The 144,179-nt window shown below is 39.8% G+C and overlaps 8 protein-coding genes and 1 long non-coding RNA gene across 11 annotated transcripts in view; 4 read left to right on the plus strand and 5 right to left on the minus strand.

The window, feature by feature from the left end:
• Nucleotides 1-204: 204 nt before the first annotated feature.
• On the minus strand, nt 205-20,487 carry LOC124263767 (kinesin-like protein KIF15-B). The gene is made up of 5 exons (XM_046698471.1): nt 20,333-20,487; nt 19,942-20,222; nt 8,345-8,510; nt 1,288-1,415; nt 205-530 (listed from the first exon to the last, which is right to left on the minus strand). The coding sequence occupies exons 1-5, from the start codon at nt 20,485-20,487 to the stop codon at nt 205-207; spliced, it is 1,056 nt and encodes a 351-aa protein (XP_046554427.1).
• A 44-nt stretch (nt 20,488-20,531) lies between these two features.
• LOC124263759 (paramyosin-like) lies at nt 20,532-22,070 on the minus strand. Its single transcript, XM_046698462.1, has 3 exons — nt 21,918-22,070; nt 21,358-21,540; nt 20,532-21,221 (listed from the first exon to the last, which is right to left on the minus strand). Exons 1-3 carry the CDS (start codon nt 21,936-21,938, stop codon nt 20,532-20,534), a joined length of 894 nt encoding a protein of 297 aa, XP_046554418.1. The 5' UTR covers nt 21,939-22,070.
• A 6,360-nt stretch (nt 22,071-28,430) lies between these two features.
• On the plus strand, nt 28,431-31,172 carry LOC124263760. The gene is made up of 4 exons (XM_046698463.1): nt 28,431-29,218; nt 29,681-29,811; nt 30,231-30,746; nt 30,829-31,172. Exons 1-4 carry the CDS (start codon nt 28,539-28,541, stop codon nt 31,170-31,172), a joined length of 1,671 nt encoding a protein of 556 aa, XP_046554419.1. The 5' UTR covers nt 28,431-28,538.
• Nucleotides 31,173-38,141: 6,969 nt separating this feature from the next.
• Nucleotides 38,142-75,577, plus strand: LOC124263764 (tyrosine-protein phosphatase non-receptor type 21-like). The gene is given in 21 exon segments (XM_046698468.1): nt 38,142-38,444; nt 38,836-38,965; nt 38,968-39,050; nt 51,845-52,124; nt 54,199-54,275; nt 54,673-54,831; nt 55,714-55,802; nt 56,567-56,648; nt 57,686-57,768; nt 59,384-59,440; nt 60,318-60,363; nt 61,405-61,456; nt 61,899-62,683; nt 62,685-63,428; nt 63,953-64,078; nt 64,543-64,761; nt 65,046-65,174; nt 65,319-65,393; nt 65,717-65,876; nt 66,366-66,523; nt 71,053-75,577. Coding segments are annotated over 20 exon segments (3,621 nt in total). The 5' UTR covers nt 38,142-38,444; nt 38,836-38,877; the 3' UTR covers nt 71,182-75,577.
• Nucleotides 75,578-76,667: 1,090 nt separating this feature from the next.
• LOC124263766 (acylphosphatase-2-like) lies at nt 76,668-78,885 on the minus strand. The gene is made up of 4 exons (XM_046698470.1): nt 78,771-78,885; nt 78,491-78,507; nt 77,725-77,834; nt 76,668-77,437 (listed from the first exon to the last, which is right to left on the minus strand). Exons 1-4 carry the CDS (start codon nt 78,829-78,831, stop codon nt 77,302-77,304), a joined length of 324 nt encoding a protein of 107 aa, XP_046554426.1. The 5' UTR covers nt 78,832-78,885; the 3' UTR covers nt 76,668-77,301.
• Nucleotides 78,886-85,876: 6,991 nt separating this feature from the next.
• Nucleotides 85,877-92,127, minus strand: LOC124263765 (dynein regulatory complex protein 8-like). The gene is made up of 6 exons (XM_046698469.1): nt 92,030-92,127; nt 89,226-89,310; nt 88,811-88,883; nt 88,013-88,092; nt 87,423-87,532; nt 85,877-86,323 (listed from the first exon to the last, which is right to left on the minus strand). The coding sequence occupies exons 1-6, from the start codon at nt 92,061-92,063 to the stop codon at nt 86,208-86,210; spliced, it is 498 nt and encodes a 165-aa protein (XP_046554425.1). The 5' UTR covers nt 92,064-92,127; the 3' UTR covers nt 85,877-86,207.
• Nucleotides 92,128-94,599: 2,472 nt separating this feature from the next.
• On the plus strand, nt 94,600-122,199 carry LOC124263761 (heterogeneous nuclear ribonucleoprotein U-like protein 1). The gene is made up of 15 exons (XM_046698464.1): nt 94,600-94,865; nt 99,345-99,457; nt 101,459-101,660; nt 101,891-102,002; nt 103,047-103,114; nt 104,639-104,778; nt 105,100-105,246; nt 111,746-111,901; nt 112,137-112,265; nt 116,173-116,341; nt 116,587-116,745; nt 119,605-119,715; nt 119,873-119,931; nt 120,310-120,453; nt 120,962-122,199. Exons 1-15 carry the CDS (start codon nt 94,727-94,729, stop codon nt 121,124-121,126), a joined length of 2,013 nt encoding a protein of 670 aa, XP_046554420.1. The 5' UTR covers nt 94,600-94,726; the 3' UTR covers nt 121,127-122,199.
• Nucleotides 122,200-128,431: 6,232 nt separating this feature from the next.
• LOC124263751 (multicystatin-like) overlaps nt 128,432-144,179 on the plus strand; it is a 24,437-nt gene continuing 8,689 nt past the window's right edge. Inside the window, exons 1-4 of one of the 3 annotated variants that reach the window (XM_046698459.1) lie at nt 128,432-128,762; nt 129,813-129,866; nt 130,913-131,146; nt 131,487-131,540. In XM_046698459.1, the coding sequence (XP_046554415.1) occupies nt 128,577-128,762; nt 129,813-129,866; nt 130,913-131,146; nt 131,487-131,540 (528 nt within the window). In that variant the 5' untranslated portion in view covers nt 128,432-128,576. Of the gene's footprint in view, nt 128,763-129,812; nt 129,867-130,912; nt 131,147-131,486; nt 131,541-143,802; nt 144,024-144,179 lie in introns of those variants that run through there. The other 2 variants (XM_046698458.1, XM_046698457.1) reach the window with 2 other exon arrangements.
• LOC124263757 overlaps nt 137,610-144,179 on the minus strand; it is an 11,845-nt gene continuing 5,275 nt past the window's right edge. The window contains exon 3 of the long non-coding RNA XR_006894929.1: nt 137,610-138,006. This is a non-coding gene — a long non-coding RNA (uncharacterized LOC124263757). The remainder of the gene's footprint in view (nt 138,007-144,179) is intronic.

A 144,179-nucleotide genomic window follows, 5' to 3' on the forward strand; every position in this document is an offset into this window, starting at 1 on the left:
TTCTCCATGTCAGCTGTTCGCTGGGACAAAGCAGATTGGCGCCTGTTGCAATTTCCTGTTCAGATCTTCACATTCAGATCTGAGAGCTGCCACATCCTCTGTCAGGCTAGAGTTAGATCCACTGAGCTCCTTTTACTCTTCTCCCATTCATTATCCTTGGCTTTCATATTCTCTGTCAGATTGTGCAGCTGTTGACCCTGGGCTTCATGCTGTTCTTTCTGGTGACCGTGGTTGTGATTTCAGAGTCTCAAAGTTGGCCTCAGTTTCAGACAGCTTCTCTCCCAACCTGGCCATCTCAGCCTGTTGATCTGTCAACCTGGATTTAAGTGTGTCTATTTCTCCTCCCTTTCTTGTCTGGAGGTCCTGGTTCTGTTGTGTCTGGTCCAGAAGCCTTGTGTGCTCTTCCTTCAGCTCATCCAGTTCCTTCTCCACCTGACTAAGCTGCTGACCCATGGCCACCATCTCATCACTCTTCTCCTGCAAGCTGGCCCTAAGCTTTTTCTCCTGCTCCGCCCAGACACTTTGTGTATCTGAAATTAATATGTCACTTTTACAAAGCTGTCACTCCACCATTGCAGACACTAACATCTGCCAACTAGGGATGTCACAGTTTGAATATCTAAAATCAGTTATTCATCTTTCTAAAACTGTTCCATATCAGATCAACAATTTTTATTAATCAGAAGTGCAGTTTCTGATTTTGATCAACAATTCCAGACTGACAATCAATGCATTTTTGTCATGTTTAGCATGGACTGACTTTGAATGAGACTAATGGATATGAAAGATGTGAGTACATAAACAATGATTCATTCTGACTCCAGGATTCCATCATATACAAAAAAAATACCGGGTCTTCAGCGTGACGAGTGAACGCTTTAACCACAAGGCTACCCCACCGCCCTTCATGTTTGACTTTGATGAGATATCAGTGATATGACAAGAGCAGATTATGTCAATGATATTGTTGGAAACTGGGTAGTGTCTATTATTTTCTATAGTGAATACGGCAGATTGTGAAAACAAAAATATTGTTTCAAAATTGTCACTGACAGTAATTGTTAGCAATATCAAACTAGATTAATAACCAACTACCAATTTGAACCTGTTAGGAATTCTAAAAGAAATTGTAACCATTTTCCCCGAGTATTCATGACTGGCCCAGCATCATTGACAACTTTTTTGTGGAAAGAAATAATGAATGATAATTATTGCAATGGATATGACCAATAATCATAGCTGATATAGAACGAGTATACATGAGAAGGGACAAAGTGTCAAACCTACCTTTGAGTTGGTTGTCCTGGTGGTTGAGAGTGGCAGTCTTAGCTTCGAACTCCCGAGTGAGAAGATCAAGAGCCTCTTCTTTCTCTGCCAAAGTCGCCTTTAACTTCTCTATAGTCACATCCTGAGAGCTGCGGACCATACATGAAGTCCCATCAATAAATGCTTAATTTAATAGGTCAGGCAATTCATTATAAGGCCTAACCATTAACATACATTGTAAACGTCATGATGAAAATCATTTATGCAACATTTTCCTGAAGTATCTTCAAAATGCACTGTAAAAGAACAATGGTTTAGACACAAAGATTACCCACACCAGAAATTTACCGTATAACGTTTCACCATACAAAGTTAATATGCATATTTTTCTATTCTTCATAGTATTTCCCTGTTTTTTTCCCCCATGGTATAAAAATGTAATTTTTTGAGTAAAATTGATATTTTATACTTATCCTGACTCATGCTCTTTTTGCTTGTCTCCTTCCTCTTGCGAACATAGTGGAACACTTGTATCTCCCTAATTGAAGCTCCCTTCAATGTAAAATCACTAATTAGTACACCACGAGTTACCTCCCTTCCACAAGCGCGGGAACGAGGGCGCCACCTCTACCCATGTGCCTCACTCTCTCCTCATATACTGAGCCCAACATTTGAATTTACAGGGAAATCCAAAGTGTTATTTGGGAGGATGGGAGGGTTGATTCATGAGTCAGGATAAGTATAAAATATCAATTTTACTCAAAAATTACATATTTTTCCTTATCCTGACTCATGCTCTTTTTGCTTGTAGAATCCAACAGAGCGGAGGTGGGAATATATAATACTTTGGATTTTAATAATTAGTGATTTGAACTGTGATGATTGTAATAACCCTATGGGAACTTCATAAAGGCATTGAACTGATGAATTCCTGCTGCCAGCTTATCAGCTGCCATATAGAGGTTATTACAATGTACCCTATTATGATAAGTATATATAATATTAATACAATGCTTAAGACTAATAGACTTAAGCTTGTTAATATGCTAGTATAAACTCCTTAGAGTTTGTTAGCTAAAATACTTTAAGATATAAACATAGCACTAAGCTTAAAATATGATTAATTTTAAGCTAATTATATAATAACAAACCTCTTTAGGGTTTGTTAGTTAAAATATTTATATGATATAGACAGTGCTGAGCTTAAGATATGAATAAGCTTAGCTATATATATAACAGCAAACTTTGTAGAGTTTGTTAGCTAATACATTTTACAATATGAGTATAGTATTGTGCTTAAGATATAATTATCTTAAGCTACATATAATAGCCAAACTTAGAAGAGTTTGTTAGCTAATATATTTTTACAATATGAGTATAATACTGTGCTTAAGATATAATTAACTTAAGCTACATATATAATAGCCAAACTTAGTATAGTTTGTTAGCTAATATTTTTTCAATATGAGTATAATACTGTGCTTAAGATATAATTAACTTAAGCTACATATATAATAGCCAAACTTAGTATAGTTTGTTAGCTAATATATATTTTACAATATGAGTATAATACTGTGCTTAAGATATAATTAACTTAAGCTACATATATAATAGCCAAACTTAGTATAGTTTGTTAGCTAATATATTTTTACAATATGAGTATAGTACTGTGCTTAAGATATAATTAACTTAAGCTACATATATAATAGCCAAACTTAGTAAAGTTTGTTAGCTAATATATTTTTACAATATGAGTATAGTACTGTGCTTAAGATATAATTAACTTAAGCTACATATACAATAGCCAAAACTCTGTAGAGCTTATTAGCTAATAGATTTATAATGTAACCATAGTACTAAGCTTAAGATATGATTAGACTTAAGCTAAATGTATATAGCAAAAAAAACTCCTTAGAGTTTATTAACTAATATACTTTTATGTTATAAACATAGTACTGAGCTTAAGATATGATTAAACTTAAGCTATATATATATAATAGTAAAACTCCGTGAGAGTTTGATAGCTAATACATTTTATTATGTTGATTTAGACCTAGTATTGAGCTTAAGATATGAAGTAAACCTTAAGCTAAATATATAATAGCAAAAACCTTTTAGAGTTTTAATAGCTAATATACTTATATGGTATCAACATAGTATTGAGCTTAAGATATGAAGAAACCTTAAGCTACATATGTATAGCAAAACTCCGTCAAGAGAGTTTGTTAGCTAATACATGATATAATGTAACCATAAAGCTTAAAATATGATGAAAACTTAAGCCCAATATATAATAGCAAAAACTCTTTTAGAGTTTTGATAGCTAATATACCTATATGCTATAAACATAGTACTGGCGCTTTAAGATATGAATAAGCTTAAGTTACATATATAATAGCAAAACTCCATAGAGTTTGTTAGCTAATACATGTTATAATGTAACCATATTGCTTAAGATATGATGAAACTTAAGCCAAATAGCAAAAGCTCTTTAGAATTTGTTAGCTAATATAGTTATATGATATAAACATAGTACTGAGCTTAAGATATGAATGAGCTTAAGCTACCTATATAATAGCAAAACTCGTGAGAGTTTGTTAGCTAATGTATTTTACAATATGAGTATAGTACTATGCTTAAAATATACTTGACTTAAGCTACGATATATATAATAGCCAAAAAAACTCTGTAGAGTTTGTTAGCTAATGCATTTATCATGTAACCACTGTGATGATAAAAACGAAGCTTAAGCAAATTATATATAGCATGAAGCTATTTAGTACTGTTATAAGATAAGTAAAATCTGTAAGATTGACTTATCTTCTCCGAGGAACTGTCAACTGTTGTGCAAGGACCATGGGATCAAATTGGTGGATACCTGAGATGTCCTCGGTGGTGATATCTCTCAGATAATGGTTGGCAACCACCATATAGGATCTACAGTAATAAACCCTCCATTATTTCAAATAACATTTGTGTAGATGAAATTGTAGAAGTTAGCTCTAATATCAAGAGTATTAAAGCTCATGGAGGGTCGGATTAGGTCCATCTGTCTTGTATGCACGTAGTATGACAGTTCTGATCCAAACGGAGATATAGTCATGTGAGACTACACTCTGGAAGTAGGATGATGATAGAGGAAAAAATCTGTTGTATTTTTCTTCCTGTTTGGTTTGGTGGAGATAAATTTACAGTGCTCTTGCTGGCCAGTGTGATAGCATCATCGTATCATGGAGTCCAAGTATGTCATCCAGGCATGTTCATAAACCTCACTTGTGAGGTGTTGTAGCACTATATTCATATCCCCAAGTTGGTATGCGTGAAACTTCCGTTTATTCTCCAAACAGAAACTTAGTAGGTTTACTAACCATCTAGTTGTGTTAGTAGCTTGATGATGAAATTCAGGTGTAGTCTGAAACGCTGTGGATTTCGATCCACTTGTATCACGCCGCCTAGGTAAATCGCTACATGTCCTTGACGATGTATGTGCACAACCGAGTTTGTGTCCTCGATGAACTTTATGTAAAATCGCCTGACTGCTGTGCCCTTGTCTAAACTTGACAGGGGAGGTCTCTAACCTGAAGAAAGCAGCCTAATCCTGAAGGTTCAGGTTAACTGGGCTGTAAGGAGGCTTGCTCTCGTTCATTGATATAAAGTTGTCACTTGCAACCTATGTCTTGAACTGTGAACTATGCTTTCGACCTCTGTGTAGAGGCGTTGTTCATCATCGGGTCCAATCAGAATAAGGCATTTTGATTCTGTAGAGTACCAGCTGTGATGTCACCGGTGTAGCAGGAAAAAGGAACCTTGTATAATATAGTGCGTCGTTGATATTAGAACAATCGTCGGTCTTCATCGTAACTCCGAAGTTACCCGAAAGTGACCACGGTTTCGAGGATTAATGGTAAACGCCGAAAGCCGCTAGCAAAATACCAAACTCTGTAATATTAATGCTGGGTAGGTTATTTTCCTGGCTGTCGTGAAAGTGCTTCAGTTTTGAATATAATTCGACTTCTTTATATATAAAGGTACAATAACTTGTAAGTTGTCAGCTTGTAGACTGTATACATGAATGTATCGTCATAATTGTAGAATTAAAGCTGAATTTGTTGTACATATTTCTTCTCAGAAATGTTGACGATTATGAGTTATACTGGCTGTAACAAGGCTGCTGTTCAATTCCCCTCGATATTGAATTGTCTGCAGATATGCTGTAATGGTCCGCATGTAGATAATCGTGATAGTCGTCCGGGATTGCATATACTAGCAATTTATACGGAATAGTTGATTTCTGTGAAGATCTATGAAGCGTCGTTGACAAATTAATACAGCGGCGTTCTGTGTTGTAAATAGCCTGTGCAATTGTCTTAGCGTGGGCTTATAGGCGGCATCTGGCATACAGTTGATAGACAACTTATGCGATGTCTTGAACGGACTGAGGAGTAGCTATATATGACGAAAGTGGCTAGTATATGGAGACCTTGGAGAGACTTCCTCGGTGAACGCCGGAGACTTCACGGAAGCTCGAAGTATCCCTTCTAGATCTACTGGTGAAGTAGACTTGGAGCCACCTTGTAGTTTCGCGACCTTCGCGAAGGTATCGAGTCAAAGTCCGATTAGAATATATATATATATATATAGAGGCTTTGCTTCGCGGGAATGGCCTCTGTGTTTAACAGGATGTGGAATTCAGCGGCGCTACTCCTCCTCGCGACGCCCCTTGTGGCTGGTGAGGCTCTAGCTCCTTGAGGCGACCTGGGACTTGCTGGTTCTGCATAAGTAGGGCCGAGTGGATCATCTTATCATTTTCAGAAGTCGTGTGCGAAATCTGGCGATAAGTGTCTCAATGATGGTTCTAGATCTATTGAGGTATTAACGAACATACGTTCTCGGTCATGGATTCAACTGAACCAATTTACGATTGTAGTTCTTATTGTTGATATCGATGATCAACTTGTAGTTTTCATCGATGTCTTAAGCATTGAAGAAGGGGTCCATGTTGTGCGTGGAAAACTTCTGAGGCGTGAAAGTTAGGCAATTATGGTGTCTGAACTTTGTGGCTTTATGGGATGCTATGTCTAGATTCTGTGCTACCGCAGCGAATTGGTCGATCGAGGTAGGGTGATAGCATCATCGTCGTCTTCCTTCATCAGGTATGATTCTGCGTCTGCTGCCGCCACTCTAGGAAGGTGATGTAGACTTGTGTGCAGACTTGTGTGGTAACCTGTAGAGGCGATCGATGTGGTGATGTCTGAGGAGATCGGAGACTATTGACAGCTTCGCAGCTCTTGAGTAGTCCCTTGACTCTGTTAAATGGCGATCTATATTCGGGTGTCGCTTCCGAAAGTGCCTTATGCCACAATGCCTTTCGACCTTCAAAACGCCAGCTGAAACGAGCTGGCTTCTCGTTCGGTCGCTGGGAAACGGCGATTTGAGCTTAGCAGAAAGGCTTCCGTGAGGTCTGGTGGCTGAGTCTGCATCTAAGGATGAAGCGAGGAATGTGATGATCTATCCGCCAGCGAAGGCCTTCGCTGGCTGTACATCTGGGTCCGCCGTCAAGGTGGTCTCGACTTCCTTGGCGAAGGCTGCATAAATCTTGGCTGCTTTCGTTGACTGGAGGTGCCTCTAGAGTGTTGTCTAAGTTGGAGCCTTCGCGAAGGCCATTACTCTGGGCTGGCTGCTTCTCCAGTTTGTAGTGACCCTCCATCACGCGACCATGATTTGCCGTAGTAGCTTCGTCTGGGATGGTCTGCGGCAAGTAGTGGGGTGCCATCTCTGCTGTTAGTGGTGGGGCCCTCAGGTAAGTCGTCTGACATCAGTGTAGAGACATCAGGCTGCATGGCGATCTCTGCTGATGTCATTGTAGCTGTCACCCGGTCGCTATTTGTCTCATACACGTCGGGATGATGATCGGCTGATCATCGTAGAAGGCCAAGTTCAGCGGCTGGAACAATCTCGGTTGAGAAAGTCCTAGTAGACTTCTTTGAATTCCCCTCAGAGGTCGGCGCTGCCCTGGGGGTCGCGAAGTCTGGCGTTGAGAGTGTTGGTAGCGACGGGACCCTCAGGAAGATCATCGAATGTTGATCTGCGCTGACATCACTGTTGCCGACATCAGTCATTCTTTGATGTACATCAGGAATGATGATCGGCTGATCATCATACAGGCCTAAATCTCGCTGATGAGAACAATCTCGGCATGGAGAAAGTTCTAGTAGACCGTTGAATACCCCTCAGTCTCACGGCGACGAAGGGATGTCTGGGGAAGCAGGGCGCTTCTTGAGGCGGCGGACTACGCCCCACGCCTCTCCACCATTCTAGCGGAAAACCAGGCGGGAGAGGGTCGACCAACAGCAGTAGACTGGCGAGGGTTCAGGTGTATCAGTCATGCTAGACTCTGCATCGTGACCTATCTGCTGCGGCGTCTCAAGCGCAGTAATTATTTATTAAAGGTAGAATTGGATAAATTAGTATCGCAACTGCAGCGTGAATCACATGAAACATGGCGCAGTACAGCTAGGCATATTAATCTTGGATCAGCAGCAGAATAAAAAGCGTAATGTGCAACAGTACAGAATTTTTTATCAGCGTAATCCACTGCAACAGCACGGTCCCGTGCATAAACAGTAGAACACGACTAAATATCAATATATAATTGTTGAAGATACTAGCTAAACCTCTATAGATCTCTATCACGGGGTAACTAACTAAATATAATCAAAGGATATAGTGTGTCGGGAGACACATGCGCTCTCACGTCCAGCTCACTGGGCGAAGAAGGAGAGAGTGAGGCACATGGGTAGAGGTGGCGCCCTCGTTCCCGCGCTTGTGGAAGGGAGGTAACTCGTGGTGTACTAATTAGTGATTTTACATTGAAGGGAGCTTCAATTAGGGAGATACAAGTGTTCCACTATGTTCGCAAGAGGAAGGAGACAAGCAAAAAGAGCATGAGTCAGGATAAGGAAAAATAAATGTTATTCTCATATAATGCAAGAGAACGAATGTTATGATCATCTATTCACTGCACAGACAGCAGGAGTAATGGGTTGTTGAAGAGGTGTGTATTGCATTGCGACAATACCTGTGTGTCTCCTGCAACTGCTTAATGGTGTTCTCAGAGTGATCCAGTCTCTTCCCCAGGACCTCCCTCTCCTGTTCAAGCACCTGCAGCTTCTCCTGCAGGTCTGTCATACGGCCGTCTCCTAACAACAGTTTGTCACAGGCACTCTTGTGTTCTGCCTCCAGTTCTGAAAATTTTATCACCATGTTAAAACATATTCTCAAAAAAAAGAAAGAGGAAAATGTTACTTAAAAAGTGATGTACAAAAACTTAGCTAAACCTGTAGAGGTTTCCAATTCTTTGAAGAGAATCTTCCTTGGGGTAAATATATGCCTTTTCTGCAACTGAAAATGTCATGTGACAGTTGTAACAAAGTTTTAATAAAAGATTATACAATAATAATAAAAAATGTCTTTTATTTACTATACAGTGACACATAGTGACAATTAGTGATAGAGCACTGAAAGGGTGTACACATAACAATATAATCATCTCCGACAGGAGAATAAATTGTATGAGTAAACAAGAAAAAATTGTGTCCAGGGACACGGATGCCCCCGCTGCTGTAGGAAGAGTTCACACATTCAGGGTCCCACTGAAGTACTTGAAAACACTAAAAACAATGTGTTGAGGGGTTAGATAACACAACCTATTATCATATAAAGATCAATAATTGAACAAAATTCACGAACAAGTTCAATAAACATCTATGCAACTATGAGATGCACACCTTTCGAGTCCCAATGAAACACACATATAAGCTTAATCAATTCTGTTGAGCAGTTTTTGTGGAAAAGTGGATAGACCTAATCCCCTATTTCACTATCATCAGAGAGAAATTCAACAAAATTTATTTAAGTTCAAATGTCTCTAAACAAACAAAAACATATCAAATACAAAAACAAAATATGAGATGCACACCTTTAGAGTCTCTATAAAAGACATGTAAGCTAAATGAATTTTGTGCAGTGGTTTTTGAGGAGAAGTGGATAAAGTACACCCCCTGTTGTATGGGACGAACAGGATGAATAGAACCAAATTCAACTAAGTTCAAACATATGTAGAAGTGACAAAATTAAGAAATTGGATGAACAAGGTATGAGATGCACACCTTTAGAGTTTCAATGAAACACACGTAGAAGCTCAATCAATTCTGTTGAGCAGCTTTTGTGGAGAAGTGGATAGACTTCATCCCCTATAACACTATATTCAGAGAGAAATTCAACAAAATTTATGTAAGTTCAAACGGCATTAAAATTGGAAAAATAAATAAAATACAAAATCAAAATATGAGATGCACGCCTTTAGAGTCCCTATAAAGCACATGTGTAATCTAAATGAATTCCATAAAGTAGTTTTTGGATAGACTTCATCCCCTATTACACTATCATCATAGAGAAATTCAGCAAAATGTACCTAAGTTCAAATGTCTCTTAACTTAAAAAAACCCCAATAAAATACAAAAACAAAATATGAGATGCACACCATTAGAGTCCCAAGAAAGCCCATGTATAAGTTCATTGAATTCCACAGAGCGTTTTTTGTGGAGAAGTGGAAAGAGTACATTCCCTGTTTCGGACGGACGGACGGACAGACGTACGTACACGGAGGGTAACCCTATATGCCCCCAGCCATATATGGCGGGGGCATAAAAATGAGCCTTCAGTGGTTAGAGCAATTGAAAATAAGAATCAAACCAATGAACCGAGACTCACTCGGTCAGGTGGCAGAACACTGTCCACTGGAGAGAACAGACCAACCAAACCGAGCACGATCTCTAGAATGCGTGTCGAGCTGGTAGTGTCGGATAAAAGTACTCGGCCGGCTCCAAATAGCGGCGGAGCAAATCTCTTCAATGGTCAGTGCCGCTGCAAAAGCTTTTGAAGTAGCCACTGCCCTAACCAAGTGAGCCTTCAACCCCTCGGGGGGAAGCCCCGAAGCCAGAATTGTGTCTGCAACTGCCGCAGGAATTCCACAGGCTTCGAGGTTAGACCTGACAGAGGCCAGGCCACCCACTGGATCTGCGGATCCAGGTTGTGCACTCCGGTCTGAGTGAGAATGTCCGGTCATAAAGGTAATAGAACAGGAGGCTGAGCCAGAAACCTGAGGATTACCGGAAAAAACAGCTCTGTGACAGCCGAAGAGGTGCCATCCTGGATAATCTCCAGGGTATACGTTAAGATCACTCTTCACTATACCCTAGATGCATCCACGGCTTTGCCCAATGATTTTATTACCTCCCTTTTCTGGCTTTTTATCGAATCAGGTGTCTACGCTGGGAAGTTGAACGAACCAATCCCAACTGACTTTCGCTTCTTACATTATCTAACCGTTTAAACTTGGCAACACAATTGATGCAAATGTACTCTGAAAGAGGTAGAAGGATTTCTTTCATATATTTTTTTAAAGTTTCAGATCTGTAACTTTGTCTGTATGATTTCCCCAAAAATCTGAGTGTCACTGCGAACAAACCTTCGCGACTGCGACTGCTATCTTTGTTGACACTGGAAAGCTCGGATGTAACGGCGGCTTATGTGATTGGCTACACTGAGAATGCGGAGCCAGCAAAGGGAGATAATATAATTATCGGGCCAAAACATGGATGCAGCCAGGGTATAGTGGAGAGTGCTCGTGAACTAATACCCTGGAGATTATAGAGGATGAAGAGGTACCAGTAGCACAAGAACTTGAAGAAGCCAGGCCGCTGGGTGGATAGCTGGGAGAGGACCCTGGGGATCAGCGGTAGAGGTGGGAGGCAGCCCAACAGTACCCTGTCCGTGGAGAGGCTCAAGGGGAAGCCCCTGGAGAGATTCCAGACATCGGGTCCACCACTGAAGGTGAGGGAATAACCACTTTCGGGAACTGTGAGACACTTCTCCAGATCCAGAGTGAGCCCACAGACATGCCAAAGCCTGCTGTATAGGGCGTATCCTCAACCTCGCCCACCACACTACAGAGACGGTCGCCACCATGTGACCCAGCAGCTGGAGCCATGTCCGTGCCACGGCCTGGGGACGTGAGAGGAACGAAGACACCATCTCACATACTCTGGTGATCCAATCAGGCGAAAGGGAAACCAGACCCTGATGTGTATTGAGCCGCGCCCCGAGGAGTCCTGGGAGGGTACCAGGTCAGATTTCTCGAGGTTCACGATCCACCCCAGATGGATTAGAATATCTAAGACAACGTGAGTGGAGTCAAGACTCGCTGGCTGAGTTAGTGCATGTAGCAACAAGTCGTCCAAGAGACAATGCCTTACGACCGAGCTAATGTGGCCGGCACTAACATGAGCTTGGTGCCTGGGGGCAGTAGATATGCCGAAGGGGAACACCCGAAATTGGTCACAACTCCCGTCGAACGAGAACCGAAGGTAACGCTTGAACGAGGGATACATGAGTATACGCATCCTTGAGGTCGATCGACGTGAGCCAATCGCCCGGCTGAACAGACGAGATCACTGATCGAAGTGTCTCCATTTTGAAGGATGGAACCTCTATCATGCAGTTCAACCCCTTGAGGTTGAGTATGGTACGGAAGCCTCTGTCTTTCTTCGGGATGAGAAAGTACGTGGAATACAGACCCGATAGTTCATCTCCAGGTGGAACACGCTCCATTGCGGACTTGGACAGCAAAGCCTGAACCTCGTCTTGCAGAATACCTGCCTTGACCTGACAGGACGGCACGGGAGTGCCCCTTATGACGGTAACCTCTGGCGGGCCTCGCTTCCAAAGTGGTAAGTGGACAACAGTATCAGTAGGCTGCGGTTGTTTGTGCCCCTTTCCCACTCCTGCCAGAAGAGGGAGAGGCAGCCACCCACTGGAACATCGGGCAGAAGCGCATGGGTTGTCTCCTGCAAACTTATAACCGCAGGGACAAACCCGACAGAGGAGCTCCCACATCAGATGCCGCGGATCGCAAAGAATCCCGGTCAGATGGGCCTGAACTTCAGTAAGCTGCGAGCAACACCACATTCAGCGAAATGTCGCCAGTTTGGCGATCCGTTCCAGGACGGATCTCTGTAAAGAGGATAGTTACACCCCATGGACCACTACCAAAATCTGTTGGCTGGTGTTATGGAATACCTCCTCGTAGCTACGATACACGGTGCGCTGAGGGGCCCCCGAATGGGGAAACGGTCGAACCAGCCGACCCTGTTTAGCTGCCGGAAGGTTACTGCAGTGAACACACACACTAGTCCACCACCGGGACTTGGAAAAGAGAGTCATCCCCCAACTGGTATCTCTTAACAAGCTCAGGCAGATCAAAACGAAGCCGAGAACCAATGAGTAAGGGATCGACCACATCCTGCACCAATGATGGGAGCACACGGAGCCAAGTCTGAGTAGGCTGCCGAAGGGCGAAAGCCTCCCCTGGAAGGCGGAGCTCAGCCGAGCCCTGTTGCTCCAATGGAATCGCAGCCTGAGGGAGAACCAGTGCTATGCGCTGACGCACCTCCCGTAAGGCCAATGGAAAATTCCCTCTGATTCTTCTGCATCCCCGACCTCTATCGACTCAGCCTCCGAGCCCGGAGCCAGAGTTGCAACCTCCCAAAGGAGAGGGACCCAACCACCAACCCGGGTTGAAGACCAACCGAGGACACCAGGGGAAAGAGAAAACCAGACAAACTCTCCCGTCCCGACCGCCACACACGGAACAGGGCCCCGAACCCGAGACTCAGAGAGGCCCACCGGGAGAACAGTGGCCTCCGTTCTCAAGGGTGAAACTCGAGTGGTTGGATACACCGGGGATACTCAACCGGCTAAGAGCCAGAACGGAAAGAGAGACTGGGCGCGAACCCTCCCCCAGCGCCAGAGCCGAGACAGCCAAAGCCGAACCCGAAGCCAGAGGCAAAGGATCAACGGCACACTCGAGGCTCGGGGATCTAGCCAAGCCTGGTAATCCCGCACCAGAACTCTCCGCCCCACCCTCTGTGTGTGTGTGTGTGTGTGTGTGTGTGTGTGTGTGTGTGTGTGTGTGTGTCAACACGAATAATCTATATGAAAAACAGTCACTTATAGCCTGACAAAATACAGCTAAAACAAGTGTAGAAGTAAGCACGGCTCACATAGCCCCGCTTCCCGGATAGAAGGGCAGAATAATGTAATTTTTAGAGTAAAATTGATATTTTATACTTATCCTGACTCATGCTCTTTTGCTTGTCTTCTTCTTCTTGCGAACATAGTGGAACACTTGTATCTCCTTATTTGAAGCTCCCTTCAAAATAAAATCACTAATTGGTACTCACCACGAGTTGCTCCCCTTTGTCTCCCCTGGCGGGAAAAGGTGTCGCCACCCTCTGGCCATGTGCTCCACTCTCTCCTGATTTAGCGAGCCCAACACTTGAATTTACAGGGGAAATCCAAAGTGTTATGTGGGAGGATGGGAGGGACTAACCTCATGAGTCAGGATAAGTATAAAATATCAATTTTACTCTAAAATTACATATTTTTTCCTTATCCTGACTCATGCTCTTCTTGTTTGTAGCATCCTACTGAACGGAGGTGGGTAACAGAATACTTTGGATTTATAATTAGTGATTTTGTATAGATATACTGTAATATCCCCTACGGAACTTCATGAAGTCTTAGATTTAGGATGTATCCTGTATAAAGAAAACCATAGGTTATATAAAGCCATTAAAGGGAATTACATTATGAATATATTGAACAATACATATAAAAATTATATATATATATATAGGTGACTCTGATAGAGGCACTGAAATTGACTATATCCAAGTATATGCTTAAGGTAGAATACTTAAGCTGAACATATATACATAGCCCTAAAACTCCTTAGAGTTATAAGCTAGATGAGTATGTATAAAATACATATTAATCTTGTGAGGCTAATATTTTAGCGCCCTCTGAGGGACTGTCAGTTGCTGGCCGAGGACCAGTGGTCCGAAATGGTGAATCACCAGAGACATCTTCTGTAGTGATGTCTCTTAGGTAGTGATTAGCAAATACCATGTTAGATTTCCAATAGCATCCTTCCATAATCGTGTTCAAGGAACAGTTACCGTGTAGAGGGGGGTAGAGGCCAGTGCCCTGATCTCATGTGGATTTGATGCTGTTGGTGGGTCCAAGCCTGCCTGCCTTGTAGGCAGGAGAATGACAGTCCTTATCCAAATAGATATTGTAGGTCCGTGACACTTCTGATGTTTGATTCATTGAAATTATAATGGGATGAATAAACGTTTGAGAAATCTTCTCCTTGTTTTGGATCGTTAAGTAAATAAACTTTGGAGCTCTTACGGACACAGTGATAGGTCTTGTGTATCTTGTGATCGAGGAATAGAGGATAGCGCCGGGATGTGGAATAATCTGTCTGGTTGACCTGGCAGTTGATTCTTTGCAATGAAATCCCATCTTAACCGAGGTGCTGTGTTATGATTGTCATCAAACTGTATCCCTCTCGTAATCCAGAGCGTGAATTTCAGACATTCTTGCTGCTGTGGCTAGCGATAGCAGAAACAATGTTTTCTGTGAGAGAAATTCAAAGTTTGTCGATTCCAGGGTTCATAGACCTCACCGTGGAGGTGTTGTAACACTACATTCAGATCCCAAGCTGGTAAGTGGAACTTCCGCTTTTGGTCCTCAATCGGAAAGCTCGAAGTAAGGCCAGTAACTCTGGAGATCTTGTCAATTTGACACCCGTTCTCATGGTGATTACAGAGCTAAAAGCGCAAGATATGTTGATATCGTTGAACCTTTTAAATGTTTGTTTAGCGTAGGTAACACAAATAGTCTGCCACTTGAGGTTGTGAAGCTCTCTTGCTGTAAACCCTTTCTTTGTTGCATAATTTTCAAACTGTGCCACTTGTCGTCGTACAAGCCACGAAGTTGAGTAACGTAGACGCAAGCGTGACTGCTTTTGCGCCCTGGCAGAATATCCTCTCTTGTTTAAACACATTTGTATACAGTCCATACGTGTAGTTGGAACATTGCTGGGTTTCCGCACTTGTTTGGTGTGAGGATGAATTAACAGGTTTTGGCGGCTTTGGGTAGCTCCAGTATTGTTTGACCGATTTCTTGAATTAGTATGGGAAACCACGTTCTGGCCGCCAGTAGGGCCACCAAAGTGAGTTGTAGGCTCTGTGTTTGTCTGATTTTCTGTAATACTTGAGGTATTATTGCTGGCGGCGGAAACGCGCACGCATTGAGGCCTTCCCATGATAGACTTAGAGCGTCCGCTGCCCAAGCTTGGGGTCTGGGACTGGTGACGTAATGTCGGTAGCTGATTGTTGAATCGCGTGGCGAATAGGTCTATTAGCGGCGGCCTAATTGCTTGATTATCTGTGCAAAATTTCCCGGTTGATCATCCACTCTGTCGGTGATGGTAGATGAGGCGAGAGAGAGAGCGCCTGCTAGTATATTTCTGGCTCCGGAATGTGCACTGCTTTGACAAGTAGATTTAGATCTTGTATTAAATCGAACAGTTGAAAGCTTAGGTTCAAAAGGTTCATCGATCTCGTTGAGCCTTGCTTGTTTATGTAGAACGCCACTGTCTAATTGTCTGTATGGATCATTAGGCTGCATTTTGTAGAAATGTGCTCCAATGTAGAATGGCGTTGATTACAGCTTTCATTTCTAGACTGTTTATATGGAGTTTGCATTCTTGCTGATTCCATAACCCTGATATCGATGTGGTTGGTGAGATGAGCTCCCCAACCTTGGAGTGACGATCTACATACAGATGGGTTTTGTATTCCTGCTCTGCTAAACAAATCCCTTCGCAGACATTCGATTTCTTGGTCCACCATAGTAGATGTGGTCTGAGATGTTTGGTAGACTGAATGGTTGTACATCGTTGAGATGTCGCTGATGAGGACCTGTAGGGACGTAACTGTAATCTGCCTGTGACAGTCATGTCTTGGGCTGATGTGAGAAGACCTTAGTAGGCTCTGCCATTGTCGCAGTGGTAACGGAGAGAGTAGAGCTGGTGGAATGGTCTGTTGTATCTCTTGAGCCAACGGTCTTCTGGTACCATAATACGGTTCGCGATTTGTGATGAATCGAATACCTAGGAACTGTAGGTCTTGCGATGGTACTAGGTCCGACTTTGCGTAAGTTTACTAACCAACCTAGTTGTGTTAGTAGCTTTATGATGTAATTTAACTGTAGTTTGAGGACGAGTGGATCTTGATCTACTTGTATCCCGTCGTCGAGGTAAAACGCGACTCGCGAGCTCCCTTGACGATGTAGAAATTTGATAATCGGTTTCGTTATCCTCCGTGTGAATAGCCAGGGGCTGATGATATTCGAATGGAATTACTTTCCACTGGTAATGTAGCCCTTCTAGAGTAAATCGAGGTATTTCCTGAATCGGGATGAATGGGGATGTGCAAGTAGGCATCCTGTAGATCTATGCTGCCCATGTAGTCCATAGGACGAATCATCTGGCTTAACTGAGGTAAATGTATCATGCGAAACTCGGGTGGTTTGCGTGAGATAGTTCTTGTTGAAAAGCTCATGTTGTAGATGAGTCTGTATTTCTCGTGGAGTTTTTCTTGGGAACTAGGAAAACTGGGGAGTAGAAACCTGGTTCGACGTTTGCTTGATCTATTACTTCTATGGCCTGTTTGGATAGGAGTGATGAGACAGCCTCTTTTATCTTTGGTAGTTGTTGCGCTTGTAAATCGAACTTGGGGGGTTTGATTGTCAGCGGAGGCTTGTCCTGTAGAGGGATACGAAATCCGTGTTGAATAATGTTGGAGACGTAGGGATCTTGCAGTATTCCCCAGTTTTCCCAGTGTAGTTGGAGGCGCCCACCCACTTGAGCTGGTTGTACTGGAACGGCTGGGGTGGAAGACTCCAGTCGTTCAACCTGTGTTTCAGCGCCTATAGTGCGGGAACCTCTGGGTGTCCTGCCTCTTCCTGATCCTCCTCTATAGTTGCCATATGGGCTTAGCCGAAAAGAATCTTTACCTCTAGAGCTGGCTATCTTCCTGTCTCTTGCTCTTTGTAGGCCCGTGAACTTAGATCTGCCTGAGTATCTTTGTGAAGTCTGACCTAATGGCGCTGGCTAGTGTGTCCATCGATCTAATCATAAGGACTTCCCTGGAATCCTTAGAGACTTCCTTGGCGACCTTGTCGATTTCTCCGCCAAAGATGGATGTTGTCGACCACGGGCTGTATAAAGTGGGGCTGTAAAGTTCTCCCCAATTACAGGAGGCTGAGGAGGCCTTGACGACGAAGCTAAGGTCAGTGCTGCTGAAACAGATGTAAGATGATCCGTTAAAACTGCTGATCTTTCTTTTGCATAAGTAAGGCAGAATAAATCATCTCTATCATCTTCCGTCGTGGAATCCCGGAATCTAGTAATAAGAGTCTCATTGATCGTCCTAGATCTATTTAACCCAAAGAACATCGCCTCGCCATGGTTTCTATATGAGTTTCAACTTATGCATCATCCATCTTGTAAATCTTGTTCTTTACATCGCTGATGATCTTATAGTTCTCATCGATGTCCTGGGCCTTGTAGAAGGAGTCCATGTTATCGTGGAGAACTTCTTGGCTTGAAAGTTGGGTAGATGTGGTATCTGAACTTTCAGTAGCTTTCTGGAAAGCTGCATCTAGATTCTGTGGCACTGCCGCAATCGGGTCGATCGGGTAGAGTGATTGCATCTGGATCATCTTCCTTCATCAAACACGCCTGAGCTGTATTGCCACTTTTAGATGGTGATGTGAGATCTAGGTTATTGACCATCCAATACCGTATCTCTGCATCAGAAAATATGATTCCTCCATCATCCTCAAAACCATCATCATTAATAAATTGTAGATGCTCTTGGGACTGCGTGTAGCTATCTGAATATCTGATGAGGTTTGTGGCGATCTAGTTGACTTGTGCTAGCGCTTCTATGTGGAGATCTGATGGGTGATCGACCTGGTGATGAACGGAGTGGAGATCGCCTATGGGATGATCTTCTCGAGACTTGTGAGGTGAATGTTGATAGCTTCGCCGGCTCTTCGGCAGTCCCTCGATGTTCTTCTAGATGATGAAGATCTGGAATCATATGTCTTTCGCGAATGCCTTCGCCGAAGCTTCATTTGGCGTCCGGTCCGGGGATCGATGATATGACCTTCGCGAAGGCTTCGTGATGTCTGATGGTCTGAGTCCATATCTAGAGATGAAATCGAAGATGGTGATGATCTCTCCCGCCGAAGGCCTTCGCGAAGGCTGTACATCTAGGTCGCCGCCAAGGTGGTGCGGGACTTCCTTCAGCGAAGGTGACATCGCCTTGGCTGCTACGCTGACGGGGGTGCCTCTGGGTGCTGTTCTACGTTGGAGCCTTCGCCGGCTTCGGACTGCTTATGCGAGTTTGTAGTGGTCCTCCATGATGTTCATAATCTGCCGCATCATGTCTTCTGGGATGATCTGTGGCGAAGTAGCCGGCCTTTTCTGCGATGGGGTTCACATCAATGACGTCTGACGCCGGTGTAGAGGCATCAGGCTGCATGGAGATCTCTGCAGAAGTCACAGTCGCTGACACCGGGTCGCTTCTTCTGCCGTAAGTCGGGATGATTATCGGCTGATCATCGTGGAGAGGCCCAACTCTGCTGCTGGAACGATCTCGGCTGAGAAAGTTCTTGCTGTCTTCGTGATTTCCCTTTGGAAGTCTGGCGCTGCCCTGGTGTCCTCAATCTGCGTTGAGGCGCACGATGAGGCCCTCTTAGACTTAGTCTGCAATGACGGGATGTCTGGGGAGGCCGGTCGCTTTTCTCGAGTAACGGACTGCGCCCCACGTTCCTCTGCCGCAGGGGTCTCTAGCAGAACACCAGACGGAGAGGGTCGATCGCTAGCAGCTGACTGGAAGGAATATCTGGACTCTCTGCCATGTTTTGCCCTTGTTTGCGTGATCTATCTGCAGCACGCCTTAAGACGCAAAGATGATATTTATTAAATGCAGAATGAGATAAATTAATGCAGTAACTGCAAGCGTGAATTAAACGCGACACGGCGTAGAACAACTAGGGCATATTACATGTGGATCGGAGGCAGAAAAACGTAATCTACAAATCGTGCAGATTTTCATGAACGTAAAGTTAGCTGAACAATCACCTAATACACGTGAATAAACAGTAGAAATAATGATAATTAATCAATACAAATAGTAAAGGATACTCAGCTATACCTCTATAGTAACCTATGAGAGGTAAAAACTAAGAGATTATCAAAGGATATGTGTGTAAGGAGACACAAGGCGCTCTCACATCCTGCTCACTGGGCGAAGAAGGAGAGAGTGAAGCACATGGCCAGAGGGTGGCGACACCTTTTCCCGCCAGGGGAGACAAAGGGGAGCAACTCGTGGTGAGTACCAATTAGTGATTTTATTTTGAAGGGAGCTTCAAATAAGGAGATACAAGTGTTCCACTATGTTCGCAAGAAGAAGAAGACAAGCAAAAGAGCATGAGTCAGGATAAGGAAAAATAATGCTATATACTAATATAGCCCTATAACTTTGTAGCTGGGGTATAATATTGCTGACTGCTTCAAAAATAAATCTGCAAATAATAGTATTCTTATTGAAACTGTGAACCAGAAAAACGGTATTAACAGATCTTCATAAACAACATGGGATGAGGTGATTATTTGAATCCATTTGCACTTACTGTTATAACTGTCCTGCATGGTTTGAGCCTGTGTCTTCACATTCTGCATCTGTGTGTAATGGTCAGCCTGGATGTAAGAAATCTGGGTCTTCAAGTCCTCGATCTGCTCACCTAGACCAGAACAGGTATTCTCCACATTGTCCTTTTCTTCATTCAATTCCCTGTGCTTCATCTTCAAATTGTCGTGCTCCCTCTGCAGCTCGGAGAAGCAGTGCCTGACCTTATCCAGTTCAAGTATCACTTTGTTCAGTTCGGACACTTTAGATGCCATTTCTTCCCCCCTTCACATAACACAGCTTCATAGTGCTTCTCCAGCTTGTCCCTTTCCTCCTGAAGGGACTTGGCTCTCACTTCTGTAGAATGACATGTCTCTTTAATCTCTTGGTTTAACTTCTCAATTTCTTTCTTTTGTGACCCATGCTCCTCATCACGTTCAGCCAGGTACTGCTGCTGGAACTCCAGCTGAGATCTCAGTTCTTCCACCTGTGCTCTCAGTGTTGAACACTCATGCTTAGTAGAGGTTAGCTCCTTCTGCAACTGACCCATGTCCTGTTGGGCTTGGTTCACAGAATCTTTTGCATTCTTTATCTCTACATCAAAGTCCTTCTTCCTTTCTGACATTTGTTCATCCATTTCCTTGAGGAGTCCTTCAGTTTGTGAATTTCTTGATCCCTTGATTCCACAATGGAAGCTTTGTTCTGCAGAGCCAGATCCTTTTCATCATTCTGATTCTTCATCTTGTGTAACTCTGCATCTCTCTGACAGAGACTATTTGTCAGGTCCTTCAGTTCATTCTCTTTCTCTGTCAGATCATGAGCAAGCTTGTCAAACCGATCAGCCTGGTGGTCCAGCTGCCCCTTCATGCCATCGTGGAGTCTCTCCATCTCACATTTCTGAGCTGTCATTTTAGCCAGTTCCTTTTCTTTCTCCTCCAGTGCCTGTTCCACACTCTGCTTCTCTGACTTGAGGTCTACAAACTGCTTGTTAAGTTTGAGAACATTCAGCTTGGACATGGAAAGGCCAGCCTCCGCTTCTCCCTTCCCTGCCTCCAACCCCTCGATCTTCTGCTGCATCTGTACAGTCTCTGACTCAAGTCTGGCAGCCAAACGTTCACACTCAGCTGTAGCACTCTCAAGCTCAAGATCCTTGTCCATCATCTTGGCCCGCAGATCATTATTAACCTGGTCTACACGGTCTGTGGTCTCCTTCATCTTCTGTGTCTGCTGCTGAGTGGCCTCCATCTTTCTCTGGGTCTCCTCCATGTCACGGAGAACCTTGTTCTACAACAACAAATCGGTCATATTACATCATGTGGCTTAAAGGAGTCTGTCACCACTCCCCAAACATCATCAATCAAAGAAATTGACTATTTACAATCATGGTGATGAAGTTCAAATATTGAAAAGAAAGACTGACCTTTTCAGCAACTGCATCATCAACAGTCTTCTGCATGGCTGCAAGGGAGGCATCATGTGTCTTGAGGGCGTGGTCGATGGCTGCCAGTTTGTCTGTCAGCTCCTTCTTCTCCCTCTGCAGCTGCTGTTTCTCCTGCTCAAGCTTCTCACATTGAGACTTCAGACGGTTCTGCTCTGTCTCACACTGACACAGACAACACACACCTTCATATTTGTAAACTGTGACTTTAGACAGGGGAATATATTCCACAATGTCCCCCACCCCATGGCAAGGGGGTTATCTAATGGAACGGAAGGGGAGAGGAGACAGAGGGAGAGGACACCAGAAATGGTTACTTAACACCACTTTCTAACTATTTGGAGGATTGAATCCAGGCCTCCAGTTTGATGAGTGAACACTCATATCATAAGACAACCCTCATCCTGTGACATGGCTTTATAGTCGTTCAGTCATGGAAACTGACTGGGTGACATTATCTTCAATATATGACAAATAGATGAGTCTAGTCACTTTGATTACAGCTGTATTCAGTGTTATTACATGCTCAAGAGGACTTTTACCTGTTTGATCTCCTGCTGCATCTTGTTCTTCGTCTCTGCCAGCAGCTTCTAGCCAGCTCGAGCTGTATCCATGTGTTGAGCTATGTCCTTGTTCAACTCCTTCTCTCGCTCCTTTAGTTTCTGCTCCTGAGATATCCGAGCAGAATCAGCGTTGTGGCGTGTCGTCTCTCCCTCCTGCTGCAGTTTCTTGTTCTTTGTTTCAAGATCCAAGATCTTTGCAAAACAGAACCAAATTCATCAATGCATATGTGATCGATATATCAATGTAATAAAGTAAGATCTACATAGAGTATAATGCGTCCAAAACCGATAAAGTGATACGTGAACTGGATAAAGCCAGGCACTGCAGACATACATTAACTGTAAGTCCCTGAAAGTTATGTTTGAGGCTTAGAAAATATTATTAACAACCTTAAAATCTCTTAACTTCCTGAAAAGGGGAGGAGGATGGGATTATATGACTACAATACAGGAAAGGGAGGTTAAAAACCCATAAATCTAAACAGACACAAACAAATAAAACAAGTGTTTGCCACTGATATGGCAATGTCCCCCACCGCTAAAGAATGGAATATCTATATTTACTACTTTTTATTTTTTGGTCACATACAAGATGCCTGAAATGGTGTCTGCATAATCACCCAATGTAGGCTGTCGACATAATTGAAAACATTGGGTGCAATGTTTTATGAGATATCGCATTTAAATAAGTTTGAAAAGTGGTCAAAGTGTCGTGGTGACCTTGAAAATAGGTCAAGGTCACCCAAGTTCACTGGTGTCTGAGTAATCCCCCAATGTTGGCTGTCACCAAATTTGAAGACATTGGATACAACAGTTCATGAGATATCACGTAACGAGTTTGAAATGTGGTCAAAGTGTTGTGGTGTCTGGGTAATCCCCCAATGTAGGCCGTCACCAAATTTGAAGACACTGGATACAACAGTTCATGAGATATCGCGTTAACAAGAATCGGGATGTACGTACATACGAACGCTGCTGAATACATAGTCCCCCATTCCGCGTTGCGGCTGGGGACAACAACAGACACAACAGACATGAATAGTTTATGTCCTTCAAGCCAACAGCTAGCCTTTCATCTGTCACTCAGCAAAATGTCACAACTACCTTGTTGTTTGTCTGCTCAATCTGAACTTTCAGTTTTCCAATTTCATCGCGATGCTGGTTGACCTGCTTCTCCTTGTCCCCGACCATGGCCTCGGCTTTGTTCAACTCCACTTGCATCTTCTGTAGGCCGCCATTGTTTTCATGCAGCTCCTTTGTCTTTGCCTGGATCTGTAGTTCCAGGTTAGCACTGCCGTTCTTGATTGCTGGTTGAGTGTGAAAACAGCATATCAGAGGCATCCCAAGTTAAACACATACTGACTGCTAACTACCTCTTATTAGTGGATCAACATTGAGAATTTTATGCAAAAAATCGCTTACTAAAACAATGTGAAACATATCACACTGTGACTAAAGTATTAGGAAATGAATATGATTTGAGAGCATGTCTTGAAGACCCAATTTTACACCCAATATGTATCATTATGTCATGTATGTTAATCATCAGTCCTTGCAAATCATAAAAAGTATAACAATATCACTATGTAGGCTTATCATTAGGGGTGTCGCGATACGCGAATGTATCGATGCATCTCCTTCAAAGTCTTGATAGTAAAATTATACGAGACCGCTCCGATAAATAGATGTAGCTAGCTTTACTTAAAAAATAGGTTGGAAACTAACAGCTTTTGTGATTGGCTAGACTATTTTGATGGACCAATCAGCGAGCGCGTACATTGCCGGTAAGGTAATGCTATGAAAAGGTGCGAAAATTATGTATCTGGATACGTATCGTATAGTGACCTTAAAATCGTGATACGTATCGTATCGTGAGATTGGTGTATCGTGACACCCCTACTTATCATACAGTGCCACACCCATGCTAGAGCTGTTTGGCATGATGCTGACCTTCATTCTCTTTCTTCAGTTTGCCTAGGACCTGCTCCATCTTGTCCAGCTGCATGCCGGTCATCCCCTTGTTGTCCTGGAGACTCTGCCCTATCTGCTGCATGCGGTTGTTGGTGGCAGCACTCTGGTTCTCCAGCTTCAGTGTCAGGTCCTGCTTCTCTCGCCGCAGGGTCTCCAACTCAGAGATAGTCTTGCTCATGTCAGCACCAGCCTTGCCACAAACACATCAAGACTGTCAGCGAAACATTCACATTCCCTTCATGCACATAAGTGTGTAAACACAGGGTTGCAAAATTGCCAGAATTTGCCAACTTGTGGTTTTGGATGACAAATATGTGTTGTTACTTTGGCTCTATTCACTTGTCACAAATGTAAACACCATCACCCCAATTGCTGTATATGGTATTGGTGAGTGAAGGCCAGGGCTATTATTGAACAAGATATTCATTCATTCTATGGTGCCAATGACAGAACCAGACCCATGAAGATCCGGGTTAGAATTGGTCTTCAGTACTGACTGACTGAGTTTGGTTTTACGCCGCTTTTAGCAATATTCCAGCAATATCACTGCGGGGTACACCAGAAATGGGCTTCACTCATTGTACCCATGTGGGGATTCGAACCTAGTCGAGGTCACATGACTAGTAGCATGATCTTGTAAGGTGGGAGGTCAACTAAGCAGACGAAACATTAATGGCATCTTTGGAGTAAAGATTTAGGACTTTTGTGCATTTGATTATGAAGTAGATATTGCATTAAGGATCTCTGAGATAAAATTAATGTCTTGTGGGTTTTTTATACTGTTGCCTACACATGGAAATTGATTCGTATAATATCGATGTCAGAACGAAAGCGGGGATCGCCTTGTTATCATTCAGGATGCTTCTCATGGATTTTCTCGCATTTTCACGCAATAAACGGGAATTGTAATGGGCAATCAAAAACATATAACGATCGGAAACGTAAGACGATAGGATACTTGATGATCCAAAGACGTTGCAAATGTAACTTGCTAGCGTTAACAATTGACACGTGCTGACAACATCACGGATGTTAGTTCGCTAACGTAGGTATTTGACTATGAAATGACCGTCCAAACGATTATAATCGATCGATTATTGATCTGACACTAGCGATTATCAATCTGACAAAATGTAACAATAACCAGCTCTACCTGTGACTGCAAAGCCTTGAGTTCATCCTGCAGCTTTTTCTGATCATCTTGATCCTTCTCTCTCAGTGCTGTCAGTTCTGCTATTTGATTCTTCAGTGCACTTACTTCAGCTGTAAGTACAGACAGGAGAAGTGTTCAAACCATGACAAGACCTTCACGCAATAATCTAGTAATATTTGGACAAAAAGCAAAGTGGGAAATAACCCATAATGTAAACACACCATTTGACACAATGGGTTGTACGGCGGTAGGCGAGGGAACTTGTTTCCCACCCCCTCCACCTCCTATTCTTTGCCCATCCTGTCGTGCATCAGCATCCAGTGAACGGATACGGTCCTCCAGTTGTTTCTTCTGATGGCTGCTGAATTCCTGCAGACGACTGTGGTCTGATGTTAGTTTCTCAAACTTCTTCACAGCTTCAAGATGTTCATGTTGGGCGTGGTCCAGCTCTGTCTTCAGCTGAGACACCTGAAAGAAACAGCAGGAACAGTCTTAACCTTAGGAGGGATTAAATAGGTTTTAAATGTGAGTGTGTCAGTGTCTACCTGTTTCTGTCTGATTGCATACATAGTGCACTGACATACCATCACGTAATTTAATATGGATGCCTCAACTCAAACTAAACTAAGACTGTTTTATCCCTTTAATGCTGATTGCCAGGCAGACAAACACGTAAAATCATTGAAAGTCTTATGGTATGACATGGCCAGGGATCGAACCTCAGACCTGCCACTCTCTTGGTGGGGGCTCTTTCCAACTACACCATCAATACAGCAGCAGTAGTAATAATAATAATAATATGGAATCTTATATCGTGCTAAACTCCACACCAAAGTGTGCACAAAGCGCTAACAGAGTCAGGAGTCATGCACGATACATGCTCCACAGAAACTGATGAACCATTAAAATTGCTCCAGCCTCATAAGATAAAAAAAATGAAAGGGAAAGGGAAATTGATTTACAGCTCTTACAGTCGAGAAAAGGTATTGTCACAGGGGTGGAAATAACTTTAAAATTGCTAGTGTACTCCGGAACAGTAGCACATGTAAAATCACTTGCCCTTATAATTTTTCCACTATACCGGCCGTTTTCTTGTTGATTTTTTACAATAAACAACATAGTTAACATTGGAAAGTCAACTGGACACCGGTACAGTGTGATATACAAATTTGCTTGCCTGACAGAAAAAAAAACACTGGACTCGGACGTCGGGCAATGGGTTATTTCCACCCCTGTGTCACTTAAAACTTATTTTCCATTGAGATTGACATAACAGGTTTAGTTACCTCAAAGCTATATTGTGCATTCCTACTATATGTTGTTGCCAATGTAAGAATCAGTTATCTATATCCATAACAATCTTTTACTCATTTCATTTTTACCTTGTTAGTCTCTGCATCCAGTGACTGTTTAGCATGTGACAATTGGCCTTCAAGACATGACACATGGTTGGTCTTTGTCTGAATATCCTGGGCAAGTTTCTGCCTCTTCTTCTCTAAATCCTCACATGTCTCAGACAAAGACTGTGCTTCACGTTTAAGCACACCTTGTTGGTTCTTTTCCTCCTCAGTTTTCCGCTTCTGAGCTTGTAATGCCTGTTCATTACAAAACAACACATAAATCTTTTTTCAACAGTGACAATGACAATTGCTGACATTCAAAATATATTTGAAAATGTAGTTTGTAACAGTCCTTGAAACACATTATTTTCGCTTCTGACAAAGCCTGTGCTATGCTCCCTCCCAATGATTGTTCTCAGGTGGAATGCCAACTCACTTGGGCTGCTATCAAGTCTTATTGAGAAATTGGTGTCATCAAAATCATAAACATTAAAAGATGCCACAAACAAACAAACACAAAACAATTCAAAGCACAAATACTGAAGCAAATTTGTTTTAAACAATCTCAAGCTTCAAATAGGATGCATATGAAACTGTGAAGATGCCACTAAATTATACACTTGTAGTGAGTGAGTTGGGTTTTACGTTGTTAGCAATATTCCAGCAATATCCCAGCGGGGAACAATTGAAATGGGCTTCACACATTGCATCCATGTGGGGAATCGAACCCAGGCCTTCGGCGTGATGAGCGAAGGCTTTAACCACTAGGCTACCCCACTGCCCCTAAACACTTGTGACTTATGAGGACAAAGAAAATGTTTCATTGTAACAGGTTACTAGCTTGGCTATTGTAAAACAAGGCAGCTACCACGGCCATTGCACAATTTGAAAATCATTGGAATTTTCTGGAAGTCAGCAATAAGAAACAGATACAGAGTTACCATATACCTTATGATCAGGATGTCACTGTCAGGGCATAAGTAAATACCTAATCCTGTCTCAGTTTGATGAGTCTCCTACTCTCACCGTGTTAATTTTGAATCGGCATGATGGAACAACAAACTTACTAGTTTCATAGAAGATGGGACATAAAACACACCTGTTCCAAACTCTCTAACTGAAACTGCTTCTGTTCTCTTTCTTTTTTAATGCGTTCAAACTGTTTTTCTAGCTGTTCGATCTTCTGTAGAGCCCTTGGGGGTAGCCCGTCCTTCCATTCATCTGCTACCCAACTCATCCTGGCTTACCTGCAGAAAGGGAAACAAAAAGCCAAACTCTATTTATTATGTCTTTAACTTAAGTTATCTAGAAAGTAATTACATACAAATAACAGTCTTCAGAAATATGTAGTCAGAAAGAGTTCCTTCCGTTCCCCTACGTCTTTCTTCTGCAGATTAACAGAGGTAACGCAACATGGTTCGACCATATACATTGTAATTAATTTTTGAGCTTTTAGTTACTTTGGTGAGTTCTCTAGTAATTGTAGTGTTCGGTTTTGTTAATAATTTTAGCATATATTAATTTATAAATATTATTTAGGATGGGGGGGACGGGAGGAACTCTTACCATTACCAGCATCTACACCAAAATGTCACAAATCCATTTAAATAAGTTGTCTATCCATAAAAATCGTACCTGTTGAAGTATAATATGTGACTGACTAAGGTTTCACATTATTTTGCGACTCGCGGCGCGCATGCGCAGAGCGTGTAAATAATCCTCCGGTCATTTCCGTTTTGGTGGTGAGTTTACGGATAGTGCAAACACACTCCGAAGAAAAGCTGTTATGAAGATTATTTACGTGTGACAACAGTTCATAGGTAAGTACACACTTCCAATTGCGTTTGGTTTTCAATAATTGATGTCTGTTTTTGTTGCAAATGCTTTGGAGATGTAGTATTAGTTGTGAGAAGGGGATGTGCAGGAAGGACGGTGGACGTGTATACACAAGAGCTTGTTAAGGTACTTATTTAGCTAATCCCGGCCTTTGTTTCAAAATGACTTGAGATCAATTGTATTCGACATAAAACTGTATGTTTGAATTGATTTTTGTTTTAACAATATGAAATTAAAGTAAAATGCAATTGTAAACTTCATTAATATCATCAACTCCACGTCCTCTACAGTTTAACTGAGATGGAGATATTCAGAATGGGGTCTATATATTTACATGCATTGATTTCAGTCAGTCCCCACATATTCACTATTGCTTTTGCATTTTGTAATATGGCTAGTAACAAGTTGAAACCAGTGTTAAAGTACAAGAGTTTTACAGAAGTAAATCAGCTAAGTGCAAACGAACTTAAAGCTGTGTGTGTAAGAAATCACATCTCGAACACTTTGCCAAGGACAGCCCGTGTCATTTTCTTGTGTCACATTTTAGGTCTTAGTACCACTGGATGTGCTTCACCTGACCGTGGATTTTTGAGCATAGGAGAGGAGCGACTTACTGCAGAACAGATATTGACACTTTGCAAGCTTACCCCATTGAACCTTCTCCGCCTCAAGTCATGGTCTCGTGACATTTCATCGCTCCCTGACATCGACGAGACTGTGGTGAAGAAATACCTCCTGGGATGTAACATTTTAGAGAAGAGTCAACTCAAGACGTACAAACTTTCTCGTGCATATCAGTTGAAGGACAATATTCACTCAGTTCTTGTGACACAACATCCTGAATATTCAGATTTCTATTGCATCCAGGCAAGGTGCAATCCCTCGCAAAGCACACAGGCAGAGGATGTTAAAGTACTTCACCTGGTGCTCGACATCGTGACTGGAGACCCCTGTTCAGCATATTGCACTTGTACTGTTGGGTAAGTACCTATGAAGTTCATGTTATTTATTTTTCATTAACCTGAGATTATGTAAGAAATAAAGTCCTGGTCGTCATTGCCCATTAAGATCAAGTATGAACCATTGTCATGGTAAATGAGCCGTAACATTCACAATTAAGTGTGATGTTCACAAAATGAGATCACATTGGTTGTAAATATATCAATCAACCTCTACTCCAGTGTTGTTACTTTTTCAACCTCACATTGGTACATCATATTGTACATGCTTAAGTATTAGCACTGTAAATATAAGGAATAAAAAATTGTAATATCAGATTTGCTTTCTTTCTTTGTATGACAGTACTTAACATGATATGTTTGTTATCTTCTTGGCAAGTGTAAAAGGGAAACTCACATCCAGATATCAAGCTTACAGTGTCTGTGTAACAATATATATGAAATTAAAACAATTTCTCTAAGATTGTCTAATTTGTTCTCCAGATTCACCCAGGCTTGTGGCCACATCGGAGCTGTGCTGTGCCTCTTGGCGAAGTGGCAGGCGCATGGAGTCCAGACTGCCCCTGGTGAAGCTGCCTGTACGGACAAGCTCTGTCCATGGATTGACCCGAAACGTCAGTATTAATTTGGTCACCTGTCACTGTTTGAAATTTATGAAATGTTGAAATGAAAATGCTTGTAAAAAGTATCTTAAGCAGTATCATTTCCTCTTGTTATAGGGTTATAAAGATTTTAAAGTTGTGGATGATGTATTGCTGGATGGGCTTGTTCATTATTTATTAGACAATGGCCACCTTCAGATTGTATTCTGTTAAATAGTAAAAGATTGTCTTCTCTTTAATTTCTCTATGGTTAATAATAACATGATCATATTATGTGTCAAAATAGCATTTACATGTATGCTATTGAGAAGTGTGCTGTCCCTCCATCAATAACAAAAGATTAACACAAATTCAATGCGCCAATTTTAATATGAGTGTATGGTAATTAGTAATTGTTTACAAATGTTTAAGTTTATTTCATTATATTACAGCTGCAACCGTGAAACCCAAGCGATTCCAGGACATAGGTAACCAGGATCTGACGAACAAGAGGAGGAGAACTTCAGATGATTATGGGTCCATTGTTACTAATGGATTCAAGCCTCTCACCGCTGAGCAAGCTCGTGACTTCAGAGAAGCCCTGATCAAGGCAACCAGTCATCTTGGATGGGTCTGCCCCTGGGCGGTCGCCCTTGACCCATCCAGGTTTCCCGGCTTAGTCCAACCTGGTTCTGCTTTATCAAGCCTGCCTCCAACTGCCAGCCTTCTTTCTCCGGACCTCGCCTACTCTTTTGAAGTCACCGTCATCAGCCAACCTCTGCCTATCGCCTTCCTACCTCACAAGACTTTCACAGATGCAACACATCCCTCTTTCCTGTCAGAAGTTGATGCCTTCATTTCATCATTTCCCTATTCTACATCTGATCTGCAGCTCATCCCCTTGCTCACTCTCGGACAAAGCAACAACCTGGAGTGGTTCCGGCAGAAGTATGGCAGTTTGACCTCCAGTAACTTTGGCCGGATCGTCCGCTTCATGATGACACGAAGAGCTGATCCAGATGTCCTTGTCCGGGATGTCATGGGCTACAGACTTGGTGCCAACCCCCCATCAGCGCTCCACCTCAGCACCCAGCTTAAAGTATGGAATACGCTATGAGTCGGTGGCCCGGAACGCCTATGTGTCTCGCCGGAAGTTACAACACAGGTCTCTGGAGGTGAAGGAGACAGGACTTCATGTACACCCGGACTACCCCCACCTCCGAGCCAGCCCTGATGGTATTGTGTCCTGCGGATGCCACACAACAACCATCCTGGAGATCAAGTGTCCATTTTCATCCAGAGACATCAGTGTCAGGGAAGCAGTACGGACCAAGAAGCTAACCTACCTGGAGCTGCTTCCCCGACTTTTCTCTGAGGTTGAAGCAGGACACTGATTACTACCATCAGGTGCAGGGTGCCATGGCTGTGGTGGGGGTCAACAAGTGTGACTTTGTTGTGTACACAAAGAAATCAATGGAAATCTTCAGCGTGCAGTTTGACCCTATACGTTGGGAGAGAACCCTCAAGGATCTCAACACATTCTTCGAGGTATATGTTGTCCCTGAAATTATGACTGCTCGAATTAAGGAAGTTTTGAACCCACCCAAGACCACCTGTGTCATCTGCCATAAAGTGCTGCCTGAGTCAGATGACATCGCCGTGGACAACAGCAATGCTGCTGTGGCATGTGACTGTTCCTGTGCTTGTGCCACAGCAGACAGCTGGTACTGCTGGCCCTGTGTTGGCTACACAGCTGCCATGGCTGCTGCTGCAGCTGATTGGTTCTGTGGTAGCTGCAGGAACTCTTGCGCATAGTGTAAAGTGCTGTGAAGTAATGTCACTGCTCAATTCCATGATAAATTTCAGAAATCCTTGGGGCGGTGGGGTAGCCTAATGGTTAAAGCGTTGGCTCGTCACGCCGAAGACCCGGGTTCGAATCCCCACATGGGCACAATGTGTGAAGCCCATTTCTGGTGCCCCCCCTCCATGATGTTGCTGGAATATTGCTAAAAGCGGCGTAAAACCAAACTCAGTCAGTCAGTCAGTCAGAAATCTTTAGCAGAGTGTGAGTAGTATATATGCCACTGAGTGGTTACTGATATTAATAGTCTTTATTTATTTTACCAACCTTTTATATTATGTGAAGTGCGACATTTCTTACCATGCACATAGCTTTACGCTGTTTAGCGCATGTTTGTATGTGAATATTCATCAAATTTAATATGTATACTTAATTCAAGGGTGTTATACAAAAAACACAAAATTCTGATTAATCAAAAATATTTGCATTCGATATCCATTTTTAATCCTTCTTTCGATCAACGGAACACAACTACATACAATCCTCTTTGACAAAAAAAAAGGAACAAGAAAAGTTTCATAAAAATCAGATTTATTAATATCATAATACTTGACAATCAATGTGCCTGTATATATATTTAGAAATGAAACATCATGATGTAACATTATATATTTGGGATCATGCTTTCTTTCTAAATGACATTCTGTAATCATAACATCATATTGCTTGTACATTAATCAATATGTATGAACCATTGTCATGGTAAATGAGCCATAACATTCAAAATGTGATGTTCACAAAATGAGATCACATTGGTTGTAAATATATCAATCAACCTCTACTCCAGTGTTGTTACTTGTTCTCCCTTCTTTGCCATTACATTGACAAAACACAAGCATACAATATTAGAATACATTCTTAATTGTTTAAAATAGGTCTTTGAAAATTAACAAGGTATGAACAAACTCTAAATGTTTGTTCAATCATATCCTTTTGGTCCATTCGGATGGAGTTCTCAAGAATGTGGAAAGTTTTAATGCGTTGGATGACACGTTCGATGTGTATACGTGCACGGCTGATTTGCGCTGAGCGCTAAGCTTCAGTAGCAGAGAACTGAGGCCTGTCTCTGCCTTTGAAATGTGGCATTATCATCTTAACACCGAGTGAGCGGAGTTCTTCAGTCACAAGGAAACCGCGGTCGGCCATGATGCTGGAACCTGGAGCTAGGTTGGACATGAGCTTCTCACTGTTGAGTGTTATGTGTTTGTCTGTAGCTCTTCCTCCCCACGCTGCTGACACAAAATTCACAGCTTGATGTGGGCCCATTCCAACCAGAAATTTCACAGTGTCATGGTGTTTGTAGTTGGAAAATGTTTCTTTTCGTGCCTGAAGGTCCATAGAGCGCTGCGAGAAGAGTTCTGTGCAGTCAAGCGTTATCGTCACTTCTGGAAATGGGTCCATACATGGCATCGTCTGCACATGACTGAGATCAACTGCGACCATCTCAAAATAGGCAGTCAGCTCGTTGTTCATGAAGTTGATCCAAGTTGTGAAGATTCTTGACAAAGTAGATACACTTACTCCAGTTCTCAAATGCATGTCTCTTAACTCCATACCTCGCTTAAGTCGCACGAGCACAAGAAATAGTTCCTCTTGGAAGTGTGCGTTCCTTTCCAGGCTTCTTAATGGAACGACGTGTGTTGTTACATGACTGTTGATGTCTCCAGTAGTTAAGCCTCCCGTCACATCTTCTATGCAGAAACATAGCCAGTACTTCAAAAATATTGTAGTTTGGTAGATTGGTCATGTAGTGGAAATTCACATCATTGTCCTTATAGCTGGATAGACAGAGTCTCGTCTTCTTCAGGTTTTCATTTTCCCATTCAAGATGCTGAAGCCGAAGTTTCAATTTCTCCATCTCCTCGTTGCAGGGAGTCTCATTTATATACGGATAGACGTAGTCATGGTCCATCCGAGATGGTATGACTTGATGCTCTGCTTCAGAAGCAGGTGTAGAGTCTTCAGAAGCAGGTTCAGAGTCTTCAGGTGTAGAGTCTTCAGAAGCAGGTGTAGAGTATTCAGGAGCAGGTGTAGATTCTTCAGAAGCAGGTGTAGAGTCTTCAGAAGCAGGTGTAGAGTATTCAGGAGCAGGTGTAGTCTCTTCTTGCTCTGAGACAGGAGAAGATAGCTTGTCATCAGTGGCTGTGCTGGTTGGGGAAAGAAGTAGGGTGTCAGAGCTGGGAGATAAAGCAGAACTATCAGGGAAGATCTTGCGGCAGACACGCTTTGCTGGAGGTGACTTAGCTTTGGATGAATTCAGGGTTGTTCGTCGCTTGATCGGTTTCTGACGAGAAGGGAAGATAGTTGGGATGTAGCCTGGTTTCTTTGGATCGTCAGATTTCTTGCCTGTAGAGAAAATGAACTGTTTGAGAGGCATTCTAGAAGTTGGTAGTGACAGAAATGACGAGTCTTTAAGGATATTGTGTAATAAAGAAGATAAATATCCATAAAGACTCGTTATTTCTGCAGAGCAAGTAATAATGTATTACCAAATCCATGAAACGATAATCAAATGAAAAATAACAATTGCCTAAACAAATTTCCATATCAAGACGACTGGAAATATTTCCTGTTTAAAATCATAGATATGACGTCAGAACAGTACTTTACAGTAATGGCGTACAGACTTAGGTTTATTTAAATAAGTAACTACTTCCTGTGAATATCACCACTTCGTATATACCCAATGTACAACAATTGCGCACATTGATGCTCATGCTGTTGATCACTGGATCCAGACTCAGTTATTTACAGACCGCCACCATAGAGCTTGAATACTGCTGAGTGTGGCGTAAAACAAAACTCTCTTCTTACTCACCCAATGCATACAGTTTTACCTCAAATTTTATATAACCTGATTTTCAGCTGCATGTCGTTTCAGTTACTAGGCATACGATAACCAACTCCTTACATGAAAGTATTTGCTATGTAAACATAGTTCTGATACAGTGTACAAGTGGACATTTTACCAATTGCTATTCCTGAGTTTTACTTCCATGTTGTGTTTTACATTTATTCTGTTTTGTATCCGGCTATTGACATTTAATCAGTAATTGACAGGAAACTAAACCTTTTTGTGAGAATAAATGAGTAGTAAGTTGTTGAAAAAGCAAATTAAGCAATATCATTCAAATATCAAAATAAAACAATTTTTTAACATTGTTATTCAACTTATTACATCATCAAATAAATGCTTAGCTAATTAACTTACCTTGTCCAATTAACAAGTGTCATTTGAGCATCTGTGGTCAAAGTCTGATGACATGTGGTCATAAAGTTGGCAGGTCAGGTGTTTAGTATGTCTGATGATGCAATCTAGTTGATTGCCAATGGTCGTGATGGCAATGACCATAAATTACTGACAATGTCCAATTCATGTTACCACTGGTTATGTAACAGTCATTGATTGTGAGTTTTAAAGATGGACGGTTATATGTCATTCATTATTTTGAATTCACATGAACTAAAACACATGTAACAGCCTCCCCAAATACCGAAACTCTATGGTAATAAAAAGTATTGTCACTTCCAAATACTTATTCCTCTCTGAGCTTCTAAAAACACTTATGTCAGCAACAAATAACAAAATGTGAGACAGGTTTACCCGAAGCCTGTCAATTTTGGTTTCAGGCTACACTTGGTGACTTATGGAAACAGGTGTTTCACTACCACTGTAATATCTAATTTAATCTACTATAATAACCTTAATAATTAGCACTCCAATCTTGCAGATATTATCCATTTTTTTTGTCTTTTTACTGGTAAAATCTTGAAATATTTTTTTATGTACTGGTAAAAGTGATTGGTTAGTTCTAAGAGGTGTGTAGCTTTAACCTTAAGTATAGATTTACTGAATTTTCTACAGACCAGTCAAAACACTGGGAAGTCGACTGTAAGTGCTTTTTTTATTATATAACTAATGACACAGTAGCTAACATCGCAGGTAAACTATGAAATATTAGTATTTATCTGACAAGATGATAGTGTTTTGTTGTTTTTGAAAAGTTGAATTCAAACAGGGTAGTAATTTAGGATTGTGACGTGGTCTTGGTTACAAAATAGTTTAGTATCAAACACAACAGGGAAATGATATTTCGGCGATATTTCTATCAGCGCATGTTATACCACTGACATTAACAGGTAATACTTATTTTCATAAATACATACCTCCCTCGAAATGAATGGAACAAATTCTGCTGGAGGAATTTGGAAACCAAGCATCTCTTCTGATGTGATCAAGCCAGAGTTTCGTCCGCTTCACGTCATGTATCGGAATTCTGTGATAAGTCAACTTGACACCTGCAAGTTTATCTTTCTGCGTGAAGTTTGTACACCCAGGCACGCAACAAAAACTTCCTAGTCGTTTGAAATTTCCTAAGAGCCGAGGAGAACGTTGTTGATCTGTCAAACTCATGATAAGGAGCGATCGACTGACGACTGACAGCCAAAACGGAAATGACCGGAGGATTATTTACACGCTCTGCGCATGCGCGCCGCGAGTCGCAAAATAATGTGAAACCGACGAATGGGACTTCAATTCAAAGTAGATCGATGTTATACTTGATCTCAAGAACTTCAGGACCAGAAAGAGATTATTCATGTCACTGGGGCTTGTCATATCATTCCAGTCTAGCTTTTATCAAATTTACATGATGCGACACTTGTTAAATATCTGAAATGCCTAACCCATTTATGTCACTGTCAAACATGTAATCTATATTCTTTACAACATATCACATATAATTTAATACATTTAGTTTCCTGTCGACACTTTTGAATCAGTTGGTGGTCAAACGTAAACTACACGTTTATACTGATAAAGGTGGTGGTGTACAGTGCAAGGAAGCCATGGTGCATTGTCAATTATGTTTTATTTAATTGTAAAATTTGGCCTCTATTCTGAGCTTTCAATACAGCTCGATATAAATGATTAGAGTAGTGTTTTTTCTCGTGGTAAAAGAGCAATGCTACATCCATTGAAAGAGGCCATATATGGGTATATTGTCTCACTACATGTGACCACGCTATTGGGTAGGAAAAGAAATAAAAATATAATATAAGAATATTGATTTAAAATATATGCGAAAGTGTCACTGTTCTGAATGTTATTTGGATTTTGAGACGTTAAGGTCAAAAAGAAGGAGATATAAGATAGTTGGTATAATATACGAAAGTGTTTTCTTTTCTTGTTATTATTTTTATATGACACAATGATGTTTTTTAACATCCACAAAGGTAAAACTGTAGGCAAAATGATTTGCTTGGGGCAAAATACACCCTTCGTCAGATCTTTGGGGCAAAATACACCCTTCATCAAAACATTTCTTTATATATTAGAAAACACTTTTGTGGATTATAACATTTCACTGAAACAATGTAAGGCAACGTATAATGTTAGTTGTTTCTTGCTGCAGTTTTGAAAATCCGGTATTGTAAATGTTACAAATTGAAACTTATTCAAAAGTAGAAAATGAATCAAGCCACCTTATTCTAAAAGTGGAGTAAAACAATTTTACCTTTCACACCAAAAATCGAACAAAATGCAATCAGGTTGCTGACGATCTATTTGACACTATAATTAAAAATCCTACCACCAAAACCTGGTCGAAACTGTTACAGATGGAATTTAATTAACATCTACATTTAGCGTTATGTATATTGCGTTGTACAGTACATATCAGTTATTTACAAAACAATTCAAAATGATACTGGGTGCTGGAGTAACCCGGTGGTTCGCCATGGAGAAGACTGGGTTCTGTTCCCACATGGGTACAATGTGTGTAGGTCATTTCTGTTGATTCCCGCCGTGATTTGGTGGCGTAAATTCAGAATCACTTGTTCAGTCTAAATGACACACATATTTGGTATTCTCTGCATGACCTGACCCCCGCCACGAATGGGAGCGGGTTACAACGGTATCGTTCGTCCTTCTGTTCCTTCCCCCTCTTTTGTCAAGTCGAACACCGACATAATAACACACACACGCACGCACATATGCACACATAATATGTCAGTGGTTATCGAAATGTAAGAAATAGGTGTTGAGGGTCTTGTTCACTTGTTTACATAATTCAATGTTTTTGCAGAATTAAGGAAAATACTATCACAAGCATTTTTTAATTGTATGACCATTTTGGCATGACCCTCAAAGAAATCTAGTACCATACTTAGAGCTGTAACAGCAAAATTACTGAGTCTCAAGCAATGACTTTGATATCACAACACTCCTTGAATTCATTAATTCTCTGCGACGTATTTTGGTGACAATCCCGTGATTAGTCACCAATAAGAGGACTGCAATTTATACAACAAAACTTCAGCGACGTAAGTGATTTAAAAAGAAAGCAAAGAAATTTTCGAATGCCACTGTTGATCAGTCACTACTCTATAAAATATTTGCGAAAGATTCGCAAAGTCATTTTACGCCCAGGAGAGATCCTCCTGCGACGCGCACCTGTTCCGTAGATAGAAATAGTTGTGAGGGAAATGTGATGTCAAACCACTTTTCTGACTTGGGTTGACAACAAAACATGGACATACAGTCCTCGTTATGAGACATCACGGTTTGTGATGACACATGCAGCAACAACGATGCGGGCGGTCTTCCCCACGTATTTAGATCATCGTGGGAAGATAGAAAAACCGCTTGCTCCTCTGTTTGGAAATACACAATTGTAAAAATAACACCACCAAAATCATTTGTCAGCAGAGGTTTCGCTTGAAGTGGAGTACATCGGTGACAGTGTTAAAAAGGATTAGCGGTGTACACTTGCCCCCGGAACCACGCGTAATGTTTTATCTTAAAGTTAGTAATGTCTCATTACAGTCATGTCTCTTTACACCTCTATATTTCATGTGTTTACTTAACATATATATATAATTTTATTAACAAGTAGAGTCTATCTATTTCCATGTAACTTAATCAATAAGTAATGTTATTCAGAAACTAATTTGTATAAGTTATATATTAAATATATTTATTATTATTTATACATATTTAAGTTACTTTAAATGGATGTCAGCTTTTTTTATCTTTACGTTGTCAATTTGTGATGTATGTGCCATAATGTTATCATTTGTTTACAGTATACCATATGATTTAGGTCAGAGCTGAAGTGACTGCTCTCACACTCAGCGCCACACCCTGATTTAATATCTTTAGACAAAATACCCAACAATATTTCCATTTATTTCAGAACAACTTTTTATGAAGAATTGTGACATTTTGGATTTATAAAATGCCATTCAAGTGGAGACCGAAACGGACTCGTCGTTATGACATATCATCGAAGAATTCATTCATAGTTGGTGTGTACCTGTTGGATAGTTCATTCTTGAATGTACCCTGTCATCTGATAGTACAGGCCAGGAGTGCCTGGACAGCATTGCACAGAGAATTGACCTTGTGGATGTGAGTTAATATTCATCATTACTATTGTAGCCTAAGCATTTACAAACTTTCAAGCTATTACTTGGCAGTTTCATTCATTTATGTTTGAATGAATTTCCTAAACCCATCTTTGTTTTGTCTCAGTTTTTTGACGGCAGACCTATTATTCTAGATGCTGTGACTTATTCAATAATTTAAATTGTTGAAAACATTTAAGTATGTGTTTGCCCACAAAAGTTCTATTAAGTCTTTGTTTTGTCTCAGTTTTTGATGACAGACCTATTATTCTAGATGCTGTGACTTATTCAGTAATTTAAATTGTTCGAAACATTAAAGTATGTGTTTGTCCCCAAAAGTTCTATAAACAAGATATATCATATCCAAGGCTATTTCATCATTCAGAGTTAAGTGTAAGTTAGCACTGAGGCGAAATTCTGGTAAACAATTTTTTTACTACATGTATTTGACTGAAATGTTTGCTGTGTGCAACTTGGAAAAATACGACAGTGATAGGAATGTGAGTCATACTGAACCCGGGGCCTTGTGAAGATCTGGGTTGGAATTGGTCTTCAGCAACCCATGGTTGTTCTCGGATTCGACTAATGAGATTGGGTTGTCAGAATCTCTGATTTTGTTGATGAATGTCATCATTTCCTAATTCTGTAGATCAGCGCTATAATCAAGCCAACCGCTGGATTGTTTGTACGAGAATTGATTACTTGCAGTCGGCTATCATATATCTATATGTCTGGAATATTGAAACAGATATATTGAACTGGGGGATGTTAGATGTACACAAATAGAAATATGCAGTTATCAAATATAAATAGAGAAGGGTAAGGTAAAGCATTATGCTAAACCTATTCAGTGTTTTGATGTATCAGAATAAATGTTTGCTATGAACTTCGAAAGGAGCTTATGTGGGTGGAAGTGTCACAGTGACCTATGTGGTAAGAGAAGAAAGGCCATGCCTTAGGCACATTGTGACAGGTATAATGCTACTTCAGCCTTTGTTTCCAGATTGTGATGTATGTACATGTGGATTAACAGTGTTATGTGTGTATGTTATCATGTCACATGGAGGTATACATGCCCACTGCTGCACATGTCTCATTGTAGGATAGGACAGAGCAACATGACAGTATTACTATACTGAGTGTCATTGCTGAAGGATCTGGCTGGTTGTTTAACACTGCACTCAGCAATATTCCAGCTATATGTTTATATGGTGACGGTCTGCAAATAAGCGAGTCTAGACAGTCAATCCAGTGATCAACATCATGAGCATCAGATACGATGACATGTGTCAACCAAGTCAGCCTAACCACCCGATCTTGTTAGACGCCTCTTACAACAAGCATGGGTTGCTGAAGACCAGTTCTAACCTGTATCTTCATGGGTGTGCAGATAAGAGATGAAAAGTATTAAAATAATGTTTTCAACTTCCAAGAGAGCAGCTCTGTGGCATCTGGAGTAAACCATGTTATGTCCACATTGCCTTTAAGTGTCATGCATTACCCATACATGGGTGAAACCAATGGTTGTGTTCAGGGAGTGTGTTTTGCATAGCTTTCTTTATCACTGTCTGGGCGGTAGGGTAGCCTGGTAGTAAAAGTGTTGGCTTGTCACGCGAACACCGGGTTTGATTCTCCACATAGGAAAATGTGTGAACCCTATTTCTGGTGTCGTGAGTTATTACTGGAATATTGCTAAAAGTGGTGTACAACCATACTCACTCACTCTATCACTTTCCATCTTACACTTTTCATTGGTTTTAATAGTCATCTATTTCCAGTTTCATAGAGCTGCGTCTGATTGTGTGACAGGCATAAACAACATGTTCTTCAGCTGGTACTGACATTGTCAATATATACAGACATATTGACACATGTTGGCTTATGTTCATTAGAGACACCTTCCGTACCTAGGTGTCCCATCAGTGGCGAAGCTGAATCTATGTTAACCATGGTATAGTCCAATTCTCTTTGTGACATAAAAGCACAGTGACTGATAATCAGTGCCTACAGTGTTGCAATGTAATAGTTTCCTTCCTATCTGTGTGTAGTGGTTACGCCATGTGGAGTTGAGCCAGGTCTGAGACAGTAGCCACTGTTATCGCGCCATGACCAGGGTTGATTGTTGGTCTTTATCTCTGTTGGAAGGCTTCATCGGCTTCTACAGCATCACACCAGATGCATGATGATAAACAGATTTATTTATAGGTCATGTTGATTAACTTGTAGTCAGATAGAGTGATAATTGCAAAACCCCTCTCACTTATACATTAAATAGAATGGTTTGGGAAGCTGCTTATTTCTGCTGCTGTTTGTAATTGTTCCTGTTATGGTGCAGCTAAATATATGTCGCTATACAAATTATTCATGTCGAAATAACTCAAGTAGGGATTTGTCGAGGCCTGTTCAGAGGCCAATATTCAGTCCAAAGTCTGCAAAAATATATCTGTAATAATTCCCAAATAGACATTAAAAATGTCACAGCTCATAATATTCAAATTGTTTGGCTTTGTAGTTTTGACTTGCATTTCACTGATGAAAGAACCAGTTGTGGTACATGCTGTTTTGCTTAGTTTCACATGGGTGTGTGGGCAGCTTCTGTTTTTTACCCGAGGCGCTTTCTGTCAAGTTGCTTTGTAACTTACTAGTAGGTATTAAGTTTGCCAGAGAAGGACACTAAAATGTGAATATATACGTGAATATGATTTACTAGGGCTGCAATGAATCGCCCAGACCTCGATTCGATTTTCTATATTGGACCTTCGATTTGATCATTTTTGATTCGGCTCTTCATACAAATAAAAGCATCAGATTTCATTTAACTCTCAGAGTTGGCTTTTTTAGTGTGAAATCCATCATAAACTTGGCGATGTCTACTAACAACATTTCTCATTGGATAAATAGCCTGGCATCAACCAATCAAGTTTCTCTCCATCGCCCTTGTTGACAACAGACAAGCTAACTATTAAATGTGAGGAGAGATATTTGTGGTCCCACATTTGCTTGTATTAGCCGAGTTGGATCTAAGTCGATGTAACACGTGTTCTGATTGGATAGAAAGAAGGGAGATAATTCGTGTTGCGATTTTTTTCCGCTAAGGGATTTTATGAGAACTGGAAAATATGGTCGGATTAGAACAGAGGTTTGTAGGAAGATATGACAAGTGACCTCTGTGGGAAGAGAATGACCGAATCATTGTTTTACTGAATGAACCTTTGGCACCTTATCATGTTGATTGTCATCCATCCTTGGGGTCTGTCATAAACTTTTGAATTTGGACATCTATGGAACCAAAAGGCCAAAGAACCTTTGTATAGGTTATCCAAATGATGCCATCTGATGATCTGTGTAAACTGTTTGTCAGATTTGATTCTAAACATGGCTGCAATGTCGGCCATATTGAAAATGTATTTTTGACCAAACAAAGTAGTTTCTAAATGTTGTGTTATCACATCACTTGCATCATGTTTTCATCCGTATTTTGAAAGTTGGTCTTTTGACCAAGAAAGAATGCATATGTTCAAGCATTAATGATAAGTCGCTGTGTACACTATATTCATACCATGTGTCAAAACTTATATTACTTACTTTTATAGATTCTTGTTGACTGTGCCACTGTTTAGATGTGACAGATTATCAGTATGAAATCAGATGAGCTACAACATCTTTATTTTGTCCCTGAGATGGCTGTAACTTTGTTCCAAACTGCCACCCATGTCGATTCCTGTAATTGCATGAAACAGGCAGTTTTTCTCATCATGGTGATTTTTTTGTATTTTGACAAAAGGTTAAAATAATTATGAAAGCTGAAATGTTAATAAACAGCAAGGAAATCAAGTTCAAAATGATAAGCTTCTCTTTATGTTGTTTACTCTGAAACTACAACACATGCCTCTGAGTGTGAGTCATTGTTGATACCGTTTTTACAATCTACACCTAATTTTACAGCATTTGAGCTGTCATAGGTGTGTCGAGGGAGCGTAACGTGATACCCTTCCACGATGACTGTGGGACCTGATGTGTCGGTGGGACATGTGGAGTCTTGCTTGCATCTAGCTAGGTGTTCATATGTGTTTGTCCTTTGAAGGGTACTCCAGCTTGATCTGACTGTTATATTAATAGGTCTGGTTTTCAAGGAGTGGTTACCAGGGCCAGGTTGTAGGGTCAGGGCAGGTTATTTAGTCTTTTTATTTCCATGTAATTCTACTCCCTCTTCCTCTAGAGTGATGACCTGTGCAGTAATTGGCAGAAACTGGAAATGTGAAAAGCTGTTAGGAGTTGTTAACATAGCTAACAATGGTAAAGAGTAAATTGCTGCCTTTTGTCCAGTGTTTGGTCTAGAACACTGTTGTGTCATTCAGGAAGGCTGTAGAAATGAAGTGATTATTTACATGGAAAATAGTCTGTATGCGAGAAAATCTCTTATGTGACAGAACAAATGAGCCTTTTCAATTGTAGCAGGATCACAATCTTTAAGAAAATATGGATATTACATTTATTGTAGTATTCTAGTAGATGTGTATAGATTTACATTTTACATGTAGTAGAGAGTGTACTCCATAGTATTGGATTAATTCAGATTATAACACAAAATCGTTTGGAACATATCTTTCATATATTATTAGGGTAGTAACTAGTATCATTCACAACCTAATAGGTGATATATGCATGATCCAGGGGCTCACATGAATGTTTTATAGTGCTTATGTATACTGTTCAAAAGAAGTTAGAAAACCCACAATATAAATTCCTGACAAATTGTTGACAGTCGTATAAAAAATGAAATTTGATGTTCCTTTACTTCCTTGGAGTAGTATATCATTATTAATGTGCTCGTTAGTCCTGGAAAACTATTTTGTGTTGTCAATGTTTGTTTGATGAATAATAACTGGCATGATCTTTATGACAAGTGCGTAGCTGGATTTGAGTGGGCTGTGGGACAGCCTTGTGATTAATGTGTTTGCTCATCACACTGAAGACCAGGGTTTGATTCTCACATGGGCACATGTTTGAAGACAATATTTCTAGTGTCTCATGATGTTATAATACTGGAATAAATGCTGTATAAAGCCATACTAAGCTAGGTTTGAATAAGATCTATTTGGGTGAGATTTCAATCAATGCAAGATTCCCCATTCCGGGTGTGATGGTGTTGTGGAATGTCATCTCAAAGTGATCACTGCTCTTTTATGTTTATGGTTTTCACACCTACATGTTCACTATAATATAATACACAAGTGTGTACGTTAATGAAACAAGTGTCAGCATATCTCAAGTGTGTCAAAGAATATACACAAATTGTGACACAAGTCCGATAAGATCAGAAAGATTCATGGCTGTAATTATCTTTTTATCATCTACACTTCTGGTTTGCTGATGAAGATGAAGCAACGTCTTTTTTTTTCAATAATGTATCCTTAAGCTAGCATGGTCACCATGATCATGATGATGTCATCAATGATGTCATTACTATTGTGACATCATAAAACATTAAGTCAGTTGTGATGGTTGTCACACTCCGGCACATCGATGACTTAGCTGGCCCAGCGATGACTTAACATAACATCACTGCCACAGGCTAATTTGCATATCACGTGACCAGACTTTTCTCTTGTTTGTAATCAAACGCGCATATTCATAATAAGAAGAGACTGGACTCACGAAAGCTTTTCGGTGCTCTCTTCATAATGTTTAACATTGTTACATATATATTCTTCCACAACTGTGACAGTTAGGTCTATGACAGTACATATTTAGATATCAAACTGGGTGCATCGTTTGCCCTCCGTCGGCTTCGATGACAGCACGTGGAGCCGTGCAACCTATGTAAACAAAGGATCGCTACGCAAATCGAAATAGTGTTACATGTTTTAGGATATTTTCTCAATGAAACTAAACCATTCTATCAAAGATATTTAATTAGTTGTGTAGACTCGTCAAAAATAAAAGAGTTGAGAAATATGTAAATTATATTGAATGGACGGTGCAAGATGTGACGAATCATTTTTCTGGCCTGTGGCAAAGATACTATGCTGGCTTGCCGCATGGAACTCTGGGTAGGAGAGTGGATGGTTGTATCACCTCACAGTGATACATGTTTTTATGCTGTGGAGCTCTTGAAATCTTCAACACTTGTGATTCATAATGATGTTTATTTACTCACTCATGTAGATCTGAGTGGATGATAAAGCATATTGTATCATCAACCAGGGTAAACCAGTGTGGGGTCTCACTGGTCACTGTCTGCTGAAGGCATGCTAGCTTGCCTTTCATTCTTGTCATTTCCTGTAGATATAGTGCTTCCTTTGTGTTGCCATGACGTTGTGGTCTACCTCGTTATCCTATTACCTCTGTACCTTCTGTCACCTCTCTACAGGGCAGAAGGTTACTCGTTTTGAGAGCTGTGTTAAGCATGTTACGAGGAAACCCGAAAATAATAATAGCCTTCCTTTCCTTTCTTGTGAACAGACATTTCATATATGCATCATGTAGAGGATATCTGCTTCATCATGCAGTTCATCTGGTGTAAGTTTAGAAGAACTTACATTTCATCCTATACAGATTATTCAAAATAGTGTGAAATTATTAAACCATCCCAGTAGTTTTCAATTTTCCTCCACAGCCAGAAACGTACTGGCATGAACTTGGTTTTCAGCTTCATTGTCAGTAGAATTTAGTGTTTTTATGTTGGTGTTTCCCGAGGGCATTTTAGCAGGGTGCAGTGCCCTGCCCTTTTTGTTTGGTGCCCTGCCGTTCTTTTATAACAGCAATTGATTTTAACACTTGGTGGTGTTTAGTTTCTATTTCATGTAGAAGTTAAGTGAAATAACTGTGCTCTTTGAGTCTTTAAAAATCATATGCATGAAAACTTGACATAGCACTTTGGAATGTGTTATTGTATGCCCATTTTGAAATACTGTCGCTCTGCCTTTTGTTTATCCTTGGGGATACAGTATATGTGGACAAGTAATGGCCGAGGTTTCCGCAAATCCCAGCCCAGCCAGACTAGATCTGGGCTTCAGGCTAGTGGCTAGATGCAGACTGCTGTATACCACCTACCAGGGCATATATCACAAGTTTGTCCTGCTAACTCATATTTTTCCTGGAATCCCTTTATTCAGAACACTCTCCTGAAATGAATACCTATCTTTTGAAATGTTCCACTTGATGTATATATTGTCAGTTGTCTCTGACATGTCCAGTTATTTTGAGGGAGCATATGGGATTACGTTTCCTCTTATTACTACCTGTTAATAGGATACTTTTTTTGTTAGGCTTTTATTAAACAGTCTTTCCTTATCATTATTTAATACCTGTCTTTTTCATTATCACCAAAAGCCTTTAGGATAAGCCATTGTCCAACAAACTGAACCTATGTGACACTTTGGTTGTATCCAGTGTTTTCACTTTTGATCTTTATCATTTCCTTTGCGGTGTGTGCTTGTTCAGGTGCAGTCACAAGACCCACTTGAACGGGCTGGACAGGTTGGGTTGAGCTGGCCAGTCCGAATTGTTATGTGTTAATGGTTATGTCAGATACCTCTACCTCTTCCCTGAATCACTGCCTGAGTGACTGACTACCTGTCAGCTGGGGTGGAACATGATGGAAGATGATGTCGCCAGTGTAGAAACAATGGAGGGGGCCATTAGTGTGTGCAGGGGAAGAGAGATTTGTAACTTTTTAATATGTTTAATATTAACCTTAGTAATGTCCTTATAAACTTAAAAATATTTATGACAGCATTAGGTGCAGTCCTGAAACTTGCACAAGGCTGAATAGTAAGATATCGGGATATCCACTAAAACTCCTGAAACTTCTACTTGCCCATTGAATACCAATAACATTAGACTAACTGTGGCCAATGATAGACATGGCCGCCGGACTGTTAGTCCCAGACTAATGAAAATCAAGAGGGACCAGTTGTTTTTGTCATAAACTGCTTTTCCAAAACTACAGACTATTTGGATTTGGCCAATGGTGTTAAATACTGCTGGCTAATTAATGGATTTAGATTCCTGATGACATTCATTTCCTATTAGTAGAAATCTTTATCAAAAGTACAGGAGTTGCTGTCTGTGGTGCATATTTCAAACTAGACAAGACAATTGATGCACAAAGTTCAGCTCTGTCCAGGGATGGAATTAACCCATTGCCCGACGTCCGAGTCCAGTGTTTTTTTTCTGTCGGGCAAACAAATTTATATATCACACTTTACCGGTGTCCAGTTGAGTTTCCAATGTTAATTATGTTGTTTATCTAAAAATCAGCAAGAAAACGGTTGGTAAAGTGGGAAAATTATCAGGCACATTGACTTTACATGTGCCACTGTACCGAGTACACTATCAATTTTAAAGTTATTTCCACCCTGTTCCAATGTTAATTATGTTGTGTATCTAAAAATCAGCAAGAAAGCGGTTGGTAAAGTGGAAAAATTATCAGGGCGCGGACTTTACATGTGCCACTGTACCGAGTACACTATCAATTTTAAAGTTATTTCCACCCCTGTTCCAATGTTAATTATGTTGTGTATCTAAAAATCAGCAAAAAAACGGTTGGTAAAGTGGTAAAATTATCAGGGCATTGACTTTACATGTGCCACTGTACCGAGTACACTATCAATTTTAAAGTTATTTCCACCCTGTTCCAATGTTAATTATGTTGTTTATCTAAAAAATCAGCAAGAAAACGGTTGGTAAAGTGGAAAAATTATCAGGGCACGTGACTTTACATGTGCCACTGTATCGGAGTACACTATCAATTTTAAAGTTATTTCCACCCCTGTTCCAATGTTAATTATGTTGTTTATCTAAAAAATCAGCAAGAAAACGGTTGGTAAAGTGGAAAAATTATCAGGGCACGCGTGACTTTACATGTGCCACTGTGGAGTACACTATTAATTTTAAAGTTATTTCCACCCCTGTTCCAATGTTAATTATGTTGTTTATCTAAAAAATCAGCAAGAAAACGGTTGGTAAAGTGGAAAAATTATCAGGGCACGTGACTTTACATGTGCCACTGTACCGGAGTACACTATCAATTTTAAAGTTATGTCCACCCCTGTCTGTACACAGGCTTTTTCAGCGTGTGTGCTTAGATATAGGTTGTCGTTCAATGTCACAACATACGCATGTCTTGCCTAATATTTATACAGTATTGACAGTGTTTTTTTCAAATTTGTTATTAAAGAAAGAATATCAATTCTATATCACTGAGCTCACGTAACAAGTCAAGGAAATAGCTGCTATGCACAGTTACACACATATGCACTCAATACTAAATTAAAATAAAAAGTATTTTTTAGAAAAATAACCACTCTAGATAGATGAGCAGATAAGTTGGCTCTGTGAAACCCTTGTGAGAAACAAGGTCTCAGTAACTTCTTTGAGTGGCAGTTTAGAAGCTGGGACGTACAAAATTGACAAACTTTATGGTTGTAACGTTTCAATACAGATTCTGGTACCATTGTCAAGCAGGAATGACAACGGTACAAGAATCTGTATCTAAAAGTCGCACTCTCGTAATAAAGAAGTTGTTCTCCATAAAGTTTGTCAATTTTAAGCTCTAAGTAGCTGAGATTATCCACGAGTTGAGGTCATTTTTCAAATGTCTCGGCAGGTTTAGTTTAAAATGTTATAGTTCCATGTTATATAGTCATAGTTAAATGAGAATAAGCTGTGAATTAGGGTTGATGATATTCATTTACACAATCCATATTTACTCCAATATTTGAAATGACAGTTCTAAGCTATGTCATTTGTAAGATGTACATTCATAATTAAGTTACTAAGCCTTGACCTTGACCTGTGGAGCACAATAGTGCAGTGGTAAGGCGTCTGCCTATCATGCTGAAGGCTCGGGTTCGATCCCCGGTGGAGGCACCTAGGTTTGGGTCCCGAGGTAGGCACATTTGCGTAGTATCCTTGGACAAGATACTTAGATCCACATTGTCTCAGTTGACCCAACTGTAAAATCGGTACCTGTGAGGATGTCCTGGCAATGTGAGTGATTAGTTCATTGCATTTAACAGGCAGCATGGCTGTATGATCCCCATGGAGTTGAAAGATAATCGGATAGTAGGATGGTGTCCCATGACCGGGGATAGTAATGTACGTAGCGCCATGAGCAGGTAATGTGCCTGGATATGAGCACCATATAAGCGGACTATTACTATTACTATTTAAACAAACATGGCACCATAGACAGCCTGTATTCTGAGATCCCGGTGTGGACATTACTGTGTTTAGAGTGGGATAGGTCACCCATCCCTCTAATTGTTGGGGGCGGTGGGGTAGCCTAGTGGATAAAGCGTTGGCTCATCACGCCGAAGACCCGGGTTCGATTCCCCACATTGGCACAATGTGTTAAGCCCATTTCTGGTGTCCCCAGCCGTGATATTGCTGGAATATTGCTAAAAGCGGCGTAAAACTAAACTTAGTCAGTCTGTCTAATTGTTGGAAGATTTGTCTTAGTTGGTGGTCATGCTTGACCTGCTGATTGCATGTCAGGTTGTGAAGATCTGAGTTCTAGCTATCAACCCACTGGTTTGTCTATTGCTGTGAAAACAGTTGTCAAATTATTGATGGTTTTATAGAACAACCTTAACTTTCTTGACTTATTTGATAGGCATTGACAGACGAAAGCAGACAAAAGAATTGTGAATAACAGCTTCTTTATTATACTGCAGTGGTGACTAGGGATGTCACGATACGTAAGTTTCATGAATTGATACGTATCACGATACCCATGTCACGATTCAATATGTATCACGATAAATATCTTTGCGGCATTATTGCGTAAATTTAGTTTCATTTTGAACAAATATATTTCATATTTTATAATTGTCCATGAAAAGATCAACATTTTTTATTCTCAGAGATTAAAAAAGTTCTAATTTCCCATCTTTGTGCATGGAAAATAATCATTTATAACTCTCATAACATCAAAAAACATGATACCATTGCAAAATGTAAACGATACATAAACATATTTAAACCAATACTTTCAAAACTAGATATCGATACAGTGTTGAATGTATCGATTATTGTCTCATCTTAGAAAAGGTATCGCTGCATCAATGTATCGATATATCGTGGCATCCCTAGTAGTACTAGTAGTGACTTCTGATATATATTAAACATCCATTGACCATATTCAGCAATGTGTTCCAGTAAGCTCCCCCAAACCAAACTCTAGGCCAATTTGTTTCCATTTCCAGGTCCACCATCTAAGACTGAAAATGTGCCTGATAGTGTATATTCTTGTGTATATCATGATATATTAGACATTTTGTTTACAGTATAGAATACCCTGCCTTAATTGGTAAATTATTATTGTCGAAAATGTCTTTGCATGAATTGTAATCACTACCCTTATTACATTGAATATGGTACCATATACTGACAAAAAAAACATATGACTTGTACAATGTTATCTCACATACGTACTGGAACTGGGACAAGTCAGTACAGTGTTGCATCCAGGCTGCATGTTGTGGGATTCACCCCTGTTAATGTTCATCTCCCGCAAAAAGGAAAACCGATGCGCGACCTGTCACGCAATATAAATGACCACGTACCTATCACATGGTGTCAACTCACACACCAGCATAACATGTGTGGTTCTTATGGACATGATGGATGCATTAACAAATCACAAATCAAAATCAAACAATCCACCAAAGTGCTGTCACATAACCTTAGTTATGATGATAAATATATTACATTGATAGCGCAAAACCTGCAATTAGAATTATATTTCTCTTGATAAAATAAGTTTCAGATACTATATTTTTCCGATCACTGCATTAAGATTCATCTTGAAAATCACTGGTAAATCGCGGGGGACGTGTGCACAGCTGATTGCTATTTCCGGCTCTGTATACGAGACAAATACACACGGTAATCTTAATCCCTGCATATAATACAATACAAATCAAAAGCAAATTAGAACTGAAATGGTAAACAATCTTGTCTACTGATGTTTAATTGCAAGTTTACTATCTTTACTGACAAAGTCGTCTTCTTTTGTTCGTTCACTCAAAGCGATATGTAATGTCGTTTTCTTACCCCCTGAAAAAAAGTTTCACAAAAGTGTAACCTGTAGATAAGCCGACCCCCCTTCTACAATCCAAATGGAGGGGCCCAGATCTAAGGAATTTCCCTATGATGCTGCTGTTGCAGCATGGAAATCTAAGAAAGAGAGACGTTTATTTCACAAGTGTTGAGCCAAAGGTCAGATATGAAAACTCATGTGAATAGTTAAGCATTGTCGTGACAGCATCAGCATTACAGTAAATACCAATCTTTAGTCAATATGTGAACCCCCATGCTTGGTGGCAGGTCCCCCTCTTTTGTAACAGTTAAGGGGGATGTCCCCTTAATCCCAAATTCCTGGATGCAACACTGTCAGTATGGTGACAATGGTTTGTTTGATCATGTTAACTTGTCCATTGGTAGTAAAACATGGTGTTCAGTATTGAGTAAAGGGACTGAGTTGTTACAGTATACAGGGATGAGACTGTTCCGCGGATCTGCGGAATTCCGAGGATATGATCGAGCTGGGGTCATTCTTGTGAACTGCCCCAAGATCCCCGGCTCATTTTCCTCTTCTTTCACTCATACCCAATCTTATCCCTGAGTATAGTAATCTGCAGACCCCCTAAATCTTTCCACATTAGGGCTATGACAAGGACCACAAGATCGTGATGTTATATTTCCTACACTGCTGTTATATGGCCAGAACCTTGAAGGCTGGTGGATTTCTGTTGAATGTATTAACATGTGTTTCTGTCACTCCCTCAGACACACTATTTTGGGCTGCGGTTCATCACCAAGAAACTCCAGTTCCAATGGGTAGAACTCAGCAAGCCCCTGAAGAAGCAGTTGGACAAGATGGCCGAGGCTTCCCATCAGCCACCTTGCCTCTACTTTGGTATCATGTTCTACGTGTCCGGCGCACACAAGATCCCCGACGACACAGCCAGGTTCCACTACTACCTGCAGCTCAAGAATGACGTCATCGATGGCCGTGTGCCGACTAGCTATGAACAAGAGCTGCGTCTGGCAACCTTCAGTCTACAGGGTATGTACACTTTTGTTTCAACCTGGATTTGTGGTTTTGTAGAGGATGTTTTAGAAGAGTGAAAGCTAAATGCAAGATTTAGAAAATAGAGGAGGAGGAGGAGAAAAGTGCCCAGTCATTAAATGAACAACAATACTTTCTTGGTCAACATAGTACAGGTCCGTCATACTAAAGTACTGTCGGAAATGCTAGAAAAATGCTTTTTGACTTATATTTAAAATTCAGAGGTATTACAGTTACTTAAATAACAAATATCACTTCAAGAAACATCTACCTAATGTAGACAGAGGGAATAAATTTTGAGACATGCTCTAAAATGTGTTTTTACTAATGAAAATACCAAAAACTTAGAAAAATAAGGGGTAGTTGGACGTTATTTGAAACAAACATTAACTGCCTGTGTTACGTCATCAGCATGCACGGTATCGACAGGTGAAATTGACACCTGAGCACACGCTCGGGCGAGGGGTCATCTCAATAGATGTTTTCTGCAAAATGTTGAATATGTGTGCATTATAGTATATGTATCAGTTATGTAAGGGATCATTTGTGTATGTGTGTTTGTTTTGAAATAAACATCACAATTACTGTACATTGGAAAGAATCCTATCACTTGTGTTATCTTATCGATTGATTGTAGAAATGTGCAAGCGTTTTAATAAATGTTTTGCATGTCAACAGTATATTTCAATGAAAAAATATGGATGTAATTTGGTCAGTTTAATCTAGTTGTGAACATTGGCCAAAGATTTAACGAAGTCACTGGTGTAGCTTCTTTAGAATATATATATTTTTCTTCTCATAAAGTTTGTAAACTGCCCGTCTAAGCACTCCCTTGTCAAAGTTGTCAAGGATGGTTTTACGTCCCGGTTTTGCATTTGAGACGGTCCCTGTCTTGTCTGATTTGTTTACAATATTGTAAACTTGTTGGTAAGACATGCCAACAGCTCTACAAGTTCTGTAATAAACCCTTTCTAAACTAATGAAAGGTTTACCTCTGTCTTTTTTAAGCAGAAAAAACCTATAAACCTTTGCAACAATCGACTGCAAATCGTTGGCCATAGTGGGCTGTGATAAAGATGTGCATGCATGACGGGAAACTTATTTATCAAGACTTAACATTTATATTAATATTTCTTCAATAAAGAAAACGATAATTAAGTAAAGTAACACAAACATTCAACATTTACTTGTTTAGGAAAAACTTTAATTCATATTTTTACACCACCTGTATTATTAGCATAAATGTAAAGACTATTTCAGATTTCTGTTGTTGAACTCTGAAAAAATATTAAGTTGCTGTTTTGGTACCAAATTCCCTCCTGTAAACTGCCCTTTAAATGCATGGGAATGTTAAATCGATTGAAATAAAAATTAGGTAGACAATAGGCGGGTTGATATATTGACAACATAGTACATTTATCACCTTTATAAAGATATTTAGGCTAAAAAGCATTTTTCTAGCATTTCCGACAGTACTTTAGGCTGACATTGTAGTGTTAGGAAGTAATGCCACATAGCCAGCCTTTGTCAGTGCGCTTATATAAGCAGAGCTCTGTTTGATTATTGGTGTACATGGACCAGATCAAAGAAGGTAGTAGATTGATTGCTGTCACTATATCTGGATTAAGTGCAGTCGCAGTGGTAAGCCCTTATAATGTAATAAATTCTATTCTGAGTGAAATTTTTGGTATACTTGAAGTTTGTTTGATCCAGGGTTAAACAGTCTGGCAGGAGGCTTAATTTAATCAGTGTGAATAATTTACTGTATTAAATAAGTTAAGATCACTGGTTGTTTCATTTGACTGTAATTAATCTGTCGTCGCCATGAGGGATTAACTATTGTATAGTTTTGTTGCCCCTGGACATGATAGTGCTGGAATATTGCTAAAACAATATGAAACTGAACTCACTCATTCTTAAGGATTGGTGTTAATTTTTATCAAAAGCCTGATTAGCAGGTTTAGTATTTATACAAATAGTTTGTACTGAGATGTGATGAACATGATTTAAAGATAAACATGTGCTGTCAGTAGTATACAATAAGTTTTACTTGGGGTGTGTTCGATTTCAGCGGAATATGGAGACTTTGATTATGAACGTCATACAGTGGACTTCTTCAAGGACAACAAAATTCAGCTGTTTCCCAAGGTATGCTCTTCCATCACTGTGGCACCTCAGCTCAGAAGCATGTCAGTCATGTGTAGTTGAGGTAGTATAATATGGATATATGTAAATTTGAGCCAACATTCATCCTGTCTTTGCCTACTTTACACATGCTTGTAGGGCTTGAGTTAATTCCTCACAATGAGCACAGTGTGTGAAACCCATTCTTGGTGCATTAAACCCGACTCATACAACAACAGTATCTGAACCTGCTAAACTCTCAGGAATTGTTTTGGACATTTTCTGCTTAAACTAGGTAATGGTGGATGAACATGATAGCCTTATGTTTTTCCTTTTAGACAGTTTGTATTAAATGTGGTTGTTTTTTATTGACAAATTTATGTTAAGCACCGGTATCTTCAGATGTTGTTTTCTGCCACAGACGATGACAAAGAATGAGCAGACCCTGCTTGAGCTGCTGATGGAGGCCCTGAACATGCATTCCAGTCTCCAGGGCTACCACCCTCTGAAGGCTGAGATACAGTACATCAAGGAGGTACAGCTCATGGATGGATATGGCATGGAATACTACACGGCTAAAGTAAGTCAGGGCGATACGAGTCTTATATCCTGATATCACTGACATAATGTGTTGGTTTTATAATGACTGCTCTATTGAGGAAGGAAATCATTATGCACCATTATTGGAGAGGGTTGTGGTTAAGGTGTGTTTGGTTAGTGTGGTATCCTACCTAATGTGATGCGTGAAGGTCTGGGTTAGAATGAACCTTCAGTAACCCATGCTTGTCGTACGAGGCGACTAACGGGATCGGGTGGTCAGGGTAGCTGACTTGGTTGACACATGTCATCAGTTCCCAATTGCGCAGGTCGATGCTCATGCTGTTGATCACTGGATTGTCTGGTCCGGACTCGATTATTTACAGACCGCTGCCATATAGCTGGAATATTGCTGAGTGCGGCGTAAAACTAAACTCACTCACTCCTACCCAATGTAAACATACATGAGTGTATATATGTATTCACTCACATATTCTTATGAGTAGGCTCGTGGTAAATGTTCTTGCTTACTCAGTCAAAGGGTGGATTTGATTCCCCACTTTGTTACCATGTGTAAAGGCATTTCTGTCACTATATTGCCTGAAAATTGCATAAAACCATATTCACTCATATATGAATATCTGATTGGCCTGTTACCATCTTGTAAAATCCAGGCTGGTCATATGCTGTGGCATCACCTGCATGCCATGTCACGGTTAACCATGTTCACAGTATATCCAGTATGTCCACTGCTTGTAACACGATAGATGGAAATTTATTTCACCAAGGAGAAGACACTGTTGCTTGTAATATCAAAATGATGAATTTATGTATATCATCAAGGTCAGTACTGGAATGTAGGTCAGGTTAGGTATTGGGTTCTGCATTCACTTCATAAAAGCCCCCACCTGTAATTTGTTGGCAGGATGACCGAGGGAAGGAGTTGTACCTGGGTTCGTCCGTGACAGGTATCTTTGCCCGCTACCTGGATGGACAGGCTCCTATCTTCTTCAGGTGAGGCCCTCTTGGGGTGTTCCAGAGTAACAGGCTGAAACACACAATTCGCTGGACCTTCCTGAACAAACTGAATTGGGAAAGCTTTGGTCTGAGCCAGATCTTCACCCATCTTGACTAAGTTTGTTTATGCAATTCTCTGAACTACTCTATAATAGTTTCTTTGAAATGAAACTGGAAATATGATATAACTCAATTGGAGGAGGAAATTCCTTGGACTTCTCCTTCGAAGAATTCGCCAGAAGATTTAGCCTGATGCACCAGGTACAACCTATGCTGGTGGTAGGATGTCACCAAATGGTCATTGAAGGTCACGTTATTAATCACAGAATTGTCTGCTCCAGATTTGATTAATTATAGACTGTTATGATGTAGCTGAAATATTGCTGCATGCAGTATTACACTAGAAGCAGTTGTGTTTTGTCTGTGATGAATGAACTACACAATGTATGCATTACATGCTTGTTTCGTTTCTAGGGCAAAAATGCTTCTAACAAAATGCTATATGTCACCAACTTTCTAGTGACGGTAATTGTAAGTTGTTGAAAACTTGTCACACATAACTTGGTGTAATTCCCTTTGAGGGTCAGTATGGTGAAGCCCGTTCTTAATTGCCTCTACACTTATGTAACTGTATTGCTATTGATACCAATATACACCAACTATTTGTTGAGGACAACAAACTGGACCTATTGCATTGCTCAGAATTTGTCCAGTGATGATGAGTGTTAATATCTCCCAAGGTAATTGCTGTCTTATTACAGGTGGGGAGAAATAGCCAAGTTGTCACAGAACAAGAAAATGATTGGAATCGACACATCCAAAAGCTCAGGTCAATACCAGATGGTGAGTTGTGCAAAGCTGTTGTAATCACTGGCTTTAGCCAATAGTCTGTGGCAAGTTGACACTTTTTGGTCTAGTAGGACCCCATTGTACTGAGACTAACATATACCGATACTAATCCCAAAATATCATTTCTGGCTAGCAGACTTATATTTTTGGCGTGGACTGTAATCTGTAGGGGTTATGTTTAGTGGTCGGATCAATCTTCACTTTTCACTAGCCATTGATGTAAATTTAACAGATTAATGAAAATGAATGTCAATAAGATTTTAATTTGGTCGACTATCTGTCTGTGAGAGAAAATGCTGAAGTTTGTTCCAGATTTATCACTGGTTTGTTCATGGTAAATTGTGTTGAGGAGAACATACCTGCCATTTACAGACATTTTTGTGTATGTTCTCTAACTTTTACTGTCCAAACTCGCTCAAATTTCAATCCCTGCTGGCAAATACCTGACAAATACACCCGACCTGTTATAGTCTGTATGTATACTGTGATATTGCATTCTCTGTTGATCCATGTATGTCTACCTCTGTTACGAATTTATATTTACAATCCTTTGTATAAGGGTTTGTACAATTGTATGAGGTGAGAAATTAGCATTGATTTCTTCACATTTTGAGAACATGCTAATGACAGTTATTGTATTATTTTAGATCCCTGAATAATGTTTTTCTCTCATTTATTTTATCATCAAAGGGTGTTATTACTTTAAGGGGTATTTCGCTAGCTGAGTGGTTAAAGCATTCAGTCAATTATGTATAACAGGGTTTGATTCACCACATGGGTACAATGTGAAAATGGGAAAAGATCTGGTATCTCCATCATCAGCGTAATGATAGACTATGTATGCTATTGATATTGTGGCAATGCTAAACATCATACTCTTTAAGCTGTCATATTCTGCAGCCACTGATTGCTCTTCAAAATAGGTCCAAATAAATGTACTGGTAGTATGAATTGTAGGTTTTCTTGTGGCTTGCTTAAAAATGTTGGGTTTGTGTTGTGTTGCGCTGATGTTTATTGTGTGGTGTTTGCAGGAGGACTCGGACAATGCTAAGTATTTCTCCCGTATGGCACAGCTGCAGCTCAAGTTCTACAAGTCCAGCAAGAGCAACCTAAAGTAAGCGGGCAAGGGAGATAATCAATAACCAAACAAAGTAACATTCATCTTCATCATTTAAAACTGCCTTGTTACCATGGCAACTAATTTGTGAATGTGTTGCATGCTGATATTGAGAATGTTTTACTATTAATAGCAAATGACAGTTAACAAATCTTGTGTTCTGTAACAGGCATGTGTAACTGTGGTAGACGAAGCATGGCGATATGTCCCCATCTTCTTTGTGGGCTTCTTATACAATGGTTGTAGAAATATGCAGCAGAGCAAAGATGTATAATATATTCAACATATACAGATATTGAAACTTATATGAAAACATTGCATTGTTAATACATGCAAAATGTTCCTAATGTCATCTCAGGAACCAGGGCTCTGGGGTAGCCTAGTGGTTAAAGCGTTCCCTTATCACGCCGAAGACCCAGGTTCGATTCCCCACATGGGTACAATGTGTGAAGCCCATTTCTGGTGTCCCCTGCTGTGATATTGCTGGAATATTGCTAAAAGCAGCGTAAAATTAAACTCACTCACTCATCTCAGGAACCAAGAAATCTGTTTTAACAACCCAGTATATTCGTTGTATGTACAGGTCTGTATTGAGACAAAATTAACATTTGTTGAAATATCTTTGTCCAGTTATTTAAGTTACAAATACAGGTCTTGATCGTGTTTTCTGTATGCATTCTGTATTGTTGCAAGTCTTGTGCATGTACATAGTCCCAAATGCACGCTCTCTGTTGGGAACAGGATGGGATTCACATTTGATAAAGAGCCTATATTTTTGGTTCTCAGATCAAAACAGCATCTCATCCTGTCATAAACCTGAAGTAATTAACTCTCAACCTATTGGTCACCCAAGTCTATTTTTTTCTTATTTTTTTTCTTATTGTGCAATATATAGGTTCTAAGTTTGAAGGGGCGGTGGGGTAGCCTAGTGGTTAAAGCATTGGCTCGTCACGCCGAAGACCCGGGCTCGAATCCCCACATGGGTACATTGTGTGAAGCCCATTTCTGGTGTCCCCTGCCGTGATGTTGCTGGAATATTGCTAAAAGCGGCGTAAAACTAAACTCAGTCAGTCAGTCTAAGTTTGAAATAATACAAAAATGAAATTTACGTGGGGATTTTGATGATAGGGAAGACCTGAACACCTAGAATGTTATTATGGTTTACTGGCAAAACAGAAAATTGGCAATTGAAGATGCTATTTAACCCAGTTGCAGTGATTTTGTTGACTATCTATTTCTGGGAGTAATGTGTTCACTTTGGAAAATAATGTAAACATTTGAAATAGTGAATACAGTAATAGAACACGTAGGATGACTGTGTTGCCTTTGGATGTGTTGCCTTCAGTGATGATTAGGAATGAGCTGTCAGAGTTAGTTGTAGCTTGAGATAGGGCAGTGGGGTAGCCTTGTGGTTAAAGTGTTTGCTCATCACGCGAAAGACTTGGGTTCGATTCCCCTCATGGGACAATGTGTGAAGCCCATTTCTGGTGCCCCCCGACATAATATTGCTAAAAGCGGCATAAAACTAAACTCACTCACTCACTCACTCAACAAGGAGCGTGCATCCTCCATTCATCTGAGCATCTTGTTCTGCATGTTGTGTTTGTTTCAGTGGCAGCCTCACTGATCTTCATCTCGCTAGTAACGAACATGAAGCAGCGATTCAACCGTAAGCTATAGACAGATGTTGTGTCAACATGCTGTATACTAACTGTATATTATCTAGTGTACCTGCATCTTGATGATAGTGTATCAGATACGCATGACATGGAGATCTTTTAAAACAGCACATGTAATTATAGCAGTATGGTTTTGTGAACCAGCAGTTTATGAACTTTTATATCCTGGGGTATAAGATGTGTATATCATGTTTGCATGTTATGGTATCTCCTCACATCAATGCATATATATCAGTGTGTCACCTTCTTTAGACATATTCATGATTATGGTTGGGTACTGCTATAGCAAGACTGATTAGTAGAAGTTTGAATCATCTTGACTTGGCTTGAGCATGCACCTTCTGTCTGTACCTAGAGACTGACCTTCACATTAGGAGGGGTTCTCATGTCTCCACTCAGTACTGGAAGAGACAGCTTAAATTGGTGCTTCTTGCAATCATAGCTTTCATTGCATAACAATGTCCAAGTGCACTTCATTCACACACTCAATGAGACTAATAAAAGATAATCATGACTGTTGTTCATGGTAGCAAGCTGACCTGCTGTAATTCTGTCCATTCAAGTAGTCAACTGAGCATTATAGTTATATATACTAAGTAATTGTCTAACTCTGCATGCAGCAATATACTAATACCACTGTCTTGAATTTGCATGTATCCATGGTAGTCATAAGATGACTTAATACCTTTCAGTATATTATGATGGATGCCTTGACACAGCAGGCTAGCTTAGTAGTGGAAGCGTTTGTCTTCAACCTGAGTTTAATTCCCATATGAGTGTACATCTCACGATTGCTGTGCCCTTCCATGATGTTGTTGATATGTTGCTAAGAGACACTTCACTCACTCATGTTTCGATGTATTCCAGGGATGTCCAGCAGGTAATGCTGCCACAGTCCGACTCACAGGAACTGGTAGGTTGCCCCAGTCGTGTCATATGTCACATCACTATGTGTCACAGTAGCTCGCATGGTGTCCAGTGATAATAGCATTCATGCTAGTTGCCAGAAAGTCCATTTCTTTTTGTCCCTGTTGGGGTAGTCTTGGATTGATGATAAAAGTGGTGTAAATGTGTACTCACTCTGATTTAAGTAGATGTTATTTATCTTGGAAAATCTTTCTTTCACACATGGGGGAACTTGTGGCCCCATCTTCTAACTATTGGCTATGCAGAGCTGCATCCAATCCATGAAGTTTTGGGTTATAAATAACTGGTCGCAACTGATCAGCAGCAAGCCTTGCTTGTCATAAAACTCAGCTAATGTCATGTCACTCATACATGTCATCATATCTCAATTGCCAAAGTTGATGCTCATTATGTCAATTACTGGTTTGTCTTGTCCAGACTTGATTATTTACACACTAATTACACGTTGTGTAGCTAAAATATTGCTCAGTGCGTCATTAAAAAAAAAAAAGAAAGAGTTGCATCCCTTGCCCAGAACTCTGATCGCTAGATTGACACCTGTTTACCCAGTAGGGTTTCAAGGCTTGTCTGCAGCATACCGATGCTTGCTGGTTTTACTAAGAGGTAAACTTGAGAGACCTGCATATGGTCAGCATTTCCTCCCACTTTAAGTCGACAGTCCATGTTATAACTGGAATACTGTTCAGAGCAGTGTTTAACCAAACTCACTCATTCACTCCTCTCTCAGAGGCAGTGGGGTAGCCTAGTGGTTAAAGCGTTGCGCTCGTCACGCCAAAGGCCCGGGTTTGATTCCCCACATGGGCACAATGTGTGAAGCCCATTTCTGGTGTCCCCTGCCGTGATATTGCTGGAATATTGCTAAAAGCGGCATAAAACACAAGTCACTCACTCATTCCTCTCTCACTCAAAACTGTGAGAAATGTTGATGTTATTTGATATTTAAACTTGATTCAGGATTGTAAGGAAAGGTTAATTTTATGTTGCAGAATGGTTGTATTTTCAATTTGTTTCTTTTCTGTTTCTCCAGACAAACTCACAAACCTCCCTGGTATACCTACAAGAACAAAGGTATTCACAAGGTGAGATTTCATTTGTGTGTTGACCAGTCAGAGATAACCATCTGTTGGGGCTGTTGTAGAAATAGATCACTTTTATTCTTTCAAGCATGTCCAATAAAAGCTAGTTCAGAATTCTTCTGAGGTAACAGTGATGCATTCTAAAGCATTGAGATTGAATAGGTGTCAGATATACTATCCTATCTGTCCAAAACTAAACTACACACAAATTGCTTGAAAATATAGCACGCAATTAGGAAATATTTCAGTTATGTGGTATGCTTATTTATTATTTCCAGTTTTTCAATTACCCAGGTATGATCAATTTGTTCCAAAAGTGATCTTTGCACTGCAGTTTTTGTAAGTCAGTGTTTAAGAGGAGGGGTTTTGATCTTCTATTGATCGGATTTTGAATTTTGCGGAAGCTGTTGACTGATTAAGTGACTCGTTATCATCTTTTTGACAGAGTTTCAGCAACAACAGCAACATCAGCAACAACAACAACATCAGCATCAATCACAGCAACAGCTGACATCAGCTATGATGACTGAAGATTACTACAACAACTCTCAACAAAGTCTTGACAAATCTGTGCCCGATGTCCAGCAGACGCCAAGAGCTGAGAGTGACCCTGGTATCCATGGTGGCATGTATGGTGGTCAGCAGACGCCAATGCAACCAGCGGTGCAGACACCGGTGTCTCAGAATAATCCAAGATCAGCCATGTTGCCAGCCTACAGACCAGCCCCTACATACGAGGCTGTCATGAGACACCGTGTTACTCATCAACAGCAGCAACAGCAACAACAACAACAGCAGCAGCAACAACCTGATGTGAGTGGTCAGACCCTGGGGAACTCCCAAATTTACACCCATCCGGAGGGCGTGGCGTACAGTCAGCCTGAGATCAGGCAGCATGTGTCATCGTATCCCAGTGAGACACAGTATGTTAATGCTGCAGCAATCCGAAACTACAGCCATTCAATCTATGCAAACGTTTTCCATGATGGACACAATTATTACGCTTACAGATCGGCAGAGAGAGGTAACAACCTTGCTGTTCACCCAACTTACAGTTCCCCAGAACTCAACACACAAGGACTGCCTGAACAGTATTCAGACAATCTGATGAGTGAATCTCTTGCCTACCAATACCGTCCTCCTCCTCCCTACCCTCGAGCCAGCAGTAGCACTCCTGACCTGGCTGTACAGACAGGCATCACTTCAGCCAATCAGGCTCCAGACCTTTTACCCGCAGCAGAACTCTGGGAAGAGCACTCTTGCTGCTCAGTCTCGATTGGATAAAAGTGTTGACAATCTTTCTGAAGTTGTTCCTGTGGCAAAGGATGTTGGAAGAGTGATTCAGATTGAGCAAGATAAAGAGGACACTTCCAGTGAAAATTCTTATGCTACATTTCATGCCAAAGAGAGTGACAGTTCAGACAATGAGAGTATCAAGCGGGAGAGGGCAGGGTCGGAGAAGTCAAAGATTCAGGTGTGTTTAGTGGCACCAAAGGAAGCCCCTCCGCCTTCCAAATCCAAGGAGGTAGCTACTCTGAGAGAAAGTTTCCGACGGATGATGATCGCCAGATCGGGATCAATGAACAGTGGTAAGCAGAAGCCGGTGATCCATGTTACCTCTAGTGGAGGGAAAGACTCTGAGGTGAAATCCACAAACATAGAAAGCAGTCTTCCACGAGTAGAGGAGCAGACGGATAGAGGTGTTCAGCAGATGTCACTTGGAGAGAAGCAGACGACAGCTGAAGCCAAGCTTGGCCTGAGACCTCCCCCTCCATATATAGCTCCCAGAGAGACTGGCAAAGGTCAGTCTGACAACATTTCTAAGAAGAGTGACAGTGACGCTGAGAGTATTCAGTGTCTGGACATGACCAAGGTCAGTGAGGAGGCCGGCCACAAGGTCACAGGGTCCTTGGACTCCACCAACTCCCAGCAGGACAACGATGACGGGTCAGACAGCGACATCGGCTCTGTTGATGTAAGACTTGAACTTAGTTCCTTTGTTATGTGTGTCATCGTGATACTTAGCGATCATTTGCCATCAGTGTTGTGAAGGAGAGAATTTATTGATGTCAACTATATGCTTACTCAATCATTCATCTGATGAAAGAGAAGAAGCAGAATACTCCAAAACTTTGTGCACTTTATAATAAAGACGTTCAGATGAATAAATTCTGTCCTGTACATGTATCACTTCTAAATGCTATTCAGAGACTTGAAACAGGGTTTTAATATTTAAATGTTCTAGAACAGGGCCTAGATTTTCAAAGCTCTCTTAGCTCTAAGATAGTCATAAGATTAACATTAGTGCCATACATTAACATTAGCCCAGGTATCTTATCTTGGCGCTAAGAGAGCTTCAAACATTTAGGCCCAGGTATCTTACTTATGGCCTTGCTAAACAAAAAAAAAACATGCCTTGGTGAATGATCAAATATTCAGTGAACTCATCATGGTTTAAGAATAGATGTTTCAATAATGGCACTTGTTGACTTTCTCCAGGATGCGACGGTGAAGCGAGTTAACATGGGCCCTCTGAAGGTGGCAGCCATGAATGGTCTAAGTCTGTCAAGACCCATGGTGCTGGCCCTCATGAACGATGAAAGCAGAGCTCCCAAAGATGAGAGGGTATGTACAAGGGAGACAATCCAAAATCTTTTTATAAGCAGGACAATAATATGATGTCTTAAATGTGAAAAAAGGTAGTTCAGTACTGACTGACTTGTTGAATGATACTGTACAATAAATGTTTGTGATGTACTTGTGCTCCCTCCGAATATGACCACTTACATAATCTCAGCAGCAGTGTGTAACAAGTGGAACGAGATATGCGTGAATTTGTTATTGGTTTAACTTCCCAGCAACATTTCCTGAATATCCTTCCCAAGAGTATGTCCCAATTTCGAAACTATTTTACTTATGCAATGATGTAATGATAAATAGTTCATAGGCAGAAGAATATTTTATTCATTATTATTGTAGCTCCACTTTTGTCAGCTTGTTCACACTAATATACAAAATGGAACCTTTGATGGATAATGTCACTATTGCCAAAGGTTGTGTTGAGGTTTAAGATGTTGTGTTGTGTTTAGCGCAAGATTCTAGAGAGTAAGATCTCTGAGGGACAAGTGTTTGTGGAATTTGAGGAGGTCCCAAAGAAAGCCCCCAATCAGGAGTTTGCCATTGCCAAACTTGCCACCAATGAATCGAGGAACAGATTTAAAGACGTGCTTCCCTACGATGCCACAAGGGTGAAACTGACTGCCAGGAAGGACAACCAATATGGATATATTAACGCATCTCATGTGAAGGTAGATTGCATTTTTGTTTGTGGATACAGTTAAGTAAAATATATACACAGTGATTATTGGCAAAGTCTTGAGCACACTCTTATTCTGATTTCAGATCAAGGAAAATATTATCATGGTAACTATTTTAATTCAAAATGATTTTCACATTTCTTGTTAGTATGGGGATAACTTGACATTCCAGTCACCATTTGAAGTGGTAGCTGAAACATGGAACATGCATAACTTGATAAACACCAAGAAATTATAATCACAATGAATATAAATGTGACAATGTTTATGTCCAGCTTGAAGCAGAAAACAACGACTGGTGGTTCATCGCAACACAAGCCCCACTGGAGAACACTGTTGCTGACTTCTGGCAAATGGTCTGGGAGCAGGATGTGAATGTCATCGCCATGTTGACTGCACTGACGGTGAGACACATGCTTTCACAGTTAGGACATTAGAATAACCCAGTTATAAAGCATTCACTTGTCATGATTCACCAAAACATATAGTGGTAATATTTCGATAATACCACAGGATGTATTTCATTAGTTCTGTTACCATGGTTACAGGAACTTGGGAAGAACAAGTGTTTTCCTTATTGGCCCCAAGAAGCAGGAACAGAAACCAAGCAGATAGTTGGTGATGTAAGTATGATGGGATTACTAGAAACAAAACATTGTATTGCTTGATTATTTCGTCTTCATAACATCAATATGAAATTGTAAATATGTGTGTTTGTTGTGTAACATCTCACTGAGTAATAATCCAGCGATATGATGGCAGTCTATAAGTAACCAAGTCATGATGAGACAATCCAATGATCAGGGTAGGTTGGTATGCAGTTGGCCCAGTCACTGACCCTCACTGCCTGATTCATAAGTTGCTGGGTGTCTGTTTGCAATCAGAATACAAACTGCCCTATTGTATACAACATTGTACTAAAATGTTGTAAATCTGATGTCTTCAGTTCGAGGTGACGCTAGAGTTTACCGACAACTCCTTGTGCTATGTGACAAGTCGCATTGTGGTGCGCCACCTACCGAGCTCCAAGGAGAGGATGATCTGGCACCTGCAGTACACTGACTGGCCGGACCATGGTTGCCCAGAGGATGTCTATGGGTTTCTAGGTGAGAGCTAGATTGTTGACAAGTATTGTAGACAGAGTCAATCTCAGGAGCATCATGCTGCTTTCTGACACGACAGGTGCACCAGCCATGAGAAACAGCTAAAGTGTAGAAAGAATCAATCTAGGAGCATCCATACAGAAACACTTAAAGAGATAGACTATTGATAGCCGTTGATATCATGATGATATCTTCAGTAATAATTATGATAGTTTTATAATTCTAGAGAGTGGCATTTAAATGTTGAAAAGGCACCAAAAGCAATAGGAACCTGGGAGAATCATGTTTTATATACAGCCGTTACAGAAACACTTAAAGAGAAAGATTTTAACACTTGATATCATGTAGCTTTCAGTATTGATTATGATATTATTTAATTCTACAGAGTGGCATTTACAAGTTGAAAATGGCTCGAAAAGCAGTACATAAAAGGTTGAAACACCATGCAAAGGAGTGATATTTAATGATGTCATCATCTTATATTTGGTTCAGGATTTCTTGATGAGATAGAATCTGTGCGCCGCTTGGCTGAGAGTGAGGAGGGGAGTGGGAAGAAGGCTCCAGTCATCGTCCACTGCAGCGCTGGTGTAGGCAGGACTGGCGTTGTCATCCTCACCATGGTGATGAAGTGGTGCCTGGAACACAACCATGTAAGTGGGACAGTTATTCATCCTCTGTAGAGGCATCTGGGTGTATGTACTATGCCCAGTTATTCATCCTCTGTAGAGGCATCAGGGAGTATGTAGTATGCCCAGTTATTCATCCTCTGTAGAGGCATCAGGGAGTATGTAGTATGCTCAGTTGAGCATCCTCTGTAGAGGCATCAGGGAGTATGTAGTATGCCCAGTTATTCATCCTCTGTAGAGGCATCTGGGAGTATGTAGTATGCTCAGTTATTCATCCTCTGTAGAGGCATCTGGGAGTATGTAGTATGCTCAGTTATTCATCCTCTGTAGAGGCATCAGGGAGTATGTAGTATGCCCAGTTATTCATCCTCTGTAGAGGCACCTGGGAGTATGCAGTATGCCCAGTTATTCATCCTCTGTAGAGGCATCAGGGAATATGTAGTATGCTCAGTTATACATCCTCTGTAGAGGCATCAGGGAGTATGTAGTATGCCCAGTTATTCATCCTCTGTAGAGGCACCTTGGAGTATGTAGTATGCCCAGTTATTCATCCTCTGTAGAGGCATCTGGGAGTATGTAGTATGCTCAGTTATACATCCTCTGTAGAGGCATCTGGGAGTATGTAGTATGCTCAGTTATTAATCCTCTGTAGAGGCATCAGGGAATATGTATTATGCCCAGTTATTAATCCTCTGTAGAGGCATCAGGGAGTATGTAGTATGCTCAGTTGAGCATCCTCTGTAGAGGCATCTGGGAGTATGTAGTATGCCCAGTTATTCATCATCTGTAGAGGCATCTGGGAGTATGTAGTATGTCCAGTTATTCATCCTCTGTAGAGGCATCTGGGAGTATGTAGTATGCTCAGTTATCATCCTCTGTAGAGGCATCTGGGAGTATGTAGTATGCCCAGTTATTCATCCTCTGTAGAGGCATCTGGGAGTATGTAGTATGCCCAGTTATTCATCCTCTGTAGAGGCATCTGGGAGTATGTAGTATGCTCAGTTATTCATCCTCTGTAGAGGAGTCTGGGAGTATGTAGTATGCTCATCTGAGCATCCTCTGTAGAGGCATCTGGGAGTATGTAGTATGCTCAGTTATACATCCTCTGTAGAGGCATCTGGGAGTATGTAGTATGCTCAGTTATTCATCCTCTGTAGAGGCATCAGGGAATATGTATTATGCCCAGTTATTAATCCTCTGTAGAGGCATCAGGGAGTATGTAGTATGCTCAGTTGAGCATCCTCTGTAGAGGCATCTGGGAGTATGTAGTATGCCCAGTTATTCATCATCTGTAGAGGCATCTGGGAGTATGTAGTATGTCCAGTTATTCATCCTCTGTAGAGGCATCTGGGAGTATGTAGTATGCTCAGTTATCATCCTCTGTAGAGGCATCTGGGAGTATGTAGTATGCCCAGTTATTCATCCTCTGTAGAGGCATCTGGGAGTATGTAGTATGCCCAGTTATTCATCCTCTGTAGAGGCATCTGGGAGTATGTAGTATGCTCAGTTATTCATCCTCTGTAGAGGAGTCTGGGAGTATGTAGTATGCTCATCTGAGCATCCTCTGTAGAGGCATCTGGGAGTATATAGTATGCCCAGTTATTCATCCTCTGTAGAGACATCTGGGAGTATGTAGTATGCCCAGTTATTCATCCTCTGTAGAGGCATCTGGGAGGATGTAGTATGCCCAGTTTTTCATCCTCTGTAGAGACATCAGGGAATATGTAGTATGCTCAGTTATTCATCCTCTGTAGAGGCATCTGGGAGTATGTAGTATGCCCAGTTATTCATCCTCTGTAGAGGCATCAGGGAGTATGTAGTATGCCCAGTTATTCATCCTCTGTAGAGGCATCTGGGAGTATGTAGTATGTCCAGTTATTTATCCTCTGTAGAGGCATCAGGGAGTATGTAGTATGCCCAGTTATTCATCCTCTGTAGAGGCACCTTGGAGTATGTAGTATGCCCAGTTATTCATCCTCTGTAGAGGCATCAGGGAGTATGTAGTATGCTCAGTTATCATCCTCTGTAGAGGCATCTGGGAGTATGTAGTATGACCAGTTATTCATCCTCTGTAGAGGCATCTGGGAGTATGTAGTATGCTCAGTTATTCATCCTCTGTAGAGGCATCAGGGAGTATGTAGTATGCCCAGTTATTCATCCTCTGTAGAGGCATCTGGGAGTATGTAGTATGACAAGTTATTCATCCTCTGTAGAGGCATCTGGGAGTATGTAGTATGCTCAGTTATTCATCCTCTGTAGAGGCATCAGGGAGTATGTAGTATGCCCAGTTATTCATCCTCTGTAGAGGCATCAGGGAGTATGTAGTATGCTCAGTTGAGCATCCCTCTGTAGAGGCATCAGGAGTATGTAGTATGCCCAGTTATTCATCCTCTGTAGAGGCATCTGGGAGTATGTAGTATGCCCAGTTATTCATCCTCTGTAGAGGCATCTGGGAGTATGTAGTATGCCCAGTTATTCATCCTCTGTAGAGGCATCAGGGAGTATGTAGTATGCTCAGTTGAGCATCCTCTGTAGAGGCATCAGGGAGTATGTAGTATGCCCAGTTATTCATCCTCTGTAGAGGCATCTGGGAGTATGTAGTATGCCCAGTTATTCATCCTCTGTAGAGGCATCTGGGAGTATGTAGTATGCTCAGTTATTCATCCTCTGTAGAGGCATCTGGGAGTATGTAGTATGCTCAGTTATTCATCCTCTGTAGAGGCATCAGGGAGTATGTAGTATGCCCAGTTATTCATCCTCTGTAGAGGCATCTGGGAGTATGTAGTATGCTCAGTTGAGCATCCTCTGTAGAGGCATCAGGGAGTATGTAGTATGCCCAGTTATTCATCCTCTGTAGAGGCATCTGGGAGTATGTAGTATGCCCAGTTATTCATCCTCTGGAGAGGCATCTGGGAGTATGTAGTATGCCCAGTTATTCATCCTCTGTAGAGGCATCTGGGAGTATGTAGTATGCTCAGTTGAGCATCCTCTGTAGAGGCATCAGGGAGTATGTAGTATGCCCAGTTATTCATCCTCTGTAGAGGCACCTGGGAGTATGTAGTATGCTCAGTTACTCGTCCTCTGTAGAGGCACCTGGGAGTATGTAGTATGCCCAGTTATTCATCCTCTGTAGAGGCATCTGGGAGTATGTAGTATGCCCAGTTATTCATCCTCTGTAGAGGCATCAGGGAGTATGTAGTATGCCCAGTTATTCATCCTCTGTAGAGGCATCTGGGAGTATGTAGTATGCTCAGTTACTCATCCTCTGTAGAGGCATCTGGGAGTATGTAGTATGCCCAGTTATTCATCCTCTGTAGAGGCATCTGAGGGCATGAGTTTGTTGCAGTTCACTGTGAACAGTTGCATTCCCCTGGCATGACAGAAACCTGTTATGTGAGTTCAAATCCTGGTTTAAGTTTGTAGATTTGTAAGCAGCATACCCATGTTCTTTGACTCGTGAAGATCCGGGTTAGAATTGGTCTTCAGCAACCCATGTTTGTCGTAAGACCAGACTAATGGGATCTGGTGGGCAGGCTCACTGACTTGGTTGACACATGTCAGCGTATCCCAATTGCGTAGATCAATGCTAATGTATTGATCACTGGCTTGTCTGGTCCAGACTCAATTATTTACAGACCGCCGCCATATAGCTGGAATATTGCTGAGTGTGGCATTAAACAACCAACCAACCCACCCATGTTCTTGGGTTTTGCCAAAGTGTTTTACATCTGTGACCTCACTTTGGGCTGTCCCCCCAATTAAGCAGACATGCTGTGATGTAACTGGAATGCTGTTCACAGTGGCATTAAACCTACTTGCTCATTCCTCTCATGTCATGATGCTATTACAACAGCGGTACAGGATTATTTGTTACATGCCTTATATCAAATGTTAGTACATTAGACAACAAACTCCTGAAAATGTCAGATCCTGGGTGGTCAAAATGAATTTAGTGCGACAACTGTAGATACGTTTTACTAGCACGTCCTTTGTGTGGTTTCAGAGTGTGGACCTGCTGAATGTATCCTTGAGCTAGCATGTCCTTTGTATGCTTTCAGAGTGTGGACCTGCTCAATGTATCCTTGAGCTAGCATGTCCTTTGTGTGGTTTCAGAGTGTGGACCTGCTCAATGTATCCCTGAGCTAGCACGTCCTTTGTATGGTTTCAGAGTGTGGACCTGCTCAATGTATCCTTGAGCTAGCATGTCCTTTGTGTGGTTTCAGAGTGTGGACCTGCTGAATGTATCCTTGAGCTAGCACGTCCTTTGTATCGTTTCAGAGTGTGGACCTGCTCAATGTATCCTTGAGCTAGCATGTCCTTTGTGTGGTTTCAGAGTGTGGACCTGCTCAATGTATCCCTGAGCTAGCATGTCCTTTGTGTGGTTTCAGAGTGTGGACCTGCTCAATGTATCCCTGAGCTAGCACGTCCTTTGGGTGGTTTCAGAGTGTGGACCTGCTCAATGTATCCCTGAGCTAGCATGTCCTTTGTGTGGTATCAGAGTGTGGACCTGCTCAATGTATCCTTGAACTAGCACGTCTTTTGTATGGTTTCAGAGTGTGGACCTTCCCAAGGCGCTGGAGGGTATTCGCAAGCAGCGGATGTACATGGTACAGACTCTCGGGCAATACCAGTTTATCCACAAAACTCTCATCCAGTACCTTAAGAACACAAGACTCATCTAGTGCTCCCGACATGAACTGCTTCACCAAAACGAGCTTTCAAAATACTGAACACGGTTTTACCATTGAGATTGGGACTGGGAAATTTTGTCATTAACAAGCTAGTGTCATGAGACCAAGAAAGATTTTTTTGTTTATAGTGATATATACTTTATTCTTGTTGTGATCCTTCTTGTAGGTCTTAACAGCTTTAAATATTTCATTAATGATGTTTTTCATCACTTCAATGGTCCAGCATAGACAAAATTCTCATTCATTACCAATAATCCCTCCAGTAACAGGTGCCCTTATTAATCTTGATTATATTTTTGTCATCAAAGCATTTTGATCAAAATGTGCCTTCACACAAAGCTAGAAGCCTTATACTGTACAAAATAATCAGGATCTCCTTCAATACTGATTTCAAATTCCATTTTCTAATTAAAAGAGACAAAGTTGTATTGTAAGGTTGTTGATAAGGTTGCATGGATGTGATGATTTATTGGTTGGCATGGAGATTAATGGCAAACATACTTGGCCTTCCTGCTACTTATCTATTTAAGAAGCATTCCGAACATATATTATAGCTTAGGGGCAGTGAATGGTGACGTATCTTTAGGATTCAGTTGCCAGTTCTCTCCCTTTGACTGTATGCTGTGTATGAGCTTTGTCGCTGCCATGTCTTAATGCATTTAGCAACTTTTAGTGCCTGGTTGTCGTATAATCATGGAGCAAGGTTTTAACATTTTCAGGCTGTAGTATCTATTACTTATGACAAATATTGCCATGGATATTTTGTCCAAATCTAAAGCTGTTTGTCCAGTGTTCAGAATACGCACCTGCCCATAGGTCCATGGCAGGTAGATGTCAAGTTGAGCTATTGTATCTAAATTGTACGGGTACTAATTGCCCACTGAAACTTTACTTGTGGATCTATTTGCCACACTATGATGCAGGTTGTTATTTTTAATGTGGGCCTAAAGAGACTAGTCAGAGCCTGAAGCTTCTAAAGTCTGAGGCTCCTCATGACAGCCTAGCTATTATTCTTTATTTTTAGACTGAACGTTTCTATGGCAACATGCCCACCATGAACAAATGTTGGTCAAATACTGATTTTCTGTTCTCAGAAAATATGCAATAATAATGTTAGATGACACAGTTCTGTTAAAGGAATCACATTGATATTTCAAGTGCTCAATATGTCTACAGGAACATTATCGTCTTCGCGAACAAATGTTGGTCAAATACTGATTGTGTTGTTATAGATATGAAATAATAATGTTAGATGACACACTCCTGTCATATCATAGGGATCAGATCGATATGTTTGATATTACAGTCTGATGTTTTTGTAATCAATGTATGTTATAAAGAATTTGTGTTTCACCAGGAAACAAATTGTAAATAGTATGTGAACTGTATTATAAGTAGTTAATGCCTCACACACATACTCAAATGTTGTGTAAAAAGCGTATCACAGTGTTTGAAATCTGACAAGGAGCAGTAGACTGACCTTTAGCATGCAGCCATTGAACTCAAAACATTGGCACAAGTTAATGCACAAACAGCCAACGAGCATTATTATAAGGCTATAAGAACAATGTGTTAATTACATGGAATACAGTATTTGTATATTAGCATCAAGGTGTGATATATTGGTAGTGATACGGGATGATATCTCATTGTGATTTCTTCAGAATGATGCAATACAGAGCGCAGATCAAACATGTTCCATCCAATATTAACTGTAGTATAGACAGTGATAGTATAGACACTGGGGTTGAGGGACTTGCTGGCTGTAGTCCGAAGAACAAACCGAAGTAGATTTTTTTGTATTTGTAAGTTGGAATCTCAATCAGTCCCTCATAATATGGGAAATTGTGTTTTCTTTGATAAAAATGATTAATTTTGAATATGATAATTGTATATTTGCTTTCATATCTATTTATTCCTTTCATGTACTGTGTGTTAATGTGCTTTGCATTTAGTTATTTCTACCCCAGTGCTGGAGCTAGGGTGTGTTCATTGTCAGAAACAGTGCTTCCGTCCTCTGCACCATGTCTTAAGTTGACTCTGGGCAGCATGATTCCCATATACCTTGTGTAATGACAAGGTCCTACCAGATATGGATGTATATATTCAGTTTCGCAAAAACATACACTAAACATTTGTGTGAACAAATATTACATGCTATTTTTGTAATTCGGACTTGCTGTGTATAACTGCAAGATGTCTGACGGCATTAATCACCCATTTACTCACTGTAACGCGTTTAAACTATGACATAGATATGTAAAATCATTATTTTGTTTTGTGTGCAGAAAATGCCATATTGTATATCAGTGTTCACTACCAGAGTTTAGGTCCACATCATGTCATCACATCTGTTGTGGTGTATGGCTTCCATTCTGGAATTGTACCCTGAAACCACCAAAATCCTGTAAATGTATGGATCAGGACAATTTTTACTGTGTCATTTGATCACTGAAATCTGATCTCTTTGACTGTTTGTTAATTCAACTTTTATGAATTTTTAAAGGAAATTCAAACCACTTTTATGCAACAGGTATTTTCATTCAAACAGTCAGTATATTGATGATTATCATCTATTCTTTGATGTAAACAGTTTAAGAAAACTATATTCCTTCTGACGATGGGGTCGCTTACAGGAAATATCCCAACCCCAAACTTTTGATAAGTGAGTCCAATATGGACCTACACCTAACACTATGGTACTGCATTCAACCAAATAAATACCCTAGACACTCTCACTACACTCAGGTCAAGTGAAGTGCAGGTTGCTTATGAGGTTGAATATGGTAATTATTAAAGATGCTGATGTTATATAAAAGTTGACACTGCCATATTAGTTTTTTCAAACTGCATATTTCCATATAATGGGATGGGCCTAGTCAGTGCTTTGGCAGTGTTTATAGAGTTTTGTACATAGTAGAGACATCATTTCATTTTACATTTGTCATTCAGCAACTTTGTGGTACTGTATTTTTCGTACTTTTAGACTGAATAACCTTTTACAAAAGTATTCAGAGACCCATCAATACCCATGCATTCCTTGGGGTCTGGTGATTCATTGCAGGGTAGAGAACTATAAAATATTTTAGTGTTGTGAATGTGAAGTGAAATTGTGTTAAAACAGGGTAGATCTCCCTCCAGGTTGGTGTCAGATGTTTGAAAGATTCCTTTCAATATTAGTTGCTGCACCCCTCCTAACTAGACACCTACTTTCCACTAATGCCTTATATTTTCATTGTGATAAATGCAGAATTTTGTATAGTTGTTCATTTGTAAATATTGAACTGATCTATATTCTAGAACCATTTATATTTCACAAACTTTTTGACTGTATTTTACACATATATTTGATGTCAGTTAAACCTGAGTAATGCCACTTGATGACAATGGTGATTTTGCAAGGGGAGGTGGCTTTCCCTGAAAAGTTGTCTCCCTTGTGCTGGTTTCCGTTTTCAGTTTCAGCAATCCCTTCATCATTGAGCTATGCGCAGAAACAGTTTGGATCTTTCAGCAAATAGTGACATTTCGTGAAAATCTAGAACTATTGTTCACCTTGTAAGTTTGAAAAAGAGCTGGATGCAAACTTGAAAATCTAGGACAAATCAGTGAAAAGGTATATGAGTCACATATACCACTCAAAGAAGTTAAACACCACCTGATTCTATAGTTATCGTTAATCTGTCATAGGTTTGCAGATTAACTATAGAAATATGAATGAACTGGGTGTTTTTTTAACTTCTTTTGAAGAACATGCATTTTTTTCAAGCTATGTAATTCATGATATCGTTCAATAAGTTGTTTGGAAAATATCAGTGCAGAAAAAAGTGCTCCAGAAAAGTTCAGTTCTTTAACATTGTTGGAGGTAAACCGTAGTCCTTTACTGAACTCTAACTTGTTGGTGTAAAGTAATACTTGCATGAATAAAGCATATTTAAGACAATTTATTCCCATTCAATAAAGGTGGGAATCCATGTAGCAGTTCACATTGTGTGCTAAGCTTCAATCGTGTTTGGTCTTCATAAGCCTGACTGTCTCATATTTTCATCTTCAGTTGGAAGTGCATGTTCTAAACCTGCTAAAGAGGGACTCTCTTAGGGCATGAAATAGTGTGGCAGTATGATACACGGGAAATCATGCAATGAAATTCATGATTCATTGGAAATCCTAAACATTTTTGTATATAATACAAATGATGCATGTTCTTGAATTCAAGGTCTTGTATTATTTTCATCCTAGTTTTTGCCAGCTTGAACAGTATTTTAAAGGAAGCATGTTACTACACTGAAGAATGGAAGAAATTCTATTGTTACTTGTGTGATTTGTTATTCACATCCGGCCTGAAAAGTGCCTTTTATAACAAAAATGAAATAAAATCTTCAAGAAAATAGTTGTGTTTTCTGTGAGATATTGTAATAGCTGTTGTTTGATACAATACTCAGAAAGGCCTTATATATTTTTTTTTTTGTTTACAAGTTCATGAAAAATCTCTGAAATTAAAAGAATAAATACTTTTGACAAATTATTTTGTGAAGCAAATTTTAAAATAAAAGGCCCAAGTAATTGAATCTGCTTGAGTGAGTGAGTTTTGTTTTAGCAATATTCCAGCAATATCACGGCGAGGGACACGAGAAATGGGCTTCCCACATTGTACCCATGTGGGAAATCGAACCTGGGTCTTCAGGTGACAATCAAACGCTTCAACCACTAAGCTACCCAACAGCCCTGAATCTCACTGAGAAGAAACAGGGATTGGCATAATGAGCAACGTCCACAGCATCTGGTTGCAATAACACACAATCAGCCAAGTAAAGGAGTAGACAGCTGTATCACTGGCATGAGGTTGAATGACAGGCTTAGCCTGCTGTAACTTGCAGTCCCCATGACAGATTATAAATGTTAAATTGTGTTGTGATGGCAATGCTTTATCACTTCACTGTAGTCGGGCAATTGATTTACTTGCACAATATCTAACAACATACATTTATTGTGACTTAATGTCGGAAGTAATTGGGTAGGGATTATACATTTCTGTTCTGACATGGTATTAATATGTAGATTTGGAGCTTGTTTGCAAATTCTCTGGATTTTCAGAATGAAATTAGTTGAATCATATGTTACAGTAACTGAGTTTCAAAACTGATAGATGTTAGGTGGGTGCTTTGGGTGAACTTTAACATGGAAAAGGATGTAATTTCAAAGGGAAACATTTTAAACAAAATGGACTCATAAAACTTTGTCACTAACAGGCTCTCTTGGTAAAACAAAAGAAAAATTGGTTTGGGAGTCACCAGTGGGCTTCATAAAGCGTGAATCACAAGATTATCCAACAGCCATGTTCAAGTAAGACACCATTTGTGGTGAAAGAAGAGGTGGAACCAGTTCCCTATTGACGTCAAAGGTTTGCCAGCCAATGTTTTCATAATTTGATTCACTGAGATATAAATATCAATAGATCTTAAATGACAGCAGAATAAACATTCTCTTTTGACCATTTATTGATACACTAAATTAAATAAATAACATATAAACATGCTTCATAATATGGAAATAATGTGACTGTCTTTCACAAGTCATTTCCACAACTCATTACCATTGTCATGGGTCACCGTGTCCAGAGTTTTAGATATCATGATGTTGCTTTATGAACTTATACCTAGTGAAAGGACAGAATAATCCATTTTCCAAATATAGATATCTTTATCGCATCAACATTGAAATGCGCAACTATATCACATTTTGGGGTACAAAGGACAGTGAACTGTATGTGACGCACCTTGATACATACCAGTACTCCAGCATTTACTGATGTTTACTGAAGGCCTCCCTCTGCAGAAATTATACCTGGAAAGTTGGTTTGCTTCTTCTTTAAAGTCGTACTCAGCACATTTTCAATTAAAGGACGGTGGTTTGTAAATAACTGAGTTTGTACCAGACAATTCAGTGATGGACATGAGCATCCATCTTTGCAATTTCCTCTTCACTCGTACTAAAAGCGTGTTGATGAAAACCAATCCTCACCCAAGACAGCAGGTCCTGTAGGTCCATTGGTAATTCATTCATACAGCAGAATACAAAACACATTGAAAATGCATCCCAGTCAGATCAGCTGGGTCATCTTGTCTTTTTTTTCGTTTTCCTCACAATCTCAAACCCTGTAAAGTGATACTTCTCAATTGTCTTTTTATCTGAAAATTCACATTTCTCAATTTTTGACTTGGGACTTCCTGTATTCTGAAGCCAATTCATCCTGAAACATGAATCAGACAATACACAGTCAATCAGACTATTTTTCAGACTGAGATTGCTACAAAGTATAGTGACAAACAATATTTTCAACCTTTTATGATCTGGATCTGGTTGTACCATTGCTTCATTAAAGTTTGATACAACCGAGTCCAGGTCACCATCTGAATGATCAGATCACCCACAGAATCTGAAGTGACTTTGTATCAAACAAAATTTAGTGTTAGCTTTTTCTCCACAAATTCCTGTTAATCACTTTTATTACAGCTGAATGTACCTTGTGCTACTTACATGACTGAGACATCCTCTTCAGGACCCTGCACCTCCCCTGTCACTGTGCCTCGGTCAGTGTTCTTCACCCATCCTCTCAGTCTATGCTTGTCCGCAGTCTCCTTGGTGTTCTGGTGTCACAACAATGTGAATGAAATATTTCTGATAGCTAAAACCTTCGTCTATAGATCACACCTCCTTTTCACCATTTATGAGCTTAGTACAGCTTAACTTTGAACAAATTTATTATTCTATAGAAAGTACTGTCTTGTGAGATGTCATGTTTTAATCAGTCCTAGCAGAGATCATATAATAGATTATATGGTCTCTGTTCTTAGGTAGAATAATTTTTAACATCAAATAAATATTCACACATTTATAACACTATGTCATGGCTGGCCTAACTTTGATTCCACGTTCACGTTTTTCATTTTTTTTCTAACTATGTACAAGTGTCCTCTGGATCATACCATACTCAGTACTGTGATTGTAAACGCAACAAGTATGTTAGCCTTGTCTGGCCACGACAAACATAGGTTGCTGGGAATTACACCCTGGAATCTTTGGATATAGTATTTGATCAGAGACTATCTATTATATATGGTCTCTGATTTGACTGACCGACTGACTGATACACATGATGGCCAAAAGAAGGGACTTAATTACAATAATTTCCTTGTAAATGCCGTCAGATTAAGAATTAATCTACACGAGTAGATTCAAGTTGGTGAACCGCTAATCCATTAGCTAAGATACCGTGAACTATCTCTCTGGTTTTCACACTCACCTTGCGAAAAAATACACCTGAAATGCAATGGAACGGGAAAATGAAAAAGTTATTAACACATTAGTTTATTGTTTTATTACCCACAGCCAAAATTAAACATAAGAAGCTAAGACATTGTATATCCAGGTTCTAAAAAAAGGTTATCTCCCCTGCACTTTCGTTTGATGTTGATGTGAATGTTTTTACTCCACGGCGAACTGTCGCGTCGTCCAAATACGTTCGCGTAAATACAAAAAATAGTATTTACAATGCTTTTCGGGCTCGCTTTTCCAAAAATTACCTTGAACTTTCCCATAGACCTCAAAGCTCACAGAGAGCAATTTTCGTCCCCTGTCTGCCATGGTAACAGTTTACTGGGCTCCTGTCTACATCTACTAGCTGAGGCTAAAAGCGTTAAGCTTGCTGTGCGTAGCAACAGTATAACCAGTATAACAGCTGTACTGAGCACTCGTCTGCTAAACCGTTTCAGTTGTTGGTATGCGCAGTCGACTGGATCCAAGCTGAGGTACTGTGGCGTTTAGTTTTCAAATGGGGTTCAGATTTTTTTCAACTTCTCGATTAAATGAAAAGGCCTTATATGTCGGGTTGTGAGGAGTAGAATACCGGCATCCCTTGTTTGTAAAACCCAATATAAATTAGTGAGTGAATTTGATTTCCTGATTTGAACAGTCTTTCAGGATCATTTAAATTACATTAAAAAAGCACTGACAGTTTAGTTTACTTCTGTAATCATCTATACACTCAGGGCTATAAACAGCTCAACTCTTACATTCTATTTATTCCTTGGTCAACTCAGAATTCGAGTTCGTTGATGGTCTGATAAAGCTAAATATACTCAGCAGCCAAAAAAACCGTCAGTACCAATTCAAAATTAGATAGGCACTGTAATCAAATCATTACAGAAATGGACATAATAAGCGGATCAAAAGCATTTTTGTGTACAGTGTCCTGACACATCAATGAATAACTCAGCACGATTCCAAGACATTACGTGAACGTTTGCAGTCCATTCAGACTCTTGACTTCAGTATCTAGTGTGACCACCACGAGCGGCAATAACTGCAGCACAGTGTCTATGCATGGAGTGCACCAATCGATTGATGAAGGCCATTGGCACCTGGAACCACACTCTGAGGAAGGCCTGGCGCAATAAATCGGCTGCGTTCGGCCTTGGTATGACATCATTCAGTCTCCTCTGAATTTCACCCCTAAGGTGTTCCATTGGTTTTATATTAGGACTAAGGGCTGGTCACTGCATAATGTTGACACCGTTCTGCTGTAGGAAGTCCCGTGTAGCTCTGGCAGTATGGGCCCGGGCGTTATTATGCTGGAAAATGTTGTTCCGGTGACGTGCGAAATGTGGTATGACGACGGGTCTGAGAACTTGGTCGATGTAGCGCACCGCTGTGATGCCGCCTCCTCTCCCTGGACCAAGGTTCAGGACCCACTCTCTGGTTCAGGCCTATTCCACCAAATACCATGATGCTTGCACCTCCCCATGAGTCTCTTTCCATAACACATTGGTCTGAGTAACGCTGGCCACATCGTCGCCATATTCTTGTTCTGCCATCTGCAGTTGATACGCAGTACCGACTCTCATCTGTAAACAGAACAGTTCTCCATTGCCTGTATTGCCGGCTTTTGTGTTGTAGGGCAAACTGTAGACGTTCACGCCGATGACGAGGGGTGAGGATAGGTCCACGGTAAGGTTTACGGCAATGGAGGTTCCCGTTGTTAAGACGTCGGCGAACTGTATCAGTACTGATTTGTCTTCCGTGTGTTCCCATGCCTGCATGAAGGGTTTCTATACATGCTGTCGTACACCATGGCGGACTTGTCGTCTTGTGGTCACCCTTGGTCTGCCAGTACGGGGGCGATCATTTGTGGCGTTGGTGGCCCGGAAACGTTGCTGCAGCCTGTATAATAGATGGTCCGAACGTTGACCTGGAAGTGATTGACAACGGCTTGTGCAGTGTGGCCAGCTTCAAGTCTACCTAGCGCCTGGTTCCTCTGAGCTGTCGTGAGTCGCGGCATCCTGCTGACATTGTAATGTGAATGTTCCAACCAGGTTTGGAGGTGCATTTTATTAGCCGTAGCAACTGATTTACTCGCCTAAATTAGAAACCAATCAGAGCATCGTATTTGTTCTGTTTCATGTTTGCATCTGTGTCGCAAAGATATATCGATGGCTGTATGACAAGAGGGATGATTTCAATTCTCCCGCTATGTCCAGCAACATCCCAGCAACTCGAGCCCTAGGTGTCTATGTACATTCAACACATTTCGAAGTACAGTCGATCAAAATGCTTATTCTACGAAAATTTCGAAGAGCGTCGCTCAAAGATCTGTTTGATCAAGGATACAACATTCGAGGCCTCAGTAACTCCTAACGTTTCATGGTAAACATGTGGAGGACTTTGTCTATACCGCGACGCAACCATGGCAAAAGTGCCGTCTTTGTGCAATTCGTGACTTTAACTTGTACCATATTGTTCTGGTATAAAATTGACTGTCTTTGCGTGTGTTTATGACGTGTAAGTGCACTTAATTATTCCGTCCGCTTTTGACAGGAAGATTTCATTCAAATGAGGTCGTAAAGGCATCGAATCACCCTCGTGCCGCTCTTCTAAAGGTTCATCATTCTAGAATTTGTCACATTTCGAAACTTCTAGAACGATCAAGTTGTCCTGTGGTTAGCATCCAATCGGCGCATACCAAATCACACTTCCTGGTACTAATCGATATTTTACGAGCGTTTCAGTCCGTTGCTGCCATTTACGATCACCACAGCAAACTTATTCCCAATCTCCATTTGCGCATAACAGATTATTACAATATCTCAACATATATGTTCAAAATGAAGTCTGTACATTCTATACTCCGAGCTAGAACAAGATCTCGGTACCCATGTCTGTCCGTGGGAATTAAGAGGTGACAGTTGGCTCATTGTGTTGCATCGCTTGTTGGTGGATGAAAGTTGGAATCAGCATTGTTAAAACTATATGAGGGAGGTCTGTAAATAATCGAGTATGGATCAAACAGTCCACTGACTGACGTCATGTGATTCGATCTACACAATTAGGATACGATGACAATTGGTCAGCGAGACTGATCACCTGATCCCGTCAGTCGCATCCCGTGAAGATCCGGGCCCAGTAGAATTGGTCAACCCATGTACAGTAGCTGGCCATAAGTGAGTCATCATTAGTCAAATTTCCATAGACTTACATGTTAATTAACCGTTGCAAGAATATTTTACATTGAGTATAAGTCATTTTATTTTGCAAACATCGTGGAAATCATCTTCAGCTGCGTGAACATAATTTTCTTTCATCTTTCCGTTGATTAGCTATCGAGTGAGTGAGTGAGTGAGTGAGTTCATATTAGTTATCGAATGACACCAAGCACCATGACACCAAGCACCATATACTAGTATAAGGACAACTTTTAATCTATCCCATAGACAGCCATGTTAAACCCGATTGGTATGTCTAATATATGTTGTTTAAATAGTTACAGTTTTCTTAATATCAATCGGAAAATTGAATGGAAAGTATGTGCATGTAGCTGAGAGGATTTACCAGCTGGTAGATAAGAACTTAGTATTGAAAACAATTCGACCGAAACTATATTTAAGAAAATTATTCTTGCAGGAGTTAATTAACATGGAAGTCTTTGGGAATTTCACTAATGATGACTCACTTATGGCCAACTCCTGTATGTGATAAGGGCCGGCTAACGGGATTGGGTGGTAAGGCTCACTCTGTTGATCCTTGGAGTTTCTGGTCCAGACTAGATTATTTACAGACCGTCGCCATATAGCTGGAATATTGCTGTCTTTAATAGATCTGACGATGGACTGCTCAGTTATTTATAGGTCACCCTTGTACCAGCTAACTTCCATATTTTGTATCATAACTCCTCAATTACTTTTAAGATAAATATATGAGAGAAACAAACGGTCTAGAACTAATTATTGCAATATAGCCACATGCATCAAACTGATGATACACTGTCTATGTGTAATTATCGATTGCTTACTAGTGCTGGTATTGGCGTACAACCTTCGATACGATACATCACGATACTGAAATTTTAGTCAAGACGATATATTGCCAAAGTATTGTGCACTGAAGCTGCGATACGATACGAATCCCGATATATGGGTGGCGATACGATACATATCACGATACTAAAATCTTTAATTCTAACACCAACTATAAAACATCTTAAGATAAAAACAAAACCATGGGAGCCGTGCCAATTAACACTTATCATAGAGGTACACAAAGTCCGCAGTCTAGACTACCAGTTGTCCGACCTCCATTTTTTGTGGAAGCCGCGGTGGCTGAGCGGTCTAGGCGTGTGCTGGCGATTAGGTGCCTGACTCTGAGGGTGTGGGTTCGAATCCCGGATGGGACTCAACCCAACAAAGGATTAGAATCTGTACTTTACTAAGAAGGTGTAATCCCAAATATAACATATGTTACATTTGACCACTTTCTAAAATGGCATTGTGTATTTCAAAACAAAACCATTTTAAAACATATCGTCAAATTCCGCCTGCGTTTTTCACTGTTCATTCGGAAACGAGATAATGAAGTTGATACACGGACTTTGTCAATGTTAATAACATGCGCGCGCTATGTCTGACACAGCTCTTGACGCAATAGTTTCCGAGAAAACGTTTACTTATGAAGGGAAAATAAATAAGCATATATTTTAATCAGTAAACAAAAGTAAGTCTTTTATCTTGACAGATATCGCGATTCGGCAATATTCAAAGTTAAACATCGATGTATCGTGGCCCATTTGAAGTATCGTATCGGGATATACGACATTCTAAGATGCCTAGCGGTTAGAACAATCGAAAAAAAAATACATTATCAGACAATAAAGGTATAGTTTTTTGATGACGTAACAATTGAATGACGTTAAACCGTCACTGCGCCATTCTAGTGTGCCCCCTCGTAATCGAACCATTTTACATTACGTCACAATGTAAGCGACGTCACGATGCATGTCAGTTGTCATCGCCTCCTACGTCCTCCTACAGTAAACTACACCGTTGCATCCCGTTTCTTGGTTTGCTGTTGCTTCACGCAGCTAACACCACTGGTGGAAACATTACGTTTATGTTTTACGACGGTTAAAATGTGTCATTTCGACACACAAGTTTTCAGCGACACGGTAACGTTCGCAATGTTTACATTCCCACAATGCAATCGTGGAATGTCGCTTGACTACTCAACTTCCTCTGGATGTACTGATCTAAACTTACGTTGCTAGTAGAAATGCAACGTTCATATACCCCCATATGGTTTATGTTAATAACAGATGTAATTAAAATAATTCAGAGAAGATATTTAATCCGAACGTAAACCGTCATCAAACTGTTATCATTTGTTTTTTTCTGGTAACGTTCGTCTTAACGTAGGGGGCAGACACATCAATAGAACAGCGCGCCAGTTAGCCCTGTGCGAGGATTCTTAATTTAGGTCACAGACACCGTCGTTTGTTTTCTGCCTTAAATTAATCGTAATTATCCTTAGAAAGTATTAAATTTGGCATCTTAGAAAAGAAATACACTTCGCAAGCGTCCTCGTGTTTTAACTATAATAGTTCAGGGCAAAAGTGTGTTTTATTACACTATACATGGTGGTAGAGCGAAGTGTATTTCTTAAATGCAAATTGTGTGATGGGCGGGTGTTTACGATTGGGCCAGTCTAAGTAAACTTAGCCTCAGTATTATTCGTTACCCTACTATACTCAGTAGAGGAGTGTAACGAATAGTACTGACACTATAAGTTTACTTAGACTGCGATTGGGCTAGACATGTTTATATTTTTCGCAAACACCTGGTGTTCCCTACAATATTTATTGATCCTTTCACATGATTTTTAAAACTAATTTGCCATATGGAATTTGTATTTGGTGGATGATGGCGACGGTTGGCGTTAGTTATATATATTCTAAATGATTTGGTGTTCTCTCAGTCGTCTTGTGTCTTGGATAATGTAAGGTTGATACCACTGCAGCCTACAATCAAAGCTGAAGCGACCTTTGAAATGTTGACACGATAGGTTAATCTTCACTAATGACATAATAATGTTGACTACCGGAAACCCATTACGATAACACAAGTAGGTCTTGCACTTTCATCTCTTTGTTGAAACGTAAGAGTCATGTCACTGACAGACCATCAGATTTAAACGTTCACTGTACATTCCTCTGTAACCATCTATAACACGTTGTATTATACGGAACTCAGTGATCCATGCAAATCCGAGTTCATACTCGACGGCAATATACCGTATATTTCTCTATTAAACCGCTCGGTAATAAAGCAGTAGTACACTCCTCTGTAGGTTGTTTCCCTTACCATAAATATAACACGTCCCTTATATTATAACATGGAAATAGTGATCCATGCAAATAACCGAGTTCACTCATACACCACGGCAATATACATAATTATCAATTTGTCACGTTAGCTGAGGCTGATATCCTATTAAACAGTGGATAATCATACTCAGAAAAATACTCCCAATACTCCAAGAAAATATCATTTCATTGGAGGTCTGGGACTGTTTTATGAGGCATCTTCGCACCTTAACCACAGTCTCTAATTTCAGTTGTTGCAACTGCCAAGCCCATCCAATGAGAGTTTGAAGTTATATTTTCTCAAAGCTGACCAATGTGAGTGAGTGAGTTTAGTTTTATGCCGCACTCATCAATATTCCAGCTATATGGAGGCTATCTGTAAATAATCGAGTCTGGACCAGACAATCCAGGGATCAACAGCATGAACATCGGTCTACCCATACATTGGGAGTCACATTGATGACATATGTCATCATCACACATTTAAAAAACACACACACACACACACAATCCAGTCAGCCAGCCCTTAGTGCCTCTTACAAGCATGGGTTACTGAAGATCAATATTCTAACCTGGACCTTCACGGGTTCTGACTAATATAACAACCACTGTCACAATCTCTCAGATTACTATCGCAGTCATGCAGTATGTCAAATGTACAGCTATTAGTACAAGATAATGAATTGTTGAGATTCTGTGTTTACAATGACTGTGTAGTTGCTTTGGAAACTGACCAAATTTATATTTGTCAGTGGCTGCCATGAATATCCAGTACATTTTACCTATAGCTATTAACTAAGGCATTTTTGACAAGATAAATCATTGCATGACAATGTTCACTTCCATGTAAGTTTTCATAGTTTGCAGGGTTTGTGATCCTTGATCTTGTGGTTTATCAGATTAATAACATTCCATAATTCCTCCTGGAAACACTGTAACTCACAATCATCAGTGGGAAAGCATTCTTTTAAACTAAATGAACACACAAGACCAGAAACAGCGTGTTGAAGATATGTTTAATACTGTAGAAGGGTACATACATGATCCATTTTCTTCCATGAGCATGAATATAGACCACCGCTGCTTGACAAGCTGGACTCATTTCTTTATCAAAATATTTCTAAACTGAAATATGCAGGGTCCAGATGCATGGTGGACTGCCAAACTACAATGTGATGGAAATATAATGAAACACCAGACACACATCACTTTGGGAAACCAACAAATGCCATTCACTCATACAAGATGACAGACACAGATCCCACAGTAGACACTGAGCTGTGTCTCTGTTGAGAGCCTCAGTGCATGTAAGGCACAGATAACACTCCTTGTCTCATGTCTCCTCCACGGCCATCTCGGACACGAAGTCGCGGTAGAGGATGATGCCCTTGTCGGGGTCTACTGCTGCAGACATCATCTCCTCGAGCTCCTCCTGGGTGAAGGGTTCACCTGCACCAAAATGTCAGTGACTGAGTGCTGTCGTTAGGTTTAATGTCACTTCAAACATTATTTTAGTTATTTTGACATGTCAGCTGAATAAAATGGGAAGCTGATGGTTAGTTTCTTACAGCCAACACACCAAAACTTCAGCTCAGTAAATCTTGTAATAGCTAAGGGGGACATCTCTGCCCTATTAAGGTAATTCAAAATCAGAAATTGCTCTCTGCACGTTGCTATAAACTTGAAACATTTGGAAGGAAATCCTTTGCTTGATTCTGCCTCTCTACTGTTGAACTCTCTCCCTTTGGCCATAAAATCAGCAATAGAGTTTACCCCCATGTTCATTTATTATTATTTATATTATTATTACAAGAGTTCTGGATAACACATACCAAAAGTGAGTTAGTCCTTGTCAATCTCCCCTCCCTAGCATCATATATCAAGTTCAGAATATGTCAGACTGATTTATAGTCATGGCTTGCATCAAACAAAAATATTTACTTCAGAGTTAGAATCTCTTATCAGAGCTACAGATAACTTTTTGAGTCATTGAGTTATGTACTCACTTGTGTTCATCTCAATTGGGTATCCTAATTTTCATTTGAGTAACCAAATAAATTGTACCCGTGCACCTCACTCAAACTCAATTGGTTATTTTGCCATTTTCCATTAATTTTGAAAATATAATAAAGTTTAAATGTTAGTGTTTGTTATTTATATATGATCTGTAATATGAAAAACGATAAGAAAGACTGCAAGTTGTCAAGTTCATGTCCTTAAAATAGAACCTCTCAATATACGTCAGTTATTTTATCTATCCACCGGTACGCAAGCTAAGATTTGACATTTTTGAGTGTACGCATGTAAGATCACATTTATTGAGTATTTACAAAAATTCAAGCGTACTTGTATGCAATAGACTTAATAGAAATTGAGTTTTCACATAAATATTTGCGTAATTTGAGCGCAGATACGCAGCTTATCTGTACCTCTGTCTTATGATTTCAAATGTGCTATGTTTTTTACAGAAACACTGAAAAACTCAATGGATTTACTTTTGAAGTTTGACCAATTCACATTTTGTGCCATAATGCTAGCAAACACCTACCCTCCTCAGTCATGTATTTGCGGAGTTCGTCCTGGGTGAGGTGACCTTTCATTTCAGCATCCATCACTTGAAATGCTTTCAGTAATACATCTTCAGGATTTGGCTTGTACCTGTTGAATAACACTCACATTCCTGACATATACAATCAAATTTGATTTAACACAAATAGAATTACTGCCCACTATTTCTACATATGTATGTATTATTTATTTATTACTGTCTAATGCTACCATCAAACATAATGCCAAATCATATTAGAAAAGATACACCTGAGTGAGTGAGTGAGTTAATATTTATCGTCACATCGGCAATATTTCAGCCATTGACGAGAACATTTTATAATTATATTATAGATGAATAAAGTTAGAAATTTAAAAACCTGTTGACGAAGAACAGTAAAACTACTAGTGTATCACATATATCCATTTAAAACTAGCAATTAAATCTAAAATATTGGAACTATAAATGACAATATAATATAAAAACATGCTGTTGATTGCTAACGACTGAAGGTAGATCACCATACTAGGGAACATGGAGATACACGTGAGGGATAAGCAGAACCAATGAAATAGTGATGAACTTATCACCTTCTTTCCATCATCACTTTTGTCATCATTGGGAGGAATTTTTCAAATCTGATGTAACCTGTTGGCTCTTCCTCTTCAATCTTTGGAAAGAAATAAAACAAATTTATAATTTAAAACAACAGTCATTAAAAAAGGAAAGGCAGTTATTTGATGCCTCTTGAAACCAAATCTACTAGTTTTCAAATCAATGAAGTGATATTGAGAAAATAGCAAGATGAGGTTTGGGGTGAGAGATAAAAGGGTCTAACCACAGTAGAAAATTATGTCACAATTTTCAAAGTCTTACAAACATCAAACACTCCTTGCATTGTGATAGGATCTAATGTTTCTTAATGTAACAGGATTTTCAGATTAGGCCAGACCAATTCTGTTTCTTGTTTTACAGATTTTTGTCCTCAGAAAACCTGAAGGCAGGAGGGAAAAAAATAGAAAATAAAATCACCAGTCAAAGTAATATTCCTTTTAAATACTAAAAGTATTCTATTTTTGGCAATTTATGAAGTGTATATGGGGCAAAAAACAATCAAACTTTTGTTGTTGTTGCAAGTTTGACATTTTTGGCCAATAAAAACATGGGGAAAACTAATTTTAATTTTTTTTCTTATTCTTGAAAATATACGACTGGAGGATCCTTAAAAGAAGAAATAAAATTGGTCTGGCCTTACTGAGAAGAATATGCAGTATTTTTCATGGAGATTGTTTAAACCAAGTTGTATTTAAGATACCATTAGGTTAATACAGGCATACTGTTCATGTATGCATACCACATGGATACCATGCTTCATCAAAGCAACTCACCTCTGCCAACATATCATGCAGTTCAGCTTCACTGGGGCAGCAGTTGAGAGATCTTACAATAGTTCCTACTTCTCTGGAAAATGATCAATTCACAATTCATGGGAAAATGTGAAAGAGATGTACCTACATATTTACATCAGAATTAGACCTATTGTATATAATATTATTAACCTCAAATAATATGATTCTAAAAGGTGAGAAGAAAAGAGTAATTTTGTTGGTGTATACAATTTGCAAAGCTGAATCAGTGGTGAAAGCAAACATATATTCACTTATTAACTTCACATTTTATTTTTGTTTTATCCTGTTAACTCTATATAAATAATCTTTTTTTAATAACCATATCTTGAAAACATGTACTGGCTATAGTTGATTGTCCACTGGTTAAGAGACACATAATAGAATCTATACATACCTCACATCTACAGTCTTATTAGACTCATGGTCAAATATATCAAATGCTTCAGTTATTTTCTTTTGGATGTCTTGTAGGAGGGAATCTGGAATATGAGGAAGCTTGTATTAACACATTTCTTAGGTTTTATCTGTTACACTGACCGAGGCATTTGGTTCCCACTAGGACTCAGACATATAACCAACATACTCTGGTAGGGTGTGTCCAGAATTTGACATGGGCACCCACAGGACTACACATGGGGAGTCACATGATACATTGTTTGATGATAATGACAATAAGTCTACATGGTTACAGTAATCATTAACATTTCTTTCTGGCTATGCATGCATTTCTCCTGACTTTTATATATTTGAGTAAATGTAAAATTTCAGTCAACTTCACTTTTTGCCAGGGCTCCAGTGAAACAATTCCTAAAGAGATATTAGGAACTCTTTCAGTGAAACAATTCCCATTCAAACATTAGAAAATCTCTCAGTAAAACAATTCCCACTGAGACATTAGAAATTGTTTCCGGAAAACAATTTCCATTGAGACATTAGGAATTCTTTCAGTAAAACAATTCCTACTGAGACATTTTGTGCCCGCTCTTGAGACCTACAGTCAGTACCTGGGTAGGTTCAAGTAATGCTGGGTTTCCTGGTGTACCTAGATAGGAAATTTGGATGCATCTGAGTTCTAGTTCCCACCTTCCTAGTCGTCTCTACAAGGACTGCAGATCCATTTGGGTGTGAACAATTCAACAAACTAATTATGATACCTGATGTTTCGTAAAGAATTCAGGGGTCATGTCATGATACAAAATGATACATGAACATGATACAGTGAATACAGTATGACAATAATGACTTTCTGAAGGTTTATCAAAATATTGTGTTGTTTTATATAATTTTCACAATATGACTGATATACATGTGTCAAGGTTTCACCTATCACTTTATGTGCCCAAGTGACCTTAGCATCAACATGTTTTGTATTAGGTGAGTATGTTGTAAACAGGAAATCTGCTATTTTGTCATGGGCTCAATGTCAATACTGTGTACGGCCCTGCGTACGTTTTGTAACTATGTGTACTTGCTAAACAACAGGGAGTTTGGGGATCTTTCCACAAACACCTAGACTAACATCTAGTCTCTGAAATGAACATATTTTACAGAAAAAACAACAACAGTTCCTAAACTATAATCATAAAATATAATGAAAAGGAGACCAGAGACTTTCTCAATTTTCAGAAAACTGTGGTAATCTAGACTTGACACATATTCTGGACTTGCATGGGCTTTCTTGGATGTATTTGTTTCAGGGCGCTTATCCCAGTATAACCGATGGGTACAACAAGGACTGGTGATTTCGGAGTCAGTATAATGTGTCTGAGTAAGGGGTGTAATGGGTACAAGGATCGAGCATTATAATGTGTCTTGGGGTGATGCTCTTGGATGAACAATATGTGGAGCAGAGCGAAGAACCAGTCACGAAAAGCTTTACAGGGAAACGGGTTTTTGCTCACTGTCTGACAGACGACATTACCATAAATTATGTATATATTATAAAATGGTCAATGGGCTGACTCCTAAATACCCATCTTTATGGGTCCCACCTAGTATCTCCAGCAAAACAGGATACAACCTTCGTAACTCCACGACTTTCAGACAAGTGCAGGGCGTTTATCCCAGTATAACCGATCTTTCCTGCCTTCTGTTGTTCAAGCTTGGAATGCACTTGATATCAATATTAGAAATGTAGATTCCTTATCTAGGTTTAAGCAATTAATTTCTACAGAAATTAAGATTTCTTCAAATTTTACATACATTGCTAGTTATGGCCAGCAACAATACCAAGTGATTCTATCCAGAATTAGGCTAGGTTGTAGTGATTTAAAAGCACACTTATTTGACAGATTCCTGATTGATGATCCCACTTGTTCATGTGGCCATAACAGAGAAGATGCTATCCATTTCTTTCTGTCATGTCCCCGCTATGCCCAGTTTAGACTTGACAAATACTTTGTCGTTAACCACCTCAGCATACATACTATACTTCCCGGCAATGACGATTCATCTCCTTTAGACAATAAAATATTATAAAATCGGTTCAAAATTACATAACTGAAACAAACCGCTTTACGGAATTCAAGTAACAATCTATGAATATACAATGCACTTGGTATCTTGTTCTTTATTTTATTTCTTTATTCCATTTTGTTTTGACTTTGATTCATTCGTTTATGTCCTAATGTCTGCTCCATAGAAATATGTCAAGATATAATGAACTATATGCGGAGAAGCATTGACATAGGCCTTATGGCCTGTTTGCTAATCCTATTTCCATTTTGTTATGTCGTGGAATATGAAAAATGTAAACATTAATGGAAATAAAATATTGTTTAAATCAAAACAAACATCCCATACGGATTAGTCATGACACTGAGTAAAGACACTTCACAATGAAAACATTTGAGTCTCATGTTCAAATTCCATTTAAAATAACAACAAACTAAACACTATTTACACTATTTTACTATGTAATTCATTAAATTTTTATTTTTCGGCGCCTTTTGACTTTTCATTTCAGCCCATTTGACTTTTAGCCTCGGCCCTTTTGACATTTTTCTCCGGCCCTTATGTATTACTTGTGTCAGAACAAACAATGACGGATGGGATGCCGTTTTTTAGTTTCTTCATGTTAAACTCAGTCAAATCACAGCATTAAACGTTTTGTCCGTTTCAATATTCACATGCCTGAAGTGTCACTGATATTGATATCATGTATAGAATATATTATGCACAAGAATCTATTTTTCCCACCTGCATTTTCCTTTGCTTCGTCCGTGGCCGACATGTTGTTTACAATCGTTGCTAAACAGTCAAACTGGGTTCAGTCTAGATGTAGCTAGGCGTAGCGTCTCCAAAGAGATTAATCAGTTTAGCCATAAACAGCCTTGTAACTGTTTGCTAAGTTTTATGTTTATTTGTAAAAATAGTTCCAAATTTTAAAATAGATTTTAAAAACATTACCATACATATAAAGATATAGCTTTGTTTTAAATTAACTGTAAAGTGTTTCTGCAGAATGTTCTAAAATATAAACTGCCAAGCGAAAGCGGAATAATATTGAATCTAATTTTGTTCGATCAATATTTTCAAATAACACCACATAAGGCTGAACGATTATGCTACAAACTTGCAACAATCCTTTGGTGAACGTAATGGTACGAAAAAGCGCATATCCCATTCTGCACACACAAAAATGTAGCGATGTATTTATTTGCTAGATATAAAGTTAAACACGCCACTGAATACTTCCTCTGTTTGATCAGGGCGATGAAAGTTACATCAGAAGTACCCCTGGTGATAACGATCATTGATTGTTAAGCCATTTAACGAAAGAAATCCCAGGAAGAATATAAATACATTTCTTAGACCATGTTGCAGCATACAGCGCTTTCCAGGGCGCCATGAAAAAATGTACTGTCTGCATAATCCATGGATCCAAAATGTCGTTTTGATAACAATTTGTATATTTTGAGAAATCTAACAGAATGACGCATGTACATAGGCGGATCCAGAGGCGGGGTACAGGGGTGCTCACCCCCCTTTTGTCCTGAAAGTTTATTAAATGACCATTGAAACCGTTCTACCTTTTCTCAATAGTGTGCTTCTCCGCTGTTGATATTAAAATTATTTTAACGATCCCCACCCCTTCATTTCAAAAGCTAGCGCTACAATCCGCCCCTGATGATATCCTTGGCGTCACGATATACCAAAATGGTTCTGTATTGGGCACCACGATAATTCGTCGCCATATTATGTCACAGTAAAATCGGACCAGCAAGCCATTTCTGTATTTCGGTTCGTTCTCCACGGGGACGAGTCGATGTTGATATTAAGACCATTATTTTAACGATCTGTCCTAGCTCGCCTGCGTTCTAGACCCCATTTCACAAAGCCAAAGCGACCATAGGGCGTTTGTATACTGATTTTGGCATTCGTGCCGACAACTGCCGGTCAGGTTGTGATCATCCTTGTCAAACTGTGCCCTGGTATCGCAGTTTAACCCGGGCAGTAACTGGTATACAAGTGCACACGCGAACCTACGCCCGCACAAACCCGGATGCCCACACCAGAACGAGGTTATATATGGAGGGTTAGGTACGTCTACTAAGGCCGAAGGGGTCGTTGTCGGCACAGGTACTACAGATATGTACCCCAGGTACGTTTCTGTATACAGTAATGTATCCCAAACAAAGTCAAAATACAGAAACGAACCCGGCACCTTACACGGACGACGAGTCCATATTTCGCAACCCAAAACCGAAACCGTATGCAGTTGTTCCCGTTCAGCTGATATTGCAAATCTTATTGTGCTCCGCGAAATATTCGAACGTTACTGCGTATGGTCGTTTGTTATAGAACGCAATCAAATGCATATCTAATTACAACCGTATGACAGTTCCAATCAAGAGGGGCGGTGGGGTAGCCTAGTGGTTAAAGCGTTGGCTCGTCACGCCGAAGACCCGGGTTCGAATCCCCACATGGGCACAATGTGTGAAGCCCATTTCTGGTGTCCCCGCCGTGATGTTGCTGGAATATTGCTAAAAGCGGCGTAAAAAACAATCTCAGTCAGTCAGTCCAATCAAGAACACAACACACTGCAGAATGGAATCGTCCAAGGGTACGTTTCTGTATTCCGATTTTGACTATAGGGTACTTTTCTGTATATAGAAACGTACCTGGGGTACACATATGTAGTACCCGTGCCGACAACGACCCCTAGCTTCAGCTCTACTAAGGAGGTTACGTACGGGTTGCATCTACGACGGAAATCAATCAGACGAACCTGAAAACGTCTGGTCGTACATTGTTCTGTCGGGTTTCTGCTTTGGGCAAGGCAGTACATCTCCGTTCTTATTGAACTAATACATCGTCCCACGTACAGAGAACTCATACAGCCAATCAGGCTCAATCAGGTTAGGTCAACAGAGTACCACCCAGCATGTGGCTGACACATTCGTATGAATCACGATTGTATGCAGACATTTGCTGATCGTCATTTTCAGGAACAAGGGAATACTTTGGCGGTGGAGATAGTCGATTTCACCTTTAATCGTGCTAATGTGTTTGGGTGGATCTCTATATCGCTCTATATAACCCGGTCTTTTCTTGTGTGAAACAGGAAAGTTATTAACCAAAGACGAACGCGGACTTAATTTAATTGTGAATTGTGTAAAACATTTTATTTTTCATTTTCATATACAGAACATTTGTTTTCACTTCAAATCAGACACAAATACTGGTCGCAAAATCCAATCACGAGGTGTCTGCGATCACAATCCGTTTCAGGAAGACAGTTGAAGACGGGTTTTGTATCATCTTGCGCATGTGCGTCCTCTGACCCGCCATATTGAACTAGAAGGGTTTATGTTGTATTTGTGTGCAGGACGTTTGTACTGCATTTGTTGATTGTGTTGGATTTTGTTGATTGTTTAACTTATTGCATTCAAAATGAGTGACATCGAGCCGAATAAGTTGAAGGTTGCTGAGCTTCGGGAAGAACTGAAGAACCGAGGGCTGGACACAAAAGGCACGAAGGTAGTGCTTGTGAAGAGATTAAAACACGCTCTCAACAAAGAGAGCGGATCAGGTAATTTGTCCATATTCATTGTTGATTTTGTGATGTGTTGCTTGCACTTGTATCATTTAGCAGCACAGTAGCTTGTAATTAGTAATTATGATCTTGATGCAAGTAGCAATGGTCTCGAATGTAAATATTGCAATGCTGATCTGAGGAAGCCATGTTCTCCCGGAAGCAAGATGTTTATGTAGGTCAAACGCCTGCAACGAGGTGAATGCATTTAATTCAGTTTGAAAAGCTAAGTTTTCTTATTTTTAGCATGATATAACCAGACTGAGGGGTGGTGGTGGTTAGGGTCGGCTATAACCAAGAATCAAAAGTGTATAATTTGTACCCTTTTGATTTTGAGGTAAACCGGATAATCAACGAACGGGGCTCATTGATGCGTATTAAACCTCGCCCATTACAAAACGATTATTTTTTTTGAAGCGAAATCTGCACCAAATATATTTTTACTTTGATATTAAAACCAATGAACTCAGTTTCGTATGCTAGCTCAAATATTTAATGAAAATGTTTAAATTAGAAATAACTTTATTGTATTATCTGATATATTCAGTGTCAAACTGAAAGTGTTTTCAAGATGCTTGGCAGGGTCGTTTCAGATCATTCTCCACAATGGGTTAAATGTGAGAAGAGTGAAAATATCAACATTTAATATAATTTTATTAATGTGGCCGGTAAACCCGCCATCTTTATGGTGCTTGACATTTTGTGGCTTGATACAACAATGAAGGCTACTTCCAATTTCGTTGTACAAGATCCATTTGTTGATCTCCTGGCAAATTTGGTATAAATGTATGGTACCATTGTTTGGATTGGGTAATAGTAGTGGCAGTGTGTGCAATGCTGGTTCTGTGGTCCCTGGCTAGTAAAAATGCATCAGGGCCACTAAATGATAAGTTTGCAGTGGTCTTGGTGGCCAGTGAATTTTGGGGAGTACTGCACTTTACCGGGCACACTTTTTCAGATTAATTAGCGCTGCTGGGGTTCCCTAACCCTAAGGATCGTAAAGGGTGTCTAACCCTAAACCCTAACCCTAAGGATCGTAAAGGGTGGCATACCCTTACCCTAAACCCTAACCCTAAGGATCGTAAAGGGTAGCAGCGAGGGCTGCCGCCAGTAAAGTGCATTCTAACCGAATTTTGTATAGTTACGTAAATGGTATTTTGGGCCAGTGAAGTACAAACAGGACAACTAATTATTGTCCACTCACCGGTCCTGTGGTCTAGTGGAACATTTTGAAAGGTTTCTTTTCATGTAGTGTCATACACCATGTAAAAAAAAGTCTGAATTTTGTGTTTTCATCCATTGTGCATTAATTGATTCTGTCATCTGTAAATCAATGTGCCAGCTATTTAGCCATTCTGTTTTTAATTTTAGGGTATAATTAGATTAAACTTCATTCTGTCCATGATGCATATCACTTTTTTTTAGTTTTGATGCTTATTATATTGAGATGGTTTCAGTTACCACCCCTATGTGCACAAATCCTGTCCCTGGCACTTTTTTTTTTGCCTCCACATGCTGTGGGAAGCCAGCTGTGCAGGCAGATTGATGTGAAAAGGTGTATATTGTCATGATCCTTACTTAACCATTAAGATAGATGTGTATATATAATTATGCAAAACAGTATACAAATGCACTGAATGGCTATCATTTCCCCAGTCTGCTATAATTTTAAAATAAACATGTTTGTTTGCAAAAGGAGAAAAGCCTAGTCACAAGACATGCAAATTGGCCATGATACCAAGTCATCACTTTCCTTGAGTATGCATCTGAAGTGTACATCAATGAACATTTATTGAATTTATTATATGTGATGTTTCAAATTGCTTTTGAAGTAAAAATTTAGAATTGTACAGTATGGCCTTGTGTATAATGAAATATTGATTACACTACAGTTTAAACCTCAAATACTCATCTCTATTGTCTATTGGAAAGATTGCATACTCATTCCAAATAAGACCACATGCAAGTGTTGTGATAAATATCTGATCATGCACATGGTTAGTGATACACCAAATTATGTGATCAAATATGTATCTTCCAAGCCTTAATAATATCCTTCCTAAACATAGTGAAGTTGAATAGCTAACCAGTATCTTTACTCACAGCTGATCCCATCATAATGGGGTGCTTGATTGGAAAGGGCACTTTGGGGCTAAGGAAAGCGTTAGAGACAATAGATGGAGTCCACATTTCTATTCTCATGAGTTTTGTTTTGTTACAATTAGGCCAGACCAATTTTATTTCTTGTTTTACGGATCTGTCGGTCATATTTTTGTAAAAATAAGAAAATATTTAATAATTTCCCGACTCACAAAATAAAATCCTAATGTTTGTATTGGCCCAAAAGGTAAACTTACAAGAATATTTGGTAAGACTTCCGCCCGTATCCCCCTAAATATTAAGGATGAGGAAAGATTTGGCATTTTTAGAAGTAGAATATGTCTTTCAGTTTGTTCAGATACAATTAAAGAAATATGTTAGAACTCATCCATATCAGATGAGGGATATATATTCAGATGTGATTTGACCACAATGAAATTTAAGGGGGAATACAGGCAGAAGTCTTTCCCAATTTTTTAAGATTGTTTTTTACCCCATATACTGTCATAAATTGCCAAAAGTAAATTACTTTTAGTATTTAGAAGAAATATTACTTTGACTAGTGATTTTTTTTCTCCCTACCTTTAGGTTTTCTGACTACAAAAATCCGTAAAACAAGAAATACAATTGGTCTGGCCATTTAGTACAAATCCTTGAGATACTGAACTTGACATGTGCCATTGTCAGCAGTCTGTTGATGTCAGATGGGTAAAGGTTCAAAAGAATGTCAGTCTGAGACAACTGCATTTCACTCAGGACTACCTCTTTTACTGTTTTTAGTAGATGGGAACTCTATAGCAGATCAGATTTGCTGAAAAGTGAAAGTGAACAGTGTCAATACAGGTAGCCATAGTTGCACTCTGTAGACAGGCAGATGGTTTTCTGAAATAGTTGTATCCTATGGTTTTTTGCTGACAATTATGTAAAGGGGCCCTCACATACTCTGGGAACCTTACTTAGACTAAGTTAGAGATGGACAGATGTCCTTTTTAACTGTCAGAGCTGTGCAAGTAATCAGTATTGGCTGCCAGAGCTGTGCAGAGGTGAATATGCTCAAGGCTCTAAACCATTTAGAGAGACTATCGATTCTGGTAAAAGGTAAAATTGTTTATCCATTTTCCATTCTGTTGATTGCAACTGTGATCATGTAAACTTAAACAAAAGAAGTATAAAACTCTTCATTCTTAACTTATTATTGCTTTTAATTGTCATTTTAAACTGGATCGATGTGTTATATTGATTGGAAGTAATCTTCAACATTGAAAGAAGTCATGATCATTACTTGTTGGTAGTGTATAGATGTCTGGTTGCTAGGTTTCACACTCTAGATATTCCTGGACCACAAATAGGGCTCCACCCAGTGACTCATTGTGTGTAACATTGTGTAAATATTGAGCCAGTAGAGGAAGAGAAGCCTGTGTTTGCTGCGAAGTAGTTGGAATTGGATATCACTGACATTATTGATTCAGCTCTTCCAGATGATGTGAGAATTCCTTTTCAAGTATTTATCTTAAATAGTTTGAGCACTCGTTGAGCATGTTGAATGGTCATGATCCACAATAGTTGCAAGTTCCTAGCTGAAAAGAACAGTTTAAACAAATTTCATGTATGTTTTATTGTCCTCATTGGTGTTTACCTTTCTGAGAAAAGGTCTTGTTCCATCCATGCAAGTTAAAAAACAAGTTTGGTTATATACACCATGTATCACTTTTAGTAATCCAAGTCAGACTGGATGTTTTGTTCTCATTTGGGGTATGAAATGAGTTAGATATGTTACACTAACTTACAGTAAGTTTGTGTCAAATGTTTCTCTTTCATGTGAAAGCAGTATGTATTAAAAATCTTTTTAACATGTTTTCACAGACCATGATGAAAAACATAACTTTCAATACAATCAGCAAAGTACAATGTATACTAATGCTTCAGCACTGGCAGGTTTGGTATATGTACTGAGTACACATCCTTTATTATGAATATTTATATGGTGTCAGATAATATTCCAACTGGTTAATAAATGAAAGGATATGAATTTGAAGTAGAAAGCTTCTAATGAAGAGATCAATCTGATTCCAAACTAAGTTCCCTGTGCTGGCAGTTTGGTAAAAAGATTATTTTGTTCCAATTGGTTACCATGGTTAGTGTACAAAAGTCACCAGATCCTAACATACATTATTTACTTCCCAAAAAATGAATTGGAAAAAGGTGTTGTTCCAATTTGGGGATTTGTACTAACATCTGATGCTGATTTCGGCCTTATATTGGCCTCTGGGCACATCTTGATAAATCCTTGTAATCATTTGTTTGACAACTCTTACACATGTAGATTGATGTTAGTTCAGAACATTCATGTAACAAGAGGTGTTCCTGTTTTTACAGAAGATGCTAATGAATCTCTGGACACATCGCAAGAAATTGGTGATGAATCTTCCCAGGAAGGTAGTCAGATTCAGGAAGATCTGTCAGCTTCAGAAGCTGCTCCAGTAGCTGAGGTATGTGGAAAAATACTACTGTTGCAGTGTATCTCAGTGTGCAACTGCAACTTATTAAAGGTCACATGCAACGCAAAACACAACTTTGCAGATTCTGATACCTTTCGGTATGGACTTACAGTAACTAATTATCAAAAATGCAAATTCAAAAATAAAGTTGAAAAATAATGCAATGAAACCCCCCCTGCGAGATCGTAGTTCAAACGATTCACTAATTTCACCCCAGTGCTGGGGTGAAAAGTGGTTTCAACAGCTGTGCTGTGCAGTGATTAGGTTCACGCGGCTTGAACCGGGAAGGTGACTCTTAAAAACACAGCAAGTGATGCGTGCAAGGATTATGGCTGTGGTAGAAGTTGGAGAACAAAAGATGTTTCTTGTGATTACAAGCATCTTGGGTCTGCAGTAATAAAAATACACTGGTCCAATACCTGGTTGCAGATTTGCAAACAAAGTTTTCAAGAAAGTGTAGCATTAGAAATACTAATTTCATTGTTAAAAAATGCACAGCTTGAACACTGAAATGTTTTAATACATGTCTATGGAAACATAGAAAAATATGTTAATTGTGATAAGCAGTCTCTGTCACAGACAAAACTCATTGTCTGTTTTATTGACACCTATGTGTCTGCCTGCCTGTCTGCTAATGACAATATGCAATACACAACTTAAATCATTGACCACATGCAATTTGGACTTAACATTAACACCAATCAGGCTATACACCATAAACAAAATACATTGATTTATGGCTCTTGCACCTGTTTTCTGTCTGTCACATTATGTAATTACACTGACAGGCAGGTGTGATACTAGTACACATGACCTGTTGTTATGTCTGTGGGTTGCAAGCAAACTGCATCCATTTTTCTCGGATGACTGGATCGGACAGATACCGGTGCAAACTCAAATTGTCAGTTTCAAGTCCTGCTTTGTATTTGGACGAACAACAGTTTCCAGCCACGCAGTAGTTCACCATCTCAGTATTTGTTGATTGGATTGAACACAAATGCAGAGTGCATGTATTTACAAAACCCAACATCTCTATACACATTCTTTATGGATAACAACTTCCTTTATTGTATATGATGCAATGTTTCGGTATGGATTCTTATACCGTTGTCACTCTTGCTTGACAACGGTATAAGAATCCATACCAAAACGTCGCATCATATACAATAACAGAAGTTGTTATCCATAAAGAATCTTACTTTCTTATTACTCACCATACTTCTAAAATGTCAATCAAACAGATCATCTCTATATACACACACGGGGGGCGGTGGGGTAGCCTAATGGTTAAAGCGTTCGCTCGTCACGCTGAAGACCCGGGTTCGATTCCCCACATGGGCACAATGTGTGAAGCCCATTTGTGGTGTCACCCGCCGTGATATTGCTGGAATATTGCTAAAAGCGGCGTAAAACCATACTCACTCACTATATACACACACACACACAATGAGCCCTCAGGGTATCGGCAAATGAACCAGCCCATGAGAGACTTTGTTACACTTGAGTGAACACCCACCCGCTCTGACTGGGTTCGGTCTCTCGGGTGCTTCGTTTTGAGGGAAGTTAACCCAAGTACAAAATATTGCACTTTTTATTCGCGATTGTAGGCTTATAATTTTGTTTATTTGTTTTTTCACAATCAGCAATGTATATTATGTGTCATGAATAAGTGATAATTGTGTTTTAATTATGATTGTTTTTTTGGTTGCATGTGACGTTTAAGCTTACCCATTCAGAGCAGGCTTATTGGGTTTGGTCAAGATTTTGTTCAAGCTAAATGCTGTGGAAAACTAGGTGTATTGATATATGACCACACTTTATATTTAGTTCATATATCTTACCACAACCAAGCAATGCATGATAGACATCTCACTTCACCAAATTCGATTCTGTATCAAAATATTATAGTTATAGATATGAAAGAAAAGATACCTGTAAGTCTTCGAAATAAGTTGATCAGTTTCTTTATTTTTTTCCCCTCAATATTTTAAGGCTGAACCTGAACCGGAACCCGAGCCTATGCAGGAAGAAGCTCAGGTAGAAGCAGCAGCAGCCGAGCCTGAGGCTGAAGTTAAAGCAGTAGAGGCAACAGATACTCAGAATGGAGATGAGGAGGCTGCTCCAGCAGACGAAATGGCGGAGGAGTACCAGACCATAGATGAAACTTCACAAGATGATGGAGAGGAGGGCAAAGGTGGGTGGTCTCAACATTTATCAGATTATTTCTTGTAAGATCTTATTTACCAGCCTGGTTATTTTTGTAAATTAATTTTAAAGATTATTTTGTGTTTAAGAAAAACAAGAAAATGAACACTTATCCCAGGCCCAATGTGGAATTTCCATCCAACAATGCAAAATGACCAAAGGTCTCTCTAAAATGTTATGGGATTGGTTTTGAATGTACCATGTCTGTTCCTACTTCAGATGATGAACGTGGATCGAAGAGGAAGAGGTCTAGATCCAGATCCCGCGAAAGGAAGAGGTCTCGTTCCCATGATCGATCTCGCCGCTCACGGTCCAGGTCACGAGACAGGCAGTAAGTCTGTTTGCTTCTTTGTCTCAAGACTGTGATGTGAGTTAACCCATTCAACACCGTAGGCTGAATAATCGGCCACAACGTTATGAGTCCCCAGTCCCGAGATTATTCGGCCAGGCAGTAGTCACATAATTTACGTATAGGTAGTGATTTCTTGCTTAATACGTTCAGAATAGCATTATTTTACCCAAAATTTTCGTCTAAATATAAAGGTCTTAGTTTACGAGGACGGTATCCATTGCTGTAATATGATTGGTTGTCTTGGGTCACATGCCTGATTTTGACCAATCACGATTCTTATAGCACACTGTGGTGAAAAAGCGTCATTCAAAACCAATTTTTATCCAATAAAATCACTTCTTACAACTGTGAAAATACTCTCGGCAAGGGTACAGTGATATAGTTAATGTTCAGAGCTTTCCCGCCATCAAACGAATCGCCTCGCATGTTATTCATATGAAACTTCGAAAACGGAGGTATGTTCCGCTGTGTCATGTTACAGAGCAGAAAGCTACTGATATCGGGAAATAGGCGACCATACATATTATTTAAGCAATCTTTTTAGGACAATTTTCCGATTATGTAAAATTGAAAATATAAAAGAAAAAGGCACGGGGATATTATGACATGTCACAAATGGGGAAAAAAATCGCCGTACCTTTTGCTTCTTTCTTGGTTTATCTGGACATTATAAATGTAAGTTTGCATTTTCATTAAAAATAAATTTATTTAAGTTGTAGTTGTATTATTTTAATAATTTGATAAAAATATATTTCATATTTTATGTCAACAGTAGGATTAGATCTTTCAAATGGTGTGTGAGATGTAGTAGCAATAACGTTTTACAAGCTCATATTTTCCATGAAAAACATAGGCTTCATCTATGACCTTAGAGTCCCTGGGAACTCCATGTCATAGCAGTAAAAGCTTCTGGTTGACTGGTGTTAATGTGTTTGACAGTTGATTTATGGAAATTTGTTGTACACTGTTTATCAATTTGGTGTGTGAAGTTGTTTAAAACTTGCTTCTATGTTTCCTGTGCAGTAGACGCCCACCACCTGAGATGGATGATGATGGCTGGGAGACAGGTACAGATTTCAAGTTGGACAGATGTGAGTACAGTTTCCTGTCAATTCAATAATGTTTTGTTGGTATGATTTTTTGTCCCAGACGCAACGAGGAACGGGGGACTATGTATATAGCAGCTTTTGTATGTACGTACATCCCGATTCTTGTTAAAGCGATATCTCATGAACTGTTGTACCCAATGTCTTCAAATTTGGTGACAGCCTACATTGGGGGATTACCCAGACACCAGTCGATTTGGGTGACCTTGACCTTATTTTCACGGTCACCACGACACTGACCACATTTCAAACTCTTGTTACATGATATCTCATGCACTATTATATCCAATATCTATACTATTGGGGGATTACCCTGACACTAGTAGATTTGGGTGACCTTGACCTTATTTTCAAGGTCACCATGACACTGACCACATTTCAACCCCTTGTTAACGAGTTACCTCATGAACTGTTGTACCCAATGTCTTCAAATTTGGTGACAGCCTACATTTGGTGATTATGCAGACACCAGTCATTTCAGGCATCTTGTATGTGACCCAAAAATATAAAGTAGTAAATATAGATATTCCATTCTTTAGCTGCGGGGGACATTGCTATATCAGTGGCAAACACTTGTTCTTTTTTCTTTTCTCTTTTACACTTAGTGGAGCCTGCTCCGCATTCTTTATTAAAAAATGAAATTTCACTAGCAAAGATTGGCAGTCTGTGGTATACATAAACAGCATATAAGCATGAATAAGTGTAATCAAGAAAAGGAAAACAAATATAAGGATTAATAACAATATAATGCAAAATGAAAGTAATTATTTTCACTATGTTGAGATTTTGTACATATGGTATGCATTTTTATCCCCCTGGCCTTGTCTGTCTGTCCGTCCATAATAAAAAAAATTCTGGAGCGTTAACTCACAAACCTTTCATTATCTTTCAACAGAACTTGGCTGATATATGAGGCAGATGCCAAAGTGGTACCTTTTGCTATTTGCTGAATTTTGGCATTTTTATATTTTCTGGTTTCCATGGAAACGATTCGGACTCTAAAAAAGGAGGGGTGGCCTTCATTTTCGGAGTGCAACTTTAAAACTTATTTTTTATGATTTGCATGGAAACGTGTTGGTCTAAAAAAATCAAGTTGAACTTGAATTAACTGTCAGATCTTTTGTTCTTTCAAATATGTAGGGGCTGGGGGGATTTGTCATCTTCTGATGACTCTTGTTAGTGTTTGATATCTATTAGCATGTTAGGAGTATTTTCATGCCTGCACTCAGTGCAATGTGCCTATGAAATTGAACTGCAGAGCCTGAATTTTATGTGTACCAATGCAGTATTGCCGATAGGCAATCTCACCATGCATGTGTTTACTTTGGGGCCACAGAATTTAGAGTTGATTGATTGATGTAAAAGACCCCCGGTGAACTTAATAATAGTGATTAAGTTGAATGGCAGTTTTAAAGTCTTGCATGGTGATTGCAGGTAGTAATTCGGACTGTCAAGAAATAGGTGTTTCCCTTTCAATGTTCTCTAATCACAATTCCAATTTGTTTTCAGTTAACTGTGACTTGAATATGCGCATTGATGAGAATGGTGTGAAGGCTCACCCTCTGACTGTGGAAGGGTTTGGCTTCATGTGGGCAGGTGTGAGAACTATGTACGCAGTTAACAAGGGCAAGCTTGCATTTGAGGTCAAGGTAGGTCTTATTACTTGGTCATTTGGTATTGTTCTTTTGATTTCACTTCCCTGTAATCGTTAGCTTTAACTGTCTTAAATGTGAATAAAAAGACGTAATCACTTATTGTCTTACGGCTGATGATTAGAGTACTACAATATACGTCTTTTTTGCTCAGAGTATGTAGTAACTGTAATAACTATTGATGTCCTTACCAAGTAATTTTGCAAATGTTGTACTTCCTTGACTATTATATTTTGACTCCACGTGCCTTTTAGGCATTTCACTGCATTAGTGTTGGGATGACAATTTTGTAAACAGTTTTCCTTCTTGTCTTGACAGATTTTGGAGAACCTGAATGTAGAACATCTGCCATCAGAGGAGTCCAATCCCCATGTGGTGCGTGTTGGCTACTCAGTGGATGCAGCCTCTCTACAGCTTGGTAAGTACCTTGACCCAAATAAGTGTGAAATAAGGATACATGATTCAGTAAAAATCCAGTTTTTTTCAAGGAATTTATACTCAGATTTTATTTATTATGGCAGAGAATAGGATGGCCCAGTTGTTAAAAGTGCTGCAATTTACTTAGAGGAGTTGTTCTTTCAGAACTGCCAGAGATTTTTCCTTATCCTGACTCATGCTCTTTTTTGCTTGTCTTCTTCTTCTTGCGAACATAGTGGAACACTTGTATCTCCCTAATTGAAGCTCCCTTCAATTTAAAATCACTAATTAGTATTCACCACGAGTTACCTCCTTTCCTGGCGGGGAGCGAGAGAGCCACCTCTACCCATGTGCCTCACTCTCTCCTTCTTAGCCCAGTGAGCTGGGCGTGAGGCGCCTGTGTCTCCGACACACTATATCCTTTGATTATATTTAGTTAGTTACCTCGTATAGACATCTATAGAGGTTTAGCTAGTATCCTTCAGCGATTATATATTGATATTTAGTCGTTTTCTACAGTTTATTCACGGGGCCGTGTTTGTTTCAGTGGATTACGTTGATGAAAATTCTGTACTATTGCAGATTACGTTTTTATGCTGCTGCTGATCCACCTTTAATATGATATGCGGTAGCCATGTTTATTATATTCACATTGCAGTTGCGGTACTAATTTATCAATTCTACCTCTTTATTAATATTTACTTTGCGTTTGTACGCACAGCAGATAGGTGGCGTATGCAGAGTCTAGTATGACTGATACGGAACCCTCGCCAGTCTACTGCTGTTGGCCGACTCCCCTCCGTGTGGTGTTCGCTAGAGTGGTGGAGAGGTGTGGGGCGTAGTCCGCCATCTCAAGAAGCATTCTGCTTCCCCAGACATCCCATCGTCGCAGCAGAAGACTAGAGGGTTTTCTACTACATCTCAACAACGAGACCGTTCCCATCGAAGTTTGGGCCTGTATGATGATCAGCGGTCATCATACGGATGTACATCAAAGATTGACCCGATGTCGGCACAGATCAGCATGCAGCCTGATGTACCAGCGCGCAGATATCGATGATCGTCCTGAGGGTCCCATCATTACCAACACTCAGCGCAGGCGTCGCACACCCAGGGCAGCGTCGACCTCTGAGGAAAATCAGCGAAGTCTACTAGGACTTTCTCAGCGAGATTGTTCCAGCCGATGACCTGGACCCTCGATGATCAGCTGATCATCATCCCGGCGTCATACAAGAAGCGACCGGGGACAGCTACAACGACATCAGCAGAGATCACCATGCAGCCTGATGCCTCTACACTGATGTCGGACGATTTTCGGTGGACCCCTCCATTAACACGCAGATAAAGCACCGGCGACCTGCGTCGCAGACCATCCAGAAGACATGATCGCGACAAATTATGAACATCATGGAGGACCAATATCTCGCGGTAGCAGGGTCCGAGCCAGCGAAGGCTCCAAGCGTGAACAACACCCAGAGGCACCCCGTCAGCGTAGCAGCCAGGGCGATGTCACCTTAGCGAAGGAAGTCACGGACCACCTTGGCGAAGGACCTAGATGTACAGCCCAGCGGCGAAGGCCTTGCGGCGGAAAGGACCTAGATGTACAGCCCAGCGAAGGCGGAAAGAACCTAGATGTACAGCCCGCGAAGGACTTAGCGAAGGCAGGATCGAATCATCACCTTATCGCGGTTTCATCCCTAGATGTGGACTCGGACCATCAGACATCACGGAAGCCTTCGGCGAAGGTCATATCGTCGTTCCCGGACGGGACGCAGAGGAAGCCAGCGAAGGCATGCTTGAGACACCTGAATCCAGATCATCATCATCTAGAAGGACATCGAGGGACTATACAAGAGCCCAGCGAAACTATCAGCGTTCCCCTCACAAGTCTCGAGAAGATCAACCCATAGACAAGTTGATCATCGATATCAAGTATAAGAACTACAATCGTATATTGGTTCTGTTGAATCCATGGCCGAGGCGTATGTTCGCTGGCCTAAATAGATCTAGAGCGATCAATTAGACACTTATCACCAGACTTAAGTAACCACGACTTCTGAATATGATAAGATGATCCATGCGACCATACTTAGGCAAGCGCCGCCGATCCCACATCCTGTTAAACACAGAGGCTGTTCCACGAAACAAGCTCATATATATATTATATATATATATATATATATATACTAATCGGGCTTTGACTCGACACCTTAGCGATGGTCGCGAAGGCTAAGTAACTCAAGTCTACTTCACCCAGAAGATCTAGAAGGGATGCCGAGAACTTAGCGAAGTCTCGGCGTTCACCGAGGAAGTCTCCTCCAAGGTTTCCATATACTAGCCACTTTCGTCATATATAGCTACTTTCGTCAGTCCGTTCAAGGCGTCGCATAAGTTGATTATCAACTGTATGCCAGATGCCGATCTATAAGCCTCTGCGAAGATAATTGCTCAGGCTATTTACAACACAGAGCGTAAGCTGTATTATTAGTCAGCGACATTTCATAGATCTTCACAGAAATCAACTATTCCGTATAAATTGCTAATATACAATCCCGGACGACGATCGATTATCTACATGCGTGACCATTGCATATCTGCGAACAATTCAATATCGAAATTGAACAGCAGCCTTGTTACAGCAGTATAACTCTTAATCGTCAAAGTTTCTGAGAAGAAATATGTACAACAAGTTCAGCGTTAATTCTACAATTATGGCGATACATTCATGTATACAGTCTACAAGCTCACAACTTGCAAGTTGTTTATACCCTATATATAAGGAAGTGAATTATATTCAAAACTGAAATTACTTTCCACGACAACCAGGAAAATAACCTACCCAGCATAAAATTACAGGCGAGATATTTTGGCGGAGGTTTCAGCGGTTACCATTAACCCTCGAAACTGCGTGGTCACTCGGATAACCGGGAAGCTACGGTGAAGACCGGCGTTTATGCTAATATCAGCGGCGACAAGAATTTATTCAAGGTGGGTTTTCCGCTACACCGGTGACATCACAGCGGGTATTATACAGAATCAAAATGCCTTGTTCTGATTGGACGCGAGGGACAACGACCTACACAGAGGTCGATCTCTATTCACAGTTCAAGACTTACGTCACAAGTGACAACTATATATCAGTGAGCGAGCAAGCCTCATTACAGTCCAGTTAACCTGAACATTCATGATTAGACTGCCTTTCTTCAAGATAGAGACCTCCCTGTCAAGTTAAGGCGAGGGATCGGCAGTCGAAGGCGATTTTACATAAAGTTCAGCGAGGACAGACACACCTGGTTGTGCACCTACATCGTCAAGGAGGACTTGGCGAATTACCTAGGCGAAGATACAAGTGGATCTAAATCCACAGCGTTTCAGACTACAGCTGAATTTCATCAGCGACTAACACAACTAGATGGTTAGTAAACCTACTAAACTTCTGTTTGGAGAATAAGCGGAAATTTCAGCCCAACCTGGGGATATGAATATAGTGCTCCAACACCTCACAAGTGAGGTTTATGAACACGCCTGGATGACATACTTGGACCCCATGATACGATGATTCTATCAAGATGGCCAGCAAGAGCACTGTAAATTTATCTCCACCAAACCAAACAGGAGTAAAAATGCAACAGATTATTTCCTCTATCATCAACTACGCATGAGAGAAGTCTCATGTACTATATCTCCATTTGGATCAGAACTGTCATACTCGTGCATATATGCGGATGGACCTATTCCGACCCTCCATGAGCTTAATACTCATGATATTATAAGCGCTAACTTCTACAATTGTTCCACACAAATGTGATTGAAATATTGGAGGTTTATTTCTGGAGATCCGATATGGTGGTTGCAAACCATTATCTGAGAGATATCACCACCGAGGGCGTCTCAGGTATACACCAATTCGATCCCATGGTCCTCGCACAACAGCTGACAGTTCCTCGGAGAAGATAAGTCAATCTAACAGATTTTTACTTATCTTATAACAATACTAAATAGCTTCATGCTATATATAATTTACTTAAGTTCCTTTTATCATCACAGTACTATGATTATTACATCATACAATATATAAGTTAACAACTCTACAGAGTTTGTTATTATATATATTTACCTTAAGTTATTCATATCTTAAGAGTAATATTATGGTTACATGATAAATGCATCAGCTAACAAACTCTACAGAGTTTTGGCTATTTTATACATAGCTTAAGTTAATTAAGCTAACAAACTCTGAGTTTTACTATTATATAGGTAACTTAAGCTAATTATACCTTAAGCATAGTACTATACTCATATTATTAAAATATATTGGCTAACAAACTCTAAGGAGTTTTGCTATTATATAGGTAGCTTAAGCTTATTCATATCTTAAGCTTAGTACTATGTTTATATCATATAAGTAGATTAGCTAACAAACTCTAAAGAGTTTTTTGCTATTTGGCTTAAGTATCATCATATTTCTAAGCAATATGGTTATATTATAACATGTATTAGCTAACAAACTCTACAGAGTTTTAGCTATTATATATGTAACTTAAGCTTATTCATATCTTAAGAGCAGTACTATGTTTATATCATATAGGTATATTAGCTATCAAAACTCTAAAAGAGGGTTTTGCTATTATATATTTCGCTTAAGTTTCATCATATTTTAAGCTTTATAGTTACATTATAACATGTATTAGCTAACAAACTCTACGGAGTTCTTGCTATTATATATGTAGCTTAAGTTTTCCTTCATAAGCTCAATACTAGGTTTATATCATAGCTAACAAACTCTAAAGGGTTGTTTTCGCTATTATACAATTAGCTTAAGTTTTCATCATATCTTAAGCAGTATGGTTACATTATAAAGGTATTAGCTAACAAAACTCGACGGAGTTTTGTTATTATATATATATATAGCTTAAGTTTCATCATAACTTAAGCTCAGTACTATAAGCTTAGTACTATGGTTACACTATAAACATATTAGCTAATAAACTCTACAGAGTTTTTTGGCTATTATATATGTAGCTTAAGTTAATAATATCTTAAGCACAATACTATACTCATATTGTAAAATATATTAGCTAACAAACTCTCACGGAGTTCTGCTATTATATATGTTGCTTAAGTTCATTATATCTTAAGCACACTACTATACTCATATTGTAAAATATATTAGCTAACAAACTCTCACGAGTTTTGCTATTATATATGTAGCTTAAGTTAATTATATCTTAAGCACACTACTATACTCATATTGTAAAATATATTAGCTAACAAAACCCTACAGAGTTTTGCTATATATATGTAGCTTAAGTTAATTATATCTTAAGCTCAGTACTATACTAATATTATAAATATATATTAGCTAACAAACTCTACAGAGTTTGGCTATTATATATGTAGCTTAAGTTAATTATAGCTTAAGCACAGTACTATACTCATATTATAAAATATATTAGCTAACAAACTCTACAGAGTTTGGCTATTATATATGTAGCTTAAGTTAATTATAGCTTAAGCACAGTACTATACTCATATTATAAAAATATATTAGCTAACAAACTCTACAGAGTTTTGCTATTATATATGTAGCTAAAAGCTTATTCATATCTTAAGCTCAGCATTATATCTATATCATATAAGTATATTAACTAACAAACTCTAAAGAGTTTGCTATTATATAATTAGCTTAAGTTTAATCATATCTTAAGCTTAGTACTATGTTATATCTTAAAGTATTTTAGCTAACAAACTCTAAGGAGTTTATACTAGCATATTAACAAGCTTAAGTCTATTAGTCTTAAGCATTGTATTAATGTTATATATACTTTATCATAATAAGTACATGGTAATAACCTTTTATATGGCAGCTGATAAGTTAGCAGCAGGAATTCATCAATTCAGTGCCTTTATGAAGTTCCCATAGGGTTATTACAATCATCACAGTTCAAATCACTAATTATTAAAATCCAAAGTATTAGATATTCCCACCTCCGTTCCGTAGGATGCTACAAGCAAAAGAGCATGAGTCAGGATAAGGAAAAATATGTAATTTTGGAGTAAAATTGATATTTTATACTTATCCTGACTCATGAGGTCAGCCCTCCCATCCTCCCAAATAACACTTTGGATTTCCTGTAAATTCAAATGTTGGGCTCAGTATATGAGGAGAGAGTGAGGCACATGGGTAGAGGTGGCCCTCGTTCAGCAGCTTGTGGAAAGGAGGTAACTTCGTGGTGAATACTAATTAGTGATTTTAAATTGAAGGAGCTTCAATTAGGGAGATACAAGTGTTCCACTATGTTAGCAAGAAGAAGAAGACAAGCAAAAGAGCATGAGTCAGGATAAGTATAAAATATCAATTTTACTCCAAAAATTACATTGGCCTATAATTGTTTTATCTTCTGGCAACTTATCACATCTCGGAAACTATTGGACCAAGGCAACTGAAACTTACGCTAATTGTCTGTCTTTGCCATAGCTATTCTGATCCTTACATCAACATAGCCACCATCACAATCATATTGAAAGATCTCTCTTGTGCTGCAAGTGGATATTTGTTCAATGTTGCATATTTTTCCAGATTCTCATGATGGTTGGTCTGCCAGGTGCTGGCAAAACCTACTGGGCTGAAAAACAGGCAAAGGGAAATCTAGATAAGAGGTACAATGTGCTGGGTACCAACAACATCATTGACAAGATGAAGGTAAGCACATGTCATTATTCATTGATAAACTGTCAGTATTTAAATATTTTATTTGTCTGTTAGAAACCTTAAGTGTTTGGTCACTTCTGATCACTAATCCAAATCTTACAAAATTATTATGTGTATATATTTATTAGAATAGTTAATCTGATCTAGAAATTCTTAGGGTAATGGTTTTTCCATGTTTGGCATGAAAATTACATATATGATATGGATTATGTTTCTTGCTTTCTAGGTTATGGGTTTGCCTCGTAAGAAGAACTATGCTGGGCGATGGGATGTCCTTATTGACAAAGCAACAAAGTGCCTCAACAGGATGATTGAAATTGCTGCTCGCAAAAAGCGAAATTATATCTTGGACCAGGTAGGTGTATTATAATTTGGTTTCTATAGTGTAGTACAGAAAGGACGGTGAGACATTGAGGATGATCTTGGACCAAGTGGATTTGATAATCCTTGATGGATTTGTGAGAAAGTAATACTTTGCAGTCAGGAAACAGGTAGGTATGCCCCAGTTTTTGTTTTTTTACAGGGTGATTTCAGCAAAAAGGTGATTTGAAGAGGTAAGTGAAACATTTTTTCTTTTCTTGAAAGGACATGGATGTTTCTTCTCAAGATTTACAAGGTGAGTCTGTTTGCTTGCATTTGAAGTGGACAATAGTGGTCTATTGGAAGCCGAGGAAGAAGAGGATGTGAACTCAGAACTGGCATCATACAGATGCTCTTCCGCACATATGTAATGGATATTGGTGCGACTTGAATGCTTAAACCCTGTAATTGATGCCTTTGCCAGTATTTTGATGTAAAGTGGTAGTTTGAGCCAAGGTGTGAACCCATCCATGAGATTTAGCTGCATTAATATAGGATGCAGTGTATATTTTGTCCTGATCATTGGTGCCTTGGGAGAGCAGCATCTTGAAATACATTATGGTATTCTGATTTTGTTAACAGTGGAATTTGTCCTTAGTTTGTTTTGTGAGTTGAAACATTGTTTGAAAGGACAGCAATGGCTTCTTGAAATAGGTATCAATGTGATTGTTTCATATATTGATTCAACATACATCAATTTGGTTTTGTCCAGTTATTTTGTGTTTGTCAAGAATGTTGAGCTATAGTTTGTTACAACTATTCTGAGAAAACACTTGTAAGAAATGTGTTCTGATTGCACAAATGTTCAGTAATGCTGTAAATTCAGATTCCTTGCTTATACAATGGCTGGTCAGAAAGTTAAGTTGAAGGCAGTTGTTTGCCTGCGCATTGAAGAATTGAAAAATACTACATGTTCTGCTAGTTCCTTTGATTGAAGTAATTAATTGCAGAATCTATGCAGATATAAGTAATTAGCTGTAGTGTGGCAGGGTGACCTTTGAGGTTGAAGAAACAATTGCTGTTTGTGCTGAAGGTGTTAACAGAACATACTGTAAAGATCTCATGTCACATGAAGAAATCAGTCTCTGTATATAATTAAAGGGTTTGCAGATGTCCACAGCAGCAAGAACAGCTGGTAGATTTTGAAATGCCACTTGTCAGTGTATGTAACATGACCCAACCTATAAAGAGGTACACCTGTAGAAACATTCAGAACCAATTCTGATTACATCCTGTTTGTATTGCGATCTGGACTGAAGCTCACCACCAGATCATGCAGTCACTTTCAAACCCAGTAAATTTGTGGATTGTCCTCCATGTTATTCAACCTTAGGCGAGATATGTTGACGTGGTGAAACACCAGATCTGTAAAATAATTTTTTTTGAGTTACTGAAATTAGGACCTCAAAATTACAATCAAAAATCATTTCTTGCAATTGAATCTCCAGTTAAGTTTGTTACAGTTTGATTGGCTTCGTTGATTTTTGCAATTAGGATGTGTATTCAACAGTTTCCCCAAACACTCTTTTTCCAACACAATGTAATAATTGTGAAAACAATGGGATTTGATTGAATTTTTCTGGATAAGACATCAGGTTTTAGATGATGTGTAATATAGGTGACATATCTGATTAAGAAAATCTTATTCAATTATTGGTTACATTTTTGACTACTTTGCAATTCATTTTAATGCAGCAGTATAATTAGATGTTTAGTTGTGGATAAAATGGTAATGCAGTTATGTTTCAAATGATATATATACTATTTTTATAATAATTGTGTATGATAAGTCAGATAATTTAAGATCTTGCTTGGAGTCATTTATAGTTTTCAACATGTTCAACTGCTGGTAATTGTCTTGTGAGCTGACTTGGCAAGCTAGTTTGAGCCAAGGTTCATATCAACGTATGTTTCCTGTCAACCTGATACATTTGTCAGAATTACCCTGTGTGTAAGATATCAACCCCTTATTCTTGGTGTGAAATACCTGCCTTAGATGGTGATATGTGATGCTTCATCTGGACTAGTTGTTTTCTAGTGATACACTGAAAAAAACCCTCTTCTGTCCAAGACACATAATTATCGGATCTATGTGCAAAGTGAATCTTGCATCCTAATGAGTATTCAAAATAGGTCCTGGAAAACACCTTCCATTGTTGTGTGAACTTTACTCTATTTTCTTTGAAGTAAAAGCAGTTGCTTGTCTCCAGCTGCTTTAGGAACCCACTTAAATGGTGGTTTGCATGTCAGGACACACATCGAAAAAATCAGTGCTCTCTCCACATTTGATGATATGGATTTAAATTTGATTTAGAACTTGTCTGTGGAGGTGTAATACTATCGTAAGCTACAGGTGTGTTGCAAGATATTTAAGACTGATTAACTTGCATTATTTGAGTACAGTAAATCAACTTTACTCCAAACATTGGAATAACTTAGTATTTCGATTTGTACAAACCATTCTAAGCAGTATATGTCCGCTTGCCTGGGCAAAAAGATGTTAGTAAAGAATGTCAACTGGTTTGTTTATGGGAACTCGGGGAATATTTGGAGGAATGGATATGTTGTTTTGTAGTTTTTGTGATACTTGGAAGGAAGTCAGTACAAGTTGCAAGACATTCACTGATATTCCAAGAATTATTGATCATGTTTTGTGTTGTATCATCATGTAGTAAATGATGTGCAGTAAACACTGGTATTGATATGCTTGTACGTTTCACAGATTTCTAAAGGTTCTGGTGAATGACAGCGTAGTGTGATTTTCTGTAAGTGTATCATTGCTTTGTATCTGTGGAGAAACATACACAAATCAGTGGAACTTAGCTGCGTGGTAAAAGCTCAGAGACATACCGAAATGTCTTTTATCTGTACTTACAACATGTATGAGTATGATTAACATGCTTTTTACTGTGGATGAAGGTTCTATTTATGTGTTCACTGGGATAGTTTTCAGTAATAGATTCACAGTTAATTCACAAAACTTGCCTGTCAATGCTTACTGCAACAGTATTGTTTGGAAGTGTTAACTTGCTGGATAACAGAAAGCTGAAACTCAGAATTGTGCTGAATTGAGATTCAAATTTGTCTGCTTTACATATTGTTTTGGCATGGTGGCCATTCATCTGTGTATTGGTTGGACACCACTGCGTAATGTACAGCTTGAATGTGTTGGTGTTTACCCTTGTCTTTCCTCCAAAGGATTGTCTGTCGTCAATACTTTATCCACGGAATTCTAATTATTAGGTTCTTCTATTTACTTCATGGCAAAGTCCAGGATTTCACTGAAGTTTTGACAGTAGTTAGTTACCTAACATTGTGATGTTCTTTGACACATAAGCTAGTGATTGGTATTATCTAGTCCAAGGATTAGGTTGTGATTTGGATGAGGTTGTGATTGGGATGAGGTTGCTCTTGGCTCTTCTACTCACTAATAACTATTATGATGAGCACTATGATAGCAATTCCTATGACCAGCGTAACTGCTTTGGGAGTGACCTTATATACTTACATGTACTCAAGCTGAGATGCCAAAGCTGCATATGAAATATTCTACATTAAGTGCATCTACTCAATGGTTATCTGTGCAGGTGAGTTTTGTTTTTCAGCTTTGAAGGTAAGTCCCATGGAAACCTAGGTTTCTATGGAGTGGGGGAAAACTGATAGGGTGGCTAGGGATAGGCGCGAAATGGACAGAAACGGCAGGCAACTAGGCAGTTAGCGACTGTATGAACCATGTAACATGTATTTCTTGAAGTGTCTTGCAGATACCATCGGATGCTGGACATGATGTAATAATGTTTTTACAACATAATGACAATGTATGCCACTGATAACATCCGGTTGGCAAAGGAACGAGCTGGAGACGAGACTCATGATCTATTATGTTCTTATTTGCCGATTAGACAAATGTGTATGCATCAGCCCGGAGACGTAAAATGCAGCCTTTTGAAGGTTTCCAACGCAAGGCGATTGTGGTAGTACCTACTGATGAGGATTTCAAAACCCGCATTGCCCAAAGGGAGAAGGAAGAGGGAAAAGAGGTGCCAGAAAAAGCTGTTCTTGAAATGAAAGGTAGGGATCGCCGCCGGATAAGGGGGCGGGCACCTGCTGCCGATTGTTATTCTCCTGTCAGCCTTCTTGAAGCTTGTTTTAGACCCTAACTATGTAGCTCACCCATAAGCATGTTAATCTTGCTCAGGTTAAGATAGTCTTAGATGTTGGGTTCTCCACTTATGAATTTCTTCAGGGTAGATGCTGAAGAAATTCATGTGGACATTTTGGATCCATACTGATCTTTGATTTTTTTCTTCGCACAGCTAATTTCACATTGCCAGAGACAGGGTCTCTGTTTGACAATGTAGAGTTCACTGAGCAGGACAAGGAACAGATTGATCAGCTGGTTGAGAAGTACCGCAAGGAAGGCCAGGCAGCTCTCCCTCCTCCAGACAAGAGATTCCGAGGGGACAGGTTCTCAGGTAGGTGTTCTCCTTTGCCATTATGTAATGAGCACTTATTTCAGACAGGAAGCTTATTATTGCTGTATCCCACTGAAGTATGGCTCAAATAAGAGGATAGTCATCAGGATCATTAATGACCATGCTGAGAATTGATCATATCATCATATTACTAGAACATATTAACAAGTATCTGTTCCCATGGAAACCATAAATTCAGCTACTAGAAACCACTGTAGTCTCTATGTAAACCCAGAAAGACGGTCACATTTATGGTTTGTCCGCTGTTGTAAGCTGTCTCATAATATATCACTGTAAACTTGCTTTGATCTAAATATTGCACTGTATATTTGCAATATCAGTGTGTTATACATACTGAACTGAAGTGATTGAAGACTGAACTACAGTAACTTGTTAGGGTATATTCTGATTACCTTGGTGGTTAGTTGAACTTGACTAGTTGGTGGAAGAAATGTGTCAGTTGTTTACAATAATTTTGCTTTATCATGACATGCTCTGACACTTAAACTATCCACACTTGAGGTTAATTACGGAAATATCTGTTTTCACAACTAAGTATTTAAAACTAGCACCGTTTCTTTAGAAAATTAGAATGACGTGAAACTTTGACAAACAACAAGCAAGTAACGACAGCATGGAAAGTAAGGTACGAGGTTATAGCTTAGTGTTACCTGCTCTTGGCTGTGAGAGGTCCGTGGGGCCCTGTAGGGGTGGTCGAACAAGATAAAAACGTAGTTTTTTGTTTTGTAAATATTATATTCAAATATTGTTACAACTGTAGTTATCCCCTGCAAAGCGTTTTGCAGGGGGTATTAAAATGCACTCCGTCCGTCCGTGCGCGTGCGCGTCGCGTGCGTCCGTGCATGCGTGTGTGCACATTGTCTTTTCCGGAGCAGAACTTTAAAACCGTTCAATATTTCGTTACCAAACTTCTTACATAGATAGGTCTGGTGGTGAACTGGTGCCTTTTAGTAGTTTTGGATTTGTAAATAAAATATTTTTTGCGTTTCCATGGCAACAAGTTTGACTTTGACTGAAATTGGTGTTAGTGCAATTTTCCGGAGCAGAACTTTAAAACCGTTTAATATTTCTTCACTAAACTAGGCAGATTGTTATGTCTGGTGGTGAACTGGTGCCTTTTGGTAGTTTTAAATTTCTGATTATAATACTTTTTGCGTTTCCATGGCAACAAGTTTGACTGACTGAAATTGGTGTTGGTGCTCTTTCTGGAGCAGAACTTTAAAACCGTTCAATATTTCTTTACCAAACTTCTTCTTACATAGATAGATCTGGTGATGAACTGGTGCCTTTTGGTAGTTTTGGATTTCTGATTATAATATTTTTTGGCGTTTCCATGGCAACAAGTTTGACTGACTGAAATTGGTGTTGGTTTTCTTTTCTGGAGCAGAACTTTAAACCGTTCAATATTTCTTTACCAAACTTCTTACATAGATAGGTCTGCTGATGAACTGGTGCCTTTTGGTAGTTTTGGATTTCGGCTCATAACATTTTTTGGCGTTTCCATGGCAACAAGTTTTACTTTGATTTCTTCACCAAACTTGGCACATAGATAGGTCTGGTGGTGAAATGGTGCCCTTTGGTACTTTTGAATTTCTGAATAAAATATTTTTTGTGTTTCCATGCAAACAGGTTTGGCTTCAACTGAATTTTGTGGTAGTGTTCCTTTCTGGAGCAGAACTTAAAAACCTTTCAATACTCTCCGTCCACTTTGCCATATACACACCAAAATATTTGACATAACCATAACTAGTAGACAGTTTCATGAGAGTATTTTGCCATTGCTGGGGATATTGATGACTTTGTCTTCTTGTAGGAATTTAAAATGGACATTTTAATGCTTATATGTACCTCAAGGAGGACTCTATTCAAAGAATATGCAACCTCTATAGGTTTATTCGAAGTTTCCAATAGGACACTTCTATTGAGCATAGCTGAAATAATTAACATTGTTATCTGCTTTAACATGTTACACTGGCTGTTGCAAGATTAATAAAAGTTGATTGATAATGATATAACACGCAAATCTCATCATTTCCTGCCATTTGTGAAGATGAAATTGCCTGCTTTATCCACGAGCAGCTGACAAAGATGTTATGTCAACAGTTATCTGGAATTTTGAATGGATAATGAAAGTAAGACTGGCATTATTATTTTTTTCAAGTTCATCTGGGCCATTCAAATGATTCACTGTGGGATTCCAGAGGGGCCATGATTATTGTGTTCTTGTTTTAATTCCAGTTTGATAAAGCAAAGACTTATGGTGCTTTCATGCGAGTTTGTTATGACTGCTCGTTAATACTCCAAATTCTGCTTTCACAAATACTTCAATGTGTTTAATATTAAAAGAGCAGTCCCTGTGACTTTGTATGAAGCTGTATCATGATTGTGTACTTTGTTCTCTGGACAAGCTTTATGTATACAACAAGTGCAGCCCTTAAAACACTCAAGTTAACTAAACTTTTGGTATCAAGCTTGCTCATTGGTCCATAGTCATGAATGTATTAGGGCTTTGTAGAGAGAATCTGTATTACACTTAAAACAAAACCAATAATACTCGTTTGTATATTAATGAACACAGTCTAAAATTACAATGTAAAGTATATCTGAATTGAAAGAAAAATATGAACTTCAAATAGCTTTCAATGTTTAAGAAAATAGGATATTTTCAGGCACACAACCTTAAGAATCCTGGATAAATCTATAGTTTATTGAATGACACAAAAGTGGTTGCCCTAGCATTATTTTAAACTACTACTTGAATTGAAGATGGCATATCTTGGCAACATCTCTACTGTTTACTATTGCACGTGTATGATTGTTTACCACTATGAATTTCAGGTCGAGGTCGTTATGATAACCGTGATCGTCGTGGTGGCTACGACCATCGTGATCGTGGTAGGGGAGGTTACCGTGGGGGATATGATCGCAGAGGAGGTGGTGGTTATGGAGGTAGGTGTTGCTAAAATTCTACACCATTATACCAGGAATATATTTATTTGCATGTTTACATTTATCACAGAACAGTTCAAAGTTGGATTTGAGATGAAGCCCAAAATGATTCCATGGAGAGTGACAGAGTTGTATAGACTGTTGTTTTTTATTGCAGGCTACAAATCAGGCGGACGATATGATGACCAAGATAGATCAGGAGGTCGACAGGCACAGGTAATTTGTTTTTAGTTGTCTTTATTTATCTATATTTAAAACATACCACTTCAGAAGATAAGCGATTCACAAAGAGCAGATTTAGGACTTCCAGTAAAACATAAGGTGTTGACCAAGAAACATCCACATATGCTATTTTATGTCATATCCTGCTTGCTTAGTATGTATTTGTGAAGGTCATCTGCAAGTTCATTGAAGAAATCTAAATTATTGTCAGTTTTATTGAAATGACCAATTATGTAATTGTTAAGCTCAATTGTTATGTTAATATTATTTGAATGTAATTTGGTTAAAAGAGATGAGAGTGAAAAATGATATTTTAAACACTTGTAAGATATTGATTCTGTACATTTGATCTGATCAACATTGTCCTTTCAGTCATATGACCGCAGCTATAACCGCAATTACAACCAGGGATCCTACCACAAGCAAGGCTCCTGGGGCAGTCAGGGGTCGTGGGGGAACCAGGGGTCATGGGGCAACCAGGGATCTTGGGGAAACAACAACCCTTCCAACTATACCGTAAGTTCCATCAGCACAAGGTGTCATAGTAGCCCAGACCTGTGAAGATCTGGGTTAGAATTGGTGTTCAGTAACCCATGCTTGTCGAAGAAGTGACTAATGGGATCAGGTGGTCAGGCTTGCTGACTTGGTTGACACATGTCATTGTATCCCAATTGTGTAGATCGATGCTGATGCTGTTGATCACAGGATTGTCTGATCCAGACTCAAATATTTACACACTGTCGCCATATAGCGGGAATATTGCTGAGTGCAGTGTAAAACTTAAGTCTCTCACTCATCGTAGCCCAATAGATAATTATGATAATAGTTTGATCCGATAAGTTTTGGATGATGTCTTGATGAAGTGTTTGCTGATTAGCTTTGCTGATACATATTGTAGGTTTTAAGGAATAGGTATTAAAGCTGTTTAAGGGTCTGGATTCATGATTGAGCAAGTAATTAAGTCACTTTTGGTAAGAATGTGGCCTGTTCTTTTATCTCTAAAATGCTTCATTGTTTGTTTCAGTGGGGTGGTTATGGCCAGGGTTCATCAAACCAGGGATACCAACAGTGGGGTGGTCAAGGCAGCTGGGGACAGTACTGGGGTCAGGGTGGTGGCAGCAGCGGTAACTACAACAACCAGAACCAGCAGTACGGCAGCTGGGGCTATGGCAACTACAGCAACAAATAGTGGCTTCAACATCACACCTATAGTCAGTTTCCTTCTGTCACCATTGCGCTGGTGTCATGGATGAGATGAGTAGAAGAGACGCAAGATTTGGTTGATGGGTATTTTTCCGCAACAGGCGTCAGGAGACATGTGTTCAAGTCTGTTGTATGAGGTACACATCAACATGTTTCTTCCTCTCGGCCATACTCCTGAACCCACCAGACAGGGATCATGCATATCCTTGATCATTGAACCTGAACATATTTCTTTGAATTTCTAAGTGTCTTCATGTTACTGTTTTGGTGCAGTGTTGTGCTTGTTTATCAACTGTATATAAAATCCTGTCTGTTCCGTGAAGTAACACAAGGTTTTTGTAAAGGGAAAGAATACAGGAATGAAACAGTTTTGCATCAGCTGTAGAATGCATTTATCAAAGTCTTCATGTAGAAGATGGACATTGTAGTCATCATGTTGATATTTCTTACACTTAATCTTGTACTTGAGGTCATTTGTCATCTTTGTAGATGTTCATTTATGTGAATCATGAAAACAATCGATTATGTGCATAATTAGAGATACTTTCCATGGAATCAGACCATCACAGTAACTTCATCATCTTTTCCCATAAGACAGGAGCATGGTAAAGCATATTAATTGTTGCCTGTCATTGTACAAAACGTGTCATATCTTTTGTTTTAAACCATCATCCGAGCCGAACTGTGCATTTTCTGATTTCATTCAGGAACATTCATAGATTTTATAAAAATATTTTATTGTAATTTTATTTGAATATTTCTTGTTAAATTGGCTTTGTTGTTAGTTTCCAACTATGACAATAGTCAGTGAGAATAGAGCCGTGTAATTATAGGTGGATACTTGGTATTGTGTATTATGTACATGGACAACTGATGTGTTCAGCTGTTCCTGAGACTGACATCTAGGAGCCAGAGCAACACTGATCAGGAAACTGGGGATGCGGTGCCAGAAATTGCTGAACACGTCAGTTGGTGACCAGATTTTAGTGGATATTTTATGTTCAAAATGCGTTACTTTATAAAAACATGTCTTCATTGTTAAATGAATCTTTCTTGGAGGATTTTGTCTTTGTTCTTTTTTAAATGAGGAGATTGGGAAGTAACCATGGTACCAGACCTGTGTCTTGTTCCAGCCAGGATATGCAGGTTGGGCTATGGAACCTCATCAGAAACCATGTTTGTGCTCATAGGTTTCTGTTAAGGAGTTGACATATAGGTCCTTTATCTGTAGGAGTTACTGAAGATGAGATGCAGAGAATAGCAATGATATTTGAAAGGTCATTTAACCCATCTGAAAGAATCACAAGCATCCTCTGGTTTCGGGCTACAAACACAAATTTGCATTCTGACTCTTGGATTTGTCAGCCGTAGTAGTGTTCAGTATTTCACCAAAGTGGAAAATCTTACATGCATCCTATGGGCGCTACCTTATGCCAACACTCACCATGCTGAAATACTGTTCGTAGGTGCGTTGAACAAAACTCGATTTCTCACTTGGATCTAAGCGGACCACCTCCATGGTGAGTGGTTAGAGCGTCCTCCAGGCTTGCAGTCTGTATAATGTGTCTTAGTGGGGTATTTATGCTTAACTGTGGCATGGTATTTCAGTGAGCTATTACAAGCAGTCACATACACACGCCTGCACGTCGTCATATGAGCGAAATACATGTATTCTTAAGTACGACATTAAACCCAATTTCACCTCGCATGTACCCCGTTTCATCAAGATATCGTAGCGTTACGACTGGCGTAACTCCTATACTGTAACATAGACTTACGACAGTCGTAGTGCTACGGTAGCTTTGGGAAACAGGGCCCTGGATCTTAGCAGAACCAATCAATCATTCCGAGCTCACCGAGCCTTTAAACAAGACCCACACTGCTTATGTTTTGATGAAATATTGCCGACATTAACTTAACCCCTCCATAGAGTTCCACTAGAATTTCAGTGCACCGCAATTAGCTATGCCTAGCTGCGACCCTCGGACACACGAGAAACCCAGAATCGGTTCGAGTGACATTCTCCCCGACTGCTTCTAGGCTGGTCATCAACATGCCCGTTTCACGAAAATTGTATATGTCCAAGACGTGCATCACTTTGCGTGAAGGTGTACATCTCTACAACTGCAGCTGTAACCCATGTGACGTGACAAAGATATATATGAAAAGGGCTTTCTGTAAATGTACTCGACAAGCTCTAGAAACCTACCTAATACACTTGAGCGTATGTAGCTTCAAAGTGGACAGTCCATTACCTAATGTAGTCACCTCTGAAAGGTTTTATTGTAAACACAGTTAGTTTGTGCGATCTTTCAAAACAGATGCAACACGCATTTTGACAGTTGTATAGCAGCTAAGGCATCGGAGGAAGCCAGCATATGGTACGACATATCGATCGCTTGAAGTTCGGAGTTGAGTCTCTTACCGGCCACAGGATCTGATTTTGTTACGTTCGAGTGCCATATTTGCCCTTGCAATGATTCTTGATGTGTCCGCACCATACCCCTGCTTTCTGTTGCCAACTTGTATACGTCTTCGATCCCCTCATTTGACTGTTCTGCCATCTGACGTGATAAAATGGAAACACGGCAATTCGTCCTTCATCCCAAACTCACTCAATAGTAGATCAGATTTGGTCAGTGGACCATCTGATGGACCGGGTCGACCAGGTGTCCATCTGTTTAATACAATATGTCGCACTTCTACCCAGTTGTACTCTGTGACCGGTTGGGTATTTTCGTTTCACGTTTATTTATGACGTTAAGTTCAGTGTCGCTTTATCTCCCATTATCTAACAAGCCACACATTATTTAGGTTGTTACAATGTATTTCGGCACGTCAGGGGTAACCTTAGTACTTAATGACTCTCGCCTGAACTACTCATAGTTGTCCGCAAGGGCCGTTGAAACCTTAGCTGTGCAATGATGTTCAGAATACACGTATATAACATTTGCAATTATTTAACAATTTATATGTATAATTACCAACTTTGGCGCGCACGCACACACACACACTTATAACGCTGCTGACCTGAGTAAGTGTGGCTTGGCCTTAAGCCTCCTGTTCTCGCCATTGTACATCGCAGTTGAAACTAACTTGCTCAAACCAATGGTTGGTTGGCTGCTTGTTTAAGTCGCACTCAGCAACACTCCAGCTATATGGACGGCGATCTGTAAATAATCGAGTCTGGACCAGACAATCCAGTGATCAACAGCACAAGCATCGATCTACACAACTGGGATACGATGACGTGTGTCAATCAAGTCATGATCCTGGCTCAAACCAATGATGACACCGTGCGTTTTAAAGAGGTTAAATACAATGAACAGAATTGCCAAACCGTGTGTACAACTTTCTCAAGATGAGCGAGTATGGGATTACGCCGCTTTTGCAATTTTCCAACAATATCACGTCGGGTTACACCCAAAATGGGCTTCACATATTGTACCCATGTGGGGAATTGATACCGGCAATAAGCCTGACGAGCGGACGCTTTAAATACTAGGCTACCCCACCGCCCCTACCCCATCTCTGATCCAACTTATAGTTTTGTGTTGTTAAAATATTGGCAACGAATCAGGAAGTGGCCAATTAATGGCATGGACAATTGCAAAACTCACAAGAAGATTAGCATTAATAACTGGATGTCACAAACAAAACTATAAATCCGTGAGATCCTGGTTAGAATTGGTATTCAGCAACCCATACTTGTCATAAGAGGCGACTAACAGGATAGGGTGGTCAGGCTCGCTGACGTGGTTGACACATGTCTTCGTATCCCAGTTGCGTAGGACCCGTGAAGATCCGGGTTAGAATTTGTCTCCAGCAACCCATACTTGTCGTAAGAGGCGACTAACAGGACAGGGTGGTCAGGCTCGCTGACGTGGTTGACATGTGTCATCGTATCCCAATTGTGTAGATCGATGCTCAAGATGCCGATCGCTGAATTGTCTGGTCAAGACTGGATTATTTACAGACCACCGCCATATAGCTGGAATATTGCTGAGTGTGGCGTTAAACAACCAACCAACCCAACCATTGCGTAGATCGATACACATGATGTTGATCACTGGATTGTAGCTGGAAACTGCCGATTTCGGCGTTAAACAAAGTAACAGGCCTTTAAATGGTGTATACATATATGCCAATTGTATGTTTGAAACTGTATGTATATGGGCGCGATGGCCTTTGTACGGAAATACAGTTTTGATTAATTGATTGAAATGGTCCTGTGGTTTATTGTGTGGTACGGTTATATAGCCTGACCACCCGATCCACAAAGATATATTGTATTTTATAGCGACTAAGGCTTAACCTCTATATGTACATTAAACGCCAAAAGAAACGTGTGACGGAGGTACCTATCTTCAGCTGGCGTGATGCGTGGACGTCCACTTAATTCTTGGTCTGTCTACGGTGACCCCAGTCTGTCTGAAACCCTGAATAAGTCTTATAACCGTGATACGGTGGCATCGGAGGGCGTTGGCAACAGCATTGTATGTCGACCCCACTATTGTGATGGTGTGCTTTGTCTCAGACATGAATAGGAGGGAATTTTCTGCACATGCAATATTCAACAAGAAAGTGACCAAGCACTTCCCCTACACATCAATAAATATGTGTCAAGTTGTTTTTAATACGGTCCCTCCCAGTAGACTCCAACACGGAAATAGCACCATAGTATGGACATGTGCCTCTTTCACTCTAATAAACACGGAAATAGCATCAAAGTATGGACATGTCTTCTTCACACTAATAAACACGGAAGAAACAGCTTATTAACAGTTAATCCGAATGCAAACACGTCTCATGCTTAAGTCAAGTAATTCATTTTGTTTGTAATGGTTGATGACAACGCAACTATGGCTGAATGTGTTTTCAAAGAAATAACAAACATTCTCTCTGTGGAGGAGGACCAGTATATGGTGTTTATTCCTCACGCCTAAGGCCCGCGTTCGATTTCTGACACGGGTACAATATACGTAGCCCACTTCTGGTCTCCCCCGCGCTGAGTGAGTATGCTTCTACGCCGCTTTTAGTCATGTTCCAGCAATATCACGGCGGGGCACACCAAAAGGGGCTGCACACATTTTACCCATGTTGAAAATCGAACCCGGGTGTTCGGCGTGACGAGCGAACGCTTTAACCACTAGGCTACCCAACGCCCCCTTCCCCGCGCATATATTGCTGGAAGATTGGTAAAAGTGTCATGAAACCATTCCCACTCTCTATTCCACAAGAAATGAGTCAATGGAAAGAAATGTAATGCTGCGTAGATTGGACTATTGTATTGCAATGTTAATAACAGTCGTTATAATAGCTGGAATAACATCCTGTTGTGGCATAAACAAATCTCGTTCAAACACTAGACTGGTGAAACGTTATACTCATCACGGACGTGCTGTTTCCTGTATGTTCACACATTGTATGCTACGATGACATTTGCACCTAAATTAAAGCTACAAGACGACTTCCACAACCATAAGAAATCTGAACATAAAGCAGTGTCCAGTGTACGATTCCGACTAGATCTATATGTGATCATGGTCACGACCCAACAGTGATGACACCTGGCCCTGATTTCTCGAAACAAACTTAAGTTTTTACTCAAATTTGACAATTTGAAACAACTGAATTTTTTAACTCAACTGCATTTTTAAAATAAAAAAGCCCAAACAACTTAAGTATTCTATCCACTAAACTCAAATTGCCTACTATGTTTGAGTTTAATAGCGATTTCAGTTTATTCTGGGAAATGCATTTTCCTGCCTTTTCTCAAATTTGAGTAAAAACTCAAACTTAAGTCAAAAATCAGACTTAAGTTTGTTTCGAGAAATCGGGGCCAGGTGTTAACAAAAGAAATCATGTTAGAAAAGTATAGTGATAGACTTAAAGGCGTGATTGGTCCACTGCCGGGACGGCGGACGCATGATTAACTAAGTGATGACACCAGGTATTAGCACAAAGAGAAATCACGTTAGAAAAGTACAGTGATAGACTTTAAGGCGTGATAGATACACTGTCAAAAGGTTGCTGTGATGCAGTTAATTTCAGACAGCTATAAAGCATGACAAGCTAAGAGATCGTATCACACATCGTGGGCATCATTATCGTGATACCGATAGGAAGATTCATTTCCTCTTCAATACATGATCTCATAACATCAAGAAACCGTTTCTAGAAGCGATGTTAGCACTACGACGACCGTAAGCCTGTAACAGTATGGGAGTTAGGACCACTATTGCGTTAAAACCGATTCGTGGAACCGGGCCCTGAACGCTTCTCTGCAGGGCTGACATGCTTGTTCCCCCAACCCTCTTTTTTCGTTGACATGTTTAAATTAAGTTTTGCTTAAAGCCAAGTATAATGTATTCAAACCTGTCTCTAGTAGTCTGTCACATATACCCTAAAATAAACAACCCCAATATAGCCAGATGTCTAGATTCTGAAAATATAGGGAGTGTCTGGCACCTTCTTGTCATATTTTATCAAAATAATTTAAACGTGTTCTGTAAAATATCTTCATGGACTAGACGTAGATTACATACTGATCGTTGAATCTCCAGAACAAGTGGAGATGGTTCCACGTCGGAGATGGTGTCCGAGCAGCCAGCACTAAATGACCCATAAACTTAAACAGTAATTTGTATTATCTGAATGAAGTTGTGAAATATCGACCACGTTTTCCTCGTCTGTCACAAGCCCATACCACAACACGGTTAAATCTACGTCAGAGATAAGACGAGCACCGAAAACATACTGCTCCCCAAGAAACATATCTACAGATAACAAGGCTGTCGACATTGTCCCATTTTTAACCCATCATATTAAAAATGAACATTTAAAGTGAGCGTGAACATTCCTATATATTTTAAGACCACGAAAAAGAAGAGGGATTTAAATAAGAATTCTCATAAAATTGAAGAAAAATAGACATTAATTTATGAAGTACAATGTATTTAAATATATTGCATTATTTCTATATATAATATATCGTACCACAAATGACATCACGAAATTAAACATGAAGTGATCATCAATTTTTTGTGGGCTACTAATGTTTGGGTCAGACCTACCTTAATGTATATATGATTGAATATTAACGTAATTATTAACGTTTTATCAACAATGTACCGAATATGAACCTTTAATGAGCCAATAAACTTCTCGATAATTGGCACAAACATATTGTGTAATATGGAAATAAACTATGCTGATATTTCACCAGGCAAGTAGAGACGATTACGTGCACGTTAAACAACAGGAAATATTATCGCTGACCTCAGACGCCTTGAGTCAGCTGACAAAGTCGACAACAATCAACAATCACCCACAACCAACCTTGGGACACAACAGCTGAACGTGGGACGGATTTCACATATATATCCAGAAGTCATTTCAGTCGGTATCATAGTTCCACTTTACTTCCACAAAGAATGAACATACTAGCTCTGGTGTTGGTGGTGATACCACTGGCCGCGTGTCAACTCATCGGCGGCCCTATGACTGTCGACGTGAACAGAGACGACATTCAGCAGATGGCAAGCTTCGCCCTTACCCAGCTCAACACACTCCTCGGATCGCAGAACACTCTGGTGTCTGTCGTGAAAGCTAAAACTCAAGTAGGTGTCAATGTGCCTTTCCAACCCTTGCAAATAATTTGGGATCCTAGTTTAGCTGGTCATAAGCCTAAGGCATTTTGAACGCGTAGATCCATATTGGATTGCAGCAAAATGGGGCTGATAGTCTTGCGGTTAAAGCATTTTCTCGTCACTCCTAATTCCTGGGTTTGATTCTTCACACTACTGTACAGTAGGTGAACCCATTGAAGTGCACCCCGCGTGATATTACGAGAATATTTGTAAAAGCATACCTATTCAAACTTTTATCTTTTATTAGTTGTGAACCACGACATTACTGATGGAAGAATAGTTTGCCAGTATGTCATCAGGCCCCGTTAGCGTGCGCCATGGCTCCAAACTCGACTGAGCACAAGCCGTCGTGATAAGGCGGCGGTAAGGCCACATACAAATAATTTCTTCTTTCTCATTTCCGCCCAGCCCTATTTTTTTTGTTGCACTGGATTATTTGCGTGTATAAAACCGAAAATCCGTCTCAGCTTTCCAAGTTTTCGACTAACATTGTATAGAAAATCAGAAAAAATATTAAGAAATGAAAATAACATCTGCAATACCCACCCATTTTAAAAAAAAGGAAAGGTTATGAGAAACAGGTAATTTATTTTATGTGGCCTAAAAAACAATGAATTTATCAATGTCATTGGAATTTCACAGCTGTCTGTTATCCTCATACCCGTGAAGACCCGGGTTAGAATTGATCTTCAGTAACCCATGGTTGTCGCAGGAGGCGACTAACGGGATCGGGTGGTCAGGCTCGCTAACTTTGTTGACACATGTCATCGATTCCAAATTGCGTAGATCGATGCTCATGCTGTTGATCACTGGATTGTCTGGTCCAGACTCGATTATTTACAGACTGCCACCATATAGCTGGAATATTGCTGAGTGTGGCGTAAGACTAAACTCACTCACTCAGTGTAATGCTCATGATTCATATTTTGGTACTGTCTTCCAAAGTTGATCATTTGAACTCCATAAACTTATGACTGGCCTATACTTCTTATCCGAATTCGTAACTCTTCTGCCTGACAGGTTGTCTCTGGAATCAACTACATCCTGACCCTCCAGATACAGAATGGACAGGAGGTGAGTTCACGTCAGATCTTTATTTTCACTGAAACGTGCATGTCTGCACTAACTAGTATAACCTACCATGGCTACAGAACTCGATGACACACATGATATGAATTTAGCACTCGGTGCATAGCAGTTGCGATCCGGTATGTATAGAGTTGTGAATTGTGGATGGTCTAGTTCCGAAAACATCAGCATCCGACCCTGTACATGTTTAGTTAGGTTGTCTACATTCGTCTCTCATCCACAACGTCTGCTGTCGGAATGGAAGGACACGCTGGTCCACGTTGGTCCATTCTGTCAACATCTGGCGACGTCATCACAACTGCTGCTTGTCCTTGGTGGACTCGACAGTTCAGTAGGACGTAGATGAGAGTGTTTTAGGACCTCGTTACTAGTGTCTTACGAAGTGAGACCTCGTTACTCGATGTAACACGTCGATCTCCGTCAAGCAGACGTGTTAACCATATCCCAGCCATATCGGTGCGGGGCACCGAGAATGCGCCTCACACGTGTATCGATTCGAACCAGGGTCTTCAGAGCAATGAACGCACTTCACGCACGTGTCTACCACACTGCCGGTGACGTGTTGCAGGATACATCTTGTAGTTTATTTAGAGACCTTGTTTCATCAAATCAAGGATATTAAACTACAGCGGTAGTGATCGATAGTACAGTCGGCATCAAACGTGACACGAGTCTGGAGCAAAGAAACAGGTGCGCAGGAAGTTACACAACCTATCCTCCCGAAAAGAATGAATAGCCATCAGGAATATGTATTTCAGATCCTACATAAGAGATCTGGACTGTCATAATATAAGAGTAATGAGCGAACTCATAAGTACTCGGTTACCCAAACACGTTTGAAACGTAACGGGATTATGTCTCACAATGTCTTTGGCTGTTTATGAAATCAAGATGTGGGAGAGCAAGGCTATGAAACTGAAGTCTCGACAGTAGCGCGGTGTGCATTTGAGTTGTCGAAACTGAAGCAGCAGACAAATAAACTAAAATACAACACGTCATTCCGGGAAATAACGCTGGTGATCTGTTTCCAGACTCAAACCTGTGATGTTACAATCTGGAATCAGTCCTGGACCCAGACGACCCAAATGACCCAACACAGCTGCACCAGAGTGTCCAAGCGGGACATCTTGACGCCTGGCGGTCTGACCAACGTGGACATCAACAGTCCTGAAGTCACAGACATGGCCAACTTCGCCCTGAGCGAGATCAATGGACTGCAGGGTGCCCAGAACACCATGGAAGAAGTAATCTCAGCTAAAGCTCAGGTACGACTAGTGTCTTGCACGGTTACATGGCATAGATTAACGTCTCCTTGTATAGATTAAACACAGTTAGTGAGTGCTTGTGTTAGTATTACCCATGATGCAGTCAGCTAAACAATCTTATGTTACACATAATTCGACAATATTCACAGCGAAACCAAAGCTTACTTGTGCCAGAATCATAATGTGTTATATCTGAGCCACGTATTATGATAGGTCTCAGGGCTTTACATATATTATTCCTGAAGCAGCATGTACTGTCAGGGCCAAGGCCTCTGATATCTACAGTACACTCAATGAATAATACACAGTCCCACTACACGGAGTTCTTGTTACGTTTCAGGTTGTTTCTGGAATGAACTACATGCTGACCATACGTCTGAAGGAAGGGTACAAGGTGGGTCATCTTTATTATCAGTTTTAAAATGTCAGAAACATTTTAATGTCTCGGGGTGAGGTACTTATGTAGATCCATACAGATTTGTACACTTGTTTTAAGCATTCTCAAAAGTACAAATGCAACGCAACACCTGTAAGCTATATCTGTGTACTACACTTGTCACCTGCTCATTAAGTCACCTGTCTACCTAGTCTCTCGTACAGACCCTGAAGCAAATATATCCAAGAAAGCCCACGCAAGTCTAGAAAATGTGGCAAGTCTAGATTTCCTCAGCTTCAGGGTCTGTACCAATCTGCTGAATTCACAAGCCAGAATATGGCTTGTAATTATCAGTTGATCTCTAGCTGTCACTAGTGTTTAATATTAACTCATAGGGGGGCCTCCCCCACCACTCCCCAAGACCCCACACTGAGCCAAGACCTCCTGCTTCTGCCTGTCCTCTCACTCCAGACAAACAACGTGTGTGATTACACTAGAGACCTGATGACTTATAAAATCGGAGTATTTTCTTTAACTGTTTCATTTTACACTTTGATGAGGATGAAAGCAAATATACACAGCATTCGTCCAAATCAGAATACAATGATTGAAAAGTACTTAGGTGGTGAAGAGGTGTTGTTTTGTTCTCCATCCAGGACATTCGAAATTCTCCCTATTCAGACAAGTCAGTAGAAAATACAAGCCATGCTACTGTTATTGTTGTGTCATCCTTGATTTGCATGATGAAGAGACAAACAGAGAAATATAAATCATTAGGCTCAAAGCAGTGTACCTCAACAGTGTAGGCATTTGTTACTTTATCCATAAACTTTAAAAAGACATTATGATGGGGATCTGATGGCATATTGTTATCCCCCACCACAACGAATTTGCGGGAATATAGAGCCGAGTTTCCTCCGTCCGTGCGTCCGTCACGCTTAGCATATCTCCTAAACTATTCGTGATAGCTTAACCAAACTTGGTACACATGTCAACCATGATCCCTACATGTACCTTTTGCGGGTTAGACCCAGATATGAATGTTATTTTTTGTTGTTTCCATGGAAACACGACTTAGGCTGTGACTATGAGAATGTCATCTTGTCCGAAGCAAACCTCCTAAATTATACATGCTAGCTTCATCAAACTTGATACACATATCAAGCATGATCCATAAATGTGCCATGTGATGGTTAGACCCAGATATGAATTTTATTTTTTGCGTTTCCATGGAAACGTGACTTGGTACACATGGTAAACTTGGTACACATATCAAGCATGATCCATAAATGTGCCATTTGATGGTTAGACCCAGATATGAAATTTTTTTTGGTGCTGTTTCCATGGAAACATGACTTAGGCTGTTGTGACCATGAGGATGTCATCTTGTCCGGGGGGGCAGTGGGGTAGCCTAATGGTTAAAGCGTTGGCTCGTCACGCCGAAGACCCGGGTTCGAATCCCCACATGGGTACAATGTGTGAAGCCCATTTCGGGTGTCCCCCGCCGTGATGTTGCTGGAATATTGCTAAAAGCGGCGTAAAACCAACTCAGTCAGTCAGTCAGTCATCTTGTCCGGAGCAGATCTTCCAAACTATACATGCAAGCTTCATCAAACTTGGAACATATGTCAAGTATGATCCATAGATGTGCCTTTTGGGGTTTAGACCCAGATATGAATTTTATTTTTCCGGTTTCCGTGGAAACGTAACTTTCCATGGAGGCTGTGGCTATGAGGATGTCATCTTGTCCAGAACAGAACTTCAAAACCGTTGAATATTTCTTCACCAAACTTGGCACATAGATAGGTCTGGTGATATACTGGTGCCTTTTGGTAGTTTTAAATTTCTGAATAAAACATATTTTGTGTTTCCATGGCAACAAGTTTGACCTTGACTGAAATTGGTGGTAGTGCTCATTTCCGGAGTAGAACTTAAAAACCTTTCAATACTCTCCTTCCACTTTGTAATATAGTCACAGACTTGGTTGGCACATATCATTGCATCCCATTTGTGTAGATTGATGTTCATACTGTTGATCACTGGATTATCTGGTCGAAATTCTATTATTTACAGACAGCTGGAAGATTGCTGAGTGTGGCATAAAACTAAAACTCACTCACTCACTGCTATATACACACCAAAACATTTGACATAGTCATAACTAACTGACATATACATGAAGAGTATTTTGCCATTGCGGGGGATATTGATTACTTTTTCTGCTTGTTACATTATATATATGCGACATCAATTAAACTTCCACATATAGTGCAGACACAACCTTTGGATTTTGGAGAATATAAATAACTTTGGATTATTTTTTTGAGATCCAGTTGTCCAGCCATAGGAATATCAAGAGATGCTACCCTTAGCTGGTATCCCTGCTTGCTCTCAAAATAGATTTGGCGACACTTGATACTCATTACCCCAAATCGGCCCAAGCCATGGCAGTAGGACCGGAGGCGGTGGGGGGCAGTAAATATTCCTGTCACACACAATTAAAGCAGTAATGGGTGATAAGAATGTTTGCATGTGTTGTGAAATTCCAAGAAATTATCCCTCTGCAGATTTGTTTAGTCTCTGAAAATGAAGAAAGTCTCAGGGCTCCTTTTCATTATATTATATATTTTTTTACTATGAAAATTTTTCAGTAAAATATGTTCATTTCAGAGACTAGTTGTTAGTCTAAGTCAAAGAACACTTTATAGACATTGGGTTTACCTTAATTAGATGGACAGGAAACAACATAGGATATTCTGAACGACAACATTAACGTTCACGTGGAACGAATCCAAGCGTTGCGTGTTGACACACAAACATCATATGCTACTTCTTGGCTTCACACAGACTTTAGGTTTCTGAAAACGTTTTTCTTTCAGATCGTCTCAGGTATTAACTACATCCTTACACTGAGCCTTCAAAATCGAGATAAGGTAAGTTGAGATATTCGTTTTCATAAGTTTTAACTAGAACAACTGCCCGTAAACTATGAAACAGGGATTCAGTATTGCTACTAATATTCATCTCTAAAACTATATGAAGTATAAATTCTTCATTTCTTTGCCATGCCTCAACTTCCTTTGAACAATGATGTTCTTTAACGCATTTGATCATTGCGTGATTCAATTCAAATGTCGGCAAGTTTCACCTGAAGTCTTTAAGTAATGCGGCTGTTAGGTTTGAAGGCCACAGCTCACCCTCAGGACTGTTGTTCTAACTGATGTGATGTGTGAAGAGGCACTCACTCTTACACTCATATACTCACACACTAATTGTGCTGTCACCCACAGACCCAGCTGTGTGAAGTGAGGGTATGGTACCAATCCTGGACCAACACGAAGCAAGTGACAGACCACCACTGCTCCGCCCTAAGCAAGAGAAGTGCCCCTGTCCTGGGAGGTGTGGAGCCCGCCCATCTCTCCGCGCCAATGCAACAAGCTGTGTCGTTCGTAGAGGACGCTTTGAATGGGAAGATGAACAACATGTTACGGATGGTGACAGAGAAGGTGGACCATGTCAGTCAACAGGTTCGCTATTAACGCTGAACAAAATCACTGACAAGATCACCCTGTGAACTGTTTCATCAACAGCTTTGTCTTTCATTTGGAATTTGTTAATGCACTGATGCTATCCACAGATCTGGAAACGGAGCACAATACAAACTCATCACAAACATCGTATACATCCACTCTCTGTAGTTTTCCCCCTTCTGTCCCCTTCTGGTAGTGATTGCTGTGTAACGTGAACATACCAATTTTCCAGCTAAACTGTGGCAGGTGGAAGTTGTGACCAATTCTTCGTCCATTCCATTTATTTCAAGAGCTCTGAAATGAAAAACAATCCACTGCTGTGATGGTACAGATCTTCCCCATGATTCCTCCATCATTTGTCCCAGTTTAAGGTTGTATTCTGGACAAGGGGTATTTATGTTGGAATACAAGATTGCTTGAAGATCGCCAATGATAAAACCGTTGTAGAATACTGTTACAGTTATGGAGGACTAGACATGGTATGTATCGTAGTCGTGTTGTTCAGTTGTTGACGATCACGCTGACTGTCTACAGGTAGTTGCTGGCATGAAGTACTCATTTGATCTCCACCTGGTCACATCCTCCTGCATGAACAACCCCGACGGCAACGGCAAAGGAATTACCGATTGTCCCGCCAGCAACAGCATGCCACAGGTAAGCTTGGATAATGGCCATGTTTTTTCGCAAACAAAGAATCGGGGAATATAACATTTCCGATTGTGACATTTTAAAAATTATTTGTTATTTGTGATGGTGCTATATGTTTTTTGTTTTTTGTTGCAGCGTATGACGTGCAGGGTGTCGGTCCTGTACCAGGCGTGGAGTGATCCTAAGTTTCAGCTGCTCTCTGACACCTGTGGACAACTCGCCTAGGTATGCAATGCCAGTTTTGTATTTAGAGACAAGGATATAGGTGAAGCATTATTTTTTGGCTTCATTCTGATTGGTTAGATGTTTCCTATTGTTTCTTTGTTTTCATTGTTTTGCAAAGATGCCTATTATATGTGTCGTTGGAACAGTAGGTCAAATGAGTCTTCAAAGGAAACCCACATAATTCTAAATTGTGACCGAAATGTAACCGTTACTCTCCGCATTAGCATAGCAAAGGTCTTGTCTCTTCAGACTTTAGATACGTACTTTATATATCAACTTGTGTGAATGGTGGATGCCTCTGGTGTCACCACTGATTTTCAGTGGCCCATTCATATACTTTTTGCAAATATTTTGCCCTTTACACCAAATGGAAATTCAAGACTGAGTATTCATTTCCTTTGTCGTTTAGTTTTGTTTTCGGTCAAACGATATTTATAAAACTCTAAGTATTCAACCTAAGTCGTCATTTAATGTCTGAATGTGTGCCTTGCTCCAGGTCTCTGGTGATAATCTTTGGTAGATAAGCACTCCCGAAAAACAGATGGTTGTTCAGGTCAGACCTGTGGAACACATGTTTGATGAAAATATGTTACATCGTTCGGTCCTCTTATATCATTATCACAACATTCAAAGCACTTTCTAAACAGATACCTTTGTGTAGACCACGTATTATTCTGTTTGTTTGAATTCTGTTTCAGATGGCTTCCAGTCCATCCACGGATAAATATGTCTACGTGCATCCTTTTCAAATGAATTGCTGTATTCTTGTCAAAATACAGTGTTGTTATTTTATGTTGTTCATGTTTTTGTTTACAAATAAACATTTTGCACTAAATACAAATTGATTGTAGCTGTTTTCAAGCACAAATACGTAGGATAGTTTTGTAAATGCTACCGAGGGTAAAAGGAGTTTCCGTTCGGAAAGAATGGTCACGTCTCTGATCACTATTAATAATCAAAGATAAAAAAGTATTTTATAAAACTCACACACATTTTCCCACTCACATCGGAAAATCAATCCGAATACAAGTACATGTACATAATGTATCAAATCTTTTAATGACTAAGACATGTTATGTAGGACATACAATGTACAAGGTATTGAGTAGCAACATGGACAAATACAAGACCATGGACTGAATAGATGAAGTACACCATATCTGTGTCAGATATATCCTCAGCATGAAACCTGATCAATTCCATTGTCCTTTGTAATTGCTGAGATTGTAGTGAGCCATTGATTAGTTTTACAAGCAAGTTCATTTAAAAATGGGCATGTACCACTGTTTAAACCTCGACAGAAGGCTGTTATTGGTTTCTTTGGCTAAATGTTCAACAAAGTCTCGAGCCCAGATCATGTGCACTTCCGGCTTTGGGAACATATTGCTCAGTGCAGTACAACTTCGAACCGGAAATGTATATCTTGTGTGGCCAATACGACATCGTGTCATACTTTTTCTGATCACGGATATAAGATCTAACGGTAGCTTTATAATCAGAATATGGAATAAGAAGTGGTGTCACAGATTTGTTGAGTGCGGCCTTGTAGTGTTGTGAATTGGTTTCAATCACACAATTGATATATGGTTCATTACCAGCGAGCAATCATCGAAAAAAATTGGTTAGCGTCAGTTTTCAGATTTTCAGACATTTTTCAGGTTGTTATTGCAGATAAGTACAACATGGTCATCTGTTGTTTTTTGTTTTATTTAGAAACTGTGCATATTGTATTTGCAAATTTCACATCCAATTTAAAATGTTGCATCTTGCTACTTAAAAGTGATGACTAATATATTATTATATTATACGATATTTATATTATCCAGGCAACTAATGCTTGCTCACGGCGCTGGTATTTTTTCCCTCGATCATTGGATGTCAATCTCAACGGCACATCGTGTTATCAATCTCAACTCCCTGGGAATATACAACTCTTGCAGCCACTATGCGCAACGAGTTATTATGGCTTTCATCACGAAGATAAACATCTTCAAGATATATTCAGTCATGACTTTTCAGTAAGTGAAGTGAGTTTACTAAGAATTAAATACGTTTTCAGGCCCTGGCAGCTGCTAAGATATCTCCTTCGTCAAGTGTTTCCAACACTAAAACAGTAGTTCCAAAATCGTCTGTGTTCGATTAAAAGAAAATGTGATCGATTGCTTGGTCCTTTGGTCACTGCGACCAATCTTCGATTATTTCAGTTAATGGGAATACCACTACTGCCTTGGCGGCAAGATCGGCCATTGTGTTACCAGAAATGCCAACGTGGCTGGGTGTCCAACAGAGGACGATGTCGTATTGGCCATTAGCAAGATCATTATATAAATCAATAATTTCAATTAAAAGTGGATGTTTGTAAGAAACATTTTTACAGCCTGAAGGCAAGAAAAAGAATCTGGAAAGATGATATATTGTTTATATTTAGGGTGTTTATTAATATATTTTAAGGATGTTAATATGGCGTTAGCTTCTGCTGTGAAAATAGAGCTGTTATCAGGCAATCAAGAAGATATTGTTCTGGATCCAGTGACAGTGACAAAAGCCACTGTGCCCCCATCCTTGGACCTATCTGTAAATAAGGATTTATATGTAATATAATTTTTTCTTAATTGACTACATTAATGTTTATACTGTAATTAATTAGTTTCTGATTAAAAAATGTAGTTAATGTCAGGTCGACGTGTGGCCTAACCAATTGCCAAGGAGGAGAAGAAAGAAGCCCCAGCTCAATTCCGGGCAGCACAAATGAATGGTTTAATTCTGAGCCCAATGATTTCTTTGTGTATAAATCCTCATAGAGGGATTGAAGACACAGTTAAATGCAGGGTTAGATTCGTTAGAATATAGTTTTGTAATATATTGAACAGATAATTTTATACGGCGTTATGTAAGAGATAGCTCATCTGCCTCGACGTAGAGAGTGTCAACAGGAGAAGTTCTGAAGGACCCAAGACAAAGTCTCAGACCTTGGTGGTGGACAGAATCTAATAGTTTTAGGCTGCTTTTGCAGGCTCCACCATATACGATGGAGCCATAATCAAGCTTCGAGCGGACCAGTGATCTATATAGGTGTAGGAGGGTAGCTTGATCCCCTCCGGACTTTGAATTAGAAACGACTTTCAATAAACCGAGTGCCTTCAGGCATTTATTTTTGAGGTATTTAATATGCGGAAGAAAAGATAAATGGAAGTCAAAATTAAGACTCAAGAACTTGGCCCCCTTGACAACTTTGATGGGAGTGTCATTTAAAGATAGTTCTGGGTCCTTATGCGGCTTACATTTTCTACAGAAGTGTATACAATTGGTTTTTTGACTTTTTCAAGCCATTTTCAAGACACCATTTCTTTATTTTGTTTAAATATATTTGCAGTTGCCGTTCCATAGTATTCATATTTGTACCTCAAGAAATATTAATATCATCCACAAAAAGTGATCCACCAATTGAATCATTTAAAACCTTTGATAAACTGTTGATCTTAATGCTAAATAAAGTGACAGACAAAATACTGCCTTGTGGGACACCCTGATCCTGATTGTAATGATCAGACAGGGTTGAACCCACTCGGACTTGCCTGTCTGTTAAAAACTGTGATATAAAATGAGGCAAACGACCCCTGAAACCAAAATCATGTAAATCCTTTAAAATGCCGTGCTTCCAGGTGATATCGTATGAGTTCTCGAGATCAAAGAATATCGATACTGCATGTTGTTTATTTACTATAGCATTTTGAACAAAGGATTCTAAACGTACCAAATGATCAATGGTACTACGATTTTTCCTGAAACAACATTGAATACTTGTAATAAGGTTGTTGGTTTCAAGATACCATGTTAATCTAGTGTTTACCATTCGTTCCATGGTTTTACAGACCCAACTCGTTAAAGAGATTGGTCTGTAATTAGACGGATCAGTATGATCCCGGCCAGGCTTTGGTGTAGGGACTACAATGGCATTACGCCACGAAGTTGGGAAATTCCCTGAAGTCCATATTGTATCAAAATATAAAAATATTCAAAAGTGTTTCCAAAGATGATTCAGGTAAATGCTTCAAGAGCTGATAGTGTATATTATCAGCCCCAGTTGCTGTATCATGAGCTTGCTCAAGGGCGATGCGTATCTCATGTAGTGAAAATAATTCGTTGTAGTCTTCTCCATTGTCTGAGTTAAACTAATTCTTTTCTTCTCCTGTTTCTTATGTTAAAGAAACTCGGGGACATAATTGGATGAAGACGAATGTGTGGCGAGAGTTTCACCAAGCTTATTGGCAATGTCAGCTTTATCAGTTAATAAATTATCACCGTCCTTTAAATGGTGAACGGTAGATTTGGAACCTTTGCCCTCTTTTCTTTGTATCATGTTCCACACCTTTGAAATCGGTGTACGCGAATTTAATTTGGAATCATAGTTTCGCCAAGACTGACGCTTAATTTGTTTAAATTTGCGTCGAGCCTTGGCATTTGAAATTTTAACTTTATTTAAATTATGCACAGTAGGACGTCGGCGGAAATACTTTTCGGCTTTCTTCCTGCTCTTTCTGGTCTGTTTACATTCATTATTGAACTGTGGTTTACGAATATGTGGAACTGCAGAGGACTTGGGTACAGCTTGGTCAGCAATGTCATTCAGTATATCTGAAAACAACTGTATAGGATCTTCACTGTTCGCAAATACACAATGTTTTAAGTGATGAAATCATTGTTCGCATCCAACAAACTCACTATTCTTAAGAAATTATCAAAGTTTATATCTATTATCAACAATCGTGTTAAAGCAACGCAGAAACTATAAATTATGCAACGACCTTCCAACAATGTAATCAAATCTATGTGTAATATATATCCACTGCTCTTGTACCACCGTGGGTGGTTAAAGAGCGAACAAAGATTGATTGATTGACTGATCAGTACATAGTGTCTCATATAATGACCAATCAGCCCTGGCGAAGTTCCTTCTCGATAAATGTGGATCATCACCAGGGTTGATTGTTTTGAGAATGGTAGGGAAGTGATCACACCCACATAGGTCATTCGAATTCATTACACAAGATGGAATGAGCAAGTGATATATCTAGGGAAGAACATGTTCCCGTAGCTGGATGTAAATAAGTCGCTGAATCGTCATTAAAAATACATAAATTATTATCGGAAATGAATTCCTCAATGATTTTACCTTTATTATTGGTATGGACACTTCCCCAAAGCGGGTTGTGTCCGTTAAGATCGCCTGTGATAACACATGGCTTTGAAGTTGATCGTACAGATTTTGAAGATCTGACTGTCGAATATTAGAAGAGGGAGGGATATACAAGCTGCACAATGTCAGGGCAGTATGCTGAATCAGGCGAACAGCAACAGTTTGAAGATCCGTATTTAGAGTGACAGGGCTACGAATGACGCTCTGATGTACCAAAATAGAAACGCCTCCAGCTGCTCGATCTCCCGGAAGAGAAATAGAATGATAATCACTTTAGTGTCTCAGAATAAAGTTATCTGTATTTTTAAGATGTCTCTTAAAGACAGAATGCTGACGGGTGGTGATCTTGTATGAGTAATTGTATCTCATTGAAGTTATTTTTCAATCCTCTGTATTTCCACTGCAATAAAGTCGACAACTGAGTCATGGTGCAACAATTGGCGATCGTTCCAGTGGATGTGAGGAGGAAGAGCTCCTCTGCCTGTCCTGAGAGGACAGAGTGACCTCCATATCAAGAGGTCCAAATGAATTTTGGATAGTAACCTCCAGAGGTGAAGGGACAGAATGTTGGTTTCTATTTAATCTTTTTCCTTTCTTCGTTTTGCATTGATCAGTTGCTGGTTGTGTAGCAGAAGTTTGTGATGTCTCAGTCTGAGACCCTGACGTAGCCTGATAGGCTGGGGAAGTAGATTTTGAAGAAGTAGTTTTTTGTGGCGGTTTTTTTCTGACTTGACCCATGTGAAGTCAGTTTGACAAGCAGTAGAAAACACCGCCACAGAGCGGGCAACCGAGGCGGAATATGTGATATTTGGCACAGGTGAAGACTCATTTGTGAAATTCTTTTTACCTCAAAGACCGAAATGTTTTTTTCACATTTAATGTTCGTTATTTTATAATTGCTTTGGAACACAGGGCAGGACCTGGATGAATCTGGATGTGAGCCGTCACAATATGCGCATTTGTAGTCACTAGTACAATCTGTAATTTCATGGTGATCACCACAACGATGACACGTAACAGAATTTCGACAATGGACTTCACTTTAAAATTTAGATATGAAAATATTTTGCAAATCCTACCTGTTGTTGAGAGGGCAAACACAATTTGGCTGCAAATTATGTACCATGGGCCTGAAATCATCTGCTCAAAAATAAACAAATCTAAAACAAAGTCTTTTAAACATTTTGAACATAGTGTGGAGCAAACGTTTCTTTTGTTGTTGTTTTTTCAAAACATTTTGCAAAAGTGAAAGCAAATACTATATGGAAACAGTACGTGAAATGTTAGACTTCCTCATTGATAACATCTGTTTGAAATTTGGAAGTAAGACATTTTAGCAGAACGTAAACATCCTTATTGGCACGAATTGTGCTTCACTTTTTGCCGATCTGTTTCTTTATGCATATTAATCTGGACTCAGATTGGCAGTCAAATCAACGGAAAGATAAGGTACATCGACTTTTTGATAGCGCTCAATCATAGACACTTACCCATCTTAACTACAAATATAAGAGACATTTGAAATCACCTGTGTCCCGATCCACAAATTTAAGCGTTCGTAAAGTTACGAACTATCGTAACTCAATAGTTTATCTTAGCGCTAAGAACGATTTATGGATCGGGAACCTGGTTCACGTTTTACAAAGTTCCATGTGTTTTGTTAGGGTGATAATTTGAACAACAAAACATACATTACAGCACTTGATCAAATGCTTGAATTATTAAAGTAAATTATCTCCAGAGTAATAACCATGACAACGTTGCTGTAAAGTCTCCTGAAATTTATCCACGGAACAAAATATTTTAATCACTGTGTTCTGTAAACTCATATCGGAGATTAAACGTCGATACTTATTGATCATTGAAATCCCCAGAACAAGTGGACTGACTGACTGAGTCTGGAGTTTGGTTTTACGCCGCTTTTAGCAATATTCCAGCAACATCACGGCGGGGGACACCAGAACAGAACAAGTGGAGATGGTGCCACGTCGGGATGGTTTCCGAGCTGCCAGCACTAAATGACCGATAAACTTAAAACAGTAATTTGTATTATCTGAAGTTGTGAAATATCGACCTATGTCACAAGCCCACACCACAACACGGTTAAATCTACGTCAGAGATAAGACGAGAAAACATACTGCTCCCCAAGAAATCCATGTACAGATATCGCTGTCCATGGCATATGCACAATAAATGTAATTTAAGAATTTATATGATTATATGACCATGTATCTAGATTTGAGAGGCGATGTTTACAGATATGGCTTATTCGTCTAATATACTGCACATTGTGCCGCAAATGAACCCATACGAGACAGCATGCAGTCATAAGTAATCGTCATGCTTTTGTGCAGCCTTATCTTTAAGTGTGCAAGATTGCAGTAACCATTGTCGTGCTCTGTGAAATGCCATCCATACATCAACATAAAGTGATTCAACGGACTCCTCGTAATCGTTCTGTTATTCATGGTGTTATGAATATTAAGGGGTAAGATGATGGAATTTTAGCCGGCAGGTAGAAGTATCAGTAGCATGTTAAAAAACATCAGGTAGAGGTTATCGCTGACATTGGAGTCAGCTGACAGCGTCGACAACAATCAACAATCGCCCACAACAAACCTTGGGACACAACAGCTGAACGTGGGACGGATTTCACATATATATCCAGAAGTCATTTCAGTCAGTATCATAGTTGCACTTTAATTCCATAAAGAATGAACATACTAGCTCTGATCTTGGTGGTGATACCACTGGCCGCGTGTCAACTCTTCAACGGCCCCTTGACAGTCGACGTGAACAGGGACGACGTTCAGCAGATGGCAAGCTTCGCCCTTACCCAGCTCAACACACTCCTCGGATCACAGAACACTCTGGTGTCTGTCGTGAAAGCTAAAACTCTAGTAGGTGTCAATGTGCCTTTCCAACCCTTGCAAATAATTTGGGATCCTAGCTTAGCTGGTCATAAGCCTAAGGCATTTTTGAACGCGTATATTGGATTGCAGCAAATTGGGGCTGATTGTCTGGTGGTTAAAGCATTTTCTCGTCACTCCTAATTC

Source organism: Haliotis rubra, unplaced genomic scaffold, assembly GCF_003918875.1.
Source record: "Haliotis rubra isolate DU_JTF1 unplaced genomic scaffold, ASM391887v1 Scf898, whole genome shotgun sequence".
Lineage (NCBI taxonomy): Eukaryota > Metazoa > Mollusca > Gastropoda > Lepetellida > Haliotidae > Haliotis > Haliotis rubra.

Bases quoted from the DNA above. Each gene is read 5' to 3' on its own strand.
- LOC124263760 (XM_046698463.1), top strand. From the start codon at position 28,539: ATGGAGATATTCAGAATGGGGTCTATATATTTACATGCATTGATTTCA. The intron at 29,219-29,680 runs GTAAGTACCTAT...TTTGTTCTCCAG, and splicing joins TATTGCACTTGTACTGTTGG to ATTCACCCAGGCTTGTGGCC. The intron at 30,747-30,828 runs GTAACTTTGGCC...CATGGGCTACAG, and splicing joins GTATGGCAGTTTGACCTCCA to ACTTGGTGCCAACCCCCCAT.
- LOC124263767 (XM_046698471.1), bottom strand. From the start codon at position 20,487: ATGGGTCAGTTGCAGAAGGAGCTAACCTCTACTAAGCATGAGTGTTCA. The intron at 1,416-8,344 runs GTATTGTCGCAA...TATGGTCCGCAG, and splicing joins CAGTTGCAGGAGACACACAG to CTCTCAGGATGTGACTATAG. The intron at 531-1,287 runs GTAGGTTTGACA...TATTAATTTCAG, and splicing joins CCAGGACAACCAACTCAAAG to ATACACAAAGTGTCTGGGCG.
- LOC124263765 (XM_046698469.1), bottom strand. From the start codon at position 92,063: ATGTCGGCCACGGACGAAGCAAAGGAAAATGCAG. The intron at 89,311-92,029 runs GTGGGAAAAATA...CTCATATTCCAG, and splicing joins CGAAGCAAAGGAAAATGCAG to ATTCCCTCCTACAAGACATC. The intron at 87,533-88,012 runs GTGATAAGTTCA...GTTATTCAACAG, and splicing joins AAAGTGATGATGGAAAGAAG to GTACAAGCCAAATCCTGAAG.
- LOC124263759 (XM_046698462.1), bottom strand. From the start codon at position 21,938: ATGCAGCAGGAGATCAAACAG. The intron at 21,541-21,917 runs GTAAAAGTCCTC...TGTCTGTGTCAG, and splicing joins TGCAGCAGGAGATCAAACAG to TGTGAGACAGAGCAGAACCG. The intron at 21,222-21,357 runs GTCAGTCTTTCT...TTGTTGTTGTAG, and splicing joins ATGATGCAGTTGCTGAAAAG to AACAAGGTTCTCCGTGACAT.
- LOC124263766 (XM_046698470.1), bottom strand. From the start codon at position 78,831: ATGGCAGACAGGGGACGAAAATTGCTCTCTGTGAGCTTTGAGGTCTAT. The intron at 77,438-77,724 runs GTAAGTAGCACA...TTCATGTTTCAG, and splicing joins GAAGAGGATGTCTCAGTCAT to GATGAATTGGCTTCAGAATA.
- LOC124263761 (XM_046698464.1), top strand. From the start codon at position 94,727: ATGAGTGACATCGAGCCGAATAAGTTGAAGGTTGCTGAGCTTCGGGAA. The intron at 104,779-105,099 runs GTAGGTCTTATT...TTGTCTTGACAG, and splicing joins AGCTTGCATTTGAGGTCAAG to ATTTTGGAGAACCTGAATGT. The intron at 119,932-120,309 runs GTAATTTGTTTT...TTGTCCTTTCAG, and splicing joins CAGGAGGTCGACAGGCACAG to TCATATGACCGCAGCTATAA.